The 144,179-nt window shown below is 36.9% G+C and overlaps 1 protein-coding gene and 1 long non-coding RNA gene across 3 annotated transcripts; one reads left to right on the forward strand and one right to left on the reverse strand.

The window, feature by feature from the left end:
• The first annotated feature begins 41,690 nt into the window (after window positions 1-41,690).
• On the forward strand, window positions 41,691-74,747 carry LOC149845370 (3-hydroxyisobutyryl-CoA hydrolase 1-like). 2 transcript variants are annotated; one of them, XM_089997595.1, is made up of 14 exons: window positions 41,750-41,798; window positions 41,886-41,966; window positions 43,288-43,356; window positions 45,618-45,681; window positions 46,107-46,186; window positions 46,324-46,407; window positions 48,691-48,775; window positions 61,567-61,652; window positions 61,932-62,053; window positions 72,195-72,255; window positions 72,388-72,486; window positions 74,012-74,113; window positions 74,201-74,242; window positions 74,550-74,747. In XM_089997595.1, the coding sequence occupies exons 1-14, from the start codon at window positions 41,760-41,762 to the stop codon at window positions 74,685-74,687; spliced, it is 1,152 nt and encodes a 383-aa protein (XP_089853721.1). In that variant the 5' UTR covers window positions 41,750-41,759; the 3' UTR covers window positions 74,688-74,747. The 2 variants fall into 2 exon arrangements, with proteins under 2 accessions (XP_089853722.1, XP_089853721.1); XM_089997596.1 differs by lacking the exon at window positions 41,886-41,966 and having other exon boundaries at window positions 41,691-41,798.
• A 337-nt stretch (window positions 74,748-75,084) lies between these two features.
• LOC149845371 (uncharacterized) lies at window positions 75,085-115,039 on the reverse strand. The gene is made up of 3 exons (XR_016430436.1): window positions 114,857-115,039; window positions 113,928-114,079; window positions 75,085-75,427 (listed from the first exon to the last, which is right to left on the reverse strand). It is a non-coding gene; the product is annotated as an uncharacterized LOC149845371 (long non-coding RNA).
• Between the last annotated feature and the right edge of the window lie 29,140 nt (window positions 115,040-144,179).

Below are 144,179 nucleotides of genomic sequence, written 5' to 3' on the forward strand. Positions count from 1 at the left end.
ACATACAACTGCACAATAACCAGATCCCAAACAGTGGTGTGCGGAATCCCTACCACTTCAGAAACTCAATATTATGTGGAACTCTCTTTGTTGTGCCCAAAAGACACATATGCATGATGCTTTACCACAAAGGTAACTATTCATTAAATGGAAGTGGAACATAAAACCATCAAAGATCACAGCGAAAACAGGAGAAATGACATATACTTATTTTGATAAAACCTCTCCAACCTAATTCATAAGCAGATGAACGTCAGTCCAACCTTGGTTATACTAGCTATTATACCTTGAAGAATGACCTCTGGAATATGGTGGTAGTGAGATCGAGAAGCAGCTTACTTCTTAGCAGACTTTAGCGATCGCAGCGAGATTGAAGAAGGGCGAGACTTTTATGGTGATCCTCGTTTCTGAGATCCTGCCTACAGATGCAACGTTGGATTCACCCCTTTTTTTTATAACTGTATGCACCAATCTTCGATTTCAGGTGGGAACAGCCACAGACTTTCAACTTTGCAGAAATGCCCTGTTCACTTTTGTTACATTAATATTCATGCACAAAAAGCAAATCCATTTGATCTGAGACATCCTTCATACTGCTCTTCTTTGAGGAAATTATGATCCATCCTTCCTTAGACAGAGAGAAACCGAAGTTAGTTGGTGGTTTGGACAACATGGAAAAATAAATTGTAGATCCTGGAACTCATAGCTAACCTTTCATGATAACCGATTCTCTGTAGACTGAATAAGCAATTCATAGCTAAGTAAATGAAGATACTAGGTAAGAGGGGACAGGTACACATGCTGTGTGGTTGTCATGGAAGTGGCAACGAATGGATGATGATGAAGGTCTGGGATAGAGGTGAATTTCAAACCTCATGCTCACCATGACTAATGACAATGATCTCGTTCACATTACCTTCTGCGCCACAGAGTTTAACTACATGACCTTTTGTATCTTTAGGCAACTATTTCAGTGCTCAGAAATTTTGAGACTGCCATCTTGTAGAACTCTCGTTCTGAGTTGGATTTCATTAAACTAATGCTGGGTGAAAGGAGGAGGATGATGTTATAACAAAACGAATCAGGAAACATATCCTGATACTACCATTCAACCAATTTTAGGAAGAATAAAATCCAATGCTTATCAATTCCAGACAATGTGACACACCATGTGAAGCAGTAAATGAAACATAAATTAGAGATTTGAAATAAACTGAGAAAATCGATAGGATAACTGGGAAATTATGTATGATGAACAGTTACCCTGAAAACAGAGAACAATAAAGAGAACAACAGGAAATTAACGAGAGATCGTTAATAGAAATCAAGACTATATGGAAGCCAAATAGAAATCAGAAAATAGATAGAAATCCAAAACAAAGGTAAAAAAAAAATGCAGAAACTCACTTAACAGAACAACAAATCTTTCTAAAACAGGAAGTCAGATGTGGAATCATTTGATATGAGTATTAAGAGTAAATAGGGAATACAAGAAATCAAACTCAGAAGCAAGGAATAAAAGAAGGCAAGAAATCAGGGTTAAAGAACATAATAACATAAAAAAAAAATGCCGGACCACATTTGTCCCTGCGATTTTGCAACATACATGTCGATCCTGCCATATGCTGAACGACAATATAAATCATGCGTCTAATTCATAGGGGATAAAGCAATGAACTATGCGAAAATTGAAGTGAAGGACGATTAAATAGGAAAAATACAGTAAATCACAAAAAAAAAATGTGACTGGGAGGATGATCCAGTGTAATCAAAAGCAGAGGAATCAGGCATAAATCAAAAGTTAAAACAGTTTGAATGTCAGAATATAGTAAGAAATCAAAGTGGCTTCCGTCGTATATAAGATAATGGAGACATAGAAAATATAATATACCACGAAAGGAGATATAGCCCAGCAAAAGGGCGAATTTCTTTTGCAGGATGTAAATCGGTATCATTATAGATGAACCGATATTACATACGTTGCTCAAAATAAAAAAGTAAAAAAAAAAGAATGATGTCCAGAGCACAAATTAGCAGAAAACAATCAAAGAGAGGGTTAAATGGACTTACCTTGCTCGCAAGAATTCTGAAAGAAGAAGCTGAGGCTTCTTCAGTGACTTCAGAGGGGAAGAGATCAACGGGAGAGAAAACAAAATTTGATCCCTGCGAAGATCGACCGGCCTTGATCAAAATGGAGAAACCAATGGAATAAGAGGAAAGTATGAAGAAGAATGGATCCTCCGTGGAGAGGTAAGAGACCGACCCTGAAGATTTTGGTTATGTTGGTTTATATAATAAGAGAAGGAAAGATCGAAGAGGGGAAGGCTGTTAAGGATGGAGGGTGAGAAGGAATCAGTTGGCGATGGGTGGCTTGGGTGAGGCCTCTGGAGGGTTCGGTGGAAGCCGTGGAGGAGTGCGGCTGAGTGAAAGAGAGGGGTGTGAGGCGTTGTCTTCCTCATTTGAAAACCCTAAGAAGAGGTTTTACAATGGGCCCCTCTTTTATTTTTAAGATTTTACAAAGAGGGGCTCGATTTTTAACAAAAGTGTTTTTTAAAAAGAAAAGGTTGTTTTTGCAAAAATGATGGTTTTCAAAAAGAGGTTTTTCAAAAACTAATTCTTTGTTTCTTTTCTTATTTTGCATTTTCCATTTTTTTGTATTTTTGTAATAGAAAAACTAAGATTTTATGAAAACAAAGTTTAAACACTAAATTTTTGTATTTTTGTAAGAATTATTTAAAAAAAAAAATGTTTTCTCGAGAATTTCAGGCCATCTTGGGGAAAATTTCTTCAGAAAAAGGGGTTTGGACCCAGGTTTTGAGAAAATGTTCGAGTTTTGACACTCGAATCAAGAAATACAATGTGATGGATCCAGACGGATGTCGGATGGACTGTCCGAGCTACTTGAAAACTATTTTTGGTATTTTCTTAAAAATTGGACAATGAGACTCAATTTTGGATCTGGACAATGAATCTGGATCCAAAATTAATTTAAACATATAAAATGAATTTAATTTCAGTAAAGCTTGAGAAAAGAACTGAAATTTAGATTTTAAAATGACTTATTTGCTGAAAAATGAATTTAGGGGCAAGAAGGGAATATTTAAAAGATTTTGAAAAATTTGGGGTGTTCACGCGTCAAGATGAAGGTGACTGCGATGAACCTCCCGACAAACCCTAAAGGATATTTGATTTCTGCTATCATCTAGAGATTTTTTACCAAGAAACAATATCATCGGTATAATTCCTGAGAAAGAAAGAAGGATCAGAGCATCTCTAAGATGAAGGAGTTTCTGACGTACTCTTCTCAGAAAAAGAAGAAAAAGTTAGGACATCTCCAAAATGAAGGATGATGTAATAAGCTTCTCCCCGAAACCCAAGAAAGTTTCATGACTCAAAGAGAGTTCCAGAAAGATCATCATGGGAAAAGCCCCAGGATATCAAACTGCCAAAACTACCAGGAATTATCTTTATCTATGTGAAATTCTTCTATCAATATCTTTTCATTCAATTGCTTTTGTGAAGCTAAGAATATTTTCTCTCTTTTCATATCAAGAAAATTGATATTTTCCTTGAAGAAACTCAACAACAACAAATTTGAATTTGATTCTTGATTCTATAGAGTTAGCCCAATTGGAGTTAATACTTTAAGTAGAAAGATGTGATATTTTCACACATATATGCACAGTTCAATCATTCTGAATCAACTACAATTTTTGGCATCTTATTGGCAACATTTTCTAGTTATCCCAACATAAAGCAAGAACTTGATATTTATTTTGATATATCTAGATGTCGTCCCTCATTAGGACTGAAAGGTCTTTCCTTTCTGTTTGATCTGAGTCTGTCATATTTGCACACTTCCCTGTGTTCCCCACTGTCTCGCCATAGGCAGTTCCCGCTCAGGATAAGGGTAAAACCTGAACTTTCTGCAAGAGGTCTTTTGTTTTTAAAAGCTAATTTAGTCTCAGCAATGAGGCACCCAAGAACATCCCTTTTCCAAGCTTTACGGAACCCCATTTTCCTCCTTTTGCAAACTCCTCTTGGACTTGTTGTGTGAAGTCTAGAGGTCTCATCACAGTTTCCTCGCCCTTCGAAGATTTTGTATCCATTCAGGCTAAGGATTAAACCTGTTACCTCACTCCTTGAGGTATCATCCGTTCAGGTTAAGGGTCAAACCTGTGCTTTCTGCTTGAGGTCATTGATTTTAAAAGTTGATTTAGTCTCAACAATGAGGTGCCCAAGATCATCCTTTTTCCAAGCTTTAGGGAACCCCATTTTCCTCCTTTCGCAAATCCCTCTTGGATTTGTTCATCCAAACTCCAAAGGTCCCATCATGGTTTCCTCATTTGAGGATTCCATATGGTCACCCCTTTCAGGTTAAGGGTTAAGCCTGAACCTCGCTCCTCGAGGTATCGTCCCTTTCGGGTTAAGGGTTAAGCCTGAACCTCGCTCCATGAGGTATCTTTCATTCAGGTTTGGGTTAAACCTGAGCCTCGTTTCGATGAGGTAGTTCTCTCAGTCCCATCATGGACTTCCCCATCAAGGAATCCATGCCCTTCATATCCATCAGGAATTGATCATACTTGAGCTTCATCTCACGAGGCATTTTTCTCAAAAATGTCCCATCAAGGTCCTCATGTATTCCTTTCCTCATTCAATTTATCTTGATATATCTTCGTCCCATCCAGGTTAAGGGCTAAACCTGAGTCATTTCAAAAGTTGATTCTGTCTCACCCATGAGACTTGATCAAATTCTTATTTTTCATCATTCTGAGATCTTCACCCAAAGTCCCATCACGATTTCCTCATTTCTGTTATCCAGTCATGTCATTTTTGAGGATTTCGTCTCCCCAAAACCATTCAGGATAAGGTTTAAGCCTGAAAAAACCATGTCTTTCAGAATAAATTCTTTCACACCCAGTTCAGATCTGCTGACTAGGGCATTTTTCAAAATTTGGAGTATTTTCTTTTCCACTAAGCTCGGCTTTCAACCGGCTTAATAGCAAAGAGGGGCATTTGTGAACACCCCAAAATTTTCAAAATTGTGTAAATATTCCCTTTTTGCCTCTGGTCTCCATTTTCTGAGTAAATCGAGTCATTTTCACTCAGAATTCTAGTTTATTTCTCAAATTTACTGGAATCAAATCCATTTTTTTCTATGTCTGACTCAATTTAGGATCCAGATCCAGTGCCGAAATTCGGATTTGAACCCGTTTCCGAAGAAATCTTCAAAATTTCAAACCCAAATTCTCAGAAAACACTTCTTTTATAAATATTTTTTAAATTTTTTTGCAAAATTAGTTTAAATTTTTTTAGTTTTTAGAGTTTTATTTTAAAAACACAAAAAAATATAGAAAACATGAAGAAAAGAACAAAAAATCAAAAATAGAAAAAGGAAAATACAATAGAATGGGTTAAAACCCCCTTTTTTGAAAACCATCCTTTTGCTTAAAAACCACCTTTTAGAAAACTTCTTGGAAGGAGCCCTTCTTCCAATTTTTTCTTAAAATTTCTGGACCTGAGCAGAGAAATCCCTAACGGCCTCTTGTTGAAGACAGGTCGCAGAGAAGGAGATCGGGGAACCCCCCATTTGCCTCTTCCTTCACGGATCACCATCGATCCCCAACCGTTGCTCCCTTCTCGATCCTTCTTCTGTTCCTTATAAAAAGGAGCACAGAGGTCTCGTGGAAGATCATCGATCATTCACCATCCTCCATTTATGCTTGCTTTTTCACGGGATTCCCCTCCTCTGCTCCCTCTCCCAGAAGTTCTTGCAAGCAAAAGAGAACCATCCAGGGTATTCACGATCAATCGATTACATCCATCCATTAATCCATTAATCCATCTTCTTCATGATTGAGGAATCGATTGTTAGCACATCCGCTCTCCCTCCTCCTTCATAATCCTTACAGCTACGGGGAATCGATCACTCTGAAGCTTTGGTAACTCACTTCGGTAAGTATCCCTCTTATTTTTCTTGGTTTTTGGGGGCCCCATTAATGCACCCTGGATGGCGTTGGATTGCTCAACAATTTCAACCCATCCCTGTGTTACAGCAAAAGGAACGACCTTGTTCCAACAATTTCTATGCTTTAATGGTTTTGTCGATTCATGATTCTATTTTTGCTCTGATTATGCTATCAAATTCAATTATCTTGCATGTTTCATCTGGATCCCAATCCAATCCTCTTATTAATTCTTAACTTCACTTTCAAGTTTAATTTTATTATGAATTTTGGATTTTCCATTTACGTTATGATCTCTGCCCTTGATTTTTTGTTTTTTTTGTTTTCTCTTTCTCCGATCGTTGTTGGCACTGTAATTTCAGACATTTAATCATCCAATTTTGGTTAATCAGTACTATCATTTGGTTAAAACATAGTTATGCAAGCTTCCTAGCTTCAGACCTGCGTTAAAGCCATATTCCATGGTATTTTCTCATTGATGTATAAATTGAATCCCTGTTCATCATTAGCCCTTATATCTTATTTCTAATTTACATTTTCAAATCTTATTTCATGACTCCCTATATTTTGTTAGGAAAGTTTTAAAAATGATGATTTCTTTCCACCAAAAGTGTTTTAAAAAGTTTAGTCCCATATCTAAGAGAAATCAGTTTTTCTAGTTGTTTAAATATAGACTTTGTTCTCTATTATTTACTTTGGTAAGCCTTGTGTCCATGGGTGGCTTGCGGACGTTGTTGCGCATCGTGCAGCAACGGACGCGCCGTTTGCGCACACGCGCGCGTGCGCGCGCAAGGGCGCTTGAGGCGCAATGTGGCGTTTTGATGGCGCACTTTGCACTTCGCACGCTCGCAGCGGTGCGAGGTGCATATGAGGCGCAAATATCCATTTTGATTTTTCGATTTTGAGATATCTGGCCGTTTGAAAAGTTTTAATATCATTTATATTGAGTTTAAGGTGCTTTGTGACTGTTGGACGGTTTTGGAGGCATTTGATTAACAGTCAAAGGTGGGTGACCATTCAGGTACCTTTTCGTCCTATTTTCAAACCGTCAGATTTATGGCCATTAATCTCATTTATCGCAAAACGTTTTGGCCTCTCTAAAAGTCTATAAATTCTTCTATTTTCGTCTTTTGAATAAAATCAGAATCTCCGACTCTCCAGTTTTCTCCTTTCTTTCTTCTCGGTTTGGCTTGCAGAGTTCGTGTGTGGGAGAGATCATCTGTTCTTGCGAAGCAGTGACTCTCTTGAGGTTCAAAACTAGTTGTATCTTGAGAACTCAGTCGTAACAAAACCCTTTTTTGCATCTTCGGAATTTCCGAAGTGGAGGCAATTGAAGTTCTAAAGATAGCGATCTTAAGAACGTGCCTCTAGGCTTGAAATCTCTTTTCAGAAATCCAATTTTCACCAGGTTGATTCAACAATTTTAGAACTTCAATTATGGCCTCTGGTTTGACATCCAACTCCATCAATCTGCTTAGCCGTGACCTTGAAAAACTCGATCGATTTGATGGGTCAAACTTCAAGCGGTGGCAATCAAAGGTATCTTTCTTGCTGTCTGAACTGCATATCGACTATGTCCTCAAAAATCCCTGTCCCACTGTCGTTGCTGGAGAAGTTGAGACAGAAGAACAGAAGAAAGAGCGAGAGAAGTGGCATACTGACAACTACAGATGCAAAGGGCATATCCTGAACACTTTAGTCGATTCACTCTTTGACCTGTATTCACCATTGGAGTCGGCTGGAGAGTTGTGGAATGCTCTTGAGATCAAGTACAATGCAGAAGATGCTGGTAACAAAAGGTTTATCGTAGATCAGTATGTTAATTTTTCTATTGTTGATGATAAGCCGATACTTGCTCAAATTCATGATATGCAAATACTGGCCTATACGATCAAAGGAGAAGGTATGTATCTTGATGATGACTTCCAAGTTGCTGTCATCATTGGGAAGCTGCCAGATTCCTAGAAAGAATATAGGAATCACCTAAAACATAAAAATGAGAAAATCACTTTAGATGGCCTTCTTAAGGACATTTGAATTAAGAAAGAGAGTCGTCTTCGTGACAAAAAGAATTCGAGTCCTAAAGAAGGTTATCTTAAAGTGAATTTTGTTAGTAACAAGGGTGGCAAAATCATGAAAACCCAGAAAATCAAAAAGAATTTTGTGAAAGGGAAAAAGCCAACTGATAAAAAGAAAATTAGTAGTTATGTTTGTGACAAGTTTGGCCATTTTGCTAGAGAATGCAGAGAACGGAAGAGGACTGGTCCTAAGCCAAATGAGTCAGAAGAAAGGCTTGTTGTTGTAATCTCTGAAACCTTTATGGTGGCTGCAAATAAGGACTGGTACCTGGATACTGGAAGCAGTGTTCATGTGGCAAACGACAGAAACTTGTTCAAGTCGTATGAAGTAGTGGGGGAGGGATGCAATCTCTTTATGGGAAACTCTTCCTCAACTAAAGTGCTGGGAAAAGGGAGTGTGGAAATTAAGTTCACCTCCGGGAAAGTCCTAACACTTGAAAATGTCCACTATGCTCCAGAAGTTCGAAAAAATTTAATCTCTGCAGATCTACTGTCACGAAATAGCTTTAAGATTGTTATTGAGTCTGGGATTGTAACTGTGACCAAAGGAAAAATCTTTGTAGGAAAAGGGTTTGCCACTGGTGGTATGTTCAAGATGAGCATAAATGAAGCTACTACTTCTGTTTATATGGTTGACTCCTATTTTCTTTGGCATTCAAGATTAGGACATATAAATTCTCGTTGCATTCATAATATGAATAACTTTGGTCTTCTTCCTTGTCATGTTAGAATAGAACATAAACATTAGTGTGAGACATGCATTCAAACTAAGTTAACTAGACTCTCGTTCCCTAGTGTAGAAAAGAATTATAAATTGATTGAATTAGTGCATTCTGATGTGTGTACGATGGATAATGTTTTAAGTCATGGTGGCAATAGGTACTTCATTACCTTTATAGATGATTACTCGAAATTTTGTTATGTTTATTTGATGAAACATAAATCTGAAGCATTTTCCAAATTTCTTCTTTATCTTGCTGAAGTACAAAATAGGTTTAAAACAAATATTGTACATTTAAGAACAGATAGAGGAGGTGAATACTTAGGAGAAGAATTTGATAAATTCTGTGGAGATAATGGCATTATCCATCAAACTTCAGCACCTAGAACTCCTGAACAAAATGGAGTAGCAAAAAGAAAAAACAGAACACTTGTAGAAATGATGAATGCTATGCTTCTTAATACGGGTTTGCATTCCAACTTATGGGGAGAGACTATACTTTCTGCTTGTTATATTCTTAATCGAGTTCCTTATTCCAAATCTGATAAATCACCTTATGAATTGTGTTTTGGTAAGAAACCTAATCTTAGTTATTTTCGTGTTTGGGGTTGTTTAGCATATGTTAAAATTCTAGAAAATAAAAGGAAGAAGGTTGGACCTAAAGCATTTAAATGTGCATTTGTTGGGTATGCTGAACATAGTAAAGCATATAGATTTTTAGACATTGTTAATGATGTTATTGTAGAATCTAGAGATGCATCTTTCATAGAACATAAAAATGCATTTGATTCTCTTCTTGATGGCAGCCGGATTATAGTAGATGAACTTCCTGTAAATGACATGATTGAATATTCTAATGAATGTGTTGATGAACCAGAAACTGAAGTTGGACTCAGTAAACGCATTAGAAAACCAACTAATTTTGGTTCTGACTTTTATACATTTCTAATTGAGAATGATCCTGTGTCTTTTCAAGAGGCTATGTTTTCTCAAGATGCTGCCTTTTGGAGAGAAGCTATTAATGATGAAATAGAATCAATTATGTCTAATAATGCTTGGAAATTAGTGGATTTACCTGTTGGTTGCAAAACTATTGGCTGCAAATGGATTTTCAAAAAGAAATTAAAAGCTGATTGTACAATCGATAAATTTAAAGCACGTTTGGTTGCAAAAGGCTTTAAACAAAAAGAAGGTATTGATTATTTTGATACTTTTGCTCCTGTAACCAGAATATCTACTATTAAAATTCTGATTTCCATGGCTGCCATATATAAGCTTCAAATCTATCAAATGGACGTGAAAACGGCCTTTTTGAATGGAGAATTAGATGAAGAGATATATATGGAGCAACCTGAAGGTTTTGTAGTGCTAGGGCAAGAGCACAAAGTTTGCAAACTTGAGAAATCCTTATATGGATTAAAGCAAGCCCCTAAGCAATGGCATGAAAAAATTGATAGTTCTCTGGTGCATAATGGTTTTAAAATTCATGATGCGGACAAATGTGTCTACAATAAAGTAGATAGTAGCTCAATTATTATTATTTGTTTATATGTTGATAATATGCTTATTTTGGGTAACAATAGTGAATGCATAAATCAAACAAAAAGATTTTTATCTTCCTTGTTTTGTATGAAAGACTTGGGTGTTGCAGATGTTATTTTAGGAATCAAAATTATAAGAAATAAAAATGGCATTATATTATGTCAATCACATTATATTGAGAAAATTCTTACAAAGTATGGATATCTTAATAGTTCACCAGCATGCACCCCATATGATCCAAATATGAAATTGACTCCTAATGATGGTGCTAGTGTTCAACAATTAAAATATGTCAGTGTTGTAGGTAGCCTTATGTATGCAATGAACTGCACAAGGCCTGACAATGCCTATGCAATGAGTAAAGTGTGTAGATACACTAATAATCCTGGTCATCAACACTGGAATGCAATGAACAAGATTCTTAGATATCTAAAGCATACTTTAGACTATGGAATTCACTATACCGAGTTTCCTGCTGTTATTGAAGGGTATAGTGATGCAAGTTGGAATACTGACTTTGAAGATTCCAAGTCTACGAGTGGTTGGGTTTTTACCCTTGGAGGAGGAGCAGTTGCATGGGGGTCTAAGAAACAGACCTGTATAACTCATTCTACAATGGAATCTGAGTTTATTGCTTTGGCATCTGCTTGTAGAGAAGCTGAATGGCTTAAGAATATGCTAGTGGATATTCCACTAGGTGAGAAGCCTATACCTGCTATTTCAATGTTTTGTGATAGCCAATCAGCTATATGTAAAGCAGGTAATATGAAATACAATGGGAAGTCTAGACATATTAGTCTAAGACACAGTTTTATAAGACAAATGATTGATGACAATATTATTTCATTGAAATATGTGAAGTCATGTCAAAATTTGGCAGACCCATTTACGAAAGGCCTTTCGAGAGATGTCATCAATAAAACATCGAGGGGAATGGGAATTAAGCCAATTAAGTCATCACCTAAGGATACCCAACCTAGAGCGCTGGAGATCCCACATGCATAGGTTCAATGGGAAACGAATTGGTGAATGACAGATATTGAGCATATTTATGTAAGCCCATTACTGATGTGTACTCATGAGCTGTAACTAATATGAGGGTTGAGCTAATAGCTCTTAATGAGTTTGTAGGCCTTAAGGCTAAGGTATGTGTTACAGTACACCTAGACAAACTCACCTATATGAGTGTAGAAATGTGAGCCATTTCTTATGAGAATTGACAATCCTCTAGAGCACTCATGAATTCAGGAAAGCACAAGGCTCTAAATGTGCCAACATGAAATCCACACAATCGAACTTTTGGAAACTTATGTATGATTGAAAACTCCGTTAACAATATAAGGAGCTAAGTTCAAGGTAAGTCCACTTAGCACCTTGGTTAATTTAGGTTTTCTTTCAAATAGTGGGGGTTCAAGTCATGCAGACACTCTCACTGATGCATAAGTTTCTATGCAAGCCAAATATATTTTAAAACTAGTGGGGGATTGTTAGAAAAGTTTTAAAATTGATGATTTCTTTCCACCAAAAGTGTTTTAAAAAGTTTAGTCCCATATCTAAGAGAAATCAGTTTTTCTAGTTGTTTAAATACAGACTTTGTTCTCTATTCTTTACTTTGGTAAGCCTTGTGTCCATGGGTGGCTTGCGGACGTTGCTGCGCATCGTGCAGCAACGGATGCGCCGTTCGCGCACACGCACGCACGCACGCGTGCGTGCGCAAGGGCGCTTGAGGCGCAATGTGGCGTTTTGATGGCGCACTTTGCACTTCGCACGTTCACAGCGGTGCGAGGTGCATATGAGGCGCAAATATCCGTTTTGATTTTTCGGTTTTGAGATATCTGGCCGTTTGAAAAGTTTTAATATCATTTATATTGAGTTTAAGGTGCTTTGTGACTGTTGGTTGGTTTTGGAGGCCTTTGATTAACAGTCAAAGGTGGGTGACCGTTCAGGTACCTTTTCGTCCTATTTTCAAACCGTCAGATTTATAGCCATTAATCTCATTTATCGCAAAACGTTTTGGCCTCTCTAAAAGTCTATAAATTCTTATATTTTCGTCTTTTGAATAAAATCAGAATCTCTGACTCTCCAGTTTTCTCCTTTCTTTCTTCTCGGTTTGGCTTGCAGAGTTCGTGTGTGGGAGAGGTCATCTGTTCTTGCGAAGCAGTGACTCTTGAGGTTCAAGCCTAGTTGTATTCTGGGAACTCAGTCGTAACAAAACCCTTTTTCACATCTTCGGAATTTCCGGAGTGGGGCGATTGAAGTTCTAAAGATAGCGATCTTAAGAATGTGCCTCTAGGCTTGAAATCTCTTTTCAGAAATCCAATTTTCACCAGGTTGATTCAACATATTTATGATAGCATAATACAGATTATGCCTCTTCATGTTCCAAACATTTTTTTAGCACAATCTGTTAAAATCATTACCCAGAATGTTTTGATTCGTGGGTTTGAAGCATCATTCATAATTAAGTATATGTACTCTCTAGACATGGCATCCCCTACGCTTTTTGTCCTTATAAGCACAGACGATGATGTCGTTTCTCCATTGTTTGGTTCAGATATAAAACTCTTAGTCATCCAACATTCTATTTTTTCTCTCTTTATCCCTGCTAATTCATTTCACTAATTGATATGCAGTAGAGTTACTGTTTTCATTCCATTCTAGTTAGATCTGAGTGTTTGTTAACACTCAGAATCAAGTCAATCGATGCCCTCTGTGTTTTGGCTTCTGTAATTCTATCTGCAATCCACCGTGAAAAGGTTGTTTTCACGCTTCTTACAGTATTAGCAGTCCCAGCTTCAATGCTTGGCTCTAAAAGTGGCTATCTTTCAGATGGCTTGTAGGTTTTATTGCCAACCTTCTTGGTGCCACCGTTGGTACCACAACAACGTCATCTCTAGGTGGAATGATTGGAGAGCTATTAACTCTTTCAAATTTGGGAGATTATTCACAATTACAGGAGATGGCCACAACAATGCACATATCAGGCCTTAAGATAGTATCTACAGGTTGACAAAATAGCTTTTACAACACATTAATGAACAGGAGCTCAAAGGGGTTTTTGGGTTGCCAATGGAATCCATCAGTCCTTCTCCCGCAGAAGTGATGAATCTTGTCTTAGATATCTGCTTCATACAAGGTTCGATGGGTAATCATCAAGCCATTGAGCCACTCATTGCCTCACTATTAAGTCCATTTTCACAAGTGGTACAAGGGCTAACAGTTGAACTTCTTTCTCATCTACTGCTTGATGAGCACTTGCAGAAGGATACCAAAACATAACTATCATAGGACTGGTGAAAGGAAACAACAATTGTTCGGAAAATTTCTCATTCCCTCAAGCGAAATAAATCAATACAGATTGATCATTTTATTGCATCTTGTGGTCCTTGGTTTCCTTTCCCATTACAGATTTCTCCAGATATATTTAGGTTGTGGCTTACTTCTGTCATTCATGAGTTATGTTTTAGATTGTCAGAGATTTTGGACCAGTTTCCCAACGACCCTCTATCAAAAGGGAGATATACCCGGATTAATTCTCATTGAAGTATAGAAGTAATAACAATCATCAAGGCCTGTTGATATTGATATCAATACAGTAGATCCCATGAAGGAATCTCCATCGGTTACTGTCAGCACTGTTTTGTCCATCCTTGCAAGGGACTACCCTGTCTGTCATGTCTCAGATGATGGTGATACCAAGCTAACATTTGAAGCATTTGCAGTAACATCCGAGTTGTTAGGAAATGGATTCCATCCTGCAAAAAGGAAATTTTTGAGCTATGATCCCCGTATAGTCACAACACAGCATATTTCCATCTTCATAAGTATCCTTTGTTGTAAATTTTTTTTGTTAGCCATATTTCTCACGTACACCTGCAGCCTACCACAGTATATGCCATCACATTCCACTTCATTTTCAGCATGTTCACTGTGCTGTCAGCAGCACCCTACACTTCTACATCACCATTACATATTTTCACCAGCTCCATAACAATACCCAGCTGTATGTTCAGCACATAATGGTAAGGCCACCCCATAGATACCATTTTCAGCATGCGCATTCACGTACCCCCACTGTTATCAATTCTAAAAACTCTGTATATCCTACCTTGTGCATTACCATAATGTCCCTTCTTTGAGATAGTACATGGCACCTTAGAGTTCATCTTTCTAGGATGTGATATATGTATTTAGCAACCATTCCCATCCCTAGCTTAGGAAGCCGTATATCTCAACATTCATTCCCTGTTACCCTATGTATATTCGGATATAGACCTCCTTATATGGTTGTTTGGGTTTTCATAGGATATCTTTTGTTTCCTCATGTATCTGTCAGAGTTTGCTTTATACTAACCCTGTTTTGCAGGAAATATACGGAAAATGCTATTCTCTTTCTTGGTTTGAAAATTGTAATATCAAATCCAACTCAATGGTGTAATAGCTAGACCATAATGAGATTTTTTCATTCCTTGCACTAGATTAGAATGTATGAGCATACATATCTTAGAAATTGCTTATTTTCATATCATTTTCCTCTTTCATTGCAAAAATTTCACCAATGGGAACACAAACGGCACGTGCACCATTCTAATAAAAGGTGATTAAATCCTAAGTTGATGATTTGAATCAATGGCCATAGGCAAGGTGTGAACAAAACTTATGATTTTTATCTTTTATGGAATAACATTAGATCCACACTGGATCCTTTTCTAAAATCATCATATTTTTCTAAATATTTTTCCTTTATTAGAGTTTAACTTAAAATTAATTCAAAATATATATCAATGGCCATAGTCAGAACATATTGAGAGTTAATTTCATTTTAAACCCTATAAAGGTACCAAAATATGTTTTATTCTTCACTTGAATTTAAATACGATTATTATATAATACATTTTATGACCATAGTCAGAAATGTATTATATCTTCAATCTTATTTCAATTCATTTAAAGAATGAAATATGCTTTTCAAAACCAATTTTAAATTCTTTTAATTCATTCATCATTTAGGATAGAATTACATCATATTTTCAAAATTCTTTTTTTCAAAATCCAAGTGATTTTGACATATATTTTCAAATATCTTCTTCATTTCTCAAATCAATCTTCAATTTCTATTTCAATTCATCTTTCTATCTCACTTTAAAATTCAAAATTCAAAATTTAATTTCAAAGTCTAAATTTGACTTTGAAATTTCAGAATTCACTTCTATATTCCAAATTCAATTTCCAATTCAAAATCCAAATTCAAAGTTCAATTCAACTTTGAAAATTCAAATGCATTTCTATTCTCAAGATTTGATTTTAAATTCAACTCAATATCCAGATCAAATTTCAAAGTTCAATTTAACTTTGAAATTCCTGATTCATCTTCTGATTTTAAACTCAAACTTTAAATCAAACTTTATTCTTTATTTTTCAAAATCTCCAAAGTTCTATCTAAAGATTGAGTCTTGACTCTTAATTCAAAATCAAGGTTTTGAGATTGATTCTGAATCTCAAGATTCGATTTTCTTTAAGTTTTAAATTCAATCTGGGTTTTCAAAACCCAGATCCATCTTCAAAGTCCCATTTGGATTTTCAAGATCCAATTCCATCTTGGATTCTAGATTTAGAACCCAGTTCCACCTTGGATTCAGATTTCTGAATCTAGTCTCCATCTTGGATTCCAGACTTTGGATTCAACTCCATTTTTTGGATTCCAGATTTCAGATTCAACTCCATTTTTTGGATTCCAGACTTCGGATCCAATTTCATTTAGGATTCCAAATTTTGGATTCAACTCCATCTTGGATTCCAAACTTCGGATCCAAATTCTATTTAGGATTCCAGATTTCGGATCCAACTCCATCTTCGATTCCAGACTTTGGATCCAATTCCACTTAGGATCTTATATCTCGGATTCAAATCCATCATGAAATCCAGATTCTAAATCAAATTCTATTTTCAAATTCCACCTAGATCCAAGATTCATTCTAAATTCGGACTTTAAATCTGGAATTCAATTCCCTTTCAAGATTCCTTTTCAAAATTCGAATCCTAGATTCAAAATCAAAATTCAAAGTTTATTCTAACTTTGAAAATTCATTTTCACTTTGAAAATTCATTTTCACTTTGAAAATTCATTTTCACTTCAAAAATTCTATCTCAGTTTCAAAATCTCCTTTTCTTCTTATTTCTTCAAATCAAAATCTATTTTCCAAACTCTAATTATTCCAAGACTTGGAAATTCAAGTCTCTTCCTCTAGATCTCTTTCAAATTCTGAGTTGGATTCAAAATCCAACTTTTTCAAATCGATTTTCAAACCTTTGAATCATTTCTTCACTCCATTATCAAATTTATTTCAGAATCACTGGGAGAATCCCAAATTTCTAAACTGTTTTCTCAAAAGCATACATCCTTGCATCTGCATTGCATAAGCATGATTCTTTTTGCATTTTTTTGACTTAGAATAAATTCTTAGACAATATCTAGGCAAAGCAAAAGGCATAAATTTGATCCTTGGTTCGATTACCCCTGGTAAAGGTGCCAGGAATGGTCGAACCTCGTATCGACGAGCAAATCATGTCTCTCTATTTTCCCACAAAATTTTAAAATGGAGGCGAGCAATTTTCAAATATTTTTCAAAACTTAGGTCAAGTGAGACCTTTGCAAAGGAGTTTCTCTCTCTTCTTTCTTTTCTCATTCTCTCTTCTTTTCTATCTTTTATTCCCCTTCAAAAAAAGGGAATAGAGGTTAGAAAGGAAAAGAGGGAAACACAAAGAGAAGAGAAGAAATTTTGCAATGATCACACTATGGCCAAAAATATATCTTGATTTAATCTTTACTTTAACTTTTGATAAAAGAGGAAAATGCATTTTGGAAAATATGATATTTTTCGAAAAGGACCTAAAGTATAGTTCAAAATTTTATTCCATAAAAGATACAAATCCTAAGTATTATTCGCATTTTGACTATGGCCATAAATGTGAATCATTTACTTAAGGTTATTTACCTCTTATTATAATGGTTCACGTGCCATTCGTTTTATTCCACAGTGCTTTTTTGAAAAATAAGGTAAATGGAAAATGCCACAAGCAACTATGAGAATTTAAAATGCAATTATATGCTCATACATTCTAATCTAAACAGAAGAATAGAAATTCTCATTAATATAAAATTATTATTGAAATTCCTAGTCTAAGAAAAGAAATCAGGATCTCCCATGCTTACCTGCAAACAAAGATAACACAAGGCAAAAGAAATGCAAAATATAGAAAAGAAATTGAAAATAGCATGTTAAAAGTAATATGCATATGATTATGCCTATACTATAATGGAAATGCATATGTTAATGAAGATGCAATGCCTAAGACACGAATGAAATGCATATGCATTTGCCTAAGTGCAATGCTTATGCTAAATGAGAAATGCATATGCAAATGAAGAAATACATATGGAATTACCTAAGTATGATGTCTATGCGAATGGAGAAATGCATATGGAATTGCCTAAGTGCAATGCCTATGCAAATGGAGAAATGCACATGCATCTACCTATGATGCTTATGCTAAATGAGAAATGCATATGCATCTACCTAAGTGTGATGCTTATGCTAGTGAAAGAAAATGCATATGAGAATGCATATGCAATGCTTATGAAGAAATGCATACCTATATGCAAAAATGAGAAATGTACATGGTTTGTTGAACTGTGATTGTGTATGTATATGCACAATGGGGATGCATATGCAATGCTTAATATGCCGTGAAAATCAGATGATATGCCAAAAAAAAGGATTAAGTGACATGATATGAGAAATCGAGTGATATACTATGAGAACTCAAAGGACATATGGTGAGAATATCGAGTGATATGATATAAAAATATCAAGTGATTTGTTGTGGAAGTGCTAGTGAAGCTACAACAGCATGTAAGAGTGTCGTGAAATGCTAGTGAAGCTACAACAACTTATGAAAGTGTTGTAAAATGCTAGTGAAGGTGCATGTAATGTGTAGGTGAAGTAATATACTGGTATTAGTATGAATATCAAACAACAAGTGGACACTAATTAAGAATGACAAATCGATTTTCCAAGTATTTACTCAGAGTAGTTCACAGAATTCCTATTACTTAGAATAGGATCACCATCAGAAAACTCAGAAATCTAAGTATTTACTATCTCCTTATTGTCAGACATCTTATTTTCTCCTTCAACTAATATTTCCACCTTGTCAGCACACTCTACGCTGCTGGAGAAAGTGGGTGTTGTGCAAATATCAAATGATATCAAGTGACTGATATAAAATTGGAAGCACATGTAAGTAGTGATACGCAGGTAAAGAAATCAAACATGCAGTGAATGGGTTTAAGAATGAAGTGTCGAACATACTATACACTAATGTTATATGCAGATGACTAAGAACATGCAACACCCAGCCATTTGAAAATTTTAAATCAATTTAGCACAACAGCATAGTACATTCTATGAGTAGGCATGATAAATCAACTAATACGAATATATATATACACAAGCATGATTAAGATACAAAATTACACATCACCATGAGCTAGAATATCAATGAAAAATCACCAGCATCTGCGGCATATAGATGATATGATGCAATGAGCAAGGTATGTAGAAAATCAAAAATTGATTTTAAAATAACAAGGCGCATGTTTTACAATGAATCAAGTTCTGGTTTTAAACCAGTACCTAAAGGGGTTTCTCAGTAAAATCAAAGATCTGATTTTTGAATCAGTCTATCAAAGTGTATTATAGTGAATGCAATCATAGGCACACTTTGAGGATCTCACCCAGTATACTGATTTCAGCAAAATAAAACAGTGAATCAGCAACACAACACTGCAACTTGATTTGCTAATCTATCTCTACAAATTGATTTTCAAAAATGGTCACTACGGTGATTGGTGATGTGATGGAGGGTGCCGATAGTGCTGGGGATTGATATGCAGTAAATGGTGTGTTGTTGACATGCAAATGCAAATTGTGAAGGTGCTACAGTAGTTATGCAAATGTAAAGTGAAAAGATGTTGATATGCAAATGCACAACAAAGGTGTAGAGGGGTTGTTGGTATGCAAATGCAACTATATTGTTAATATGCAAATGTAAAATGCAGAGGTGTTGTTGATATGCAAGTAAGTAACCAATCTAATTTAATGTATCATGTAGGCAGGAAATATATGCAGTGAATGGGGCTGCATCTATTAAAATGCATGTGGTAGAAGATGAAATCAAAATCAAATCACTTGGTAATTCTCTGTAATCAGCTGTGTATGGTGCGCAAATTTTGGTGGGGGACCTCTCTTGAGAGGCAAAATATTAACAACCTTCACATTGCTGAAGGTTTTTGCTGCGGTGAACCTTACATGTATGGGAAAGAATGCAGAACTATCTGCTGGTGCGACAATTATGGGTGCAACAGCAAGTTCATCCATCGCTAATCTTTCCCTTCTCCCACCAAACTTGCCTTCTGTATTGTATACTCAGCCATCAAGAGAAAATGAAGATTCTGTGAAAACTATCTTGCTCTACACTAGATGGATTCACTACATTGTTGATGCTAAGGAGAGATAGGAGGACAAACATGAAGCATTGAAGGGCGGGCACCCTGGCTCAAGAATCATGTCATCGGCTTCTCTTGGTGGTGGACTTGTGTGTCCTAAAAATGATGAAAGACCATGGTGGTATTATCTTTCTGGTGTCTTGATCTTTTATGCAAAAAGGGTCTTTATAGGGGTTATAAGCACCTTTTTCGGGCCTTGCCAAAGTTATTGACACTCTGGTTTGAATTTGGGAGCAAATACCATAGAGAATATTTGCCATCCAATGAAGTATTCAAGACTATTCATGGAAGAGTCATGAGCATTATGCGTGGGTACCTCAAAGATTTACCAACATATCGATGGCTGACAGATCTATCTCAATTGATCTCTAGAATTTGTCACCAGAACGAAGAGGTTTTAAGGTCGATGATCAATGAATAGAATGCAATGAATGCCAATTTACATCATATGCAGGGAAAAACGCTTAATGAAGAAGATACACAACATCATATGCTGGGAATGCACAATATGTAATATAAACCGATGCAATGATGAAATCATGAGATGTATTAGGTGATGAAAAACTCAGATGGACAAATATAGTTCAGCCACTGATTTTGATCGGCAATTAATACAAGATTGAATTCGGTAAATGTTACATTGATGCAGATGTTTATCCAACGAGGATGATGGACATATGATGCTATGCTGCAGGTTTGCAGCTATGATGTTGCTGCTGACGATGGGAATATTGACTTAATTCAAACATATATAAGCCAAAGGAATTTAGTAATAAATTGAAAAAAGAAGGAAAAAATGTTGGAATATAAGCATTCTAATGATATTGCAACATGTAGATCGATGCTGCTATATGCAGATCGATACTACAAGGATGCTTGCCATTAATCAGTGAAGAACAAACCAGAGATTCTAAAAAGAAACAGAAAGGAGGAACAAATAGAGAAAAAGGGGAATGGTAGAATTACTTACCGTGTATAGTTGCAGGATCAGACTTCTTCACGAGGTAAGAAAAGAGAATAGAGGAAGAAGGGGAGAAGGAAAGGAAGATGGGGGCTGTGAGAGAGATGGTCTCAGAGGGGTGAAATTAGAGATGGGGGGTTGCGAGCTGAGAGATGGTCTCCCCCTCCACTGGTTTATAACGGGGGAGACCGTTATAAAAATTTCAAAGGTGGTTCATCATTTTTTTGAAAAATTTCAAAAAGGTGGTTTCATTTACAAAGATTTCTCAAAAAGAGGGTGAAGCTATTTTCTGAAAATTTTCTTTATGTTTTTGAAAGAAAAACCTAAGAATACGAGGGATTTAAGAGATGAGATCTAGATGAGGTTTTTGAAAGCTTTACGAAAATATTGCATTTGGAATTTTGAGGATTTTACAAAAGAAGGGTTTTGTGAAATAGCAGAATTGATTCTAAAAAAATGGGTTTCGAAAATAGATCTAGATCCAAGATTTTTAGGAAATATCGAGTTTGAATCTCAAACTGAGAAAATGAAATAAGAGGAATGGATTCAAATGAAGATTGGATTTGGATGAAATACCTGAGCCACACAAAAAAATTGAATTTTGAATTTTTGAAAAATAGAAGATCCGGACTCAGAATTGGATTTGGATATCTGATATGGATTCGAGATTGGGTCAAATATAGAAACTGAAATTGGATTTCAGATCTTCAACAAGGAAATGACTCCAAGAAATCTAATTGCTTAGGAGGTGGGGGCCAGAGGCAAAAAGGAATATTTTGAAATTTTGAAATTTTGGGGTGTTTACAGAGGTCGGACATCCCCTGCTGCTGTCGTGAAATGATTTTCACAACTTTCTTTTAATTCATGGTTGAGAAGCAGTTCATTCTAATATTTCACCCCAAAGTGAATTTCACGGCTAATTGTTTTTTACAGCAGTTTCAGTTTTGATTTTCACGGTGATGTTCGTTTCAATTTTCACATGTTACATTTTATGGCATTGCATTGTGTTCATTTTAAGTTCTGCATTTGCATTTAGAAATCACTTAGTGCATTTCTTTTCTTGCTTAAGTAGCCTATTTGCAATTCACTTAATTTCCTTTACTTAGTTCCATCATATTATAGAAGTTAGTTCATTTCCGCATTTACATTTTTTTAGTATAAGTGTTAGTTGTTCTCTTTTGCCGCTCATGTGCTCATATTGTGCAAGAAGGCATGGAGCGGGAGCAAGCGAGTGATACGTTGTTGAGCGCATCCGACACGCGATATAAGGCACGAGCATAGAAGATTGTTTTTACTTTTCTTTTAGAATTAGGAATTTAATTTTCATTTAATTTTTGGGTTTGTAATAAAACCATTTTAAACCCTCTGCATAGGGTAAACATTTGATATAATAGCTAAGTAGTTTTATTTTTTCATAGTTTTCTATTTTGGGCAATAAAGTGTAGTTTAGTTGCATGTTGAATACAAGTATCCCCCATTTCCTGAGATCGACCCGGACTCCACCACTCGTGTGAGCTAGTTTTTATTTTTGGTGTTTGACTTTCACGTTGTTTTCAATTAAAAATCTTTTCAAAAATCTTTCATAAAGCAAAAAGAAGCATCAGGGTCTTATACGTGATGGATTTATGGAGAAAACAACTATGGTACTATAACTCATTTGACTTATACACTAGTGTACATCGTGACATTTTGCATTTGGTAAGTTTCCATCTATAAGGGTATTGTATCATGTACGGTGGCCAAGAATTTACTTTCTTCTATATTAACCACAGGCGGGATTCGTCAAAGACGTTTTGGGCTTCGACATTGGCGAGTGGAGGTTTCGCTCAGCACACGATGCTCTTTTACAAAATAATGACATCGATTGTGGCGTATTTGTAATGAAGTATATTGAAGTAATATAAAATGAACGAGAACCTGATTTCGATGTTGTATGCTCTTTATTATCCTCTATTATTGAGGACTTAATTTATATATTGGTGTCACATTACATTTTTGTTACAGGATGATATGACTGGATTCTGCACATAACTATGCAGAAAATTGATGGAGTTTCTAATTGCGAAAGAGAAAAAAACTCAACCGGCAAGAATAACTAGAAGGCAACGAACGACGTGACCACCCCAGGAGTAATATGATGTGCATCGACTTGTAATAGATTTTATAGACTGTACAACCAAATTTTGTATAAAAAAATTGTAAGACTGTGTATACAAATTATGTAAATCTCTCTTGGTTAAAACAAATAAAAAATCAATTTTACTAAACACGCCAATAAGTTGAACTGTTATGTGTAGTAAAGGCAAATTGTTGTTATGTTCACCCTTCATAAAGGTAAATCGCAAAAGCGCTTACCATTGTGTATAGTAGAAATGAGCTATTTTCTTTAACGTGACATTCTATAAGGGTACAAATCTATTTTAATCAGTATAGCACACAAATGTCATTGAACAAAGCGTTGCAATGATCGGCCTTTTTAAATTAAAATCGAACAAGCGTTTATATAAGGCTGAAACGATTTGCACAAACATTCATAAATGATGATCACGATTTGCACAAACATTGACCGTGCACTTTTACCACGATTTGTACTCATGCACAGTGCGGTTTTCATCCAGTTGTGGCCGACATAGACGTCATTGTGTAAATCGTTATACCATCATGATTTACACAATGACGTTTGTCGTTTAGACAATGAGCTTTGTCTAAGTGAACGATATGTACCATCACGATTTACACAATAACGTATGAAGGCTACGTGTTATCGTGATTTGCTTTTACGGGCTATGTCTATGTCAACGATATTTCCTAATCGTTTTTACGGGCGGTTGGGGTTGAGAGTTTAAGAATTTTGGGTTTTACTTCAATGATACAAAATGAGTTAAATTCTTAAATACAAATCGATTTCATTTGCAAATAAAAACAAAGCCATATCGTTCTTGTCATAACTTCGTAACTACAAATCCACATGATTTACATTATTTACATAATTTGCAACCACATTCATATACAAAAAATATTAGTATTTAGTTAGAATATCTATGAGAGGACATTTTCGTCAAACGCATATCTATCTTTTAGAGACTCCCATTTTTACAAAAGAGATCACCAAAGCATCTGTATCATTCATTGTTGTATCATTCTATGCTGCAAAGTGATTTTATGTGCAACTAAGGATATATCCTCTTCATGAAAATGAGTTTATTAGTAATGGCAGCCTACTGCACCATTTTCCTTGAACTGAGACCGATTCTTAGAGACTCTAGCATTGGTGCACTCTTGGCAATAAGCTTCACAACTTAAGCTCAGGCACCGTCCCCTTAAAGGAGCCGAGGGGCTACATGATAAATCGCTTTTACGTATTTGTCATAAAGTATATCGAAGATTAGGCAGATATTTTTCCAACTGTGAAGTATGGTTTGCAAACAATGGAGGGACCGATAATAGGAATAGATCAAATAGATGAACATCAACATCACCCCCTATCTATCATGCAGATAACCACCATAATCATCATCAAAGATTATACAAATCTTTTCTCACGACGTGAAACAACTACGTTATCAGCATCAAACCCCATCTATCAAGCACATGTAGAAGGAACGCAAAAGAACAAAGAAGAAAGAAAAATACAAGGAAGAAGAAGAAGAAAGAGAAGAAGAAGAAGAAGAAGGCAGAGGAGAAAAAAGAAGAAGAAGTTGCGCTGCCACAAAAACGGAAGAGAGGTTAAATAGATTAGGATTTTAGACCTGGACAACGGGTCAGGTCGGGTAGGGTTTTATATATAGATCTATATTAGGATTTTACATTTTGCAGGGTTTTACGCACGTGTACAAAAATTGACACGATATTTAGACTTAGTAAAGTACAAATTGATTTAAGTAACAATTGCAAAACATTATGAGTAAATCGCTATATTATATATCGATATCATTCATATAGACAAACAAAGACATATCGTTGTCGCAGTTACTTCATAAATATAATTAGACGTTCAGTCATTAACGATATTGATTTGTATTTATAAAGTTACCTCGATTTGTATCATTGAATTATTCTTGATTTGTTCTTTACTAAGTTTATACATTATGTGACTTTGTTTATTGTTTTTCTTTTCGGTCATTTATTAATCAGTCATTTCAGTCACTGGTCATGATGTATTGTAAATATATACTAATATGTAAGAAGCTACCACGACAACGCTATATCTTTGTTTGTCTTTATGAATGATATCGATATCTAATATCACGATTTACTCATCGATTTGCAACTGTTACTAAAATATTGTTTCTATATAAAACGTAAATCAATATCATGCTATAAATCACTTTGAATATGTTTCGATTTTTTTGTTGAATTTCATGTCGATTTATAGAAGTGACAATGATTTGTCTGTGTAATTTTATCATGATTTGTACTCATGCACATTGTGATTTCCATCCAGTTGTACAAATCGTTATACACATGGCATAATATATTACAAAAATCGATACGAAAATGCAGCATAATAACTTAAAAAATGATATTAACAAACAAAACAATATCTCACAAATCGGTATTATGTTACTACAACAATGATTTGCGATACATTGCATATACTAAATAAATGGACAACACCGGATGGTGTAGAGGCCCTCCCATACAATATGGATGATATAGTATATGTATAACTATTTGTATATGTGAAGGCTAGATGAGACAACGATTTTCACTAATTGTATAAGCACTGAGCAACGACGATTTACCTATGGTATCAAAATTGTACCTTTGTAGGCTAGATGAGACAATGATTTATACATGTGAATGATACATATTACAACGATTTATACATGTGAAAGATATACTATTAAACAGAGTTTACATGTGATTCCTTTGTTCCATAGCTTTTTGGATGAAGCCATTTTCATGAACGATGATCCACAAAATTATTAACAATTCAATTTTTGTGGCTCACGATTCATGAAACTGACTTCATCCAAAAACTCTTTCTTAATAAGACCATCCAATGTATAAGCATATTCACCACCTGTTTTGTTAAACTCTTAACAAATCCGACAATATGAAAATTGGGTCATGCAAAGAGGCATGACAACTAACTTTATGGTAAAACTTAAACATAATTCACACGTGATTTATGTGTTTCATAGTTAGCTTTCGAATTGATCTGAGTCTGTCATGAAATAGAACAATATAAGACACTACATTAAGTTTTACAAGAAATGCAAACATCCTCCCAACATTGATTACATACCAAAAGACTTGTAAAACTAAAACTATCATTCCAAAAAAACTGGTCGGGAGGATTGAAGGTTACAACATTGGAAATTACGTCTATAGGGTATTGCTGCATGTTGGAAATTACACAAGTTAGATATTGATAAGCTGCATGTAATGCAATTTACATGGGAAGCAATATAATGTATTACATATTTGTTCATGCGAAAGGGTTTGGTTGCTTTTGCTTAAAGGTTGGTTGTTTCTTAGACTTTTTCTTGCCAACCAATTCTAGTGCACCTTTTGTCCTCCGACGACTACGATCAGAGGCATGTTTTCTTTTGATACCCTTTGCTAGGTGATTTTTTCTATTATAATCTATAATATTTACTCCTGACTTGTTGAAGATGATTTTTACGCTTCAACGCGACTTCTCATGAGTGTCAAAGGAAGCATGATTTTCACCTCAGTTGTTTGCTCTCATTTTCTTGGACTGGTCTTCATGAGTTGCAACAGACTGATGGTGAATTAACTGCACATTTTTAAGTAACTCCCTTGACGCTTTTTTCATGCATACATAGGCTTCTTCACTTTTCGATACCAAATCTGCAACATACATAAATGACCTACACAATTATTGGTAACAGGAGGCTATATGACACTTCTCATCAACATCAGATTAACTGACATTATTTGTATCTAGCACTTCAATCTTTGCTTGTCTCCTCCATCTTCACATTAAGTATGACTCAGATATTTCTTGCATCTTCTCTTGATTAAGTGCCTTTAATGCATGACGACATAAAATACCTTTGAATTCATACTTTTTGCACGTACATTCAACTATTTCGTTGTCAACATTATACGTGACATTTGCTTCTTGCCTTTTCTGATGCTCTTTGCCCTCCCATACAATATGGTATTTGTGCATATTCTCGGTTTGAACACGTCTTTCTATGTTGCAATTCATGACCTGTATAACCTCCTTCTTAATCCATTCAAATACAGTTAGTGTATACAGATCTGCAGGTCGCATCAATATTTTCATGCCTAAAGTTACATGGTGTGTATTCAAGCATTTCACATCTTGTTCAAGCTCATTCTGTCTAAGACCGTCTATAAATAATTCATATTATTTCATGAAGCGAAATATTTTTAAACATGAATACAGGGTTTTCTTCAGTGTGGTATGCATAGATTCAGTTCTTTATGTGCTTATCATACCTACACAAAAGTATTGTCTTCCATATGTCAATGCCCACTTCTCTTTTTCTGCATATAAATTTTGTAACCATAGACAATCTTCATGGTCGTACATCTGAATCATTTTCTCCCAATCAGACATAAAGGTGACCTCGTCTACGCTATCAAGTACACACCTTGTAAACTTTTTGTCAAACCCTGTCTTCTGATTAAATATGTGTCCTATGTTCTTTGTTGCATTTTGAAAGATATGTCACAAACACAGGCGATGATGTGCATCTGGCCACACATGAGACACTGTAACCGTAATTGTGTGATCACCATCTGTAAGTACAACTTCAGGTTGCTTCACATTCATTGCTTGTGTAAATACTCTGAACAACCACTCAAAGCTTTCCTTGGTCTGGTCATACAAAAAAGTGTCACCTAATATACAACTCTGTGAGTGATGGTTCACTCTGACAAACTGCGCAAATGACCACTGTTTAGTATTAATCTTCACTATCGTATAAAAAATAGGCACATCATTAAATCATTCATAATCTACTCTTGACTTTGAATCTGCCCAAAACATATTCACAACATATCCATCTTCATCCAGTTGCATTGCACTAAAGAAACTAGGGTCAATGCTTGATTTCTTCTGTAAGTAATCAACCAAAGAACATATTTCTCTATTCTTCATGTTATTTGTCCTCTTCCTTCTCAAGTGGTTTCGTAGATCCATAGGTATGAATGGCATATTCTCGCAACCACCATCTATGTGTGCGCACAAATTGTATGTCTTCCTTGGTGCAATGCTGACGCTATTAGCTATTTCGGCAATTGCAGCATGCGCTTCAGTTACTTTACGATGTGACCTTAACATAGGAGTCATAAATGAAGTAGATAAATCATGGTTATGATCACTGATTAAAGTATGAACTACATATTTCCCATTCGAAAGTCTTCTTAACACCATTCTCGCTGGACATCTACATCTTGAATCTGGCTTGCTCTTTGTTGAATTTTAACTTGACTTCTTTCAACCTTCCTTAGAACAAACATATGTTTTTCTCACTACGACATCCTGTGCATTTTTTGACCAAGAATACTTTCTAACACTAAAGCCAAATTTTAAGGCATAATCATTGTAAAATTTATATGCAACTTCCTCATTATTAAATTGCATTCCTTCTACGAGAACAGAGTCAGGTGTATTATCATATACATTCTCAGTGCCTGCACCTTTATCAAGTGTAGTGTCACTATCGTCTACCTCATTATTGAATTGCATTTCTTCTGCTAGAACATTCAAGTCAAGAGTGAATCCAATGCATGCACCCTTCTTATCATGTGCATCATTAGTGCACATGTTCAATTCTTCAGGTGCGTCATTAGTACAAATATTCACTTCTCCATAACTTTCTAATAATTGAGATAGATCATCTTCATTACAACCAGATGATAAGCTCACCATTGTTATAAGCAAGATATCAATTTGCGTTAGCCAGTGCACACATTTGCTATGGTTTATTCAAGATGCATATAACAATAGATACTGATAAGGTTAAGTAAGTCAAAGAAATGATTGAATGAATCACAATATAAAAGCAACATCGATTTTGAAATTCCACTAGAGGGGGGGTGAATAGTGAAATATGATTAAGATCGATAAAATAAAATAATCAGGCAATAAAGCACAACACATAAAACACAGAGTTTATACTGGTTCGGTCAATACCCAGACCTACATCCAGTGCCCAAGCAAACCACTTGAGCTTTCCACTATAACATCCGAGTCACCGGATAAATAGTACAACACCCTATTCCTCAGAGGTCTTTTTCTCTCAACAGAGAAGGGGCACACCCTCTTCCACAGAGGTCTTCTTCTCTCAATAGAGAAGGACAACACCCTCTTTCTCAAAGGTCTACTTCTTTCAGCAAAGAAGGAATACAGTGAATAACAGAAAGTTACAATACTTCCTATAGAACCTTCAGAATGATATAAATGCACGAATGAAGGATTCTCAGAATGTTCTGTTTGTCACTCAGAAGATACTCTTTGTCAAAGAGCTATACTTGACTCTTTCTCTTTTCTTTCTTTTCTTTTTCAAGGCTCTCTTTTCAAATAATGAATAGAATTTTTCTCGTTGTAAGGTCACACATCTATTCCATTCCTCTTGTTGAATAGTTTATTTGAGTGTGTTTATATAGCTTTAAAAAAGTAGTCGTTACATTTTGAAATCGTAGCCTTTTTGAAATGTGAAATGTTATGTCATTTCAAAAACATCTTTTAGAGAAATTCGAGAATCCCTTTTTCCATAAAAGTAAAATATAGGGTACACTTAGTCGTTGTAATATTTTAGGTAATTCATATTTTATGTAAAAAGTCTATTTCTTACAATAGTACATTGAACGTTGGATTTGTAGTTTTGTCTTTATTCTAATTAATGATTTGAGGTACATAAGTACTTCTTTACCTTAAATGAGTGTAAGTACAATGAGTGCTTTGAGATATTTATTTGTACATAGTCATGTCAAGTGTTTTCTTTATGTTGTGTTTTTCAAAGTCTTCAGAGAGAATAAGGACTACAAGAAAGTCGACATTCTTGAGAAGGATATTAACAAGGATTTCTTACAGGAGGTATTTAATGCTTGTACAAAGAGAATGATGACTTCAAGTAAGTCGACATTCTATGGGTTTGTAAAAAGGTAACTAGAGTCTTTATCAAAATAATTTATATTTGTTTTCTTTGTGTAGCCGATTTTCATGTTTTGTGTTTTACCCATATTTTAAAATTATTTCTTTAAAGAAGGTAACTAGAGTCTTTTCAAAACATATTATATTTGTTTTCTTTATGTAGCCGATTTCATGTTTTTGTCTTTTTTCCATATTTAAAAACATTTCTTTAAAGAAGGTAACTAGAGTCTTTTCAAAATATATTATATTTGTTTTTCTTTATGTAGCTGATTTTATGTTTTGTCTTTTTCCTACATTTCTTTTCATGTTGTCTTGTATATGATGTAAGGTACAATTATTACATTTTGAAATCATGTCAAAAATACCTTTTTCATAAATGGTTGTAAGGAGGTACAATTATTAGTTTTCAAAAAGGAGCTTTTTGAAACTATCGTATACTTTTATGATATAGGTTTTATGAATGAGTATGTAATATGCAATATGCATGTTCCTGAAGGTTCTGTTACATATGACTCTAAAGAAGAAAAAAATCTTCATCTTGAGGTAGTCGATCTCTTCAGTTGAACTTTAGGAATGCATGGCTCATCAAGCTTTTTCTTCAAGGAGTATGATTGCACTATTTGTACTTGAACAAAAAGTCTCCATCCTTTTTGGGTGAGATATCCTTGCATCAAATACTCGTTAGATTTATTGCAAAACATATTGAGTCATAATATAACATTTTTCAAGAGGACATATTATCATATCATATAAAATCAAATACGACATTGTATCATATTATGTGACATAAAAACAGAGTTTCTCAACATTCTCTCCCTTTTTGATGATGACAAAATATGCTCCCCCTGTCAAAAAGACATTATGCATAGAAATAATAATATGATAAAATATTGAAAAATGTTTAAAGAGAGTATTTCTCCAAAAATGGAGACAGGTTTTCTCCCCCTTTGTCATAGACAAAAAGGAAGGGATCAGAGTAAGAGAGTTATTACAGACCAAAAGTAATTAAAAGTTATTACAGACTAAAAAAAGTTTATCCCGAAGGTGGAGGATGTTGATGTGTTTGGTTGACTTGATCCGACTGGAGGGTTCGTAGAGTTTGCTGCAACGAAGCTTGATGGCGAAGAATACGATCCTGAGAGCGCTGGACATCCATCAGAGCAGGGAAGTAATTGAAGGTGGATGTTGGATCTTCTTCATCAGAGACGGACATGTGCAGGGACCTTAGATTGAAGGTGGTAGCATCGAGGATCTGAGAGGGATGGAGGATAACTTCGTTGTGAAGGGGTACTTTGAAGTATTTGAGAATGGGAGTTATGAAACACCCGAAAAGAAGAGGCTTGAATTTTTTATAACGAATAAAAAGGTCGAAAAGAATGGAGGACCAGTTTATTGGAGTAGAAGAAAAAATTGCGTAGATAAGAAGAGAGATTTTTTGTGGAACTAATCCCTTGCGGGGAAGCTTGGGATAGATGTTGTGGAGAAGAATCTGGGCAAGTAATTGAGCATGAGGTTGGAGATTCCTCATGTGCCAGGGAAGTGGGTAGCAGTTGGTGCAGAGAAGAATTTTTCGAAGTACCGATCGTTCGATTGGTACTATGATGTTGAGGTCTGTGCCGGTGGAAGGTAGGTTTAGAATTCTACCTAGTGAGGAAGCATTGAAGAACATCAGTTGTCCGCGTATTTTGGTGGTGATAGTGGTTTGTTCATGATCAGTAGAAAAGTTTGTATAGAATAGTCGAACTAGTTCAGGATAATAGGCAGCGTGGGATGAAGATCCTAGTAGATGTTTGAGTTCGGGGAGATAGTTGTCTAGGTCAAATAGCATGAAGTCTTCATAGTGAACTAATTTTCCTTCATGAATGGGTCGAGAGCAAAGTAGGTTGTAGTCATGAAAAAGTTCAGAATACCTTAGATCTGCGGCAGTGATTGCAGAGTTGGAGGAAGAAGCCATTGCAAAAGGATGTTGAGAGGGATGAGTTTGAAAATAGTGAGCTACGAGTGGTATTGGTGAGGAATGAACCAATCGATTAAATAGAAAAGAGAAAATAATTGTGACAACAATTTGAATGACAATGGAAGTGAAGGATTTTTGGATTGTAGTTTGAATAAGGAAATTCGTGAGTTGTAAGTTAAGGGGCTTGTGAACGATAAATTAAATCAATGGTGGAAGATAGTGTATTATATTGGTGTGTATTTTAAGAAGGACATAGATTTGAACAAATTTATATATATATATATATATATATATATGAATATTACTATGAGTGAGTTTATCGACTAGTGAGACAAGTCATTAATAGAGTATGGGGTGTCATGTTTTGAACTTGAGAGAGCGAATAATTCAAAAAGTTTAAAAGAATAGTTATAGAGTGAAGAAAATAATGGCCTAATAAAACAAGCAACTTTTTCTACATGATTTTACTTTATGTGAAAGTATTCCTAATTCGTGAAAGGAGAGTTTGGAATAGGACAACCCATGGGGTATGAGTGAGAGGCTATAATAATTTTTATTTAAGAAGTATATATATTGATAAGCGTGAAAGGAGAGTGAATAGACATAAAAAGATGATACGGATATGTAGAAAAATGAGAAAGGTTATAAAGGACAACAATCACTTGATTTAGATATAACATAAAGTAGAGTTAGATTAGCCAATAGATAAAGTTTTGCTTGAAGACAAGACTTTTATGAATCTCGATTTAAGAGGGATATAAAATATATGAGAGAGTCATGGTCACGGATGGAAAGTCACTTCATATGAGATAAAGAGAGAAAGAGGAAATAAAAAGGGTGGTACTAGTAGTACTAAAAACAATGGAGGATAAGTTGTCGAAAAAGGAGAGTTTAAAATTTCATAAAGGATGTGTCAGGATGATAATAGATTATACTTAAGCTATGAAATAACCGATGATATAGTAAAAGTTTACGTGAAATATAACCACTTAAAAGGTGATACAAAGATAATAATCACTTTGAATTTTTATAAGAGGTTTTAAGATTTTAGAAAAGTATATTGATACAAGGTCATGATAGCTTTTTACTTAATATAAATGGTTCATAATTAAGAATAATAATCACATGAATATAATTAATTAAGAATAATAATCAAAATTATGAGGAATCATGTTTGGAGGTCGACTAGCTTATCGTATGAGAGGTTGTCACAAAAAGACAAAGGATATAAAAGGTGTAATGAAATGAGTGATGTGATCCAAGTCATGATAGCTTTTTACTTAAAGTAAATGGTTCTTATGGATATGCGTAAAAGGAGATAGGACAAGAAGTCATTATGAGAGTGTACTTGAAAGATGACAAGTTGAAAGACATAAAGAATGTGTCATGATGAATGTGTTTCTATGAGTATTGAGAGTATACGAAAATATGAAATCATAGTTTGACTTTGAATAGTAAAACAAACACAAAAAATTGAAAAAAAAAAACTTTTAAAATAAGATTTTATCAAAAGCAATAATCTTAATAAGTGTGATTAATTTATAAGTCACTTAGTTTGCATATTCCTAGTTCTCTTCTAATACGTGTGAAGTATTCATGTTTTAATGGTTTAGTGAATATGTATGCTAACTGTTGATTAGTGGGTATAAATTCGAGTTTAATAATGTTGTTTAAGACTTGTTCTCTTAAGAAGTGATGTCTTATTTGAATGTGCTTAGTTCGTGAGTGTAGAATAGGATTTTTAGATAAGTTTATAGCACTAGTATTATCACAGAAGATAGTTGTATTTTCAAAATTTAAACCAAAATCTTTTAAGGTTTGTTTCATCCAGATAACTTGTGTACAGGCTAGGCTAGCAGCAATATATTCGGCTTCAGTAGTTGATAAGGATACACAATTTTGTTTCTTACTGAACCATGATACAAGTGAGTGCCCTAGCATATGACATGTTCCACTTGTGCTTTTTCTATCAGATTTACTTCCAGCAAAGTCAGCATCGCTGTATGAGATTAGATCAAATGTAGAGGATTTTGAATAGAATAATCCAAAATCAACTGTGTCTTTTAAATATCTCATTATTCTTTTTACAGCTTTAAGATGTGATTCTTTTGGATTTGACTGAAATCTAGCACACAAGCAAACACTGAACATAATATTTGGACGGCTAGCCGTTAAATATAGAAGTGATCCTATCATACCTCGGTATACCTTTGTATCAACAAACTTACCATCTTCATCTTTGTCCAAAACAGTAGTAGTGCTCATAGGAGTAGATTTTGAAGCAGTTGAGTTCATGTTGAACCTCTTCAGAAGTTCACGAGCATACTTAGATTGATTGATGAAAACTCCATCCTTGGTTTGCTTAATATGCAGCCCAAGAAGGTAGGTGAGTTCTCCCATCATACTCATTTCAAATTCTTTCTGCATGAACTTAGAAAATTCTTCACAAAGAGTGTTGTTAGAAGATCCAAAGATGATATCGTCTACATATATTTGAACAATTAGGGTATGATTATTCACTATTTTAACAAATAATGTAGAGTCTGCTTTGCCTACAGAAAAACCAGTTTTTAACAAAAAGGTTTTAAGTCTATCATACCAAGCACGAGGTGCTTGTTTTAAACCATACAAAGCACGTTTGAGTTTGAAAACATGATCAGGATATTGTTCATTTTCAAATTCTGGAGGTTGTTTTACATAAACTTCTTTATTTATAAATCCATTTAGAAAAGCACTTTTAACATCCATTTGATATAATTTGAAATCCATATAGCTTGCATATGCTAAAAACATTCTAATAGATTCAAGTCTAGCAGCAGGAGCAAATGTTTCATCAAAATCAATACCTTCCTCCTGGTTGTATCCTTGAGCTACTAGTCTGGCCTTGTTTCTTATAACATTACCTGTTTCATCTAGCTTCTTTCTGAAGATCCATCTTGTCCCAATGATCGGATGATCCTTTGGTCTTGGTACAAGATCCCAAACTTCATTCCTTTGGAATTGATTCAGTTCTTCAGTCATGGCTAGCATCCAGAACTCATCGATGATGGCTTCATCAATCTTCTTTGGTTCAAGTTGAGAAATGAATGCCATATTTGCAATTCGTTCTAACTGAGCTCTAGTCTGAACCCCCTTTGTCAGTTCTCCCAAAATCTGCTTTTGAGGATGATCTTTGATATCGACAAATGTTCTTTGATGATCATCTTTATTAGACTTAGCTGTGTTATCTAAAAATAAATCTGTACTTTCAACATCATCATCGTTAGTTTGCTTATGAACAGAATGATCAATAGATTCACAGAAACTAACATGCATAGATTCTTCAATAGACTTAGAATGCTTATTGAAAACCCTGTATGCTTTACTATGACTTGAATATCCTAAAAATATGCCTTCAATAGATTTAGCATCAAATTTATCTAGGCTATCTTTTGTGTTTAGGATAAAGCATTTACAACCAAAGACTTTGAAATAGTCTATTCTTAGAGTTCTATCATAGAATAGTTCATATGGAGTTTTATTTAATAAGGGTCTAATGAGAACTCTATTTGTTATGTAGCATGCAGTATTAACAGCTTCTGCCCAAAAAGATTTAGCAAGATTATTGTGTTGGAGCATAGTTCTAGCAGATTCCTGAAGGGTTCTATTCTTTCTTTCTACTACACCATTTTGAGGTGCAGCTCCAGGAAAGGCAAAGTTATGAGAAATACCATGCAAGTTACAAAAATTTTCAAAAAGTTCATTTTCAAATTCTCCTCCATGGTCACTACGGATTTTAACAATAGAACAAGATTTTTCATTTTGTAATTTTTTACATAAAATTTCAAATTGACAAAACGTATCACTTTTGTTTTTCAAAAATATCACCCAAGTAAATCTTGAGTAGTCATCTACAATGACAAAAACGTATTTATTGTGATTATGACTAGCTACCCTAGAAGGACCAAAAAGATCCAGGTGGAGAAGCTCTAGAGGTCTTTTGCTAGAAATGATAATTTTTTATTTAAAAGATGATTTGGACAGTTTTCCTAATTGACATGCATCACAAAAATAATCCTTTTTAAAAGATATTTTGGGTAACCCACATACTAGCTTATTTTTAGCTAATTTAGACATGTACTTAGAATTTACATGACCCATTCTCATATGCTATATGAGAGTCATTATTAGCTATAAGGCAATGTTCTGTGATGTTTTCTAGGTATAGTTCATATATATTATTCTTTCTTATACCTTTTAAGATGATGTTTTCGTTGGTGTATGCTATGAGGCATGCATCATGATTAAAGCTAACATTATAACCTGTGTCACACATTTGACTGATACTTAGTAGGTTATGTTTTAAGCCTTTAACAAGGAGAACATCTTTGATAAGAGGTCTATCTATGTTACCAATATTACCAATGCCAATTATCAAACCTTTGTTGTTATCTCCAAAGGTGACGGTTCCTCCTTCTTTATGATGAAGAACAGCAAAAAGGTCTGGATGTCCTGTCATGTGTTTTGAACATCCATTGTCTAGAATCCATCTGTTCTTCTTATTTGGAGTCTGCAAATCATCAAGTAAAATTTCTTTTTGGTACCCAATCGGGTCCCTTTTTGTTAGACCTTGGAACCCATATCCATTTGGATTTGGGTTTGTCTACAACCTTAGAGGAGTTAAAAGAATTATAATACTCCTTATTTGGTTCAGACGAACTTTTCACAAACGTGGTCTTTTGATTCATACAAGAAGGCTTGTTTAAATGAGAGTAGCCAATACCATTCTTGTAGAAAGAGACTTTTTGAGAGGATAAGAGTTTATCCAAGTTCTCTTTACCTTTAGTAAACTTGAAAACCGTTTTCATGAGGTTCTCAGTTTTACTTTTTAGTTCTGAAATTTCTACTTGCAGATTTTTAGTTTTGGAGCTAGTAGAAGAGATTTCAGACATAAGCATTAAGTTTTTCTTTTTCAACTCAGAATTTTCATTGCTGAGTTTTTCATTTTTCTGGGAAAGCTCTAGATTTTCAGATTTTAAAGCTTTATTTTTTAAATTCAATTTTCTAGATTCTTCAAATAGTTCTTGGAAAGCATCTAGAAGTTCTTCAACGGAAAAATCAGAGATTTCACTTACCGAACTTTCGTTTGCCATGAAGCACATATTTGCAGTTTCGGCTTCATCATCACTTGACTCTTCACTGGTGAATGGTTCTGAATCATCCCATTGAGCATGCAGAGCTATTTTCTTGAAGAACCTCTTCTTTGGTTCCTCGGTCTTGGATTTTCTTTTGAGAAGGGGACAGTCACGCCTTAAGTGACCTGGTTTATTACACTGATAGCACATGGGATCTTCCTTAGGATCTTTTCTTTCCTTGTGCCTGTTCGGAAGCCGGTTCCTTCTCATGAAGCGCTGGATTTTTTTGGTAAGTAGCGCAATTTCGGATTCTTTATCTGAGTCTTCATTCTCAGATAGAGCTGGGAAAGCTAGAGTTTTCTTTATTGGTTGCTCTTCTTCCCTTCTTTCTTTCATGTGGACTTCATAGACCATAAGATTGCCTATTAAGTCGTCCAAAGTAAGCTTAGATAAATCTTGAGCTTCTTCAATAGCTGTAGTCTTCTTCTCCCAATCAGTTGTGAGAGATCTCAAGATTTTCTTCACCTTTTCTGTCTGGGAATATGTTACACCCAGAGATTTCAGATCGTTGGTGATGTTGGTGAATCTGGTAAACATCTCTGTGATGGGTTCATCTTTGTTCATTTTGAACAACTCATATTTTCTAACAAGAGATGATATTTTGGCTTCTTTTACTTTGTTGGTTACTTCATGAATAACCTCCAAAGAATGCCAAATGTCATATGCAGATTCACATATAGATATTCTATTGAATTCGTTCTAATCAATGGCACAATATAAGGCATTCATAGCCTTTGCATTTAGGTTTGCCATTTTCTTTTCTTCATCAGACCATAAGTTATAGTCTGCGGATGGAGATGTGTATGGATGCTCAACAATTTTCCATACAGCAAAATCTATGGATTTTAGAAATATAGTCATTCTGCACTTTCAGTATCCATAGTTGGAGCCATTGAAGAAAGGAGGACGAGATACGTGTTGACCTTCAATATCACGAGCATAAGAGGTAGATGTCATTTGTGCTGAAAGACTTGTTATGTCGAAACCAGCAAACCTGCTCTGATACCAAATGAAATTCCACTAGAGGGGGGCTGAATAGTGAAATATGATTAAGATCGATAAAATAAAATAATCAGGCAATAAAGCACTACACATAAAACACAGAGTTTATACTGGTTCGGTCAATACCCAGACCTACATCCAGTCCCCAAGCAAACCACTTGAGCTTTCCACTATAACATCCGAGTCACCGGATAAATAGTACAACACCCTCTTCCTCAGAGGTCTTCTTCTCTCAACAGAGAAGGGGCACACCTTCTTCCACAGAGGTCTTCTTCTCTCAACAGAGAAGGACAACACCCTCTTTCTCAGAGGTCTACTTCTTTCAGCAAAGAAGGAATACAGTGAATAACAGAAAGTTACAATACTTCCTATAGAACCTTCAGAATGATATGAATGCACGAATGAAGGATTCTCAGAATGTTCTGTTTGTCACTCAGAAGATACTCTTTGTCAAAGAGCTATACTTGACTCTTTCTCTTTTCTTTCTTTTCTTTTTCAAGGCTCTCTTTTCAAATAATGAATAAAATTTTTCTCGTTGTAAGGTCACACATTTATTCCATTCCTCTTGTTGAATAGTTTATTTGAGTGTGTTTATATAACTTTAAAAAAATAGTCGTTACATTTTGAAATCGTAGCCTTTTTGAAATGTTAAATGTTATGTCATTTCAAAAACATCTTTTAGAGAAATTCGAGAATCCCTTTTTTCATAAAAGTAAAATATAGGGTACACTTAGTCGTTGTAATATTTTAGGTAATTCATATTTTATGTAAAAAGTCTATTTCTTACAATAGTACATTGAACGTTGGATTTGTAGTTTTGTCTTTATTCTAATTAATGATTTGAGATACATAAGTACTTCTTTACCTTAAATGAGTGTAAGTACAATGAGTGCTTTGAGATATTTATTTGTACATAGTCATGTCAAGTGTTTTCTTTATGTTGTGTTTTTCAAAGTCTTCAGAGAGAATGAGGACTACAAGAAAGTCGACATTCTTGAGAAGGATATTAACAAGGATTTCTTACAGGAGGTATTTAATGCTTGTACAAAGAGAATGATGACTTCAAGTAAGTCGACATTCTATGGGTTTGTAAAAAGGTAACTAGAGTCTTTATCAAAATAATTTATATTTGTTTTCTTTGTGTAGCCGATTTTCATGTTTTGTCTTTTACCCATATTTTAAAATTATTTCTTTAAAGAAGGTAACTAGAGTCTTTTCAAAACATATTATATTTGTTTTCTTTATGTAGCCGATTTCATGTTTTTGTTTTTTTCCCATATTTAAAAACATTTCTTTAAAGAAGGTAACTAGAGTCTTTTCAAAACATATTATATTTGTTTTTCTATATGTAGCCGATTTTATGTTTTGTCTTTTTCCTACATTTCTTTTCATGTTGTCTTGTATATGATGTAAGGTACAATTATTACATTTTGAAATCATGTCAAAAATACCTTTTTCATAAATGGTTGTAAGGAGGTACAATTATTAGTTTTCAAAAAGGAGCTTTTTGAAACTATCGTATACTTTTATGATATAGGTTTTATGAATGAGTATGTAATATGCAATATGCATGTTCCTGAAGGTTCTGTTACATATGACTCTAAAGAAGAAAAAAATCTTCATCTTGAGGTAGCCGATCTCTTCAGTTGAACTTTAGGAATGCATGGCTCATCAAGCTTTTTCTTCAAGGAGTATGATTGCACTAGTTGTACTTGAACAGAAAGTCTCCATCCTTTTTGGGTGAGATATCCTTGCATCAAATACTCGTTAGATTTATGGCAAAACATATTCAGTCATAATATAACATTTTTCAAGAGGACATATTATCATATCATATAAAATAAAATACGACAGTGTATCATATTATGTGACATCAAAACAGAGTTTCTCAACAGATTTGTTATTTGCTTATACTATGCATCGAGTTGTTATTTATCATGCCAATAAAAGAAACAATTTGTCATATATGTGTGTTGACGATAGCGATTCACGTGACAACGATTTAATTATATCTACGAAACTGTGAAGCGATTTCAATAGAAATTGTTAAATGAGCAGCGATTTGAATACGAAAATCGCCACCGCAACCACACAACAATGTATTTCTGCACACACACGTTTTAAAATTCTTTATACAAATATCTTACAAATCTATTCTAAAAACACATATTATTTTATAAATCGATATACATATCGCATAATATATTACAAATCGATACGACAATTCAGCATAATAGCTTACAAATCGACACTACAAAACACATAATATCTTATAAATTGATGTACATATTGCAAAATATATTACAAATTGATACAAAAATTCAGCATAATAGCTTACAAATCGATATTAACAAAAAAAATAATATCTCACAAATCGGTAGTATGTTACTACAACCGCGATTTGCGTTACATTGCATATATTGAGTGAATGGACGATATCGGATGGGGTAGAGGCCCTTGCTTGCATCTGTAACCAAGCATTCTTGTCAACAAATCCTACCGACTTACAAATATCTTCAAGTTTCCAATCATCGAAAGGACAAGATCCACCTGCAATAACAAAACAATGCTTTAATGGTACTTACGACGACATACGTTCTTCAACAATAGCGTGATGACATGAAAAGATACTCACAATGTCTTAATGGCACTTGTTGGAATATTTGTGCGTCATTGCTTTCTTCCATACTGCCTAACGACAACGAAAAAAAAGAGAAAACTATAAAAAGAGATGGCCGACAAATGCCCCTATGACGCCCACCAATGATCGAACCAGTCGATCGCAAACTCAAGAATGTTTTGTAAAACAAGGTAGAAATGAGAAGGCAACAATGTGTTGTAACACAATCTAAAAACCAAGGTGGGAACGACAAAGGCTGCTCCGGTGGCAGCAAACGATGACAAATGGTGCATCGTCAAAGGGAGCTCCTGTTACAACAAATGATGCAAAACAGAACGTTTGGACTTTGAAGAGTTAACATCATCATCGACTTTCTGGATGTAAGACATTTTTGTCCTTTTCTTGAATTGTCGCTTTCTTTTTTTTTAAATGAAAGACATTTTTGTCATTTTTTTGAACCGTCATTTCATGGCAAGAATAACAAGAAAGGGTACTTAAGTTTTTGCAACCGCACCGAACTCCAATGCTAAGTGATACCGACACAGACGAGAATATGAACTTCACATGCTTATATACGTGACGCTCATTCGGACCCCTCAACACGCATTGTAGCAAACAGTGCATCTTCTGGAAAAAACATACAACACCCTCCCAAAAAGAGACCAATGGTTAGGTGAGACCTAGACAATTAACGAAGATAGATAGAGAGAGAGAGGGAGAGAGAACTTCTGATAGGTCCTCAAGGTAAAAAGCACGAAAAGAAGTAATGGTTGGCGTCAAACCCTTTGACCACGTCTCAGTCTCACATAAAAAGATAATACATGTCATTGTCGGGTTAAAAGTTAGTGTATTCCCAGTTCGAATTAACGCACCTGAAAACGATCCAAGGTCCAACTGATTTCCGCAACAATGTCAAAAAGGACAGCCCAAGACAAAATCATGCATAGTAAAGAAGATGAGCAAGAATGCCCATTTCTTGGGGGCGTTATATAACGAAGAAGCTCGACACTGCTCTTTGCTTCTCGGTGGCTCACCGCGTTCTGCTGTGATAACCATAATCATCAGCGATCATGGCCTCTATCATTTCGACTGGTTTTGAGAACGAACATGTAATATTCTTTGATCTTTAATCTCTCTCTCTATATATTATATTAGAGAAAGAGAGAGAGAGAGACTGAATTGTTTTTTGGTAGTAGGTATTGATTGAGCAGCACTCGCATGTGAGGACGGTGATCCTAAACCGACCTCAACAATTGAACGCGTTCTCCTTTAGTATGGCAAGCACGCAACTTTTTTCTTAATTTCCTTTCTCTGATACACCAACCCAACTCCTTTTCATATGAACCAGCAATTTCCTTTATTTTCTTCCTCTTCTTGTGTTCATGGATGTGTGGAATTGTTTCCGTACGTTCATTACATTATGTCTCCACAACCTTTTCTAAACAGTTACTAAAATGTCCTCATTTCTTAAAACTGACATGGGGATGTGTCTTGAACGATAATTTTGGGCTGACGGCAGTGGTGGTGGCAGTGGGATGCGGATGCTGGCAGCCAAGCTGAGAGAGGGTGGAGATGTCCGCCAGCCAGAGTTATGGTGGCTGTGGGAAGAGAGAGAAGCACCCACAAAATGTTCTTCTCTCTTTCTTCCTTTCTTGGATACCCCTACTCGTGTTCGTCTGAATCAGCGGTTTCCCTGGTTGCTTCCTCTTGTGCCACTACATGGGTGTGCGAAAAATTGCCTCCATACGTTCATTAGATCGTTCCCACAACCTTTTTTTATGCGATTGCGTTGTTGAGACTCAGAATGACTTGATGTCGTGCCTTGTGTGGAGAATCATGGTGATTGACGTGGGTGGTTATTTCGTGGACTTCCCAGCTTGTCTTTCGTAGTTTTAAGAGTGAATCAATTCTCCTAATCATAGTTAAAATGAGAAGGCAAGAACAGAGTTGATGATCTCTTGGCATTCGAAAGTACCCCTCAATTTTGTATGACTGGCAGTATGAGATGATGGGTGCTATTTGTTTAAGTTTAATTAAACATATCTTCTGGTTGTAGCCGTTGAAATGCAAGCAATGCTTGTATTTGTTACCGACTGTTTGCTGAATTGAAGTGAATGAAGATAATATGGATGTTACATGAAAGAAAAAAAGGATAAAATTCCTAGAGCATTGTATTCTCGCCGCAGCCATATCGCGCTTTTGTGGTTTCTTCAATGGTGGCCTAGATAGGGCCTTTCTAATCCAGTTTAAGTTGGTCTGATTAATTTTTTGAATTTTATTTTTATGTTTTCCTTCTCTTAGGCTGGTACCAATCTGTTGCTTTCTTTTCTAAATTTCAAATGTTTCATTTTTTGCTCATAGAGTACTCAGGGGCATGACAAGACACTAATGTATTGAAGACGTGTGATACCTTGTTGTTCGCCATTTTGTCCTTGTTATTGTTAGTAAAAGTGTTCTCTTTCTGACTTTTGAAAAAATGGGTTTTCTTTGTTATGTAAGGGACACTGACAATTTGCTGATAGAGTCTTACTTTACGTGATGCAAGTACTTATCTCCTATTCATAAAGAACTGACTTTCTTATAAATTATTTTTTTTAGGTTTCTCAGCTTCTTAAATCATTTCTAGAGTTCGAGGAAGATTCTAGGGTCGCGTTACTGATTCTGAAGGTATTGTAACATTGAAAAAACTTAATCTTTATTGTGACATTGATGCGACTTGCTTTTTTTCTGAAAAAAAACACTGAAGAAACTCAGTTGATGGCACCAATTTCAATCTCATTACAGTAGATAGAAAATCGAATATGAAATATTGTTCTAAGCTGGAAGCATCATATATTCCTTTTAGCACTCACAGCATGTTTATTCAGACCTTTATATAATCTTTTCTGGTTCTCGCCAAAGACCTTGTTGTATCAGGTCAAGACAATCACTGTCATTGTCATTCCCCTATGTGTTATACGAGATTAAGAACTGCTAGCACTTGCTAATATCCTGTTTGTGTGGTTCTACAATCACTATGGGACAGTAAAATGAATGTGACTTGAATCCTACGTCACATGGGTGTGGGTACGGGTACGGAGGTACCGCACGTCAATTTCAAAAAATGCGGGTACGGAGACACAGCTATATATATATATTAAGTATAACATAAATACAAAATAAACAGAATATAATCTAAATATATATGCTATATCTAAAATATATATTATATGCTGAAAATAAAATAATAAACTGAAAATATAATTATAAATGGGATACAAACTTGTATGTACGGAAGGTAAAATGGTGTGTCCAGGTGTCGCTGCATGTTGACACGGGGACACGCCTGTCGACACAGGTACGGTGGGCAAAATGCAGTGTCCGTGTGACATAGCTTGAATCATATTCTGGTGCATGTGCCAAAAAAAAGTTAGTATGGAGCCGCTGTACATAGATATTCAGGTCATGAGTACTTGGCATTTCATCTTTTTATTGCACCTAATTAAACGTAGATATTCAGGTCATAAGTACCTGGTTTTCATCCTTTTATTGCACCTAATTAAAGTGTTGAAACAGCCTCTTTGGAGAAGGTTTTGTGGAACTTAATGAACTCAGAGCTTCATTGAGTCCTTCATAAGTGTGGATGAGGCCCAAGATAAATCAATAATCGATAAAACTGCCAAAGGATGACTGAAGAAGGCCATGCTAGAGATGCTGCCAACTTTTATTAAGATGAACAGAGTTCTATAAAGTTCAAGAAAAACATTTCCCAATTTGTATTCTCACTTCTAGCATGGAGAATAACCGTCTATCTGCAGTTTGCAGAAACATCCGCAATGTTAATGCTGAGCTAAAATTCCATATCTTGATACTTCTTACATTGTCACATTTTTCTTAATGCCTAGGGCTTGTTTTCATTCTAGATCAGCACCAACTAGTAGCAAGATATCAATATTAAGCTAATTTATGTTGTTCACTGAAGTTATAGGATAATCAGTCTAATCATGGGATAGTTGACAAATTCATATTTCCAGGAGAGGTACAAACGATTCAGTGAATGATCTTGTATCACCATTTCAGGTTATAAGGCACATTGAGAGTCATCCATTTTAATATTACAGGCAAACTCCATAATGAAGAATGCTTATAGGTCATACAGAAAAAGTGAAATCCTAATCAGTTATGACATACATTTAACTTCATATGCAACTCTATTTCCACCCTAAACTGAGAATTATTGTGTCATCCTATTCGTTCTCAAGATCCTTTTCATATGAGTAAGAATAATATTTGCTTCTTTTGCTTATCAATTTTGTTAGCTTAAAAAGTTATATGCTCTATACATATCTTTTATGGTGTTTGATGATTAGTAATGGGAGATCGAATTATGAAATTCCAGTTTTTAGAATTCTTCATCTTGGTATTTGTCACACAATCAGTGATTAGAAGTGTCTAGGAACAAGGAAGCATCTGGCAGAGCAACAAATGTAAATTCAGGGGCAGGAAAAGTCATCTAGAATGGACACAAAGCATGTAGGTACATTTATTTATGAGTTGGAGAGGTCTCTTGTTCAGAGGTTCTTTGGCTGGTAAATTATAATCAATGTTAAAAATGTGCCCCTGTGTCTTCATATTGGATCACCCAAGATGGTTGACTTCCTAGATTTTGATTTATGTAAGGTCAAACATGTAAAAAAGATTCTTTTGCGATCAATAGTCATAATGCTTAAATGTTATATAAGTTTTTTGTTGTGTTCACCAAAAAATTTGTGATGAGCACTCTTCCTTTATAGGAAGGTTTTCTGCTCTTCTGTATCATCCTTTCCTTGATGAGCTCTTGTTTTCTTTGAATTGTTTCTTTTGGTTTGTCGTCTTTTTGATGGCAGAGCCACTCTTGTTTACTGTGCTGAATCCGTACTAATCAAATCTTTATTTGGACAAATTTACAGGGAAAAGGAAGAGGTTTTTGTGCTGGTGGTGATGCTGCCACTGTTTCACGTCATTCTTCAGAAGGCAATGGTTTTCTTCCTCTTTTTTTATTGTTTTTCTTTCCTTTTTTGTGTTGACAGATTCCTGATCGTGATTATGGGTGTATTGTATTTCTCTGTTGTTGCTGCATATGGTGGTAACATGCACAGACCTGCATGTAGTAATTACACATGCATGTTCACACACACACATCACAAGGATGGTATGGTCTAAACTAAGGTCTGAAATCTCTAACCATGATGACCAAACACCACCCCCCCCCCCCCTCTTTCTCAGGGGGAGCTGTCCAATCATCAAGGCTGATATTTCAGATCTTCCTTGTTTTGCATGGTGCCCCATAAAAAGCAACCTTGCATACCTTTCTTTCAAGAAGAAAAGGATTGCCATGCTTCTGATGCTTCTGTTAATACTGGTCAGGCTTGTCTGATTATTGAACTCTTGTGCATTAGGAGATTGGACTTTTGGTGCTAATTTTTTCTGGATCCAGCATACCTTAAATTATGTTATGGCAACATATAAGAAACCTCAGGTTTGCTTAAGATCTTGTGCTTCTAAGTTTGCTCCACATGTTATCTTTATTTACTAATTACTTTCTCTTCTTTTCTAATAATCCATTTACTAGTATGATTTCATCGTGTTAATATCAGTGACACATTGTTATAACAGGTTTCACTTCTTGATGGAATCGTTATGGGTGGTGGTGCGGGAGCATCGATGCATGGGAGGTTTCGAGTTGCCACAGAGAATACAGTAGTACCCTTCGCTCTTAAAAGTGCATTCTAGATAACTTTGCATATTGTTATTCACACTTTTTAACTTTGTAAATTTAAAGTTTTTTTGGGCTTCTAGAAGGGGTTTTATGCGGAAAACTTCAATGTGATTTCTGCCAATAAATTTCACACTCCAGTTGTTTTGTGTTAAGTGTCTCAAGTAAGTTTCTCTTGAAACCTCCTCATTTATGGAGTGTTTGGACACACCTACTTATCCAGATATCCAGGATAAATTGAGATATTGTATTAAGCTTCAAAGTGAAATGTTCCAACTTGTCCTGTTTTTTCGAGGTTGAGGGGTACATCCAAACACAAATAACAGCAGAACCAAATTCTCATAAATTTCTGAAGAAGGTTGATTAGCAGCTGTCTTGACTCTTGAGAGAGGAACATACTGTGTGTGGCCCCTATTAACCTCATGTGTGAGGGTCTAAGACATGAACTTTCTGTTGATTTATGTAACCTTGATTACAGCAATGAAAAAATTAGAAGACTACTAAAAGAAGTGGCATCAAAGTTCAAGCTGTAATCACTGATATCATCGATATTTTGAAAATATCACAATATGATTGGTATTTTTAAGTAAGCCAATAATGTAGGAAAAATTTTGCAGTTTTTGAAAATATCACCAGAAATAAATACCGTGATACTATCATGATATTTAAATGAGATTTTTGTTTTTTTTTCTAATTTTTATATAATTTAAGCGTATGCTTTCTTTTTTTTTTTGGTTTCTTTTTTACTTTAGGAACTTTTCTACTTGCTTATTTTTATTATTTGGCAAACAAATTAACACAAAAACTTTGTTTCTTATTTCTGTCATTATTTTTTATATTTTCAAAATTCTGATTTTTCTGAGAAAAACTAACTTTCGAAACAAAAACATTGAAAAAAACCCTCGGTGAGAAATTGCTGAGACGGATATTGGTGACCGTGGCTTAAACTTCCTACCATGTAAAACAACACCTAATGGACTTCTAATCACTATACAAAATATTTAGTACACAAATATGAAAAGGTGACCTTAGAAAATAAGGACTTGTAAATGAATGATACAACACATGCCCATTAAAACAAGAACTCTCTGGGGGCCAACTAATGCTCCCCCACAAGTTGTAATGTTGTTTCTTCATGTACAACTTGTTCTTGAGAAACTTGAATGCATCTCTAGTTAATCCTTTGGTGAAAAATAGAAACAACTTGATTTTCACTATGCATGAATATCGTTCTTGATCTCCTCAGATTCCACCATTTTACTAACAAAGTGATAGTCTATGTGGATATGTTTAGATCATAGTCACCGATAATCAGCGATATGTTGAAAATATCGTGAGAAATTCTGATATTTTAAGGTAGCTGTTAATATTGGGAAAATCTCGCGATATTATCATGATATTTTTACAAATTTTAAGAAAATCTTATATATATTTTCAGTTCAGTTTTTTTATTTTTTGTTTCTTTTGTATTTGAAAGACTTTTAAAACTTGTTTCTTTATATTTTTGTAAGCAAAATAATAGAAAACATATATTTTCTTACAATTATTTACATTCCTTAAATTTTTTAAGCTTCTGAGTTTTTCTGAGATTTTTCACCTTTTGAGAATATTTCCCATAAAAATCCTTGCTGAGAAATTACCTTGAACGATATAGGTGACTATGGCTTATATCTATCTTGAAGTACAGGATTGGATGCTAAGCTAATGCATTTTTATTATCAGAATGCATGGTTAACCTTTCAACACCAAAACCAAGAGCTCCTCACAAGGCTGCATAACCATGAGATTTCAGAAGTAGCTCCTGCTGAAGTCCTATACTTTGCAATGTTCCTTTGTTTTTTACTCTTCCAAGATACTAAATTTCATCCCAAATAAATGCAATATCTTGACACTGAAATTCTTGTGTATGCGGGTTAAGTGACCAATCTGCATCAAAAACGAAACAAAGATTCTATTCTCATGTTATTAATATTAATAAGATTATAAATTGGGCCATGTGATAGGGTACCTTTCAGTTTGACATTATTCTCTATAAGGCTTCCATATGGACATTGCCTAAATTGGCAAGCTTGATTAATAAGAAATGTTGGGGCTTGTGATGTTAAAAATATTTTAATATGATTGCATTCTTTCAAATTCCCGCTGGGCTGAAAACTTCTAATATGTTTTCAAAATTTTGTTGTGCCATCAAACAAATAGCTTTATCTTATTGGATAAAATTTCAATCTCAACAAGGCTTTTATCTTAATGGGCAAACTTTTGTGCAGGTGTTTGCAATGCCAGAAACAGCACTAGGTCTGTTCCCTGATGTAGGTGCTTCTCATTTTTTGTCCAGGCTCCCTGGTTTCTTTGGTACTTCCTGAACCTAATAGCATCTTGTGTGATTTTGATTCTGCAAACAGCAACTTGATTGTATATCTTTGTTTGTGCATGAAATTTTCTGTTGGTGTATAATCACTTAAACTCCTTATATGGTTATGTCACATGCACATGGTTATGTATGCAGTCAATATACAGACACAATACATGGATTTGGATTTTTTATGAAAAGATGTATAAAATGATGAGAATATCAGCTTACAAAAATGATAATTCATCATCAACTGTATCAGTTTTATTCCTCGTGGTGGACATTGAGTAATTCTAACATGATTAGATTATCAATTGGCATATGCCAATGCATACAAGGTTGATGGCCTACTGTATAAATGGGTGAATGGGCATAATACCACATGGTTTCCTATGAAACTTGATTTTAGATTCACTATGTCATTGTCTATGTCACATGGGTACGGGTACAGAGGGTACAATACGACAATTTCAAAGAATGCAGGTATGGAGACACAGCTATATATATATATATATATATATATATATATATATATATATATATATATATATATATAAAGAGAGAGAAAGAGATAGAGAGGAAAGAGTTTGGGTCTAGATCCACATATGATCCAGACCCAAATTCTTTCCTCTCTCTCTCTCTCTCTCTATATATATATATATATAGAAGGGGAAGGTGAGCCCTTCTCCTTTTTTGCTCTCCCTCTTTCTCTCTCTCGCATGCACCCATTCCTCTCGACGCTCCCTCTCCCTCTCTTTCTCTGTCTCTGGCAGATTGGAAGAAGAAGAAGGTTGAAGAGGGTATGGTTTCTCTTTCTCTCTCGGATTATTGTAGGAAGAAGAAGAAGGTTGAAGAGGGTATGGTTTCTCTTTCTCTCTCGGATTATTGTAGGAAGAAGAAGAAGAAGAAGAAGAAGAAGAAGAAGAAGAAGAGAACACTCCCTCTCCCTCTCTCTCTCTTGGCAGAAGAAGGTTGAAGAGGGTGTGCTCTCTCTCTCTCTCCTGAATTGTTGTAGGAAGAAGAAGAGGACGCTCCCTCTCCCTCTCTCTCTCTGTCTCTCACGCAGATTGGAAGAAGAAGAAGGTATGCTCTCTCTCTCTTCCTCTTTCTCTTTCGTCTTCTTCTTCCTTCTCTTCCTCTTTCTTCTTTCCTCTTCCTCTTTGGTCTTCTTCCTTCTCCTCTTTCTTTTTTTTCTTCCTATTCTTCCTTTCCTTCTCCTCTTTTTCTTCTGCACTGCCTTTCACCGACATAAACAAAAATTGGTTTGGGTTAGGGTTTGGACCCAACCCGATCCGGACCAGCATGTACCTCTGCTGCGTCGGCAGCTCAGTAGCCGTGTCTATGTAACATAGGTCATTGTAGTGGATTATAGTTGAATTACAGCGAGATGTATCACATGGACAGGATTTTTTCTTTCCATACAGGTGTTTATAGAAAATCTGAAGTACATTTATTATATAGGTTTTCTATAGCTCTTATGGACACAAACATAAAAAAAAAACAGTAGCCGGGATATGTCATACTGCTAAGGATATTGTGCTGTTAATTTTTTTTTGAAAAGCATGACAACTATTTATGACTCAAAGCAACATGTAGGACACATATCTCAGCAATGCAATTTTACTCAGATTTACTATTTTTGATGTCTTAAAGTTGCGGTTGAATATGTAATGAAATATGCTCAAAACAAACAAGTGCCTCTTATGGGCAAGAACAACATACACAAATAGAGACCACTTATGAGTCAGATACAATCATAAACACAATGCTACTTATGGGCAAGAGAAACAACATAAAAAATATATGGATTTTATTGAGAGAATGCTTTAGAACAAACTAAAAATGCAAAAGGGGGTTCACCCCTATTTATACACAACAGAAGGCCAACTAAAGCCATTGGGAGTGCTCCCAACTGCTCAAAATATAGCCATTGGGAGCTCTCTCAACAACTCTATTTTAGGGTATTATAAGGACTATAATACCATTAATAAAAAGAGTAAAGTACAAAAAGAATAAAACTCTAAAGTGCCCCTAATGAACACAACAAATTACATAAGGTGAAATAACAAAAATACTCCTAATGGGTTTTACTTATTATATCAAGAAGAATATATATATATATATATATATATATATATATATATATATATATATATATATATATATATATGCTTTAACACTCAACACTCTCCCTCAAACTTACGATGTAATCACCGAAAGTTTGTCGAGAGAAAAATGAAACTGGGAAGAAGAAAAAACTTTCGTAAAGAAGTCGGCCAATTGAAATTTCGATGCTATACAAGGCATGATGATAGTCTTCTTCAGTTACTTTTCACGAACATAGTGGCAATCTATTTCAATGTGTTTGGTGGGCTCATGAAACGTTTGATTGTTGACTATGTAAATAACGCTTTTATTATTACATCATAACCTTGAGGGTGATTGCATATGCACCCCTATGTCATCCAATAATCTTCTCAACTATACAATTGCAGATGTTGTGGTGGCTATGACACAATACTCAGCTTCGGTGGACGACAATGACACCTGTTGTTTCTTACATTTTCAGGATACCAATGAGTCACCTACAAATACACAAAAACCATTAGTTGAGCGTTTATCATTAGGATCTCTTCTCCACTCAGAGTCAGTATAAGCAATTAATTCAAGTGAGGAGGAAAAAGACAAAACAATACTCTTAGAAGCAAAAATGTGTAAATATCTAATGATACGCACAACAACACTCATGTGCTCAATAGTAGAAGAATGTTGGAATTTACTGGCAGTATGGACTGCAGGTGAAATATCAGGTCTAGTAATGGTCAAGTATATAAGAGCCTCAATCATTTGGCAGTAAGTAGGATCATCCAGAGGTGTGCCATCATCTATCTTCATTTTTTGCATTTATCACTTCAGGAGTGTCTACCATTTTCTCATCTGTAATTCTAGACCTGTTTATGATGTCGAAAGCAAATTTAGATTGAGTTAGAAAATAGCCACTATACGACCTCAATCCCTAAAAAATATCTAAGAAAACGTAAACCAGTTATTTCAGAACTTTGTTTTAAAACGTTCTTAATAAAACTAACTCTCTGTTTGTCTCCTCTAATGATCATATTGTCAACATATAGAAGGAGGATAACAATAATTGCATCAGATTTCTTAATAAATATAGCATTGTCAATATAACAGGAAGTTAAGCTTAGTTTCACCATATCAGAACTAAAATGATCATACCAAGCTTTGGGTGTCTGTTTCAAACCATAAAAGGCTTTCCTTAAGTGAAACACCTTTCCAACAGGAACCTTATATTCAGGTGGTGGGTCCATGTAAACTTCTTCCTTCAATTCACCATTGAGGAAGACATTCTTGACATCCATTTAATAAATAAGCCAATATCTAATGACAACTATTGCTATAAGAGTTCTAACGAAAGTCATCCTAGCTATTGGGGCAAAGGTTTCATCATAATCTATACCATATTCCTGATAGTAACCCTTAACCACTAATCTGACTTTATTTCTTTCTAAAGTTCCATCATTATTGGTTTTAATTTTAAACACCCATCTACAACCTATTGTCTTTTTCCATGAGAAAGACTTCTTAAGTCCCATGTTTTTTATTTTTTTAAGGTTTGTATTTCATCACTCATAACACTCATCCATTCAGGATAATTTTTGGCCTGATTGTATGAGGAGGGTTCAAAGTAAGAAAATATCTTGGCTAGACAAGCTCCATATTGATGAGCAAAATTTTCATAGGATACAAATCTATCTCGAGGCTTATGTATTCTAGTGGATTTCCTAAGAGTGCTTGGTTCTATGCTAAAATATTGTTCTAAGGCAATTGGATGTCTATCACCAGTTCTTTCATATTGGATAACTGGAGGTTCACCATTAATGTCATTAGACTCACCATATTGGATATTGGACCAAGGTTCATCGTTAACAACATTATTGTTGATTAATATATCATCATCACATTTAGGAAGTAATTCAAGAAAAGAGTAATCATTATTTTCTTTAATAGGTACATTTAAATCAAAGAAACTTTCTTGCTCTATTAAGGTAACATTTCTTGATATATAGAGCTTTTCATGTTTAAAGTCATAACATCTAAATCCTTTTTAAGTTTCTCCATAACCAAGAAAAACATAAGAAATGACTTTTGGTGAAAGTTTGTCATTTTTATTTGTAACGACAAAACATTTACATCCAAAAGTCCTTAGTCTAAAATAGTCAAGGGTAGTTTTATAAAGTTTCTCATGAGAAGAAATAATTTGAAGTTTGGTTGAAGAAAGTTTGTTTATGAGGTAAACTGAAGTAAGCGCAACTTCAACCCAAAAGCAAGGCTCTAATGGTTTCCACTATATTTCCTTTCGGTCAAACCATTTTGTTGAGGCGTGTTTGCACAAGATCTTTGAGATAAAATGTCATGATTCTCCAAATAATTTTTAAAATCTTTTGACACATACTCTCCCACTGAATCGGATTAAAAAGTAAAAATATTGGTTTTAAGGAGATTCTTAACAAGGTTGTGAAAAGTTTTAAAAGTTTCAAAAACTTCATATTTGTGCCTCAAAAAGAAAATCCAAGTGAAACGAGAATAATCATCCACAAATATCACATAATAAGTAAATCCTCCCTTAGAGGCAACATGAGCATGACCCCAAACATCTGAGTGTATTAATTCAAGCGGTTTGGAGGCAAAGTTCTCTCTTGATAAGGAATGACTTTCATTTTCCAAGAATATAATTTGTACATTGAATTTTTTCATTACAAAATTTTCTTAAATAAGATGCATTGGATAATTTAGGAATGCTAGGATGACCTAGTCTTTGATGCCACAAAAAAATATCCAACTTTTGTACATTGAAGCAAAAAGAATCTTTGAGAATGATCAACTGATCCATGTGACAGAGATCTCCTTCTCTATGTCCTTCCCCAATCTGCTTGCCGAACTCGAGATCTTACGACCATGGTCGATAGTTGAAAATCTGAAAGAATATTTAAGTTCAGTTTTAGAATAATTATGATTTTGGGAATGAAAAATTTTAAAGAATTTGAAAAATTCCCAATTCCTTTAATTTCAAGAGAGGATCCATCCGTAGTAAAAACATTAGATTTACTTGAATTAAAAACACAATCGAAGAGCATAGTACTATTGAGAGTCATATGAAATGAGACATTGAAATCTAGGAGCCAAGAAATCTTTCTGGGAGGTGAAGAAGAGGAGACTGTGGCACCAGCTAAGGAGGATGAGAGCCTTTGATGAGCGGTTGTAGAGCTTTCACAAGTTTAAACAAGGACATGCCTTGAAAACCATAGTGGGAGGCTTCCTTGTTTTCTTGAGGAGATTCTAAGATAACTACTCTTTTCTTAATTCAGGGCAAAAAGGTTTGATGTGCCTCGGATTTCCATAGTTATGACAAGTAATTTTTTCTTTTACAATTATTTCTCCCATCATATCTCCTATCATTGTTCCTTGACCTCCAAGAATTATTATAGAAGTGAGGAGGCTTATAGAAATGAATATTGACACGAGGTCTAGATACCGTCGATACATTGTCCTTGGACTCCCTAGATTCGGTAATAGATTTTAGCTTTGTTTCTTCTATGCAAACTTGGGCTAAAATCTCATGTCAAGAAGAAAGCTCCTCTTGATTTTTATTCCGATGTTTGATAGATACTCGAACATGTTCAAATTCAGGTCTAAGCCCTCTCATAAATTAAAAAAATTGCTCACTAAGTATTTGATTTTTCCTGCAGTGAGCATCATCAAGGGTGTCCCAAATAGGCTTCATTTTAGTCATTTGTTCCCAAAGTCTTTTGAAAGTACCATAGTACTCTCTAACACTTCTTTATCTTTGCTTGCAATTGTGAATCTTATCTTACAATTCCCTTTTATAGGCACCATCATGTTGGGTGTAGGTTTGTTTGATAAAAACCCATGCTTCATCGGCCCTCTCAAATTTCAATATATGTTCACAAGGTTCTTCACACATACTCCCCATAAATAGGGATAAAACCCTAGCATAACCAACATCCTATGCTTTAATAGCCTTTTTATAGTCTAAAAAAACCTTCTCTCTCTTTATCTTTAATAGGATACTCTTTGGTAATTCCATGTTCCCCATGAGGTTATGACATGGAGCCATCAACATAGTCCCAAAATCTTTGTCAACCAAAATTCTTTTCATGGCAATGACCCACATATTATAATTTTTTTCATCAAATTTGACAAGAACTGTAACTTTTTTTCCGGCCATCGTATTAAGAAAATAAAGAGTAGAATAAGAGAAGGAATAGAGAAAAAAGAAGAAAGAAGATTGCAAGAAATGTGTTTAAGAAGTTTGATGGCGCATTTTCTTAGGCAACATACCAACAAACCAATGCTCCACCAATCTTACGATCCTCCTCTTGATCCTCACATACAAGTTACAACCCAAGAGCACCAATGCTATGATACCATGTAATGAAATATGATCAACACAAAAAAGTGCCTCTTATTGGCTACAACAACATACACAAATTGAGATTACTTATGGGTCAAGATACAATCATAAACACAATGCCACTTATGGGCAAGAGAAACAATATAAAAGATATAAGGATTTTATTGAGAGGATGCTTGAGAACAAGCTACAAATACAAGAGGGGGTTCGCCCCTATTTATACACAAAAGAAGGCCAACTAGAGCCATTGGTAGTGCTCCCAACGACTAGAAATATAGCCCTTGGAAGCTCTCCCAAGTTCTATTTTAAGGGTATTATAAAGACTATAATACCCTTACTAAAAAGAGTAAAATACAAAAAGAATAAAACCCTAAAGTGCCCCTAATGAACACAACTAATTACATAAGGTGAACTGACGAAAATACCCCTAATGGATTTTACTTATTAAATCAAGAAATATATATACATATTAATGTATATATATGTACATACACAAGATCATAAGTATATATATATATATATATATATATATATATATATATATATGTTAGCACATATATATATATATATACTTTAACAGAATATGATTCCTAGATTAGCAGAGCCATGTTATCTTTAGCTGGGGGCCAAAATGGTCATGGGAACTTCAAATCCTAATGGTAGACCATCTCCGAGCTCGGCTCTGAAAAGGAACATGATTTTGTGCTTTAACATAGAAACATTCATGCTTGTTTCTGTGCTCATGTAACAGCTGTGTGGTTGAAAGCGACAATAAATTCCTTAAGTTTGTTGTAGCTGGCTATCTTAACCAGCAGTTCATTTGAAATGAGATCATCTTTATGATTTTATTCCCATTTTGTATAGGAAAAAGAAAAGAAAGAAATGTGATCATCTTTATCCCCAACGACTATATGTGGGCCCCCCAAGGTACATAAAGTACAGTATTTAAAAGAAAAAATAAGAAATAAAATAAAAATAAAAATAAAAATAAAAATAAAAATATACAAATATATTAAAAAAGATGAATATGCGTAAAAAGAGAAAAAGACTAAAATACCCCTATGGCTGATGTATATTTGTATATATATAATTAGATAGATACATGTACATATATATGAAATGTATATGTATATGTATCTTTCTTTATATATATAAAATATATATGAGCATTACAATGATAATGGATTACAATTTAACACCCTCCCTCAAACTTAGGGCATGATGACCGAAAGTTTGCCCAGAAGAAAGTTGAAATGAGGTGAGCATAGCGCTTTGGTGAAGAAATCTGCTAGCTGATATTCAGAGGTTACGTATGGAAGATCTATGACTCCTTTCAAGTATGTTTCTCGAACATAGTGACAGTCCATCTTAATATGTTTTGTGCGCTCATGAAAAATGTGTTTTTTGACAATGTAAATTGCACTCTTGTTATCACAGAATAGCTTGGTGGGCCCTTCGACATTAATCCCCATGTTTTCTAATAGCTGATGGATCCATACAATCTTCATGGTAATAGTTGTCATGGCTCGGTATTTAGCTTCAGTAGATGATAAAGATACATTTTGTTGCTTTTTACATCTCCATGAGATTAGTGAGTCTCCTAAAAACACACAAAAGCTAGTGGTGGAGTGACGGTTATTAGGGTCACCTCCCCAATCAGAGTCAGTATAAACTATTAATTTTAAATTAGAAGATGAGGATAAGAATACTCCCTTATTTAATGTTTCCTTTATGTATTTGATGATCCTCGTAACTGCACTCATATGAACAAATGTTGGTGCATGTTGAAATTGACTTGCAGTATGAACTGCATGTGAAATATCTGGTCGAGTAATGCTCAGATACATCAAGGATCCTACAAGTTGTCTGTAAGGAGTGTGATCATTGAGAGAAATGCCATCATCAATTTTTATTTTGGTTCCTACTATAGCAGGAGTTTCACAAACTTTATCATCTGTAATACCTGACCTGTCAAGAATCTCATAGGCAAGTTTAGTTTGAGATAAAAAATACCCTCTATGAGAGTATGCAACTTCAATTCTCAAAAATAGGTTAAAAATCCTAAGTCAGACATCTCAAATTTATCTTTTAGAATTGATTTTATGCTTTTAACTCCTTTAGTATCACTTTCAGTTATTAACATATTATCAACATATAAAAGCAATATTACTACCCCTGTATTGATTTTTCTAACAAACAGAGCAGTGTCAGTGAAGTAAGATGAGAAACCATTTTCTAATATTACAGAATTAAATCTATCATATCAAGCCTTGGGGTCTTGTTTTAGACCGTAAAGTGCTTTTTGAAGACGAACCACTTTTCATTTAGGAATCTCCATTCATGGTGGAACATCTATATATACTTCTTCATTTAGATCATCATTTAAAAAGACGTTTTTAACATCCATCAAATAGATGTTCTATTTGCTAATTGAAGCAATAGTGATGAGGAAAATTGTTTTGATGAGGAAGATAAAGAAGAATATGACTTGGATGACTACTATTCTGAAGATGACCAAGATGATGAACCACCTAGCATGCATAAAACAACAGTGCTATGGCGCCATGTATTGAAACAAAAGAAGAGTGGGCAAGGAAAGCAAGGTGGAACCCAAGTTTTTATGTGCAGGCACTGCAAAAATATTTATCATGGGTCATATACTCGAGTTTTTGCACATCTCATGGGGTCTCCAAAGGGACAAAGTGTTGGGATTGCCTTTTGCCTTGTAGTTGCAAAAAATGCAGAATTGGCAAAAAAAATTAAGAGGCAAGTTCGTCGAGTGGAGGTTTCATCAAGTGCATTTGAGTTGAGGAGATCAAGAATTGATATTTTGAAGAAGCCTATTAGTATGACTACATCATCTAGTGGAAGCCGAAAAACAGTTGATATTCGTGATACCTTTAAAAAGGTAAAAAGAGATGATGTAGATCACAAAATTATCAGATTTTTGTGTGCAAATGGCATACCTTTCAATGTGCTTCGATCACCATATTGGGAAGAGATGATATCTGCAGTTAGTAAAGTGCCCGGATATAAACCCCCATCATATGAAAAAGCGCGAACAATGTTGCTTGACAGTGAGAAAGAGTGTGTTCACAGGGAGTTAAATGAATTTCAAGAAAAGTTTGAGGAGTTTGGAGTTTCCATTGTCTCAGACGGTTGGACAAATATCAAGAACAAACACTTGATAAATATACTTGCCTCAAACTGTTTTGGCTCGATGTTCTTATATGCAAGCGATTTTTCTAATATGCAACAGTCAGCTGCAAACATTGCCGAGTTTTTGAAGACGAGATTTAAACTTGTGGGGCCTTCTAATGTAGTGCAAGTGATTACAGACAATGCAGCAAATTGCAAGTTAGCAGGTGAAGAATTAAAACAAACGTACAAGTATATTTTTCGGTCACCTTGTGTTGTGCACACACTTAATTTGATCTTCAAGGATTTGGCACATGAGTTTCATTGGTTGGGAGAAACATATTTGCAGAGTAAAGAAATTGTGAAGTATATCACAAATCATTCAAAAGCACTAGCAATCTTTAGAAGCAATGAAAAATTAGAATTAATAAAGATTGCAAAAACAAGGTTTGCTTCACATTATACTACTTTGAAACGCTTGCTTGATGTGAGGGAGAGCTTAAGGCTCACAGTAATTTCAGATAGATAGAGCAATTGGAAGCAATCATGCATGGATGAAATTATGAAAAAAAGGGTTGTTACAACAGAAACAACTGTTCTTGATGAAGAATATTGGGATTCTGTACGTTTAGCATTATTGATTACAAAACCCATCTATAAGATGATTAAATTTTGTGATCAGGAAGGCCCTATAATTGGTGAAGTGTGTGAAGGCATGAACAACATGTTGGGGGAAATCAAAGACAATCTAAAAGGACAACCAAATTTATATGAAAAGATTCATAAGATTGTCTCAAATAGATGGGATAGAATGAATGTGCCTCTCCATAGTCTAGCCCACATGCTTACTCCAAAATATTACGAGTCGGAGTATCTCAAAATCCCAGCAGCAGGAGGGGTCAAACGAGTTTCTCCTGGTAAAAATTTAATTCTATCCATTTAATAAAGTTTAAAGTTAAATGATTTAATTATTTTATTATTTCATTTGCATTTTCTTGTTATAGTTACTAAACATTTTTTTTTGCAAAAAAGGATAATGATATCTTAGACGGTGCAATGCTCGCGCTTGAAGTCATATCTTCTGGAAATGAAGAGTTATCTACACTTTATAGGTCACAATTTGTGGCTTTTGCATCAAGAAGTGTAAGATTTAGCCGAAATGCAACACGAATAGATGCACTGAATCCTACAATGTCAGTGCTTAATTGGTGGCGTTTTTATGGTGGTGATACACCGGAGTTGAGAGCATTAGCCATTAAGGTTTTATCTCAACCTATTAGCACATCTTCTGCAGAAAGAGTGTGGAAGAGTGTGGAGCACCTATAGTTACATTCACAATGTTAAAAGAAATAGGCTCAATGAAGATCGTGCTGATACCTTAGTGTATATTCATTCCAATCTTCGATTGATTGACAGGTATAATTAAACTGTGTTGTACTTTTGTTTTGGTATTTTTTTTTCTTTTTTTATCATTGATTGTTTATTAGCATTCATATTTTATATTCTTGTTATAAAAGGTACAATAATCGCTATAAAGAAGGGCCTAGTCGAAAATGGGATATCAATCCAGAACTTCCTATTGTAGAAGAAAATACGTTGAGATTAGAGGATATGCGATGGAGAGATTTGGATGATAGTGCACAACAATCAAGCACTATTTCCAAATCCAAACATAAAGATGCACAACCAAGAGCTCCATTACCTCCAATAATTATATGTACAAATGAAGTTGAAGAGGATACAAATCAATCCATCAGATCTAGTAGAACTGCAGATATACAAGAGCGAATATCAGTTCCTCATGGTCGGATTGATCGTTTCTTTAGCCGGAGACCTAGGCAAGGTATGTTGATATTGTGTTTTTTATATTTTAAATTATGGTTTTTGAACATTTTAATTTTTTAACGTATTCATTATAGGAAATAAAGGAAGGAGCAGAAGACATGGTCGTGGAGGACAAGATGCACGTGATGATGCAGAAAATTCGCGATCTATTGCTGACTTGAAGGGGAAGAGAAAGATGACAGATTAATGAACTCTTGAATTATTATTATTTTTTTTTATGATGTAGTTGGAGTAGTCCAACTTAAAAACTTTTATATACAACAAGAATGTGAATTATGATTTTCTTTTGATGTATAATTTTTTAAATGCTTGACAGTTGCAATATGATGCATTTGTTAGATAATTACAACTTATATTATTTATTGTCTATATACATGTTTTATTTTGTCAATGATGACATAAATCTTAGTTTTTGATAAAATAAAAATATATAATTACATTTTCGCTTCCCTTTCGATTCTTATTCGCTTCTCACTCGAATCCTATGTCGCTTCCTTCTTCGCTTTTTAGGTCGCTTCCGGTTCGCTCCCAAGGTCGCTTCCGAGACGCTTCCTAGGTCGCTTCCGAGACACTTCTTAGGTCGCTTCCGAGACGCTTCTTGGTTCGCTCCTAAGTCGTCCCGCGCTTCCCACTTCCTAAAATCTTAGAAGTGCCTCGCTTCCTGCTTCCGCTTCCCGTATTGCTTCCCGCTTCCTCGACTGACAACTCTGGTGAGGACGACTACCATAGGGAGCCTACGAGACTGGGTGACTACTTTTGATATTCTTGGACAATGTGGCTCTATGATTTTAGACTTTAATTTAATTTTGTTCTGAGACTTTGATTATTGATTAATAAGATTAGTTATTTTGATTGGGTAGTTCAATATAAATATTACTTGTGGTTTGGAATTTGGTTAAGTATGTGAGGCCCCGGATTCTTGGGTTTTGGTTTTCGCAATTGTTTTAAAAAAAAAATCCACTTTTCAACAGAGGTGAGTTGGGGTCGTTACAAAAGCATTCTACCTAGGTGGTTAGGAAGCTTGAGGGTACTCTAGGACATTTGAAAAACGTATGCTCTCCTGATTTGATTGAGGAGGGTTCCTTTTACACTTGATTGAATCCAAGCAGGTCCTGTTATTTTAATAAATTTTGTAGCTGGAACAACTAAGAGAGAAGCATCAAGCAATCTATTCATGTGACTGGGTCACTTCTTTCCTATTTATCCGTATAAAAATAGTCTGATTTGTACAAGATTGACTTATATCATCTGTTCTATTATCAAATTATTACCACAATGCTAGATTCCTCTTTCTGGATACTGTATCTCTTAGATTGAATCTTTATATTCTTTTATTTTTTTATCATTTTTATTCAGGAGAATATATTGGTCTTACTGGAACAAGGCTTGATGGTGCTGATCTGCTTGCATGTGGTCTTGCAACTCATTTTGTCCCATCTGTGGTATTTTTTTCCCTGTGACGAGTTCCAAGTTTGCATTTATTTAGATTTTATTTACTCATAATAGGTGCTTGCCAAAGCTTTGCTAGCTGGTATGCACGTGTACTAGTGTTCATTCAATGTTACCATTTCTTTCTATTCAAGCTCATGATTGACATTTCATGCCATTCAGAAGACATATATTATTTGTTTCATATGATTCCATTATTTTTAGATATGTGCTCCAGTTGGTGCTTCTGGAACTGCTAATTCCTTTGCTAATTCTCATCTTATTGTTTACAGAAATTGCCTTTGCTAGAAAAAGCACTTTATGAGGTGGATACATCTGATCCACTTGTTATCAGTGCAATCATTGATAGGTTTTCAGAAAGAATGCCTCTAAAAAAGGATAGTTCTTTTCAAGGGTAAGATTCTGACTGCTCAGTTCATATGATTGAAAGTATATCCATTATTTATGTCCTCTACCATCTGTTGCATGATTACATTGTGTGAATCCATCTAGCCTCTTACTCTAAATTTGTCAGAGTACTTGTATGATGGGGTTTGTTCTGTTGGTGCAAAGTGAAATACAAATCTATGCATCTATATCTCTTATCTATATTTTTTTTTTGACAATGTGTGTACCAGGGCATGTTTACCCCGTTTATGGATCTTTTACCCCATGTACTGAAATTCCACTAGAGGGGGGTGAATAGTGAAATATGATTAAGATCGATAAAATAAAATAATCAGGCAATAAAGCACAACACATAAAACACAGAGTTTATACTGGTTCGGTCAATACCCAGACCTACATCCAGTCCCCAAGCAAACCACTTGAGCTTTCCACTATAACATCCGAGTCACCGGATAAATAGTACAACACCCTCTTCCTCAGAGGTCTTCTTCTCTCAACAGAGAAGGGGCACACCTTCTTCCACAGAGGTCTTCTTCTCTCAACAGAGAAGGACAACACCCTCTTTCTCAGAGGTCTACTTCTTTCAGCAAAGAAGGAATACAATGAATAACAGAAAGTTACAATACTTCCTATAGAACCTTCAGAATGATATGAATGCACGAATGAAGGATTCTCAGAATGTTCTGTTTGTCACTCAGAAGATACTCTTTGTCAAAGAGCTATACTTGACTCTTTCTCTTTTCTTTCTTTTCTTTTTCAAGGCTCTCTTTTCAAATAATGAATAGAATTTTTCTCGTTGTAAGGTCACACATCTATTCCATTCCTCTTGTTGAATAGTTTATTTGAGTGTGTTTATATAGCTTTAAAAAAGTAGTCGTTACATTTTGAAATTGTAGCCTTTTTGAAATGTGAAATGTTATGTCATTTCAAAAACATCTTTTAGAGAAATTCGAGAATCCCTTTTTCCATAAAAGTAAAATATAGGGTACACTTAGTCGTTGTAATATTTTAGGTAATTCATATTTTATGTAAAAAGTCTGTTTCTTACAATGGTACATTGAACGTTGGATTTGTAGTTTTGTCTTTATTTTAATTAATGATTTGAGGTACATAAGTACTTCTTTACCTTAAATGAGTGTAAGTACAATGAGTGCTTTGAGATATTTATTTGTACATAGTCATGTCAAGTGTTTTCTTTATGTTGTGTTTTTCAAAGTCTTTAGAGAGAATGAGGACTACAAGAAAGTCGACATTCTTGAGAAGGATATTAACAAGGATTTCTTACAGGAGGTATTTAATGCTTGTACAAAGAGAATGATGACTTCAAGTAAGTCGACATTCTATGGGTTTGTAAAAAGGTAACTAGAGTCTTTATCAAAATAATTTATATTTATTTTCTTTGTGTAGCCGATTTTCATGTTTTGTCTTTTACCCATATTTTAAAATTATTTCTTTAAAGAAGGTAACTAGAGTCTTTTCAAAACATATTATATTTGTTTTCTTTATGTAGCCGATTTCATGTTTTTGTCTTTTTCCCATATTTAAAAACATTTCTTTAAAGAAGGTAACTAGAGTCTTTTCAAAACATATTATATTTGTTTTTCTTTATGTAGCCAATTTTATGTTTTGTCGTTTTCCTACATTTCTTTTCATGTTGTCTTGTATATGATGTAAGGTACAATTATTACATTTTGAAATCATGTCAAAAATACCTTTTTCATAAATGGTTGTAAGGAGGTACAATTATTAGTTTTCAAAAAGGAGCTTTTTGAAACTATCATATACTTTTATGATATAGGTTTTATGAATGAGTATGTAATATACAATATGCATGTTCCTGAAGGTTCTGTTACATATGACTCTAAAGAAGAAAAAAATCTTCATCTTGAGGTAGCCGATTTCTTCAGTTGAACTTTAGGAATGCATGGCTCATCAAGCTTTTTCTTCAAGGAGTATGATTGCAGTAGTTGTACTTGAACAGAAAGTCTCCATCCTTTTTGGGTGAGATATCCTTGCATCAAATACTCGTTAGATTTATGGCAAAACATATTCAGTCATAATATAACATTTTTCAAGAGGACATATTATCATATCATATAAAATCAAATACGACAGTGTATCATATTATGTGACATCAAAACAGAGTTTCTCAACATTCTCCCCCTTTTTGATGATGACAAAATATGCTCCCCCTGTCAAAAAGACATTATGCATAGAAATAATAATATGATAAAATATTGAAAAATGTTTAAAGAGAGTATTTCTCCAATAATGGAGACAGGTTTTCTCCCCCTTTGTCATAGACAAAAAGGAAGGGATCAGAGTAAGAAAGTTATTACAGACCAAAAGTAATTAAAAGTTATTACAGAAAAAAAATTTTATGTGGAGCCGGAGGAAGGGTGAAACTTTTGGAGTAGTGCATCTTGGCCGAGTTGTAGTGAAGCTTGATTCTTCAGAAGGAGATCCTGGGTGTTCTGAATATTGACAATAGCTGTGAAGATGTCAAGGTCAGAAGTTGTTGCTTGATCTGCTTCTTGAGGGCCTTCGTCGTCAGAGTTTAGAGGAGAGGACTCTTCTTCATGAAGAGAGGAGTCATCAATTATATTGTTTGAGTAGTATACGACATCGGTTGTAAGAGGAATCTGGAAGAATTCAAGAATGAGTGAGATGAAGTATCCGAAGGGAAGAGACTTAAAAGAACGAAAGTTGATCATGTTGTGGAAGATGACACTAGACCAGTTGATAGGAAAGGCAGAGAAGATGGCATAAAGAAGAAGGGAGACTTCATTTGCAATAAATCCCGTGGAGGGCGATTTGGGGACGATATTGGAGGAAAGAATTTTGGACAACAACAGAGCATGAGGTTGGAGATTGCTCTCATGCCATGGGAAGTGAGTGGAGCGAGTGGAGAAGAGGATTTTCTGAAACACAAAATGGTCGAGAGGAACAACGTGGTGAAGTTCAATACCGTAAGAAGAAATATTCAAAATATTGCCTAACTGAGATATGTCAAAGGAGAAATTTTTTCCATGTACCATGGAAGTGATAGAAGATTGATCATGGTCGATAGTAAGGTTGGTGTAGAAAACTTTGATAAGGTGAGGATAGATGGGCATTTGTTTTGGAGAAGCTAGAACATGAATAAGTTCAGAAAGAGAAGTTTGTAAGTCAAATGCTGGAAGGGCTTCAAGGTGAATCAAGCTGCCTGGTAGGATGGTACCTTTCTCATTTTTCTACATATCCGTATCATCTTTTTATGTCTATTCACTCTCCTTTCACGCTTATCAATATATATACTTCTTAAATAAAAATTATTATAGCCTCTCACTCATACCCCATGGGTTGTCCTATTCCAAACTCTCCTTTCACGAATTAGGAATACTTCCACATAAAGTAAAATCATGTAGAAAAAGTTGCTTGTTTTATTCGGCAATTATTTTCTTCACTCTATAACTATTCTTTTAAACTTTTTGAATTATTCGCTCTCTCAAGTTCAAAACATGACACCCCATACTCTATTAATGACTTGTCTCACTAGTCGATAAACTCACCCATAGTAAAATTCATATATATATATATACAAATTTGTTCAAATCTATGTCCTTAAAATACACACCAATATAATACACTATCTTCCACCATTGATTTGATTTATCATTCACAAGCCCCTTAACTTACAACTCACGAATTTCCTTATTCAAACTACAATCCAAAAATCCTTCACTTCCAATATCATTCATTTCTTATCACCATTATTTCTCTTCTTCTATTTATTAGATTGATTCATATCTCATTCCCACAATTTTCTCTATTCTCTTACAAACCCTTACTCGTTCCAAGATCTTCTCTCTTGCTCGTTTTCTTTGTGCTCTTGCAATGGCATTCTCTGGCTCATCCGACTTACTCCAAGCTTCTGAGTTGAGATTTCCTGATCTCGTTCACATGAATCTCGATTTAAGAGGGATATAAAATATATGAGAGAGTCATGGTCACGGATGGAAAGTCACTTCATATGAGATAAAAAGAGAAAGAGGAAATAAAAAGGGTGGTACTAGTAGTACTAAAAACAATGGAGGATAAGTTGTCGAAAAAGGAGAGTTTAAAATTTCATAAAGGATGTGTCAGGATGATAATAGATTATACTTAAGCTATGAAATAACCGATGATATAGTAAAAGTTTACTTGAAATATAACCACTTAAAAGGTGATACAAAGATAATAATCACTTTGAATTTTTATAAGAGGTTTTAAGATTTTAGAAAAGTATATTGATACAAGGTCATGATAGCTTTTTACTTAATATAAATGGTTCATAATTAAGAATAATAATCAAATGAATATAATTAATTAAGAATAATAATCAAAATTATGAGGAATCATGTTTGGAGGTCGGCTAGCTTATCGTATGAGAGGTTGTCACAAAAAGACAAAGGATATAAAAGGTGTAATGAAATGAGTGATGTGATCCAAGTCATGATAGCTTTTTACTTAAAGTAAATGGTTCTTATGGATATGCGTAAAAGGAGATAGGACAAGAAGTCATTATGAGAGTGTACTTGAAAGATGACAAGTTGAAAGACATAAAGAATGTGTCATGATGAATGCGTTTCTATGAGTATTGAGAGTATGCGAAAATATGAAAACATAGTTTGACTTTGAATAGTAAAACAAACACAAAAAATCGAAAAAAAACCTTTTAAAATAAGATTTTATCAAAAGCAATAATCTTAATAAGTGTGATTAATTTATAAGTCACTTAGTTTGCATATTCCTAGTTCTCTTCTAATATGTGTGAAGTCTTCATGTTTTAATGGTTTAGTGAATATGTATGCTAACTGTTGATTAGTGGGTATAAATTCGAGTTTAATAATGTTGTTTAAGACTTGTTCTCTTAAGAAGTGATGTCTTATTTGAATGTGCTTAGTTCGTGAGTGTAGAATAGGATTTTTAGATAAGTTTATAGCACTAGTATTATCACAGAAGATAGTTGTATTTTCAAAATTTAAACCAAAATCTTTTAAGGTTTGTTTAATCCAGATAACTTGTGTACAGGCTAGGCTAGCAGCAATATATTCGGCTTCAGTAGTTGATAAGGATACACAATTTTGTTTCTTACTGAACCATGATACAAGTGAGTGCCCTAGCATATGACATGTTCCACTTGTGCTTTTTCTATCAGATTTACTTCCAGCAAAGTCAGCATCGCTGTATGAGATTAGATCAAATGTAGAGGATTTTGAATAGAATAATCCAAAATCAACTGTGTCTTTTAAATATCTCATTATTCTTTTTACAGCTTTAAGATGTGATTCTTTTGGATTTGACTGAAATCTAGCACACAAGCAAACACTGAACATAATATCTGGACGGCTAGCCGTTAAATATAGAAGTGATCCTATCATACCTCGGTATACCTTTGTATCAACAAACTTACCATCTTCATCTTTGTCCAAAACAGTAGTAGTGCTCATAGGAGTAGATTTTGAAGCAGTTGAGTTCATGTTGAACCTCTTCAGAAGTTCACGAGCATACTTAGATTGATTGATGAAAACTCCATCCTTGGTTTGCTTAATATGCAGCCCAAGAAGGTAGGTGAGTTCTCCCATCATACTCATTTCAAATTCTTTCTGCATGGACTTAGAAAATTCTTCACAAAGAGTGTTGTTAGAAGATCCAAAGATGATATCGTCTACATATATTTGAACAATTAGGGTATGATTATTCACTATTTTAACAAATAATGTAGAGTCTGCTTTGCCTACAGAAAAACCAGTTTTTAACAGAAAGGTTTTAAGTCTATCATACCAAGCACGAGGTGCTTGTTTTAAACCATACAAAGCACGTTTGAGTTTGAAAACATGATCAGGATATTGTTCATTTTCAAATTCTGGAGGTTGTTTTACATAAACTTCTTTATTTATAAATCCATTTAGAAAAGCACTTTTAACATCCATTTGATATAATTTGAAATCCATATAGCTTGCATATGCTAAAAACATTCTAATAGATTCAAGTCTAGCAACAGGAGCAAATGTTTCATCAAAATCAATACCTTCCTCCTGGTTGTATCCTTGAGCTACTAGTCTGGCCTTGTTTCTTATAACATTACCTGTTTCATCTAGCTTCTTTCTGAAGATCCATCTTGTCCCAATGATCGGATGATCCTTTGGTCTTGGTACAAGATCCCAAACTTCATTCCTTTGGAATTGATTCAGTTCTTCAGTCATGGCTAGCATCCAGAACTCATCGATGATGGCTTCATCAATCTTCTTTGGTTCAAGTTGAGAAATGAATGCCATATTTGCAATTCGTTCTAACTGAGCTCTAGTTTGAACCCCCTTTGTCAGTTCTCCCAAAATCTGCTTTTGAGGATGATCTTTGATATCGACAAATGTTCTTTGATGATCATCTTCATTAGACTTAGCTGTGTTATCTAAAAATAAATCTGTACTTTCAACATCATCATCGTTAGTTTGCTTATGAACAGATTGATCAATAGATTCACAGAAACTAACATGCATAGATTCTTCAATAGACTTAGAATGCTTATTAAAAACCCTGTATGTTTTACTATGACTTGAATATCCTAAAAATATGCCTTCAATAGATTTAGCATCAAATTTATCTAGGCTATCTTTTGTGTTTAGGATAAAGCATTTACAACCAAAGACTTTGAAATAGTCTATTCTTGGAGTTCTGTCATAGAATAGTTCATATGGAGTTTTATTTAATAAGGGTCTAATGAGAACTCTATTTGTTATGTAGCATGCAGTATTAACAGCTTCTGCCCAAAAAGATTTAGCAAGATTATTGTGTTGGAGCATAGTTCTAGCAGATTCCTGAAGGGTTCTATTCTTTCTTTCTACTACACCATTGTGTTGGAGCATAGTTCTAGCAGATTCCTGAAGGATTCGAATCTTCTGCCCAATAATTTTGAGGCCACACCATAGTTCTAGCAGATTCATGAAGCGCTGGAATTTTTTGGTAAGTAGCGCAATTTCGGATTCTTTATCTGAGTCTTCATTCTCAGATAGAGCTGGGAAAGCTAGAGTTTTCTTTATTGGTTGCTCTTCTTCCCTTCTTTCTTTCATGTGGACTTCATAGGCCATAAGATTGCCTATTAAGTCGTCCAAAGTAAGCTTAGATAAATCTTGAGCTTCTTCAATAGCTGTAGTCTTCTTCTCCCAATCAGTTGTGAGAGATCTCAAGATTTTCTTCACCTTTTCTGTCTGAGAATATGTTACACCCAGAGATTTCAGATCGTTGGTGATGTTGGTGAATCTGGTAAACATCTCTGTGATGGGTTCATCTTTGTTCATTTTGAACAACTCATATTTTCTAACAAGAGATGATATTTTGGCTTCTTTTACTTTGTTGGTTACTTCATGAATAACCTCCAAAGAATGCCAAATGTCATATGCAGATTCACATATAGATATTCTATTGAATTCGTTCTGATCAATGGCACAATATAAGGCATTCATAGCCTTTGCATTTAGGTTTGCCATTTTCTTTTCTTCATCAGACCATAAGTTATAGTCTGCGGATGGAGATGTGTATGGATGCTCAACAATTTTCCATACAGCAAAATCTATGGATTTGAGAAATATAGTCATTCTGCACTTTCAGTATCCATAGTTGGAGCCATTGAAGAAAGGAGGACGAGATGCGTGTTGACCTTCAATATCACGAGCATAAGAGGTAGATGTCATTTGTGCTGGAAGACTTGTTATGTCGAAACCAGCAAACCTGCTCTGATACCAAATGAAATTCCACTAGAGGGGGGGGTGAATAGTAAAATATGATTAAGATCGATAAAATAAAATAATCAGGCAATAAAGCACAACACATAAAACACAGAGTTTATACTGGTTCGGTCAATACCCAGACCTACATCCAGTCCCCAAGCAAACCACTTGAGCTTTCCACTATAACATCCGAGTCACCGGATAAATAGTACAACACCCTCTTTCTCAGAGGTCTTCTTCTCTCAACAGAGAAGGGGCACACCTTCTTCCACAGAGGTCTTCTTCTCTCAACAGAGAAGGACAACACCCTCTTTCTCAGAGGTCTACTTCTTTCAGCAAAGAAGGAATACAATGAATAACAAAAAGTTACAATACTTCCTATAGAACCTTCAGAATGATATGAATGCACGAATGAAGGATTCTCAGAATGTTCTGTTTGTCACTCAGAAGATACTCTTTGTCAAAGAGCTATACTTGACTCTTTCTCTTTTCTTTCTTTTCTTTTTCAAGGCTCTCTTTTCAAATAATGAATAGAATTTTTCTCGTTGTAAGGTCACACATCTATTCCATTCCTCTTGTTGAATAGTTTATTTGAGTGTGTTTATATAGCTTAAAAAAGTAGTCGTTACATTTTGAAATCGTAGCCTTTTTGAAATGTGAAATGTTATGTCATTTCAAAAACATCTTTTAGAGAAATTCGAGAATCCCTTTTTCCATAAAAGTAAAATATAGGATACACTTAGTCGTTGTAATATTTTAGGTAATTCATATTTTATGTAAAAAGTCTATTTCTTACAATAGTACATTGAACGTTAGATTTGTAGTTTTGTCTTTATTCTAATTAATGATTTGAGGTACATAAGTACTTCTTTACCTTAAATGAGTGTAAGTACAATGAGTGCTTTGAGATATTTATTTGTACATAGTCATGTCAAGTGTTTTCTTTATGTTGTGTTTTTCAAAGTCTTTAGAGAGAATGAGGACTACAAGAAAGTCGACATTCTTGAGAAGGATATTAACAAGGATTTCTTACAGGAGGTATTTAATGCTTGTACAAAGAGAATGATGACTTCAAGTAAGTCGACATTCTATGGGTTTGTAAAAAGGTAACTAGAGTCTTTATCAAAATAATTTATATTTGTTTTCTTTGTGTAGCCGATTTTCATGTTTTGTCTTTTACCCATATTTTAAAATTATTTCTTTAAAGAAGGTAACTAGAGTCTTTTCAAAACATATTATATTTGTTTTCTTTATGTAGCCGATTTCATGTTTTTGTTTTTTTCCCATATTTAAAAACATTTCTTTAAAGAAGGTAACTAGAGTCTTTTCAAAACATATTATATTTGTTTTTCTATATGTAGCCGATTTTATGTTTTGTCTTTTTCCTACATTTCTTTTCATGTTGTCTTGTATATGATGTAAGGTACAATTATTACATTTTGAAATCATGTCAAAAATACCTTTTTCATAAATGGTTGTAAGGAGGTACAATTATTAGTTTTCAAAAAGGAGCTTTTTGAAACTATCGTATACTTTTATGATATAGGTTTTATGAATGAGTATGTAATATGCAATATGCATGTTCCTGAAGGTTCTGTTACATATGACTCTAAAGAAGAAAAAAATCTTCATCTTGAGGTAGCCGATTTCTTCAGTTGAACTTTAGGAATGCATGGCTCATCAAGTTTTTTCTTCAAGGAGTATGATTGCACTAGTTGTACTTGAACAGAAAGTCTCCATCCTTTTTGGGTGAGATATCCTTGCATCAAATACTCGTTAGATTTATGGCAAAACATATTCAGTCATAATATAACATTTTTCAAGAGGACATATTATCATATCATATAAAATCAAATACGACAGTGTATCATATTATGTGACATCAAAACAGAGTTTCTCAACATGTACTGCAAGCTTAGAGTGCCAATTCTTGTGGCTCATGATGACAGTCTAAAACTTATATGGCACATGTTATGACTCTTGATTTAGTAATACATTCTGTGAAGTCATTATGGTTGTCAGAAAAAATGCATAAAAGACATACTGGCTTTCGACTCCAAAGAGAACATGTGCATTTCTTCTTACTTGATGCATTGCATTCTTTACTGCACTCCTTTGTTGCCTATTTTTTTCGCATAGGAGTGCATTTTTGTGTGGTGTACAACACCTTTATACTTTTTCTGATACAAAATTTCTTAAAAAGAACAGGTGTTCTGTTTTTTGTATCTGTGATGAATTTCTTGGGGTTTATCATGAGGATGAATCTACTGTGTTTAATTGTTTAGATGAGTGCAAAGCACGCATGTGCTATCGTCACTTAATCAAGCTGTTCTGAATACTGCATTTATCCTACTCTGGACTTCACATGATTCTAGCTGACATAGTTTTATGTGGTTACAGACTGGATACCATCAATAGGTGTTTTTCAAAAAGAACAGTGGAAGAAATCATATCTGCCCTTGTGAGTACATGCTAAAACAAATTAAATATGTGGGGAACTTCATTGGTTTAGTAGTGAGACTCATTTCACTATGCTTCTCCTATATGCTTACCTGTAACTCTGTTTCTTAAGCACATATTATTGCTATTGTAGGAGTGGGAGACTTCAAATGGAGTAGATGGGTGGCTTTCTGCTACAATTCAGTCATTGGAAAACGCATCACCCTTGAGTCTTAAAATTTCCTTGCGATCGGTATGCATTCTTTTCAACCCTTAAAGTGGTTCTTTTGCAGCACCTTTATGCTCTTCTTTTGAAAAACAATCATGTTATACCAGCCATACTCATGCTGTACCAGCCACACCCTCATACTCTTCTTTTGAAAAGCAACTGTGATACCAGCCATACTCATGTCATGGCACCTACTAACACTCATATCTGTGTGGCATATGTTTGCATTATAATATTTGAGTTCACTTTAGGAAGGTTTTGCAGCTTCTTTTTAGAGACTTACTATTGGATACTGATTAAAGGTATTTTGGGCTGTAGTAAGGATAATATTAGAAAATTCAGGAGATTTTTGGTGTTTAGGATTAAATATTGGTGTTTTCAGGTTGGAAGACAGTTGCAAATTCGATAAATTATCTTAGTTCTCTTATGTCCTTAGTCTATTCTTCCATGTCTGGGTAGCTTAAGAGTTTAATCGAGTATTTTCTTTCATGATTAATTCCATATAGTCTTTACTCTTGATTGAATCCATGTCTAACTGGCTAAAAGATCTGTCTAGTATAATATGTGGTTTTGTTTTTCACATTGTTAGGCATTAGTTTGCTGTTACGTACCAATAGCAGCTTTGACTATTGAATATGTAAACTAGGCAGGTTGCACAGACCTCATCTTAGTGCCACTTGCAACTTCAGATTGGGAAAACTTCTCCCTCACATTACTTAATGACATTGAGAATGTTGTAAAGGAAAAAACACGATTAAACTGGTTTCAACAGTAGCTTTTAGCTGTAATTTTGCATGGTTGTGCCTTCTTGTGAGGAGCTATTTATTCTGTTCATGCTGGTAGGTCTTCCTTGGTACATTTTTATGGTGATGTGAAATTCCTATTAATTTTTATTTTAATATTTTATTCTTGTGTTGTGACGTTTTGTGGCGATACTTTGTTGTTCACTTTCCATCCCTTAAGCTTGGTATGTGCAGGCTGCTTGATCACCCTTGGCACATTTTAGTGTGACGTTGGAACATGAGCCATAGTTTTTGTTTAGAACTTAATGCTGTCACACTAATGTGGCTTGTTTCCACCTCCTAAGTACTAAGCTGCTTCTGCTCATACTAGTAGGTCATTCTTGGCACATTTTGCTGAGAGTATGAAGTATGAGCCACTAATTTTTGTTTATAAAGCTTTATAGTTGTACTGTCACATTTGCTGAATCATGCATCTCATTATTCTGATATGGGAAATTCCTAGTTCTTATTTATAAAAAAATAGTTTTTCTTTTTGATAATCAAGCAGGAGGAAAACCCTGTTGGGATTGGAACTCGAGACCCCTCAATTATGATAGTGCAACCTAACAATCCTGTTAGGTCATCCTGCAGTTTTTGCCTTCTACTTTCTTTTTGAAGCCTTGCAATTTACAAGGAAAAAGAATCAGTATTTGTTATCTTCAAATTGTTGGAAATATTCTTGTGGGTTCCCTCGTTTGAGAAGCAAGTTCATTGACAGAAATTGGTTTTCCTGTTCCATCATTTTAATTATGCCATTTATGCACCAGATCCGAGAAGGAAGGCTGGAAAGCATTGATCAGTGCCTGAGTCGTGAATACAGAACGGTTTGTCACATATTGCGAAAAGAACACAGCAGTGATTTTGTTGAGGTGGGTTACGTGTATTTATAACATGCTTTTCCAATTCCATCCCCCTGTATCTTAGAACTCTGAACAAAGTACTTTTATCTTATTCAGGGTTGCAGGGCTATACTTGTTGACAAAGACAAGAATCCCAAGGTGTGGTCTTAGTTATTTTAATTTTAATTTGTTAATGTACTTCCTTGCATTCAACAATCCAAGGACCAGACAGAGGTTCAGGAATCTGAGCCTGACTCAGCCTCGGTCTGGATTGATGACCCACTAGCATAGCAACTCTTCAAACTTGGACAAAATTGAAAGTTGAAACAAAGTGTGAAATGCAAATGCTGTTTTTCTGAGTTGGGCCCATGCTTCTAAAACCCTAGTGGTAATGTCAGTCTACAACATTTGAAACTCTGAGTTGGCTGGTGGTTGTGTTTTCTTTTTTCTTTAATCTGATGTGCAGTGGCATCCGTCAAAATTGGAATTAGTAAGAGAAAAGATTGTGAATGACTATTTCTCAAAAGTTGATGATGAAGAATGGAAAGAGCTGGAGTTTTATTCTAGGCCTAGAGCTACCATCTCTGCTGGATCAAAACTCTAAGCATGTTAGTGATGATCTTGCATTCCTCCTGTTGCCTTAGGCATTGTGATACTGGTTCAACTGGCCAATTCTGTTACATAATATGAATAAGTGTGTTACCATCACCAGATATTTGGCAAATGACTTGTTATGGTGACAAGTCAATAATTAATGTAACTCTGTTGTGGCTCAGATGAAACTTTTTTTGGAATAGGTTGCTTAGAAAAATTGGTCTAATGTAATACCTTACATCTGCCTTTGATCTGTTTAACTTGCAGAAAAATAAGTGCTTCATTTCGATTTTCACTAATAGTCCTTTCAGGAATAGACCCCACTCTGAAATTGTTGATCTGATTTTGAACTGCAATGATGATTTCTTGATTGTAAACATTTGAAACAAACTTAATGATGCTATAGCAATCTTGACATACTTGGAAGCTCTTGAAGATAATTAAACCAGTGCCAGATTTGATCTTAATAAGCCAGAATAGGTGGCCTTTTCTCACTTTGTCAGGACAATTCTTCTGTGTTTTCCTCATTTATGTCCGATGACAGGTATTGTCTTAGCTATACATCCTACCAACTTCATTATATTGACAATGGAGCCGGTTATCAGCGTCTCAGATGATCGAGCATGCTCAGGAAGTCAATTATTCATTTTTATAGCCAAAAGTAAAGAAGGGACAGCCATTTCTAGAACCAAATGTTCTACCAAATTGTATTTTCTGCTGCTAAACTTTCTGTTCTGTGCCTGGGGAAGCCTGCATGCACAAGACCCAATGAAAAATAAGAAAGGAGAGATGTTAAAAACTTAAAATTATCAATTTATCTCTATATAAAAAGATGTTCTGATAACCAAAGCTAAGATAATATTATTTAAAAGTTATATTACGTGAAAGTTCACAAAGATCATTGCTTCACCTGTGATCAGCTGATGGGTAAAATATACGGACTAGAGCAGAAAAAAACATCCAAATGACATAATGATTATATTTTAGTAGTTTAATTCTCAAAGACAGCACAATCACTTCTAGCAGTACGTTGTCCATCACAGGAATCTGTTATTTTTCTTGACTTCTAAATAAGCAGCCAGAGACGCAGAATTTATGGTAGATATTGTCACAAGGTTCAGCTATGGCTCTTATGTCAATCTATTTTGATATTAGTTATCTTTGGTTTGATATCTGAAGACTTTCCTATTAGCTTTGATGAATAGAAAGATAGCATCAACCAGAAAGGAAAACCAGAGTTTCATTTTTTTGTTACATCCATGACTATTTTTCATATCTTAAAGCATGAGAATCCTAATCTCTATAGAACAAGTCAAAATAAAGCTGTGTTTTAAAGCAAGAGTTCATGGACATCCTGGCATTTTTAATTAAGGTGATTCCTATCTATCTAGATGAAATAGAAGACATGTAAAAGAAATGAAAATATCTGCACACAAATAATGCCCATCATAGTAATACGGGATGCTGATGGCAACCCTATGTACAGATGCTAGGCATTGGCATCTGCATGTCCAATAACCATTTCTCCCCTCAAATAGAAACTACCCATTACTGATTACAGGGAACATAAATCCATTCATTGACTTCGAAGTATTTGATGATAATAGCAGGAAATAAAGGTAAGTTGCATTTTCCAAGCACACTGAACCCAATTGAAGTCACAAAGCTGCAAACTGCACATTTCACAGACCGTGCTCCATATTGATACATCAGCAACATTTGGCAGTTTCCACAGTTCACATGTGCAACCTGATTAGCTGCCAAAGAAATAAGATAACCTTGAGCAATAGACTGGTCGCGTCATTTTTGTTGTCGACTGTAGGTGTAAAGAATAAATATTACATATTGAGTAAGCACATCTAAACACAACCATCTTACAAGTACCATTAGAACATTTCGTCCTATGGGTTCAGAAGAGGTTATAAAGGCTGATCTCACAAATGAGGCCTCTCTCTAATTGTAAAGTCCACTAAAAAAAAAATCGTGTCAGACACATGCCAGGCACGTGTCGGACACGTGCCGTTGTCGGTCCGATTGAGATGAGCACGGATCCGAGCCCGAGCCAGACCCGGATCCGAGCCTGACTCAGACCCGGCGCGTCTTAAAAAGATGCAGGACTTTCTGCGAAGGGAAAAAGCCCTCGCCCCTTTCTCTCTCCGCACAGCCTCCCGGTGCCTCCCATCCTTCGAGCAGACGCCGACGATCGAAGCCGCCGGCCACCCCCTTCGAGCACTACCATCTTCTCCCTCTTCACTGCTGCGACCGACGACCATCGACGACCGCGCCAACAGCCTCCCGTCTCCTTCCTCTTTCGTGTTGCCGCCGGCCCCCTTCCATCGCCACCATCTCCCCCTTTTTCCTCTACGACCCCCCGATGATGCTCCACCTGCTCCTCCTACATTGGCGAGCTCTCTTTTCTTCTGCGTTTTTCGGTGACTGCCAGAGCCGTCAATGTTGACCTTCTCCACAGGTAACCTTCTCTCTCTCCCTTCCTTTCCTCGTTGTTCGGTCGGCAGGGGCGGAGCCCCTGCCATTGTCTCTTGTCAGCGGGGGGGATCCTGCCCCCCGTCTCTCTTTTTCTTCTCGACGTCGTTCGACTGGCAGGGGGCAGAGCCCCTACCGTTGTCTCATGTCGGCAGAGGGACTCTACCCCCTGTCTCTTTGTTTGTTCGGACGACAGGGGGCAGAGCCCTCTATCGTCGTCTTTGGTAGGAGGGGGGAACACTACCTCCCCTGCCTCTCTTTTCGTCGGGTCCGCAGGGGGCGGAGCCCCTACCTTTCTTTTGGCTCGGTTGGCAGGGGGCGGAGCCCCTGCCTTTGTTCATGATCGCCTGGCAGGGGGCTCTGCCCCTTGCTACTGTTTCTTTAAGGCATGGGGATTGGACCCCTACCCTTGTTTCCTTCAGTCGGCAGGGGGATCCGCCCCCCTGCCGCTATCTTTTCTCATATTCAGGTAGGGAGGGTGAAGCCCCTGCCTGTGTTTTTCTCCAGTTGGCAGGGGGCTCCTCCCTCTGTCGTGATTCTTTTCGTCAGGCAGGGCAGGGCAGAGCCCTCTGCCCGTGTCCTTTTTCTTTGGCCAGCAGGGGGCTTCGCCCCCTGCCACTGTGTTTTCTTTTGACCGGCAGGGGGCGGGTTTCACCCCCCTGCCTGTCTATCATTTCACCTTTGTGGGCGCAGTGGGAGGGCTGGGACCCTCCCTGTCGCCCTATCCTTGCGAGGGAAGGGCTAAGCCTTCCCTGTTTTCCCTTGTCGCAAGGAAGGGAGGGTCGAGCCCCTCCCTATTTTCTGCTCAGGTGGAAGAGAGATCGGGCCCCTCTTCCCCTTCTTTCTTTCTTGCTTTCAGTTTTGCCTGGCAGACAGAGGCCGAGCCCCTGTCTTTGCTCTCCTTGCAGGAGGCAGAGCCGTCGCCTCTGTGCCATCTACAGAGTTGGTGGGGGATGACCGCCTAGCCCTCTCTGCCGTTTGGGTTGGGAGGCAACATGGCTCTCTGCCTCTGCCTTGACTCATAGTCTGCTGTCAGCAAGGCCCTGGCAGGAGGCCTTTGCTGTTTCAGTAGGCAGGGAACCCCCAGGCTCTTTGCTTTGCTGCCTCTGCTGATTTTCTGTAGGGAGTTGGGCTCCCTTCCTACCCTCGCATCGGGGTCCGGTACCACTGCAGGTCTTATCGGACCCGTCTTGTGTTTTGATCTGGCATACTAATATCTTTGCACTTTCAGGTTGCACGACAGAGCCCTCTCGTGCCCCTGGCCTGAGCACGTTCATACCTATGCTCGCAAGCGTACGAGAATACGCAACCCCTCAAGGTAGGGGAAAGTTGCATGAAAAGGACCATGAATGAACATAACTAAAATAAAGGAAGATAACTAAAGTAAAGAACAATTATATATATATATATATATATATATATATATATATATATATATATATATATATATATATATATATATATATATATATATATAGGCTCTTTGCTTTGCTGCCTCTGCTGATTTTCTGTAGGGAGTTGGGCTCCCTTCCTACCCTCGCATCGGGGTCCGGTAGCACTGCAGGTCTTATCGGACCCGTCTTGTGTTTTGATCTGGCATACTAATATCTTTGCACTTTCAGGTTGCACGACAGAGCCTTCTTGTGCCCCGTGGCCTGAGCACGTTCATACCTATGCTCGCAAGCGTACGAGAATACGCAACCCCTCAAGGTAGGGGAAAGTTGCATGAAAAGGACCATGAATGAACATAACTAAAATAAAGGAAGATAACTAAAGCAAAGAACAATTATATATATATATGTCTTTTAAGTCAAGGACCGCAATCCTTATTCTCCTTTATTTTTTCTGCACTTTCTTTCTGTTGCCACCACGTTTTATGTGCCTAGGCTTTTAATTTCCGTCTTTTCATTTGATGTCTTTTAACTCAAGGGCGCAGTTTCACGATACTTGTCCTCTTTGATTTTCTGCACTTTTCTTTCTGTTTGCCCTATGCTTTATGCGCCATGACTATTTGCTTTTCTGCACTTTTCTTTCTGTTTGCCCCGCGTTTTATGCACCATCGTTATTTGCTTTTCTGCACTTCCCTTTCTGTTTGCTCTATGCTTTATGTGCCATGGCTATTTGCTTTTCTGCACTTTCCTTTCTGTTTGCTTCGTGCTTTATGCGCCATGGCTATTTGCTTTTCTGCACTTTCTTTTCTGGTTGCCCCACGCTTTATGCCCCTTGGCTATTTGCTTTTCTGCACTTTCCTTTCTGTTTGCCCTGCGCTTTATGCACCTAGGCTTTGTTTCTGTCTTAATTGCTTACATTTACGCACATGCTCTTAATTATTGTTGTATATATTTCGTTCATTGGATATTGCTATTTCAATCTTTATGTTGGCTACTTTTGGACTTTGGCCACTCAAGATGTGAAGATTTTGCTTCTTATGATTTTCTTACAGGATAAAACCTCGCAAGAGGCAAGTGCATGCATACCAAGGTTCACGCCTTTTTAGGCAATACAAAATTGGGTACTAACTCTTTGGTCTCTAGAAAACGTACCTTATCAGGACTCTATTTTCTCTCGAAAATGCTTAAATGATTTGACTTATTTTGGGTGATTTTGAGTAACCCGTTCCTATCATCGTAATCACGTCCTTTGGTAGTGACATTATGTGATATTACGATGTGTAGCATGAGAGGTTGTTAAACCTCATGGTGTGCAATATGACACAATTGTTGGAATTCTCAAAATTGGTAATTAAGCGCCTTTATAGGCAAGATGCTCGAGTGGGTCTAATAGACCAGAACATGTAGAACGGGGCGATGGTTAAAGAAATCATTGTCGCACTCGTTCGAGATGGTTCATCAAGAGAGAGGATGAATGGTACAAAAACTCCGATGAACATGTCATTCATGGCTATTACGAGCAAATGACTCAGTTTTCCTAGTTGTCGGAGTTAGGGGATAGGGGCTACCAAAATTATCCTAGGTGGTAGTGGCCTGGCACTTCTGCAGAAGTTGGATGCATCCATAGGCCTTGTATGACTTTGGGGACTTACTCTCTTAGTCACTGGCGGTCCCCTTAGGAGCGGACTCAGTTAGTCATTCAGGGCAGCATAAAATACATGACATAATAGACCCCCGAATCGATCTCGGTTGTTTCTACGTTTCGTGCCTTGTGCGTACCCACAATGGCCAGCTAATAATCAAGACAAAAATATGATTGACTCAAACCAATGTTAGACTTACACTTTGGTAGAGATAGGATAGTTAATTCGCTTTTGAGCTTGATTACCTGCTTTGCTTTACTACTTATGATAGTTAATGATATGCATGGTTGGTTTTGTGGTAACTGTACGATTAGCTTGGTTATAACTGCTTATAATTAATTTTGTTACAATTGCTTGTCGCTAGTACTTGTTCTTTGCCTGTGGAATCAATTTCATTATTGATTCATATGATTGCACAATTATAAGCATGCGTTATATTAGTTGTTGTTCTTTCTGTTCTTTTGCACACCAACCAGTTATTTGCAAGACTGACCCATTTTATGGGTGCAGGTGACGAGTAGGCTCTCTTTACAGTCGGTGGCATGGTGCAACATGATCAATGCCTCACCCTCCTTGATAGTGTCCTGGCTGCTCATTTTGGGTTTTGTACTTTTTCTTCCAGTGGAGGAAGACCCCAAATCTTGTAAAAGCTAAACTGGTTATAAAAAACATCTACCTTTTGTTCACTACCTGTTTTGGTTAGAAAAGGTTCTGTTGGGATTTTGTGCTAACGTGCTCAGAAGAATCGACTTGTTCCTTTTTAAAAGAAAATCTATTATTGTTAAAAGTTTTCGCTTTACAAACTCTGAATTTCGAAAGAATTTAACTAAATGTTTCTTTATTTCAAGTTGAATTTTTGGGGCGTTACAACTTTTGGTATCAGAGCCAAGACAAGAAGGGTTGAGCCTTGACCTTCGAGCATTCCATCGCACTGTAAGTAGACCTATGTTATCCTTAAGTATTTAATGCGGTAAACTAAAGTGTTGTTTTTGTTTTGTTAGTGCTTTTGTTTGATGGACCTGTCAACTAGTCTAAGTGGTTGTCATGACAGGGGTGCACGTAGGATGCGTGCCCATTCAGTTAGGGGCAAGGGCCTCTTCATAGAAAGGGGAGGACATAGGATGTCCTGGGAGGGTTACTGGGCTAACCGCCCACCCCCACCGACCTTTACAGACGAGTTGGGCATTCCACTACCATTGAACTTTCAGATACCGTTGGCAGCAACTTGGTCTTCAATATATGTCAGGACAGATGTGTGTATACCTTCGCATGTTTGAATAAATCGACATGCTACGCCAGAAGAGTCGGGAGGAGACGATCCTCTAGAGGTCCAAGTGGAGTGTGTCTTCTGTGGCGATTTGGGGCACACCCTAGATTCTTATCTCCTCAAGGCTGAAAATGATGAGGCTTTTGCCGCTCAGGATTCTACAGAAACTGCCATCCCAGACCTGAATATGCCAGATCTACCTCTAGCGGTCGTCGAGCAGCCACTGCCCCCAGTGGCTCCTGAGGGCCCCGTATCCCCAATACATGTTGTTGATTCCTCAATAAACATTTCAGATTCGACTATGAGCGGCTCAGGCTCACCAGAGTACACACCTTCAACACCGCTTTATAGAGAAGAGACTCGCTACGATGAGCTACCCCCTTTCACCCCTCAGCGCAGGTTTAGGCACACAAGTGATAAGAGGGAGTACCTTCGGCAATTCACTAGCCATCCCTAGAGGGAGTTAGTGCCTATTCTCTTTTTATATAGGAGTCTGCGAACTCCATTGCAGATAAATCTTTTTTTTTTGGCTTGTGCACCCGCATCGTTGGAATTTTGTATTAGATACACCTGTAATGACTTAAGAATTATAAAGTATTATGCTTTTTCTATCAAGTTTGGTGCATTTTGACTTGTACCTTATGGTTATTTTCAAGGATGGTGCGGAGTTTGAGTGGGGATTCGACCGACGACTGATCAGAGCAAAGGGGATTTGTAATGGATTCCCTTAATATGTTGGCCGAAGCGATCAGGAGTCGGCCCAAGGAAACATGACTCCTTCCATAGAGCAGAAAGCCACTTTCGAGAAATTTTTGAAGATGGACCTTCCAGTTTTCTTTGGCAAGGTGGACTCAGATGCGACTGAGCATTGGGTTAAGGAGATTGAGCAAGTTTTTCAGGTCCTCTCGGTCCCTGACGAGAGGAAGACTTTGTTTGGGTCCTTTAGGCTTAAGGATGAGGCACGAGAATGGTGGGATACCACTCAGGAAGTACAGTTTCTGAGTATCGAGGTGGTTCCCTAGGATTCCTTTAAGAGGGCATTCTTTGAGAACTATTTCCCCCTCATGCGAGGGAGAGAAAGACGATTGGGTTTTTGGAGTTGTGTCAGAGCAACCTACCTTTGGGCGAGTACGTCGCCAAGTTTCAGCGGTTGGAACATCATTATCCCAACCTTTTTGGGGACGAGCGTGAGTGGGCAAGAAAGTTCATCCGAGGCCTGAAGGAAGGGATCAAGCCCAGGGTCCTTACAAGTATGTCACTACCCTCTCTGCGGCTGTTGCAGCAGCCACTCTTCTTAGTGAAGATTGGGAGCATTCGAGGAGCGCTTCGACCAGGAAGCCACTTTTGGCAGGTGGCAAGCAAAAGAAGGCCCAACCTCGCAGCTAGGATCGACGGTCGCTTTTACCCGTCAAGATCGAGGGAGGGAAGCAGCAAGGCCCTCCAGCAAAGAGACAGTGATACCGGAGCCGTCCTCCACCCCGATAACCCTCCAGAGACACCTGTGACAAATATGGGAGGTCGCATGGCAGTCAGCCCTGTCCCCGAGACACGGGTGGCTGCTTATATTGTGGCAAGATGGGCCACTTTATTTGAGACTGTCGCAAGAAGGTGGCAGACGACCTCAGGCGAGCAGGCAGTACACCCCAGCCTCCCGAGCAGCAGCAGCAGACACCGCAACAGATCGACAGTGTGAAGAAAGCACCAGGATGGGTGTATGTGGCTACGATTGAACAATTGACAAAAGGAGATCTCGTGCAAGATACTTTTCTAGTCGCGAACCGAGCAACTTTCATTCTTTTTTACTATGGTGCCACCCATACATTTATTTTTGCAAGTTTTGTTGCATAATTGCAATTACCTATGTCGCGGTTGAACTCTGCCTTAGACGTGTACAACCTGATTGGGGAGAAGACGGTGTGTGCCACCTACTTGCCAGAATTAGATGTAGTCATTGCGGATCAGCACTTACCTGCTTGTGTCATCTTACTCGAGATGACATAATTTGAGATTATCCTAGGCATGGATTGGTTGCACAAATACCATGCTAAGGTCTTTTGCCGCAAAGGCAAGATTGTGTTATCCCCTTCAGGCTTTCCAAAGGTAGAATTTTGGATTCCTAGACTGGTGCGTAAGACCAAGATGATTTCAGCGTTGAAGGTGCAAAATTTCTTATGTAAGGGATGTGCTGCTTTCCTAGTCAGCGTTATCCAGTCAGACTTGGCACAGGCTCCCATTTGTGAGCTGGACGTGGTACGTGATTACCCGAATGTCTTTTCTCAGGAACTATCAGGCCTCCTTCCGCCTCAGGAGGTGGAGTTTTGTATTGAATTGTTGTCTGATACCATGCCCATCTCTAAAGCCCCATATCGTATGGCACCCGCAGAACTCAAAGAGCTCAAGAAACAACTTCAGGAGCTTTTGGATCAGGGGTTCATTCACCCCGGTGTGTCACTCTAGGGAGCCCCTATTTTATTCGTTAAAAAGAAGGATGGATCCTTGAGGTTGTACATCGATTACCAGATGCTCAACCAAGGCACAATTAAGAATAAATACCCGCTACCACGTATCGAGGATCTTTTTGACCAACTGCAGAAAGCCAAGATCTTCTCTAAGATTGACCTTAGAACGAGATACCATCAACTTCAGATCAAGGAGAGCGATATTTCAAAGATGGCTTTTCAAACCCAATATGGGCATTATGAGTTCACTGTCATGCCTTTTGGACTCATAAATGCCCTCGTAGATTTTATGGATCTTATGAATAGGGTGTTCAAGCCCTTCTTGAACGCTTTTATAATCATTTTTATTGACAACATCCTGGTATACTCAGAAAGACGAGAGCAACATCGAGATCATTTGAGCATTATCTTAGAGACCTTTCGAAGAGAACACTTGTTCGCCAAGTTTTCTAAATACGAGTTCTGGCTTGAAGAGGTAATGTTTCTGGGCCACTTCATTTTGAAAAGAGGAGTATCTGTGGACCCTGCGAAGGTTGAGATCGTGTTGAACTGGCAACAACCAAAAAATGTGCACGATATTCGTAGTTTTCTTGGATTAGCTAGATATTACTGAAGGTTTATCCAAGACTTTTCCAAGATTACGCTCCCTATAACGAAGTTGCTGTAAAAGGAGACCAAATTCGTTTGGGATAATTGTTGCGAGGACAATTTTCAGTTATTGAAAGAACGTCTTACCACTGCTCCTATTCTGGCCAAGATGGGTTCATGATTTACACTGAAACCTTGGGATCAGGTCTCGGTGGCATCCTTATGCAAAATGGTAGAGTGATAGCTTACCCCTCTCGTCAGCTTAAGCCATATGAAAGGAATTATTCGACACACAATTTAGAGTTGGCCACTATAGTCTTCGCATTAAAGATGTGGCAACACTATTTGTATGAAGTTCAGTTCGAGGCCTTCACTGACCACCAGAGTCTCAAATACCTTTTCTCTTAGAAAGAATTGAATATGCGTCAACGACGATGACTCGAGTTTCTTAAGGACTACAATTTCACACTCTCCTACCACCCGGGAAAGGCAAACGTTGTGGCTGATGCCCTTAGTCGCAAATCGTCCGGGGCCTTGGTCATCGTTTTACCTGCCAGGTGAAAATTGATCGAGGATTTTGTCTCATGGAAACCTTTCGCCTCTTTATCAGGCTCGATATGTTTGTCAAATCTCATGGTTTGCCCGGATATGTCTGCAAGGATTATCGCTAGACAGACAAATGATCAACTCTACGAAGGGTTGAAGACAAGAGCGATGCATGATGATACTCCCTTCTGTCTGGGGTAAGATGGCAGTATATGGTTCAGGGATCACCTTTGGGTCCCTAATGACCCTGTCTTGAAGGATGAAATTTTGATTGAAGCGCATAGGTTCAGGTACACCATCCATCCTGTGGGTACCAAGATGTTCAAGGATCTGCAACGGGTTTACTGGTGGAGCGACATGAAGCAAGATGTGGCTGGGTATGTTTCGAGATGTTTGACTTGCCAACAGGTCAAGATTGAGCACCAACGACCGGGTGGAGTCATGCAACAGATAGAGATCCTGCTATGAAAATGGAAAGATATTACTATAGATTTCATTATTGGTTTGCCTAGGACAAAGAGAAAGCACGATGCGATTTGGGTGATCATCGATTGACTCACCAAATCAGTGTATTTTTTGCCTTTTCATCTCGGTCAGTCGTTGGACTGCCTGACAAATTTATATGTTCGAGAGATTGTGAGATTGCATGGTGTGCCAACCTCTATTATATCCGATCGTGATCCAAGGTTCACCTCGAGGTTTTGGGGACAACTTAAGCAAGCGTTGGACACCAAGCTAAAGTTTAGTACTGCCTTCCATCCTCAGACTGATGGACAGTCTGAGCGCACTATCCAGACTCTAGAAGATATATTGCGAGCCTACATGATAGATTGGAAAGGTGAATGAGATTTCCATGTAAGTTTAGCAGAATTTGCGTACAACAATAGCTATCATGCTAGTATCGACATGGCCCCTTACGAAGCCTTATACGAGAGACCTTGTCGATCGCCGGTATACTGGAATGAGGTAGGCGAGCGAAAGCTAGAGTCACCTATGGTGCTTCAGCATTACACACAATAGGTGCAAATGATTCGAGAATGACTTCGTATGGCATAGAGTCAGCAAAAAGGTTATGCTGATCGTTGCCACAGTGAGTTTGCTTTCGCAGTCAGGGATATGGTGTTCATTAAGGTTTCACCAGCGAAGAGCGTGTTTCGATTCGGGAAAAATGGAAAGTTGAGTCCTAGATACGTTGGGCCTTTTGAAATCCTAGATTGAATTGGTGAGGCATCTTATCGTGTGGTGTTACCCCCTCAGTACGCCTAGATTCACAACGTTTTCCATGTATCCATGCTGAGAAAGTATGTTCATGACCCATCCCACGTCATTTGTTTCGATGACGTTGATATTCGTGATGACTTGACATTCGAAGAACAACCAATAGAGATTGTCGATCATCGGGATCGAGTCACGAGATCGAAGATGATACCTTTTGTAAAGGTTCGTTGGAAGCATCATGGCATCAACGAATGTACTTGGGAGCCTGAGGATGTTGTCAGAGAGAAATATCCTCACTTGTATTCTGAACTTCGGTTACAATAAAATTTTGCGAATGAAATTCTTTTAAGGAGGGAAGGATGTAAAGTCCACTAAAAAAAATTATGTCAAACACGTGTCGGACACATGCCGTTGTCGGTCCGATTGAGATGGACCCGGATCCGAGCCCGACTCAGACTCGGCTTCTCGAAAGATCGAGAAGCCTGCATCTTTAAAAGACGCAGGACTTCTGGCGAAGGGCAAAATCTCTCACCCCTTTCTCTCTCCTCACCGCCTCCCGATGCCTCCCATCCTTCGAGCAGACGCCGACCACCCCCTTCGAGCACCACCATCTTCTCCCTCTTCTCTGCTGTGATCGATGACCACCGGCGACTGCACCGATGACCTCCCATCTCCTTCCTCTTTCGTGTTGCCGCCGGCCCCCTCCGATCATTGCCATCTCCCCCTTTTTCCTCTATGACCCCCCCCGACAACGCTCTGCCTGTTCCTCCTGCGTTGACGAGCTCTCTTTTCTTTTGCATTTTCCAGTGACACCGAAGCCATCACTGTTGACCTCCTTCTTAGGCAACCTTCTATCTCTCCCTTCCTTTCCTCATTGTTCGGTTGGTAGGGGGTGGAGCCCCTGCCGTTGTCTCTTGTCAACGGGGGGGGGGGGGGGGGATCTTGCCCCTCCCCCCCCCTTGTCTCTCTTTTTCTTCTCGACGTCATTCAGTCGGCAGGGGCGGAGCCACTGCCGTTGTCTCCTGTCAGCAGGGGGACTCTACCCCCCACCTCTTTATTCGTTCGGCCAGTAGGGGGAGGAGCCCGCTGTCGTCGTCTCTGGTAAGAGGAGGGGGGACACTACCTCTCCTGCCTCTCTTTTCGTCGGGTCGACAAGGGGCGAAGCCCCTGACTTTCTTTTTGCTCGGTCGGCAGGGGGCTTCGTCCCCTTGTCGTTGCTTCTTCTTGGCAGGGGGCAGATGTAAACACCCCAAATTTTCACCCTCATCCAGTACTTACATTTCATGTGTCATTGCATATCATTGCATGCATTCGGCATACCATTTCATTGCATCGCATAGCATTGCATGTCATCCCATCTCATTTTCGAGATCCAACACTCCTGTTTTCAAAATATTTAATCCAGATTCGGGTTTTAAAACTTTTCTTTCAAAATCAATTTTAAAACCTGGGTTTTTAATCAACATTATGTCATTTGCCAACCCCCAGGACCTTATATTTTGAAGTATTTTCTCAGAAAACAATCTGGATTCATTTCAAACTCAATTTCAATAGATTTCAATTCTCAGATGAGGCCCATTTAGGTGGTGTCGCTTCTGAATTCCTTCACTTATCAAAAATCTCAAAAAAATCTTACAGTCCTAATTGGATCAGGACTCTTTTTCCAGAGTCCTAGTCGGATCAAAACTCTACTTTTCACTACCTTTTTACCTATTTTTGAAGAAAACCTTTCAAAATCTTCTGTTTTGGCTAAAATCTTAGAGTCCTAGTTGGATCATGACTCTTCTTCAAGAGTCCAGTCGGATCAGGACTCTTCTTCAGAGTTTCAATTGGATTGGGACTCTAATCTTTTACATCTATTTTATTCATTTTCAATCAAATCTTTTAAAATCTTTCAAAATGAGTCAGAAACTCAGAGTTTTAGTTAAAACAGGACTCTGTTCAGAGAGTCCTAGTTGGATCAGGACTCTGATCATGATTTTAATTTTGAGAAAATCTTTCAGAAATCTTTCAATCTACCAAAACTATTACACTTTTATCAAAGAATTTCAAAATTCTGAGGTTTTATCTCAGAGTCCTGATCAAATCAGGACTCTACCCCAGAGTCCTGATCGAAGTAGGAATCTATCCAAAATTGATTTTTATACTTCATTTTCACTGGTTTTCAAAAGCTTTGCCCAAATTTCATCATTTGCTTATCAGAAAACCAAAATTCTTAGAGTTATGATCGAATCAGGACTCTTTCTTAGAGTCCTAATCAGATCAGGACTCTGAGCCAAAATTCAATTTCATCCTGTTTTTCAAAATTCTCTCATTTGATTTCTCAAAAAATCTAAAAATTAAAAGTCCTAGTTCAATCAGGACTCTGTCCTTAGAGTCTCAGTTGAATCAGAACTCTGTTTTATTCCAGTATTCATTATTGTTTTCACTGTTTTGACAAGTTCTTTAATTTGTTTTTTAGAAAATACCAAAAAAATCTAGAGTTTCAGTCCGATCAGGACTCTGTCCCGGAGTCCTAGTCCAGTCAGGAGACTGTTTTGAAGTCTGTTTAATTTCCATTTAAAATTTTCTCCGTTTGTTTTCAAAAATTAGGTCATTTGGTAGAGTCTAGTTAATCCAGGACTCTATTTCAGAGTCCTGATCGAGTTAGGAGTCTAACCCTGACAGTATTTTCTTACTTGTTTCACCATTTTAGATGAAATCTTTTCAAAAATTCCTTTATTTGGCTTTTAAAATCCAAAATCTCAGAGTCCTAAGAGTTTAGGACTCTAACTCGGAGTTCCAGTTTGCTTCATACCCTATTTTCAAAGATCTTGAATTTCAAATACTGATTTTAACCCCTTTTCAAAGCCATTTTCAGTGTTTATTTCAAAATTCTTCAAAACTCGATGTGGGCCCACTCAGTTGGCACCATATCCAGAGGAGTTCTGACTCGGTTAGAACCCTATGCCATTTCAAAAAATTCTAATTTTAAGTTTACTTTTGAAAATCTTTTGAAAACTCCTTCAATTTCAAGTTTTAAAATCGCTTTTTGAAAAAAACTCAAGTAGGGCCCGCTCGGGGTGGCGCCACATTTGAAGAAGTCAAGGTTAGACTAGGGTTAGTCAATGTCCTAGTTAGCTTAGGGGTTTAGAGGAGTCAAAATCAATTTTAAAAATCCATTTTATTTAACTTTTAAACCATTGTTTTTTAAAGGTTTTAAATTCAGGTTTTAAAAACCAAATGTGGGTCCATACTAGGTGGTGTCACATTTGGACTTTTTAGGGTTTAATTAGGTATTAATTAGAGTTTATTTAGTGTTAGGAAACCACAAAAAATCGTTGCCCTTAGTGGATTTATTAGAAAGAGTCCTGAAAAAATGAAAAACCTCTTAATTAACCCTAATTAAGTGACTTTTTGAAAAACTATAAAAAAGGGACCTAAGGGGGGTCAAAAGGAAGCTCTTTTTCTCTCAAATTTTTGTGGCTCTCTCTCCTCTCCAGCACCTCCACCTTCCTCCATTGCAGATGCAGCCCTAAGGTGAGTTTATTTAATATTATTTTATTATTATTTTATTAGTTTTTATGATTTTTCAATAGATTTCACCATGGAAACTCTTGTGTTCATGGATTTAACCATGGATTTCATCCAAGAACCCCAAAATTGACCCAAGAAGATGATCTAACTCAGTTTGAGGGTGATTTCAAGGATTCTAATCTATTAGAATCGATGAGAGGTATGTTTTTCATGTTCTTAACCGACGAAACGTGAGATTTACCTGTTAAATGGGTTAAATCCATGATTTCAAAGGTGAAAGAAAATTCCAGCCATGGATTCCCTGTATTTTATTTTTTTCTTTGCTTATTCATGTTTATTACACGTTTTACAGCATAGAAATAATTTTTATTTTACTATTTTATGGTTTATTTTATTGTTTTTCATTAGTTAATGCATATTTTCTCAAGTTTCTTAGATTTCTGTGTGTTTTTAGTTTAGAACAGAAAAGAGCATGCTGTTTCGAATTAAAATATGTGTTGTTTATTTCTGATTTTTTTATATGTTATGCATGCATATGTGATTGATCTACTGTAAAAAAATCAGAGATTTTGGACTTCGGGAACCTTGTCAGAAAAATCAGACATCAAATTGGGTTTTTAAAACTTTAAAATCATTGTTAAAATCAAGAGGGTAACTTGCTGTGGTGATATTTTTCTTATCTTATATCCGATTTTAGATCTGTAATATGCCATGGATTCACATTGATTATATCTATCTACTGTGAAATTTTCAGAATTTTTTTATTACTGTTTAGTATTTTTCTTATGTCAGAGACTTTGATTTTCAATTTAAAACTCGTTAGGGTTTACCAAAACCCTAATCAGACTTGTGTTATTCATAAATCCCAAACCACAGATCCGATTCATGATCTGTAAAAAGTGAGTATTATTATTTTTCTGTCTACTGTTTACTGCTAAAATATCAGATATTTTAGATCAGTATTTCTATTTATCCCGAAATTATCAATTGAAAGTATCTGTTTTAGCCCCTATTAGATTTGTTAGATTTCAGTTCAGATTGCCGGAAGGGTTTCTCCCTAACCAGAGATGCTTTTTCCGATCTGTAAATTGGTAAATCTCTGTTTTTTTTTCTAGTTTGTCTCTGTAAAATTTCATAGATTTTCATAAAAGATTGACCCCTGATTCGGGTCTAACTCTGAAACTGGTTGGTGAACTAGGTCAAAAATAGCATATTTTTAGGGTTTGATGCAATTTTCGGGTTAATTTAATGTCAAAAAAATATTTTTATAATTCTAATTCAAAATTATGGTTATAACAAGTGTAGGTACCAAATTTGATGAATTTTGGAATCTGATTGATGGCTGAATTAAGCAAATTGCAAAACAGGGTACCCGAAGAATTCTAAAACATTGCAAAAATCACAAAATTTGTGATATTCTTGGATTTTTGTGCATAAGCATATATTTTTAGGGTTTAATCATATTCATAATCATATTAGTATGCTTTAGGTTTAATTTGATGCTCATTTGATTTTATTTAGTGCATAAAACCTAAGTTTTTACCAAAATATTTTCTAAAAACCCTAATTCAAGGCCATAGTCTTGCTATCAGGGGCAATTTGGTCATTTGACCTCAATTTCGAAATTCCTAACCCTAATTTTCATATTTTTAATCATGTCATAGCATATTTAGTTTGATTTATTTTTTATTTGTATTTCAAAACTTGCATTTACCAAATATCTTTCTGAAAACCCTAATTTCAAGGCCATAGTCTTGTTATTAGGGGTATTTTGGTTATTTTGACCCCAATTTCGAAATTTCATATCTTATCTTCCTTATTTATTCAATTTTATTTCATACTTTATCATTTTGATTTAAGGGAATCATGGAAAAGGCTTATATCTAGCAAAATCCAGTAATTTCTAGATATTACTGGATAAACCTAGAAAAGCCAACATATATTCACTAACCAAGCTTTCTAGTTTTGCACGTACATTGAAGATTTTATTTTTCATGTATTTAAATTTCAATAGTGATGTAAATTAAATGTAAACTTTGGAATAAGAATTTAAATTCCTGCATAGATTAGGATTTGCATTGCATATAGTTTATTTTTTTAAATAATGTTAATGTGTGATGGATGATGATTCATGCATATTCAAACTCACTATGGTCTACACGAATGTCACATACACTAGCTTTTATGAAGTTTATAAACTTGGTGGAATTCGTATTTATGGCCATAGTTAGAATATGAAGGATATCCAGATTTATGATCTTCACATTAGCCACATTCAACCTACACTCTTAGGCTAATTTCAAAATGCACTGCATTTCTCAAAAAATACAAAGAGTTTTTCTCAATTCCTCAAAATCATATTCATTCATTTCATGCATTTGCCAATTCCAATTCAAATTTTAATTCAGAGAAATCATTTTCTCAAAATTCTCTAAATCTTATTCAAAAATCGATTTTCTCAAAATATGGATTTGCCAATGATATTTCAAGTATTTCCCAAGTTCCAAATTTGATTTTCCAAGTTATATATTCAATTTCAAAGTTTGAATTCAAAGAAATCAAGTTTTCCAAAGTTATTTCACATTTCTCAAAATCGATTTTCACAAAATCTCTAGATTCTTCAGAAATCGATTTTCACTTTCTCAAATACAGTATCTCAACCTTGATTCATGATTTTCAAAGAGTTTATTTTCCAATTATTTTAAATATTCAAAGCAAACATCATGTTTTCAAATATGCATTTTCAGAAAATTCATAGCACATGCCTGATTCTATGTGCATTTAGAAATTAGAATATGGTTTAGACAAGTTGAACAAAGCAGAGTATAAGATTGATCCTTGGTTCGATTACCCCTGTTAAAGGTGGTAGGAACGGTCGAACCTCGTACCGACAGGCGAGTCCCATTCTTCGGAATAATCCCGCATTTTAAAACGGAGGCGAGTTATTTTCAAAAACTATTTCAAAGGTCAGTTTGACTCGCAAAAGTTAAAAATTTTGCGATGATAACAGGTTTGGCGACCGTGATGGGACCTGTCTTCGCCTGATCAATTTAATGCTCTACTTAGTTCAAGTTGTCAAAATCAATTTCCATGGAATGTCAGCTTTGCTTTATGATATCATGTGAACCTAGGAGCCTAGACTTGAACCCAGCTGACATGGAATGCATATAGACTAGGTATGGTTTGGTAGGACCATATTGAGGAGAATTATTCATGCTCACATAGACTTAGGTCTAATACAACACTCCTCAATTTAGAAATTGTATGAAAACAATGTTTGCTTCTTCAAATATTTCAAAATTCTATCTCTTTAGGACTTAGAGCCTTCTGTTTGATTGCATATGCTCATGTTTTTCAAAAATCACCCCACCTATATTGTCCCGGTCTTCACGTTGCGGGGTCTCTTCCAGAACCATAGTTCGGGATAGAGCCTCAGAACTGGGCCACTTATTTGGGTGAAAACCCCCTGCCACGTACCAAGGGCCATAGTCCAACGTATATCGACAGGTGCTCAAGGATGTTGGAAAACTTGAACCTAGAACCGGAGAATTTGATTTTATGCCACGTACATCGAGCCTTGGCTTGAGTATATAGGCATAACTGGATTGGACACAGATGATCTGAACCTTAGAGTTAGGATTAAGGTCCTACAGCTATTTCAAAATTTGTGCATCTAGAGTCAGCTTTTAGGGAATGCTGTATGTGCATACTTGATTGTGTAGGATGTGTTTAAATGTGTTAAAGTCATTTCTTTTTTATTTTCCATATTTTCCATATTTTCTAAAATACTGGACGATTTCCAATCCATGTCCATATACTGTCCATGTTTTAAACCCTGGACGATTTTCAAATACTCCATTTTATGAAATATTAAAACCCTGAACGATTTTCCAAATTTCCCTTAATTTGCTTCAAAACTCCAGGTGATTTCCCATCTTTCCTGTCTTCTGGATCTCGAATTTCCTACTTTATTTTTATCCTGCCTGCATTTCCCTCAAATTTCCTGTATTTTCCCAAGTCTTATTCCAATTTTCCATGTTTTCCAGTCTGATGGCATCCAGTCAGCTTGATTCAGTCTTCCCTGAGGGTCACATCTCCTACGAGGTGCGACAAAGTCTTCCCGAGCATCGAGTCCTCAACACCGGATCCTTCTTTCCCTGGTGGTACTATTTATGGTTCAAGAATTTCTCTCGTATGTTTCCGGACCACTTGGACGATTGTGGGTTAGAACTGGCGTCCGCAGTGGGAAAGCAGACAGTCAATGGCAATTTGATCCATGCACTAGCAGAGCGGTGGAATCCGAGCACTTCTACCTTCTGGTTCCCATGGGGCGAGATGACGGTGCTGATGGATGAATTTTCAGAGATTATGGGATTGCCCGAGCCATCCGGTCAACCTGGAGATCCATTGGAGAAACAATTTCTGATTAATGTTAAGGGTCTGGACCCTAAGGATGCCTTAGCTCGCATGACAGGACGTAAGTCTTGGCCATTGATAGAGAAGGATGGAAACGAATATGTGGACCTGCTCGAAATCTACAGACAGTATGGGATATTCATAGAAGTCAGCTCGTTGTCCAGAACAGCTCGAGAAAGAATTCAACATGCGATGGTTCTGTGCACGGTGGGATTAACTTTCTTCCCCGATGGACGGAATTATATGGATATCAGAATAGTTCAGCTTTTAAGGAGGTGGGGAAGTCGACAGACCAGACGCCTCTCGATAGCCATGGCCGCACTCGCCTTCCTATACCGAGGGTTGACTCGTTTCACACTCGGAGAGTCGATCCTAGTCGAAGGATGCACCTATGCCTTGCAGTCTTGGTTCCTCCAGCATGTGCCAGCTCGAGCCAGTTCCTTCAGATACAATGGTAAAAAGTTTCTGCCAGTTGCGCGATACCGATTCTTGATCGATAATCTTCAGGAGGAAGAAGTCGTATGGGATTACTTTGATCGTCAGGAAGCGCCTCCCAGATATACCTACGCTTATGGCAAGCGGTTCAGGCTACTTTGCCCGTTCTTCTGCGCATACTATCATCCAGAGCGGTGCGTCAGACAGTTCTCTCAGAGGCAGAAGCGCGTAGAGATTCGTCCACTAGCAGGGGTTCTGCCAGAATTCGACCTCGCATCAGATCAGTGGTCCGGAGCATACCATTCTGCCAGACATGGCTGGGATTCCTTTGTCAATCTTACTATTTTTTCTGGTCCTCGTGTGTCTTCTGATTTTTCAGAGTGGTGGAAAATTGTCTGTCCCCCTCCCCTCTGTCAAGTGTATTATTAAAATCATATTTTCAATAAAGTTCCTTTAATCTTCATTTCACTTTGGTTTGACGACCTCGCCTAGGTAACAAGGCATATTCTCAGTTGTTTATTTTGCAAAGAATAGCAGCGCAATTGTCGTAAACTCCAACGACGACTCAATCCCTAGTAATGGGATATTATTTCAATTGTCTACCAAAATTCTCAACAAATATTTTTCTCCAACCAAACTTCCTTCAAAAGCCTAATCATCAGTTCTACCTTGCAGAGAGCATCAATAACATTTAGGAGAACATTTGTGATACTCGATGGTTTATACAAGATCCAAAAAGAAAACCTCATCAATCGAAGGTGTGGCATACTCGATCGCTTCAGAAGAGGAAATGGACTCACCTCGATCAGCTAGAAGTCAGTGTCAGCAAGCAAAGGATGATGTTGATCCCCAGATATATGCTATGTTCAAAGAGATGATGACCAAAATGTCGACAGAACAAGCTGAAGCTAGTACAGAAAAGATCCAGGTCAAGCAGAGGGCAAAAGGCCGGTCAGCCAAGAAAGTTTTAAAACTATCCAAGAAACATATCCAACACGAGGATACATCTGATGAATCAGAATCAGTAGTTGGCACTGATGAAGAGTATGAAGTCTGGCAAGCATTTCAAAGATCCTCTCATAGACAAGGGACAACCTATAAATTGAAAGATCAAGCAATGGATGATCCAGTCCAAATACAGCTGAAGGAAATGGCCAAGATGATTAAAGATTTGCAAGCTCATGACAAGGGAAAGAAGGTCTTCAGGAACAAAGATTTCCATGATGGCATCACCTCCGTCAGGAATAATCAAGATTCAGAAAAGAAGACAAAACTCATCTTCTTCGTTGATGCCAATCGCAGTGATTGCAAAAATAACAAAGGCAATCATACAAGTCAGAAAGAGAAATCTTTAAAGTAGAGTGAAAAATTGAGTCAACAGAAAGAGAAGAAAAAGCATGACGGTTGGGGTTACGATCGCGAATTCACTCCTCTAGATCAACCCCTCGAAGAGGTCCTTGAATACATGCTGAGCAAAGGAATGGTTAAGCTTCCAAGAATTGCTAATCCTCTGGTCGCCCTAGGGAAATGGAAAGACCGCTTCTGCAAATTCCACCAAACAACGGGGCACGATATTGAACATTGTTTCGTCTTTAAGAATATCGTCCAAGATTATATCGACAAGAATTTCTTTGTTAAGGGTGAGAAAGAATACCAGTCGACCGTCTTTGCTAAGTCTCAGCAGAAATCAAGCACTCGGCAAGAGATACAACATGATAATCGAAATCAGGACCGCAAGATGGCCCCTTTGGATCAAATATTTGAAGGCTTTTTGGAATACATGCTCGCAAAAGATACAGTAAAATCTCCGAAGGCTCACTTCACTCTTTCTGCAAATGCTAGCAAAAGCAATAAGAAGAATCATGATCACTATTCAGAGGGATTCAAGGGCCAAAAAGGAAAGTTCTACAACAATGATAAGCCTCTTCAATCTAGTTCTCAGCATAAAGAAAAAGATCAAGAAAAGCCAAAGCGCAAGGATTGGAGTACGGATCGAAAGTTCACCCCTTTGGACCAGACACTAGAGAGTGTTTTGGAATACATGCTCGCGAAAGATATGATCCGTTTACCTAAAGCAGCTGATCCCGCAACAATCATGAGCAGATTCAAAGAAAAATTTTGCAAATTTCATCGGGCAGTGGGACATGACACTGAGAATTGTTTCGTCCTGAAGAATATCATTCAAGATTGCATCGACAAGAATATCCTTATTGAAGATGAGGAAGATACCAGTCGACCATCCTGAGCAAGTTTTCTAAAAATTGACAATGTCGAGACTATGTCACTTTCATCATTTTGTCATTTTGAAGGGACAATGTAGTCCCAGTTCTTCTATCAATTTGTTATTTCCTTCTTCAATGCATTAATAAACTTGTCAATCTTTCTTATGGCCTGGCGTCATCTTTATATTCCTCATTTGCAAATGTTTAAATGTCTTCTTATAAGGGGTAACCCTTTTCAAAGTGCCTCTCTGGTCAACCAAGAAGCTCATTGTCAGTTTTTACCTCGTTATTCTCAGAGAATTCTCATCAAATATCAACTACTTATCCTTTCATCCAAACTCTCACTCTCCAGTTATACTGGGGCATTATTTTGAAAATTGGCTTCAAAACTTCCTGTATGCAGGCAAGATCAAACAAATCTCTCATTTTGCACACATGTGCACCCATCTACATTCATTTGCATTTGCATGCATTCATTCGCATTCATCTATATCAATTTGCATTGAACTCCCCATCGAGGATAAGGGATAAATCCTGAGGCCCCGATAGTCGCCCAAGTTGTCGTAAGGGTGAAGACTGAAAATTTTCCATCAAAATCCATTAGTAATTCTTCAGAATCCAGTGTTCGTGCTGGTAATTTTTCAAAAAATCCAGTGTTCGTGCTGGTAAACTTTCAAAACCCAGTACTCGTACTGGTAATCATTTAAAACCCAGTGCTCGTACTGGTAACCATTTAAAATCCAGTGCTCGTACTGGTAATCTTTCAAAATCCAGTGCTCGTACTGGTACTCTTCCAAAATCTGATGCTCGTGCTAGTTGAACTAGTCCCAAATGTCATCATTATACTTATCAACTTTTCTTTCCTTTAAATGTCTAGAATTGGTCTAGAAGAGTCGAGTTCCGATTCAAATCTTCTTTCAAATCCAATTCAGAATTGGTCTAGAAAATCCAAGTTCCGACTTGAATTTTCTTACAAATCCAATTCCTATAATTTTCTTTCCTCTAGATTCTAGAATTGGTCTAGAAGAGTCGAGTTCCGATTCGAATCTTCTTTCAAATCCAATTCAGAATTGGTCTAGAAAATCCAAGTTCCGACTTGAATTTTCTTACAAATCCAATTCGTATAATTTTCTTTCCTCTAGATTCTAGAATTGGTCTAGAAGGGTCGAGTTCCGATTCGAATCTTCTTCCAAATCCAATTCAGAATTGGTCTAGAAAATCCAAGTTCTGACTTGAATTTTCTTACAAATCCAATTCGTATAATTTTCTTTCCTCTAGATTCTAGAATTGGTCTAGAAGAGTTGAGTTCTGATTCGAATCTTCTTCCAAATCTAATTCAGAATTGGTCTAGAAAATCCAAGTTCCGACTTGAATTTTCTTACAAATCCAATTCGTATAATTTTCTTTCCTCTAGATTCTAGAATTGGTCTAGAAGAGTCGAGTTCCGATTCGAATCTTCTTCCAAATCCAATTCAGAATTGGTCTAGAAAAATCAAAGTTCCGACTTGAATTTTCTTACAAATCCAATTCGTATAATTTTCTTTCCTCTAGATTCTAGAATTGGTCTAGAAGAGTTGAGTTCCGATTCGAATCTTCTTCCAAATCCAATTCAGAATTGGTCTAGAAAATCCAAGTTCCGACTTGAATTTTCTTTCAAATCCAATTCGCTTAGCTTTCCTTTACAAGTTTGAACTTCTACTCAAACTATCCTGCGAGTTGGTCTAGAAGATCCGATTTCCGACTCGAATTGTCATTCAAAATCCAATTCATCTAGTTTTCCTTGAAGAATTGAATTCTGATTCGAATCTTCCCTCAAAAACCCAGTTTAGCACCTGGTCCATTCAAAAGCTCACAAGTTGGAATCATTCCTTCTTGGGCTATGATCCTTAGGTTGAATTTCTATGGAATCGATAGTTCGTAGGTCGAACCCCTACGGGACCAATGCCATTCTCAATTGAACCAATGTCGTTCTTAGGCTAAATCCCTATAGAACCTATGTCATTCTCAGTAAACCAATTCACAATTTCGACCTTCGGGTCAATCAATTTCCAATTTTTAATTATCAATTTCCAAATTTCCAATTTCCAATTTCCAATTATCAATTTCCAATTATCAATTTCCAATTTCCAATTTCCAATTTCAAATATCAAATTTCAAAATTCTAATTTCCAAAATTTGATCCTTTTGAGTCACCCAATACCCAATTTCAATTATTTTCTCTTGCGAGAGACCCTTTTTATAGGGAGAGTTCGAGGGAGCTCGCTCTTTTCGCATGCTATCCAATTCGTTCACTTAGCCCCTTTTCAGGGAGAGTTTGAAGGGACTCGTGTCTTTGTGAACCGTTTGCAAAACAAAACTCCAAATTTCACACAAGGAACCCTTTTTATAGGGAGAGACTCGACAGAGACTTGCTTTCCTTGTGGCCTCATAATTTCAGACTAGGCCATTTCATCATGAAGGACCCTCTTTTCAGGGAGAGTGTGATGAACTCGTTCCTTCATGACCAATTTACCAACCTCACCAATTCCGGCCCCCTTTCCATAAGAGAAGTCTAATGTTAGGAAGTTTTGACGAAAGCTTAATTTCTCTTCGAAAGTTCGTTTTGCAAACACCTCCTCTTCAGGGAAGAGAAGAGTAATTTCCAATTCTAATTTCTGAATCTTCTCCTTTGGGGAAAGGAGAAGAGAATTTTTGTCATGGATGTGTTGCGTTGTGCTTCAAATGCTCGCTTTCACAAAAGGATTTCAAGAAAATTTTGCCAATTTGTCATTAAATATTTGTTGATTTCAAAAATCTTTATTGCACAAAATTATTACTTCAGAATACCTCCACTATTACTTCCGAAAGGGCAATGCTTTCACGAAAAAGGATTCAAAGTTCAAAATCTTTTTATTGGCCAACCAAAAGGATGAAGAATAAATCCGCGATATGGCCAGCAAAGAGAATTCAATGTTGTTGCAAAGCCATGAGTGATTGATATTGATCGCAGTCAATGGCACATTTTTAAAGACCATTCTTGAAAAATAAAGCAGTCGAAATATCCTGGGTGATACAGAAAAATCCACTCAATTTTCATATCTCCTCAATCACCTAAGCTACAATTAAATATCTGCAAAAGGGATCTCTCAATTGTCGTCAAGATGAAGGCGAATTAAGCGAGTCGACCCCCGGGGCCAAAGAAGATTTGGATCATCTCCAAGATGACGGAGTTTGTGACGGATCCTTCCAGGGAAAGTTCAGATCACCGTCGAGATGAAGGCGAGTGTGATGAGCCTACCGACAAACCCTAAAAGATATTTGATTCCAGCTATCATCAAGAGATTCTCAACCAATGAGCCAATAACTATCAAGATAATCCCTGAGAGAAAAGAAGGATCGGAACATCTCTGAGATGAAGGAGTTTGTGACGTACCCTTCCCAAGAAAAAAAAGAGAGAAAAGTCAGGACATCTCCAAAATGAAGGATGATGTAATTCCCGAAAAATCCAAGAGAGCTCCAATCTGCTAAAAAGAGAGTGCAGAAAGATCATCATGAGAAAAGAATCCCAGGATATCAGACTGCCAAATCTATCAAGAATCTTCTTTAATTTTGTAAAATTCTTTTATCAATATTCTTTCACCAATAGCTCTCGCAATATCAAGAATACTTTCTTTCCCGTCCATATCAAGGAAATTGATAGCTTCCTTGAAAGAAAGCCAATCGCAAGCAATTTGAATTCGAATCTTGATTCTACGGAGTTGAGCCCAGTCAGAGGTAATACTTCAGGTAGAAAAGAGGGAACACTTTCAAAACAATGTGCATCATTTTAAATTATTTTGAATCAATAATGATTTTCAACATTTTGACAATATTTTCTAGCTATCCTGGCGTGAAGCGAGAGCTTGAGGTTCAACTTTGGCGCATCCTGACATCAGTTGTTATCCCTTTTAAGGACTTGATAACGGGAGTTTTCAAGAATTCCTTCCCTTCTTTGGTATAATCTGAGCGCACGGGCTCTCAGATTCGCACACTTCCCTGAGTCCCCACTGTCCCATCATAGACAGTCCAATTTCGGCTTGAGGTTAAGCCACCAATTTCAGCAAAAGGCAATTTCAAAAGTTAATTAGTCTCAGCAATGAGGCGCACAAAATCAATCCCTTTTCAAACTTTAGGGACCCCAATTTACTTCCTTTTGCAAAACCCCTATCGGATTCATTGTGCAGAAATCCGAAGGTTTCATCACGGTCTCTTCTTTCGAGGATTCCGTCCATTTTCTGCCCAATCAGGTTAAGGGTATAAACCTGGGCCTCCTTTGATGAGGTATTCCATTTTCTGCCCAATAAGGTTAAGGGTATAAACCTGGGCCTCATTTGATGAGGTATTCCATTTTCTGCCCAATAAGGTTAAGGGTATAAACCTGGGCCTCCTTTGATGAGGTATTCCATTTTCTGCCCAATCAGGTTAAGGGTATAAACCTGGGCCTCCTTTGACGAGGTATTCCATTTTCTGCCCAATCAGGTTAAGGGTATAAACCTGAGCCTCCTTTGATGAGGTATTCCATTTTCTACCCGATCAGGATAAGGGTATAAACCTGAGCCTCCTATGATGAGGTATTCCATTTTCTGCCCAATCAGGTTAAGGGTATAAACCTGGGCCTCCTTTGATAAGGTATTCCATTTTCATTTCCCGGTCAGGTTAAGGGTCAAACCTGAGCTTCGTTTCTACACGAGGTATTTTCTGTCCCATCCAGGTTAAGGGCAAAACCTGAATCTCATTTCTTTTAAAATAAAATTTTATCCTTATTCTCTATTTCATATCTACCATCATCACTTGGATTAATTCTTTCATACTCAGTTAGATTCATCTAACTGGGGCATTTTTATAATCCAAATTTGGTGTGTTTTCTTTGCCACTAAGCTCGGCTTACAACCGGCTTAGTAGCAAAGAGGGGCATCTGTAAACACCCCAAATTTTCACCCTCATCCAGTACTTACATTTCATGTGTCATTGCATATCATTGCATGCATTCGGCATACCATTTCATTGCATCGCATAGCATTGCATGTCATCCCATCTCATTTTCGAGATCCAACACTCCTGTTTTCAAAATACTTAATCCAGATTCGGGTTTTAAAACTTTTCTTTCAAAATCAATTTTAAAACCTGGGTTTTTAATCAACATTATGTCATTTGCCAACCCCCAGGACCTTATATTTTGAAGTATTTTCTCAGAAAACAATCTGGATTCATTTCAAACTCAATTTCAATTGATTTCAATTCTCAGATAAGGCCCATTTAGGTGGTGTCGCTTCTGGATTCCTTCACTTATCAAAAATCTCAAAAAAAATCTTACAGTCCTAATTGGATCAGGACTCTTTTTCCAGAGTCATAGTCGGATCAAAACTCTACTTTTCACTACATTTTTACCTGTTTTTGAAGAAAACCTTTCAAAATCTTCTGTTTTGGCCAAAATCTCAGAGTCCTAGTTGGATCAGGACTCTTCTTCAAGAGTCCAGTCAGATCAGGACTCTTCTTCAGAGTTTCAATTGGATTGGGACTCTAATCTTTTACATCTATTTTATTCATTTTCAATCAAATCTTTTAAAATCTTTCAAAATGAGTCAGAAACTCAGAGTTTTAGTTAAAACAGGACTCTGTTCAGAGAGTCCTAGTTGGATCAGGACTCTGATCATGATTTCCATTTTGAGAGAATCTTTTAGAAATCTTTCAATCTACCAAAACTATTACACTTTTATCAAAGAATTTCAAAATTCTGAGGTTTTATCTCAGAGTCCTGATCAAATCAGGACTCTACCCCAGAGTCCTGATCGAAGTAGGAATCTATCAAAAATTGATTTTTATACTTTATTTTCACTGGTTTTCAAAAGATTTGCCCAAATTTCATCATTTGCTTATCAGAAAACCAAAATTCTTAGAGTTCTGATTGAATCAAGACTCTTTCTTAGAGTCCTAATCAGATCAGGACTCTGAGCCAAAATTCAATTTCATCCTGTTTTTAACTGTTTTTCGAAATTCTCTCATTTGATTTCTCAAAAAATCTAAAAATTAAAAGTCCTAGTTCAATCAGGACTCTGTCCTTAGAGTCTCAGTTGAATCAGAACTCTGTTTTATTCCAGTATTCATTATTGTTTTCACTGTTTTGACAAGTTCTTTCATTTGTTTTTTAGAAAATTCCAAAAAAATCTAGAGTTTCAGTCCGATCAGGACTCTGTCCTGGAGTCCTAGTCCAGTCAGGAGTCTGTTTTGAAGTCTGTTTAATTTCCATTTTAAATTTTCTCCGTTTGTTTTAAAAAATTAGGTCATTTGGTAGAGTCCAGTTAATCCAGGACTCTATTTCAGAGTCCTGATCGAGTTAGGAGTCTAACCCTGATAGTATTTTCTGACTTGTTTCACCATTTTAGATGAAATCTTTTCAAAAATTCCTTCATTTGGCATTTAAAATCCAAAATCTCAGAGTCCTAAGAGTTCAGGACTCTAACTCAGAGTTCCAGTTTGCTTGATACCCTATTTTCAAAGATCTTGAATTTCAAATACTAATTTTAACCCCTTTTCAAAGCCATTTTCAGTGTTTATTTCAAAATTCTTCAAAACTCGATGTGGGCCCACTCAGTTGGCACCATATCCAGAGGAGTTCTGACTCGGTTAGAACCCTATGCCATTTCAAAAAATTCTAATTTTAAGTTTACTTTTGAAAATCTTTTGAAAACTCCTTCAATTTCAAGTTTTAAAATCGCTTTTTGAAAAAAACTCAAGTAGGGCCCGCTCGGGGTGGCGCCACATTTGAAGAAGTCAAGGTTAGACTAGGGTTAGTCAATGTCCTAGTTAGCTTAGGGGTTTAGAGGAGTCAAAATCAATTTTAAAAATCCATTTTATTTAACTTTTAAACCATTATTTTTTAAAGGTTTTAAATTCAGGTTTTAAAAACCAAATGTGGGTCCATACTAGGTGGTGTCACATTTGGACTTTTTAGGGTTTAATTAGATATTAATTAGAGTTTAATTAGAGTTCATTTAGGGTTAGGAAACCACAAAAAATCGTTGCCCTTAGTGGATTTATTAGAAAGAGTCCTGAAAAAATGAAAAACCTCTTAATTAATCCTAATTAAGTGACTTTTTGAAAAACTATAAAAAGGGACCTAAGGGGGGTCAAAAGGAAGCTCTTTTTCTCTCAAGTTTTCGTGGCCTCTCTCTCCTCTCCAGCACCTCCACCTTCCTCCATTGCAGATGCAGCCCTAAGGTGAGTTTATTTAATATTATTTTATTATTATTTTATTAGTTTTTATGATTTTTCAATAGATTTCACCATGGAAACTCTTGTGTTCATGGATTTAACCATGGATTTCATCCAAGAACCCCAAAATTGACCCAAGAAGATGATCTAACTCAGTTTGAGGGTGATTTCAAGGATTCTAATCTATTAGAATCGATGAGAGGTATGTTTTTCATGTTCTTAACCGACGAAACGTGAGATTTACCCGTTAAATGGGTTAAATCCATGATTTCAAAGGTGAAAGAAAATTCCAGCCATGGATTCCCTGTATTTTATTTTTTTCTTTGCTTATTCATGTTTATTACACGTTTTACAGCATAGAAATAATTTTTATTTTACTATTTTATGGTTTATTTTATTGTTTTTCATTAGTTAATGCATATTTTCTCAAGTTTCTTAGATTTCTGTGTTTTTAGTTTAGAACAGAAAAGAGCATGCTGTTTCGAATTAAAATATGTGTTGTTTATTTCTGATTTTTTTATATGTTATGCATGCATATGTGATTGATCTACTGTAAAAAAATCAGAGATTTTGGACTTCGGGAACCTTGTCAGAAAAATCAGACATCAAATCGGGTTTTTAAAACTTTAAAATCATTGTTAAAATCAAGAGGGTAACTTGCTATGGTGATATTTTTCTTATCTTATATCCGATTTTAGATCTGTAATATGCCATGGATTCACATTGATTATATCTGTCTACTGTGAAATTTTCAAATTTTTTTTATTACTGTTTAGTATTTTTCCTATGTCAGAGACTTTGATTTTCAATTTAAAACTCGTTAGGGTTTACCAAAACCCTAATCAGACTTGTGTTATTCATAAATCCCAAACCACAGATCCGATTCATGATCTGTAAAAAGTGAGTATTATTATTTTTATGTCTACTGTTTACTGCTAAAATATCAGATATTTTAGATCAGTATTTCTATTTATCCCGAAATTATCAATTGAAAGTATCTGTTTTAGCCCCTATTAGATTTGTTAGATTTCAGTTCAGATTGCCGGAAGGGTTTCTCCCTAACCAGAGATGCTTTTTACGATCTGTAAATTGGTAAATCTCTGTTTTTTTTCGTAGTTTGTCTCTGTAAAATTTCATAGATTTTCATAAAAGATTGACCCCTGATTCGGGTCTAACTTTGAAATTGGTTGGTGAACTAGGTCAAAAATAGCATATTTTTAGGGTTTGATGCAATTTTCGGGTTAATTTAATGTCAAAAAAATATTTTTATAATTCTAATTCAAAATTATGGTTATAACAAGTGTAGGTACCAAATTTGATGAATTTTGGAATCTGATTGATGGCTGAATTAAGCAAATTGCAAAATAGGGTACCCGAAGAATTCCAAAACATTGCAAAAATCACAAAATTTGTGATATTCTTGGATTTTTGTGCATAAGCATATATTTTTAGGGTTTAATCATATTCATAATCATATTATGATGCTTTAGGTTTAATTTGATGCTCATTTGATTTCATTTAGTGCATAAAACCTAAGTTTTTACCAAAATATTTTCTAAAAACCCTGATTTCAAGGCCATAGTCTTGCTATCAGGGGCAATTTGGTCATTTGACCTCAATTTCGAAATTCCTAACCCTAATTTTCATATTTTTAATCATGTCATAGCATATTTAGTTTGATTTATTTTTTATTTGTATTTCAAAACTTGCATTTACCAAATATCTTTCTGAAAACCCTAATTTCAAGGCCATAGTCTTGTTATTAGGGGTATTTTGGTCATTTTGACCCCAATTTCGAAATTTCATATCTTATCTTCCTTATTTATTCAATTTTATTTAATAGTTTATCATTTTGATTTAAGGGAATCATGGAAAAGGCTTATATCTAGCAAAATCCAGTAATTTTTAGATATTACTGGATAAACCTAAAAAAGCCAACATATATTCACTAACCAAGCTTTCTAGTTTTGCAAGTACATTGAAGATTTTATTTTTCATGTATTTAAATTTCAATAGTGATGTAAATTAAATGTAAACTTTGGAATAAGAATTTAAATTCCTGCATAGATTAGGATTTGCATTGCATATAGTTTATTTTTTTAAATAATGTTAATGTGTGATGGATGATGATTCATGCATATTCAAACTCACTATGGTCTACACGAATGGCACATACACTAGCTTTTATGAAGTTTATAAACTTGGTGGAATTCGTATTTATGGTCATAGTCAGAATATGAAGGATATCCAGATTTATGATCTTCACATTAGCCACATTCAGCCTACACTCTTAGGCTAATTTCAAAATGCACTGCATTTCTCAAAAATACAAAGAGTTTTTCCCAATTCCTCAAAATCATATTCATTCATTTCATGTATTTGCCAATTCCAATTCAAATTTCAATTCAGAGAAATCATTTTCTCAAAATTCTCTAAATCTTATTCAAAAATCGATTTTCTCAAAATATGGATTTGCTAATGATATTTCAAGTATTTCCCAAGTTCCAAATTTGATTTTCCAAGTTATATATTCAATTTCAAAGTTTAAATTCAAAGAAATCAAGTTTTCCAAAGTTATTTCACATTTCTCAAAATCGATTTTCACAAAATCTCTAGATTCTCCAGAAATCGATTTTCACTTTCTCAAATACAGTATCTCAACCTTGATTCATGATTTTCAAAGAGTTTATTTTCCAATTATTTTTAATATTCAAAGCAAACATCATGTTTTCAAATATGCATTTTCAGAAAATTCATAGCACATGCCTGATTCTATGTGCATTTAGAAATTAGAATATGGTTTAGACTAGTTGAACAAAGCAGAGTATAAGATTGATCCTTGGTTCGATTACCCCTGTTAAAGGTGGTAGTAACGGTCGAACCTCGTACCGACAGGCGAGTCCCATTCTTCGGAATAATCCCGCATTTTAAAACGGAGGCGAGTTATTTTCAAAAACTATTTCAAAGGTCAGTTTGACTCACAAAAGTTAAAAATTTTGCGATGATAACAGCAGAGTCCCTGCCTTTGTTTACGATTGGTTGGCAGGGGGCTCTGCCCCTTGACCACTATCTTTTCTCGTCAGGCAGGGAGGGCGAAGCCCCTGCCTGTGTTTTTCTCCAGTTGGCAGGGGGCTCCGCCCCCTGTCGTGGTTCTTTTCGTCAGGAAGGGCGAGGCAAAGCCCCCGGTCTCTGTCCTTTTTCTTTGGCCAGCAGGGGGCTTCACCCCCTGCCACTGTGTTTTCTTTTGACCGGTAGGGGGCGAGTTTCACCCCCATTGTTTGTCTATCGTTTCGCCCTTGTGGGTGTAGTGGGAGGGCTGGGACCCTCCCTGTCACCCTATCCTTGCGAGGGAAGGTGATGCAGAGCATCCTGGAGATCCAAGCTTTGAAGACGAATTGGATCCAAATCCAATTCCCAAGATCCAATCCATGATGCGATCCAGGGCAGATCCAATCATGCAGGACTATCAGGGTCCAATTGGATCTCTGCCAACCCAAACCCATTTTGATTATCGTGCTACAATATTTGAGATATTTTACATCTTTCTCAGAGATTGTATTTTTATTATTTGATTCCATAATGGCATGTGAGGAATCACGTTAAATATATTTTATATGTAATTTTTTTTAGGAGCCAGATTCTACGGATCCGGATAGTTTTGGTGCCCTATAGAATCTTTTTGTGGTACTAGAGGGTGTATCGGGAATGCGGGCGGTTTTTATTTTTTTTCGCATTTGCATTTTCCAATGCATTTTGTGCATGATCCAGTTCGCTGCACATTTGGATCTAGATCAAGATCCGTTTCCAAGGAGAGCCCTAGTTGGCGCCATTTGGGAGTGGACCATCTTAGCCTTCATTCAAAATCTCAGCCTTGACTGGTCCAAGTCAAATATAGTGGTTGGACCTTTTAATGCCCATGGCTAAAATTAGCACAAGTCAAACTCGATTTTGGAGGAAGGCTTGGGAAGGCCATACCATCTTTATGGTGGCTCTTCCCCAAGCTCCATGGCCTTTATGATGTGGGGGTCGGCCAAGGGAGAGAGAGTCTTCTTCATTTCAAGAAAAAAATACTGTTTTGGTGACTGAAAATTCGGTGGAGAGAAATCTATTTTCTTTTTGGGCGTGAAGGTGATCTTGTCAAGATCGACCTTGCGATTTGAAGCAAATGTTCTTGGTTTGAGTTGGTTGATGATTCAAGTTGCTGTTCGAGAGTCTTCATTCTGGTGTCGGCTGTGTCCCAACGACATCCATTGTCTTGTTCATCCAGAAATCATATTCCCTGGTTCACTTGTCTTTCATTTGTGTTATTTTTATCATGTGTTTTGTTTCCTTCGTTACATATTGCTTGTAAGTTGTGACAAGTCACTTATTGATTTCTAATGCATGTTTAGAGGTTTTTATGTTCCGAATTGACTGTGTTACTCAAAGTATTTCCTGTATTTTTGTGAAAGTTCAAAATTCTGTTTCTACTAAGAAACGAGGTTTTCTATTACGAGTTGTCATAGACAACTCCAAAGAAATGATCGTACCAGCCTCGATACTGATCGGTTTCTGGTGTTCTTTAGCTTCTCGGAAAGATAAGACAATTTCTTACAACGTTCTAGTTGAGTCCATTTCGTGAATCGACCGTTTGAGTCTCTGAAAAGTGCTATCAAAACTCTTGGTCTGACAAGAATCCACTGTCACCAGTTTGGTTCAGAACACTCCTAGTGGTGTTCGGTATTTATCAATTATCTAGAGATTCCCTAAATGAAAAATGGTTTTGTTTGATTCTGTGGAAAGCTAGAGCCTAGATTTAAAACTTTGGTGTTTTGAGTTTTAACTGAATCTTCGTTTAAATGCCTCAAAAATATTAATCTCTCTGCTATTGTCGAATATTTGAAGTTTTAATTCATTTGATAATATCTCATATCATTTCCAGAATTCAAAAATTCGTAGAGCCTTGTAGAAAACTCAAAAAATTTCGAATCTTGATTCGTTAGAAAGATATGGATCTTACCTTCGATTTCTCGGTTGGTGTTTTTTGCAAACTCCCTTGTATGCGGGGTCAAAAACCCCTCCAAACAGACTGTCTACGGAGTCCAAAAATCTGTCATATGATTGTTTGTCAGTCCCAGTCTCGAGTCTATGGAACAAACACCGCTAATCCGAATCCAGTGATTTTGGATTCGCTAGAAAGGTGTGCCAATTATGCACAACTTCTCTTTGGATCATTTTTGTCTAAACAGAGTACACGGGTCCCGAAAACCCTATTTCATTGAGTCTTATTCGGTCTCATTTTCGTGAAAAAGCTTTTGTGCATGTCAAGATCCATTTGGATCTTGGATCATGGATCATGGATCAGTGTTCACCAAATTCACATCATTTTGGTATTAGAGCTAGGGTTACTAGATTTTTTAATCCAACACGATTCTCGGTATTGTGGGGAGTCCATTTTTTTTTAAGTACCATTCACCATGTCGGGTCGAATGGGCGGTTGAGGTCCAAATAGATTTAATAGAGGAAACGATGAACGTGATCATCACTATGAGGTGTGAGATTTGCAAAGATAACTCGCTGTGACTAATCGTCGAGTTAAAGATTTAACTCATCAAATGACCAAGAATGTTAGAGTTCATGATCGGTGAGTTGAGCGAAGTCCACACAATTCTCGAGGAACTTGTGAGACTCATTCATATGATTTTGATAAAGACTTTGAGTCACATCAATGAAGTCCAGAGAGAAGAGATAACCTACAACCTAGGAGATCTCATTGGGATTTGGGCTTACATTTTGATATCCCAGAATTCAAGGAAACTAGAACTCCAGAATAATTTTTAGATTGGATTAGCGAAGTCCACAAAATCCTTAAATTTAAGAAAGTCCCTGATGATCGACGTGTGAGATTAATCTCCCTCAAATTAAAGGGTTGAGCTGCAGCCTGGTGGCGACAACTTGAGCAAACGCGCAGACATTAGGGTCGTGCCCCGATTGAGCGTTAGGAGCACATGGAGCAGAAACTCCATGCTCAATTCTTTCCTTTGAACTATCACCGAGAACTTTATCAGAAATACCAAGGCCTTAAGCAAGGAACTCGTTCAGTGGATCAATACACTAAAGATTTTCATGATCTTATTGCACGGAATGACATCCGTAAAAGTGAAGAACAGTTAATATTGAAATATATTGAAGATCTAAACTTCCAATTATAGGATATGCTTAATTTATTTGAGTATTGGACTGTATTCGAGGCTTATCATAAAGCGCATCAATGGGAAAGGTCTACTCAGCGAAAGACCTTGGCGAAATCTAGTTAGACTCCTAGACCCCTAGTGCGGGCCCCAATAGTCCCAAGTAGAAAGGTCGACCCACCCTACTATCACCCTAATGCGTCAAACCTACCTAGGGTTACGAGTCAAAATGCTCTGGTAGGAACCCAAGCTCGAACTTCTAGTTCCAATACCCCCATTAAGTGCTACACTTGTGGAAAACCCGGTTATAAGTCCACAGAATGTCATGGCAAAGCCTTATTCGTTGATAGAATTCATGATGAAGAGGATGCTCAATTCAATCCTCAGTTTGACCCCGTTTATGATCAAGATCTTAAGGATTTTGAGGGAGATCCCAAAGAGGAGTATGTGAAAGAGGTGTTGTTGCCTGATAGAGGCAAAACACTCATTTCTAGGAGGATTTGTTTAGCCCCGCGACAAGAAACGAATGATCGATGGTTAAGAACTCATATATTTGAGTCTGCTTGTACCATCAATGGGAAAGTATGTCAGTTCATCATAGACTCCGGTTGTTGTGAGAACGTGATTTCGGTCGAATCCATAACCAAGTTAGGTTTGAGTTGTAAGACTCATCCCCGTCCATATCAAATGTCTTGGCTCCAAAAGAGTATCGATGTTCGTGTCGATCGACAATGCTTGGTTAAGTTTTTTATTGGAAATACCTACTTCGATCAAGTCTGGTGTGATGTGCTCCCTATGGATGCGAGCCATCTTATTCTTGGAAGACCTTGGCAATATGACAGAAATGTCATACATCATGGTAAGTCCAATGTCTATTCCTTCACTTTTGAGGGTAGAAAGATCAAGTTGCTTCCTTTAAAAGATTTGCCTCCTTTGTCATCCACTTCATCATCTGTGGTTCAAGCCACCATTCATGTTATGGTTCCTCCATCTTCTTCTGATATCCCCATTTCTCCTCATGAGTCCCTTAAGATCGCTGCATCTCAAATCAAGGGACCTAGTGTGTTCATCGTCAGGTATGAACCTCAGGATTTATTGAAATCTCATGTTGCAAAGGATTCCCTAGCGGATCCTTCTCCTGAAGTCGGTAGTGATCCTATCATTGAAGTTAATGAGAAAATCGTGAAGGAGTCCTCACCTGTATTTGAGGATGTTCCTATCAGTGCAGTCATTCCTGATTCAATTTTTAAACAGATGAATGAAGAACCCATCCTTGTTAGAGAGTCCGAAGAATTGTCCGACCTTTCTTCACTTTCTAACATAAAAGATCGTGAAGAATGATCTCATATCATTTTTGACAATCCTTTATTCATGGAGAACCCCAAAGGTTGTCTAAGCTTGGTCGAGGACAACTTCATATTTGAAAATCCGCTCTTCGAAGAAGTTAGTGAAAGCATAAAAAATGAAGAGATGCTTGCATGTGAAGATGTTGTTGATGACTTCACGCATGTCAATTATACCCCTATTTTCGAGGCTGATGTCGAAATTGAAAAGCTCAATCCAAGCCTTAGTGAGTCTGTGGACATCCTTGTCAATGAACCCAACATTTTTTAAAACTCTCGTAGTGAACCCATGGATGTTACGGTTTACCCCCACGTTGCGTCTGACATGATTGTCGACATTGTTCTGAAAAGTTTCATTAGTATATCCATTATCTAGTCAACTATCAAAAAAGTGAATTTTATTGATGAGAATCAACAAGACATGCGTGTCAATGAGCGCTTAGATGTTGAAACTCCTTCTGCGGAGTTGAATTTAGAGTCTCATTTTAGTCGTGATGCAATAGGTCTAGTTGGCATTAAAGCCCCAAATCTAGTTTATGACCATTAAGGTTTAGTAGATAATGTTGATTTTGTCTATTTGACAAATCTCAATAGTAAATTTGGTCTATTGTTACATTGTATTGCTTGTGACTTGTCCTGTGATTATCAAAATCTTAGTACAAAATTTGACATTTTGAATTGCATGATAAATAGTCAATTGTTATCCATTATTGACCCAAATTTTGTTATTATCTGTAGCATGTTGATGCAAGGTAAGATTATTAAATATAATGTCTTAGATGCTTTTGAGATTTAATTACATTGTTTTGCTTTGAATTTGTCTGAATTGCATTCTATAGAGCATATTGCATTACATTACATCAAATATTCTTGCTATTCTTATATAAAATTTTCTACCTTGTTTAGTTCTCTTTTATTTGCCTTGAACAGATTCTGCGCTGATTACATTTTGAATATGTGCAGGGATTATGGAGTGGCATTTGAGCAAAAATAGGCTTTGAGGACGAAGCCTTTCAACCCAGGAGAGAATGATGCAAAGCATCCTGAAGATCCGAGCTTTAAAGAATAATTGGATCCAAATCCAATTCCCAAGATCCAATTGGATCTCTGCCAACCCAGACCCATTTTGATTATCGTGCTATAGTATCTGAGATATTTTGCATCTTTCTCAGAGATTGTATTTTTATTATTCGATTCCATTTTGGCATGTGAGGAATCACGGTAAATATGTTTTATTTGTAATCTTTTTATATTTTTTTTAGGAGTCGGATTCTACAAATCCGGATAGTTTTGGTGCCCTGTAGAATCTTTTTGTGGTACTAGAGGGTGTATCAGGAATGCAGGCGGTTTTTATTTTTTTTCGCATTTGTATTTTCTAATGCATTTTGTGCATGATCCAGTTCGCTGCACATTTGGATCTAGATCAAGATCCGTTTCCAAGGAGAGCCCTAGTTGGCGCCATTTGGGAGTGAACAATCTTAGCCTTCATTCAAAATCTCAGCCTTGACTGGTCCAAGTCAAATATAGTTGTTGGACCTTTTAATGCCCATGGCTAAAATTAGCACAAGTCAAACTCGATTTTAGAGGAAGGCTTGGGAAGGCCATACCATCTTTATGGTGGCTCTTCCCCAAGCTCCATGGCCTTTATGATGTGGGGGTCGACCAAGGGAGAGGGGGTCTTCTTCATTTCAAGAAAAAAATTCTGTTTTGGTGACTGAAAATTCGGTGGAGAGAAATCGATTTTCTTCTTGGGCGTGAAGGTGATCTTGTCAAGATCGACCTTGCGATTTGAAGCAAATGTTCTTGGTTTGAGTTGGTTGCTGATTCAAGTTGTTGTGCGAGAGTCTTCATTCCGGTTTCGGCTGCGTCCTAGCGATATCCATTGTCTTCTTCATCCGGAAATTATATTCTCTGGTTCACTTGTCTTTCATTTGTGTTATTTTTATCATATGTGTTTCGTTTCCTTCGTTACATATTGCTTGTAACTTGTGACAAGTCACTTATTGATTTCTAATGCATGTTTAGAGGTTTTTATGTTCTAAATTGACTGTGTTACTCAAAGTATTTCCTGCATTTTCGTGAAAGTTTGAAATTTTTTGAATTTTCTACGAGGCTCTACAAGGATATATAGACCATAAATTCATCATGACAACTTCATGGGCATACCACAGCCACAAAATATATCCAGACAGCAGAACCATTTATAGATAGATCCAACCAAACAAATGATGAAAGATAAACATCCCAGAAATTCATCATTTAAGATGGTAATTGATGTCAAACTCATGTAAAGAATGCGCGGAAACGATGAACCATGTTTACCATTTGGAGGTGTAAACGGCACTGGGGGCAATGGGTATGGTGCAAGAGTTACCGGCATTGCTTAGATTTGCAGTTAGTCTCCTTCCCGGCAAAATCGAATTCTTGCACGCCTAAGCTAGTTGAAAACCCAAATCTCCCATTGTATATACAGCCTGCATAAAGAAGCAGAGATCATTAAAGAGAAAAAGAGCCCCACACCAACCCCATAGTAGGCTATTAATCCTCGTGCTTCTGTGGTGCAGAATTCTTATTAACAACTTGCAAGTGCAGAAGATTTATTCAGAAAGACTGGAAAGCCAACAAGACTTACATTCAATCAATGCAGGAACCAACTTGAGCTCCAAAGCAGAACAATAAAAAAGAGAGGGAGAAAATACCAAGAAAGTGATAAATGGATATATTCCTTCCAATTCTATTACCCAACTGTGACTCCTAGAAAAATGAAAACTTCTAGAATAGTCCCAATAAATTGGATATTCCAATTCCCTATAACAATGGCCATCCAATCTAAATATTACAAAGGAAAGAAAATTACGTGGACAGAGAAATTCAGCCAAAACGCTCAATATAACTTTTCTTTTTTTGAAGAAAATTTAAATAACTAATGTACCCTTGTGCAGTTGTGCTTCCACTGTGCACAGCAGTTGATGCCTTGCAAATGTGAAGGTTCTGCAGGCTCAGGAGGGCTGAGAACCCACGTCTCCCATTTGCATATGGAACCAGCATATATATGCAAAAACTTGAGGGGGGGTTGGGGGGTTGGGGGGGAATAAAAAAAAAGAAAATAGAATCAAAGCCCTACAATCAAGTTTGTCTTTTTGAAGAAGGATTAGAGCTAATCATAATCAAAAGATACCCACCAAAAAGATTGAACAAATAGTATGATTATCTGCAAATTTCAGTAGAAAGACAAAGAACCCACTTCTTACCATGGATGAAAGTTGCAACCTTTACAGGCTTGCAGTTGAAGTTCACTCAAGGAGATGAGATACCAACGTGGATAATTTGACAAAAGTAGGAGACAGGCAAGGTAGCCACTTGGTTTTACCTCTTGTTTTCCCATGTTCATGTTATTTCTCAACAACAAAAGAAGAGAGAGAGAGAGAGTTCACTATCACCATTGACAGACCAACCCCACTCTTCTCTTGGCCTATTTTTTTATCTCATAAATTACAAGATAATATCAAAATACCTAACCCAATCCTGATATAAGATAATTACCAAACTACCATTTTCAGTTATTCACAAGAAAAAAGGAGACAAAAAAATTTATAGGCTTGGTACTCTCTTCTAGCTATAGCCAAACAATGAGTAGGGAAATGAGCACCACGTTCTCTAACAGCCTAATCAGATATAGGTCATAGCCGAACCACATCACATGCCATGTGTAGACACCAGTAGGAAAATTAGCAAATCTACCATACAAATTTGGAAAATTGGGTTATAGATGAATTTCATCATAACAGGAGAAATCAAACATGCATTTTTTAACTAAGCTAATCATGCTGTCACTACTGGTACTCCATGAGGCAAACCACATTGGTGGCTAGTGACTATGTGCTCACAATGCTAATAGTCTTTTGCAGGGGCCATTCCCTGGCAAATGGTACTCCATGATGCAACCAGATTATGTGATTATAATGATAAGTGTTTTGCACAACTAACATTGTTTTTTTATGATATTGGAGAGTTTCAACAGGTTTGGCAATTCTATCAGCACAGGATTTTCAGGCACCATTGTAGGGTAGAATCAACCATGGCACTGTTGTAATATTGAAGCTTTCTTCCTAATTTTGTGGCATATATGCGCAGTAGTAGTTGTCGGCTAATGATAGAGCACTAGTGAACACCACACGTTTTCTCAATGTGTGGTGCAGAATGACACAGCTGACTCCGGAATTGCAGAACTGTGCAGGGCCTGAAAAGTCAAGGACAACACTGCACTTTAAGGGTGTATTTTATTGCTTATCAAAGATAAGATGGAACAGTAGACTACTGTAACAACTGTACTGCTTCCAATGTTTGTTTGGACAGAATAAAAAGTTGTGTACATTGTGTCTGGCATTTGATCTAAATACCAAAAAATATTCAAAATTAGGGTAATTTGAGAAAATAATAAGAATTCATATTTTTTTATATATAAATACTTTAATCAGTATCATATTAGATCTAATTATGAAATTTTATCAAAAAAATATGAATTTCAGCTCCAAATATGAATCTCAAACTAGATCCAAGTGCCAAAAAATGTTTAAATTTTGCATAATTTCAAAAAAATAAAAAGTCATAATTTTTTATATACAAATGAAAAAAACATAAATAAATCATAAAACCCTAAACTGCAAGAAAATAAATCATAAATAAACCATATATAAAGAAAAAACCCTAAATTATATGAAAATAAACTATAAATTTAAAGAAACCATAAATAAACCATAAAATTAAATATAAAAAGCCTTAATTCAAACCCTAATCAAAGAAAAACAACCCTAATTAAATAAAAGAAAAGCCCTATTCAAATTAAATATAAAAAGTTTAATTCAAATCCTTAATCAAAGAAAATCCCTAATCAAATTAAATATGAAAACCTTAATTAAAGATATTTGATTTAAATCCATAATCAAAGAAAAAAAAAAAAAAACCTAATCAAACTAAATACAAAATACCCTAATTAAAAAAATTTGATTCAAACCCCTAATAAAAAAATTTCTTATTCAGACACATAATCAAAACTTTAATTGAAGTCTTAACCAGAGAGAAGAAGAAAAAGAAAGATAAGAAGAAAGAGAGAAACAAAGAAGAAGGGGAAGAAAGAGAGAAGGGAAGAACCTCGTTATTCTTTTTAACTTGCGCCCCCAATGTAACATGGGGGGAGGAAGGGGGTTGGAACGGTGAAACACTATTCCACATACACACCTCGTCCACCATTTGTTGTTGACTCCGGTTTGCACGTGTGCAGCATCCTGCGCAAAGCACATAGCGCGCTATCAAACACACCCTCTAATATCTGTTGGACGACTTCAACTTTAAATGCAGTGACCCTGTTTTTTTTGTTGGGTTTATTCTTCCCTTCAAAGAGGTTCTTCCTTTCCAACCCACCATGAAAAAGATGTATTAGAGCCGTGTTAAGGTTTTAGATCTGCTTTCACATCCTTGCCAAGAACATGTTTATGTTGAGAATAACTATAAAAACGTAGGCTTCTATACTTGGCCAAATTCTAAAAATACATGTATTTGAGCAAAAAAATCAATTCCAACTTGCGGTTCATATAAATTTAATGTAATTTAAAAAAAGCATCATAAGCGATCCAATAAGCTTTGAATCAAGTCAATATGATTGACAATAAAGATATACACTTAAACAAATATAAGAAATGTACAGTCCATATGTCACAAAAGTTAATCAAACTGTCAAGTTTAATAGGAGGGATTTGTTAATATTTTCCCTAGTACTAACAATATTTTAATGGCACTTTAGGCCCTGTTTGGAATTTCAACATCCATGGTAGCAAGGGAAGGAAGTATGGAGTCCACAAATCCAGTGGATTTGGTACTTCTCACTTGCTTGTTTGGGAGTACTATGAAAATTTCGGCAAAAACTTTAAAATCCATTATTGAAGTTGTTTGGGAGGATGTGCAGATTTCTTAGTTATCTCTTCATGTCCATGGATTCCAAACAAACATGCAAACATGGTATTTAGATTCAGATTAAAAAATACGAACAAACTCCAAATTTGGATCCAAATCTAGTTTGGATCAAAATTCATATTCAGATCTACTATTTATATTTCAGATCAGATTTAAATCTAACAAGATCAAGTCCAATTTGATCCATTTGGACTCATACATGCTTAGGCAACCAACAATATCTCAACGTCCTAACTTCAACCTTTCTAACAATCATTTGGTTGGAACCACATGGGAAAGAAGGATCACGGAGGAGTTGCCTTTGGATCAATTAATTATACCGATGCTCCGACATTCCCATACACCCTCTTTTTCTTCCTATGTCGGGTTCATACTTTGGAATTTGGGTATAAAGTATAAAACCCATAACCTCATGTAACGCCCCAAAATTTAAACCAAAAAAATTATAATTCTTTTTAAAAAGAAAGGTGCAAGGCCTTATTGGGACCTCACCATTGTTTTGTACCAAACAACGAAAACAATTATAAAGTAGTTTCGATTAAAAATTCAAGGCTAATTACAGCCGTTCAAACCAACAATCTCATTCCAGAATATCATTCAATCATTGAATCTAAATGAATTAACAATAAATCCAATTGTCGTAACCAATCTATAAATTTTAAATTTAAACAATATTATTCAGAGCAATAATCTTGAAACCCAAAATTATAGTTCATGACTCCCCCACAATTTTTTTTGTGATCTTTATTTCATATATGTAAAATGATAAATTATAAAGGTCAAACTACAATCAGCATGAGTAAGAAACATAGTAGCCATATTAGATTATTCATAGGATCAAGTGTAAAAGATTAATGCGGTAAACAAGCCCACACACTAAAAGCACATAAAGCTAATTTGCAGTTAAATTAAGTCCAGCCCCAAGCACGAAAAGATCAGGTGCAATATGATTGCACAAATATTTATGCATTAAGTACCTGATCACCATCCATATTGGGGACAGGCCTGTCATTTGTGGGGCCAAGGCCTGATAGAGGGCGACAGGTGCTTAATGCACAAATTTTGTGTCATCTGATTGCACCCTATCTAGAGTGGGAGTCAGTTGTGGGGCTCAAGGCCTGATGGAGGGTGATCAGTATAAGATTCCGTGTGGGGTTCAACCTTCACTGCAGAAAATAAAGAAAAGAAAGAGAGAGAGAGGAGGGAGATGCACAATGGCTGGGGGCGGTGCATGTTAACCTGACCTCCCAGTCCTAAGCTTTATAAATAGGCAAATATACAATAGCTGAGATTACAGAAAAATTACAGGAATGTCATTAATGAAATGGCATTGAGCATGTGTTAGAATATTCAACATGCGTAAGGATCTGGATCCAGATCCATACACATACTATATTTTAACACCCTCCCTCAAGTTGTATGTGGTCTTGGAGCATGTATAACTTGCTCTTCAATAGCCAAAATTGACTTCCTGTTAACTCCTTGGTAAACAAGTCTGCCACTTGACCTTCTGTTCGAACATGACGTAGTTCTATCTCCTTCATCTCGACTTTTTGCCGTATAAAATGTTGATCAATCTCAATGTGCTTCATTCTGCTATGCTGAATAGGATTACATGTAATGTTTATTGCGCTTTGATTGTCACATAGAAGAAATGATCGAATAATTGTCTCCCCAAGATCACTCAATAAGTGTCTAATCCATGTAGCGTCTATCGTGCCTACAGCCATCGACCTGTATTCAGCCTCTGTACTCGACCGTGCCACTGCCTTTTGTTTTCTGCTGCTCCAGGACACTAAATTGTGTCCAATATATACACAATATCCAGAGACAGATCATCTCTCATCTAGATCCCCTGCCCAATCTGCGCCTGTATAAGTGATGAGTTCATGCCCTCTATGCAGGTTATCGTTCTTGCGATAAACAAGTCCATCTCCTATAGTTCCTTTTAAATATCGTAGAATGCGCTTCACAGCTTCCATATGACCTTACGTTGGAGCATGCATAAACTGAGATACCTGATTGATAGCATAAACTATATCAGGTTTGGTAAAGGTCAAGTACTGCAGCATCCCCACAAGGCTCTATACGTTGTTGGGTTGACACAAAGATGACCATCTTCAGAGCTTAGCCTTTGATGTGATACACTCGGAGTGCTGACTGGTTTGCAATTCGTCATCCCGGCTCTTTCTAGAAGATCAAGAGTGTATTTTTGTTGCATGAGTGTCAATATGTCTTGTTGCCTGTCAACTTCCACACCAAGGAAGTACCTCAACTCTCCTAAATCTTTCATCTTGAAAGTTTTCATTAAAAACTGCTTCACGTCTTGCACATGATTATCTGAGCTCCCCGTGATCACAATGTCAACAACATATATAAGAAGAAGTATAACGATGTCTGTCTTTTGGTAAATAAAGAGCGAGTGGTCCAGAGAGCAACTTCTAAAACCATAACTTTGAATTTGTATAGAGAAACTTTCAAACCAAGAACGGTGACGCCTGTTTCAACCCATACAGAGATTTCCTTAGTTTGCACACTCAGGCAATAGGATCCTTCTCGGCATAACCAGAAGGTTGCTCCATATACACTTCTTCCTTTAAAGTTCCATGCAAGAATGCATTTTTAACATCCATCTGGCTAAGCCTCCATCCTCGGTCGACTGGTAGGGATATGATGACACAAATTATATCCATTTTGACTACCCAACTAAAAGTTTCATTATAATATTCACCATATTGTTGTGTGAATCCATGAGCAACAAGTCACGCTTTATATCTGTCAATACTTTTTTCAGGCTTATACTTTGTTTTATAAACCCATTTTGAGCCAACTACATTCTTTCCTTCTGGCCGATGTACTATTTCCCAAGTCTGGCACTCATGAACTGCTTCCATTTCTTCATTCATAGCTTCAGTCCAATGACGAGATTGAAGAGCTTGATTAAAACAAATGGGTTCATCCTGTTTTGTGAGCTGAGACATAAACAACTGGAAATCAAGAGAAAAGGTCTCATAACTCACCCATCATTGAATAGGATGCCTAATGCGTGACGACCTTTGAGCCGGATCATTAGCGATGCTTTCCACATTCCTTTGCTTTATATTTTTGTCCCGTCTAGTGTATATCTATCCAGAGAAGCATTCTACTGGAGATGGTTCAACACGCATCTGTGAGTCATCCAACCCCCTACTCAAGCCAAAGGAAGGACAATTCGCCTGACATGTTTTTCCTGTATTAGCAAAAAGTTTTGCGCTCATCCATGGATCATATACCTCTACTTCTCGAGATGGCAACTCTTTAGAGTCATTTACCTGAAAATTTTGTTCATCAAAAACATTCCTAGAGGTCCTAATACGTTTTGTAGTAGGATCATAGCATCAATAGCCTTTGTATTCAGCCGCATACCCAACGGATCTGCACTTAACGACCTTGTCCTGAAACTTATTTCGCAGAGATGAATCAATATGTACATAACATACACAACAAAAAACACACAACTCATCATAAGAGGGATGCTGCCCAAATAAAGTATAATATGGAGAGTTCTGATCCAGAAGTGCCATAGGAAGACGATTTATGACATGAACAGATGTGTGAAAAACTTTTGTCCAGAGACTAACGAGCACATTGCTATCATATAACATGCTCATCGCACTCTCGACAATATGCATGTGTTTCCTTTCCGCAACCCCATTTTGTTGAGGGGTATGAGGGCAAGAAACCTGTCAACTTATTCCTTTATCCCCAAGAAAGGCAATAAACTCGTTTGATGAATACTCTCCCCCACCATCACATTGTAAATACACAATATCACAGAAAAACTTTGTTTTGACCATCGAATGGAATTTCCGAAATAGTTGAAAAACTTTATGCTTATGTTTCAAGAAATATATCCAAGTATAACGGGAATAAGAATCAATAAAGATAACATAGTAACGACTACCAGAAAGAGAAGGAATAGGTGCAGGTCCCCAAACATCGGAACAAATAATCTCAAATGGCTTTGAAGACCTTTTATTAATAATATGAAACAAAAGAACATGGCTTTTGCAGAGTTCGCACGGGGAACATTTATTATTATCTAAAAAGAAACATAAACTAGACTATGGAATAAGACCATCAGATACATGACTTTCAACGAAGCCCCCGACTACAATGGCCCAAATGACTGTGCCAAATATCTGGCTTATTACAATGAGATGAACTAAAAACTTCCAATGAAGGGAAAAACAAAGACTCTGAAGGCGAAGACACTGAAGAATGCTTGAACAACTTCAACTGGAGGACTGGGGCTGAAAGTGAAGACATTGAGGGAATCTTCTTGAAGACGTACATGTTTCCTTGTCGCTCCCCCTTAGTGAATGTCTCCTTCGTTTGTAGATCCTTAACATAAACAGAAGAGGGAGTAAATTCGACGAAAGAATTCATATCGTCAACAAGTTTAGCTACAGAAACAATATTCTTTTTAATATTAGGAGCAAGGAGAACATTAGACAAGTGAAGTGAGGACTCTCACATAGGGATATGTGCACTGCCAGTATGACTAATGGAGTGATAAGTTCCATCTCCCGTAACTATACTACCTTTTTCAGAATAAGGCAATAAGTGAGATAACTTACCAGCATTACCCGTAACATGAGTGGCAGCATCGAAATCAACATACCACTCGCCTTGATAATTTTGCTTGATCGTCATCTGTGACAATGCTGATAACAAAAGTTGTTGCATATCTGTAGATGGCGCTTTCGTGTCCACAATAGTAGCTGACTTATTTTAAATTTTGTTTATTTTTTCTCTATTTTGTAGATTAAACCAACAATCAGCTTTCACATGTCCTCTTTTGTTACATAAGAAACTGTTCCTTCAGAGATCTTCAGATCTCGCTGAACACACGTCTGGTAGGGTTCCGCAACCTAGAGCTCTGATACCATATAAGATTTCGTGTAGGGTTCAGCCTTCACTGCAGAAAATAAAGAAAAGAGAGAGAGAGAGAGGAGGGAGATAAACAATGGCTGGGGGTGGCGCACGTTAACCCGACCTCCCATCCCTAAGCTTTATAAATAGGCAAATATACAATAGCTGAGATTACAAAAAAATTACAGGAATGCCATTAATGAAATGGCATTGAGCATGTGTTAGAATATTCAACGTGCGTATGGATCTGGATCCAGATCCATACGCATACTATATTTTAACAATTAGGTGCCTAATGCACGATACAAAATGAGTTTGGTTTCGGGTGAATAGCTTAAAAGAACCGATTGGGTCATGTCTAAATTATCTATTTGGTGTAAGAAGTGATTTTGGTTCTAGGTATACACTGCAGAAGCTTAATTGGGTTGGACCAATGTTATCAGTATTGGTGTGTATCGGCCTGTATTCGCAGAAAATTGATACACTTCATTCTTGAATCAGTTAATTTTTAATAAATGTAAATAAATACTAAAATGAAAATTTTTAATATTATTTTAATAATTTTAACACATGTCATATTATGATTGACACTAATATTTTTTTATTTTTATTTTTTGGCCGATATGAAACAATTTACTTGAGTATCGCCCACATAGTTGAATCAGTGGCCAAACGATTCAGGGCTGATACTGACAACATTGGGTTGGACAAACCATAGACTTGACCTGTTTTGGTCAACTCTAACAAAAAATATTCTAAAAGATTTTTGCAAGCAATAAGTTGAGCCCAAATTCTATTACTTTTTTTTTTAGGAGGAGCCTTACCGAAAACCAGGTCACTTAATGCATGGGTTTGCTTTCCTGCAAGGCAAAACTCTAGGTTGAGGACATGATCAATAGAGATTTTGATGCTTCATACACAAACTTAGAGGAAGGTTGTATGGGGTGACAAATACTGGCCAACATGAGTATGGAGTTGATCTACCTCCAAATGGATTAAATCCATCTGTACATAAACCTAGCCTAACATTTCTCACTTTCATTACGAAGGTCTGATGAGTACAATCAAAGTGCTTTTAAGCTTCTGCGTCAACATGATGTGTGATCTTGTCTTCATCATGTCGAATTTTATTTGCATGTCATCTCATATGTTTAGCTGTCCTCAAAGACATATACAATCGTTGCAATCTAGGGGTGAGAGGAAAGTAGCGGAGCGACTTGTATGACACTTCTTTTGAACTCGTACTACCATTGCCTCTTGTCTTTGGCTTGAACCGAGGATGCCCACAAGATGAACATGATCTGCGATTTTCTTGATATCTGAAATACAACATGCAGTGATTTGGACAAGCATCTATCTTTTGATACCTCATACCTAAAGCGTTGACCATAACCTTCAAACGATAGAAATTTTGTGGCAATTTCTCATCTTTGGGCAACATAGTCTTCACAATAGAGCACAGACGATCAAAACATGATTGACTCAAATTATACTCGGACTTCAAATTCATTAGTTGAAGAACTGCAGATAAGATAGTGTGACTCTCGCAACTATTCCAAAGTGGCTCATCAGCATATCTAAGTAAGTCATAAAATCTACTAGCTACATCGTTTGTTGTTTCTTCCTCTACCCTAGTTGGTACATCATTAGGACCCATAGTAGAACACAGTTCTGGTTCTGCTGCATCAAATATCAAATCCACATATGAATTATCGTGCACCACATCCACCCGTGCATCAAAATTATTCTAAAATTCTTCACCATGAAGTATCCAATTCTGATAATCACTCACAAAACCCTTCATGTATAGATGATGTTTAATGTCATGAGGTTCTATAAATCGATTATTCTTACACATCGTGCAGGGGCACCTGATCTGACCTGTGTGATCTATTGTACTAACACTTGCCATTGCAAATTCAATAAAACTGTCAACACCATCCATATATTCAAGTGATACCTCATTGTCAACTATCCTACAATACAACTATTCATGGTTTGCAACTATTTTGAATGACGAATGTTACAAATACTATCCTAACCAGTTAAAAAAGAATCATAAGAATGCTATGATGAAAAAAATATCTAATTTATCATGCATTCATAGTGGATGTAATGATTTGATATATATCACACACACACACACACACACACACATATATATATATATATATATATATATATATATATCATTCAATCACAAAAACTATGATGCAAAACCATAATTGATATTTACACTCATCATAAGTATATTTAGAATGATGAAATCACATTCATCAACACGATACATTCATTTAAAGCATGTTTTCATGATATAATTTTACATGGAAGGCATAATCAAGTTGAAAGTAACTTCATGCAAGCATGCATACAATCACATCAAACATGACAATACAATCACTCATTCATACCACAACAATGTCAAACATGTAACTGCAATAAACACACTCCAATATCCCGCTAACTACTATCATAACTAGCATAGAATCCAAACTCCAAAAATAAAAGAACTTTCATTTTCATACATTCAAATTATGCTCAGCATGATCTCCGAACTCCAGTAAAGCAGTCCTAGATATCCACAACTAAGTGAGTGTGTGAACAAAAAACTGTTGCATCCAAGAAAGTAAATAACCTGTGATGCACTTGCATCACTTACTCACCATGGGTATTTACCCGGTTTGCATTTTGCTTGTTTCTTTTCGCATAGCATTTTAAGTCGCATGCGATGCTTAGCATTAAGCATCATGCATTTTACTCTGTTACGCACCTGCAATGCACATTACTCTTGTTGGCAAAAAACAAAGACACAGAGAGAAGCAAAAGAAAATAGGCTATCGACTAAAGACACATGCGAGCCCCCCTGTCGGCCGAGCAAACACAACGGTAGGAGGGAGGATCCCCCTTCCACTATTGCTTAAACAAGGGCAAGGGGGCGGAGCCCTATGCCAGAAAGTACCAACGGCAGGGGTGTGGGGCTCCCTGCCGGTCGAGCAAACACAATGGGGGGGGGGGGGGGATCCCCCTGCTGTTGTTGCTTAAACAAGGGCAGGGGGGGCTCCGCCCCCTTGCCAGAAAATATCAACGGTAGGGGAGCTCTGCCTCCTGCCGGCCGAGCAAACACAACGGCAGGGGGGCGGATCCCTCTGCCGCTGTTGCTTAAACACAAAGGTAGGGGGGGTGAACCCATGTCTGTCGAGGGAAAAAGAAGGACAGGGATAGAGCCCCTGCCGAAGTAACCCCAATGATGGCAGAGGCATCGCCCCTATGGCCAAAATAAAAGAGTGAGATAGAGATGGGGGCAGAGGCATCACCCCTGCCGGCAAATCCAAAGGTGGCAGGGGCCTTGCCTCTGCCTATCAGAAAAGATACAAAGGATAGGGGCACTGCCCTTGCCCTGTTGTTAGAAAAATGAGCGGCAAGGGCCGAAGCGCTTTCCTGACAGAGTGAGGGTAGGTAGGGCCTTGCCTTGCCTGCCTATCGTAGGGGGCAAAAGCCCCTGCCAACAAGAAACACATAGCAGGGGCGTCACCCCTGCCAGAAAGACACAGGCGATAGAGGAGAATCGCCCCTGCCGACCTGCCGAAAAAGGAAGGAACGAAGAGGGAGAAGACAATGAGGGGTAGTGGTTACCTGTGAGAGAGGTAGGAGGGTCTCGTCATCGAAACTCGCAGAAGCGAGCGACAGAAAGGGTGTTCTTGTGGTCGCCGGTGCCAAAACACGAGCAGAAGGGAGGGAGGAAAGCAACAATGGTATGGCAGCCGACGTTCGATTGGATGAAAAAGCAAGCGGGAGAGAGGGAGCGATGCAGAGTGACCGACGGTCGGTGGTCGTCAGTGGCAACAGGGAAGAAGGAGACTATGGTGGTGTTCGACAGCTTCGGTCGACAGCATCTGCTCAAAGGATGGCCGGCGGAGAGGCGGATTGAGTGACGACAAAGAAAAGGTAGTGGATCGACGGAAGAGGGGGGAGAGAGAGTAGGGAAACAATTTCGCACTGTAGATGGGCCGTTTTATATCAAAAAGTAGTGACGCCTTAGCGACAGAAAAATTTGTCACTATTTAGCGGCGAAAAAATTCCGTCGCTAATTTGTCGCTAAGTTACGGTGGAGTTTCAGACAAATTTTTTTCTTCGCTAATCCATCGTTAATTAATGGCAAAGTTTTTTCTTCACTAATCCGTTGCTAATTAGTGACTGATTTTGCGACGATAATATTTCGTCGCTAATTTTTTATTTTAACAACGGATAGTTTTCTCTCGCTAATCCGTCACCAATTTGCGATAAAAAAAATCTATCACAAATTTTTGTCGTTGGTGTTTTTCTTGTAGTGGGGCTCCGATGCTAACTGATGCCGACACACACGGGGATATGAGCCCCACATGCTTACATATATTCGGACCCCCAAAAGCGCACCTGCGTGTTCGGGGGGGGGGGGGGGGGGGGACATATAACCTGCTTAGCTAGTTGACAGGCCCCATCATGTGGTTATTCAAGGTACCTGAAGGGGTTCGAACATGCAATGTCCCAACACAAGGGAGACGTGCACAATCTGACAGGCTGGAGAAATAGGCAGACTCCAACCTATTAATTATTATTATAATTTTTTTTATTTACGTTTTTGAATCAGCCAAGACTGACTAAATACATGTAGTTACATGCCTTCATCAGACCTACAAAGCATCGGTGAAGAACGAAAGAGCAACAATCATGCATACATTTTAATCAACAAAACATGTGCATTCTCTACAATATATATATATATATATATATATATAATCAGTCCCATGCAACAATAATTAACAAGAACAACAATCATGCATAAATTTTAATTAACAAAACATGTACATTCTCTACAATCATATATATATACATATAAATATTCTTATTTAAATTTTTTATATATAAATTTTTTTTTCTTTTTAATAGTTCGCCTTATAATTTGACTAAGTGACTTCGTCACTCTTAACGTACTTTTTATTCGTTTTTTTTAAAGAAAATCACGGCCCTTATCCAAAAATGTATTCTCCAAAATGCTTTTAGAGTTTCTTTAATTTATTTTGTATAATTATATCAGTCCTAATCCAGGTTCATGGCTGGATATATGTGTAACACATATATCAGAAATCAAACAATATGCATCAAGCGTGCATAAAAAAGACGGATTAAAATGAGTACATACAAATCTTTAAAAAGAAAATGTTTTCTCCAAAACGTCTTTGAGTTTTTCTTTTGTATTTCAACCACACATCAGCCATGGCCAGACATGGCTGAATGTATGTATTTTCACACATATATTCTGATTATATACAATATACATGTACCCCATGACACCATGCATACACATAGAGACACTATGCCCTTACCTTGGAAAAATTGTAGGTACATCGAAATCCAAATCTGAAATTGTGTAAGGGTTCAGCTATGAAGTAAAATTGTCAGGGTGGTTCTTCTTCAAGCTGTGCTTGCACCAACAGGTACAACTGCTCTTTCAATGGAGTCCTTTCGAGAGGAGTGAAGGAGAAGAAGAGAGAGACACAAAAGAAAGAAAAAGGAAAAAGAAACCAAAAAGAGACAATGGGGGTTGGTGTGAATGAGGGGCCTCCTTTATAGATTCACACATGCAAATCCCTTTGAAATAGGGAAACTCTCCAAATGGGGGTCCCACCAAAACCGTGTAAGGGGTAATGTCCATTTTAATGACCCTCTTGTTTCCTATTTTACCTTTTCTTTCTCTCTTGATTTAAAATTTTGAAAACTTCTTTAAAAAGGTATCTCCCTCTAAAATGTTGGATGGGGTTTGTAGTTTCCAAACTTACCAAACCCTATCCCTTACGTAGATAAGAATAAAAAAGAATTACCTATTGTTATTTATCTTATTAACCCTTAGTTAATTAGGATTTAATTTACCTTTCCTATTTACCGTAGAATCTTAGGATTTTACCTAATTTATATTTATTTATTTATTTTTGTAACTGAGTAGGATAATGCAAGTAGGTAGGGGTATCTTACCCTACTTGGGGTCTTTCCTTGGTTGAAACCGGATCCAAACCGTATAAGGATCCAAATGCCACAGTGGGGCCCACATAGGAGGCATCCCACCAATTGCTAGGGGGCATCCCACCACTTGCATTATTTTTGTAATTAGACCCTATTACATATATATTTAATCCAAATGCACCTTTATCCTGAATTTCCCAAATTTACATTTTAAATGCAATTAAATTCCAAAGTCCATCTAAAATGTCCAAAATCCATTATTAAAACATCTCAGGTCCCATATCAGACTATATATAGGTTTTAAAGAAGTCAATTGGATTGGATACTATTCAATATCTGACCCGTATCTAAATTCAATAAAAAATTAAATACTAATAATAATTTAAACCAGATTTAAGTCAAGATTTCATTTTTTATTTATAGAAGAATTATGAAAAAAATCACAGTTGTTACACCCCCATCCATTCAAAAGTTCTTGCATATGATATTTCAATAAAAATATTATATAAACAGCTTTTGCATATCACACGGTGATAACCACATGCTCTCTTAAATGCAAGAAGAGAGAGAAGCATTTCTATACGAGTGTTGGATCTATCCAAGTGCTTAGCATCCTGAACCTAGATCTAGTCTCATCGAGTTAAAAAAAAAATGGTGACCTTGTCCGGGGGCACAAGTGTCAACATGGTTTTTAGTCCAAAGCATTAAGGGCCTCAAAGTCAAGAGACCATCATCACCGTCGGTTTCCATAATCCAATGGTCTGTGTCCCATTGTTTCTGTCAGGGTTTACATCCCGAGGGTGCATGGCGATGTCTGTTGGCTCCTTGTGCCTTTAAACAGAGGTTCGAGACAAAAAATGGTGATCTTGACCACGATGGTCTTGGGCTTCCTGGGCTTAGGCAGAGGCATCTTTGGCACCGAGACGATGAGCAGTCCGTTCTTAAGCACTTGGCCTCCATCTCGTCCTCCTTCTTTCTCTTCCCCTCCCCGCTTATACTGAGGACGTTTCCGTTCTTGACCTGAACGTTAAGAGGCTAGGTGGGGCTTTATTATGAGAGATGGAGATGGTGTCGAAAGAAGAGAAAATTTGTGCCGGCATGGGCATTGGCGTAGGACTACCACCTATCCATGGGGTATGGAACTGACTTTGGCTTTTCCCATGCCAGTTTTATGGTTCGATGCTTTTTCATCATCCCAAATAAAGGAAAATGGTGTGGATGCCAAGAATCCACTCTAGATCCCAAACAAGATCTTAGACTTAAATACAACCCAGGATGGATGGTGCTTAGGGTACGATTGGTTGTGTTTTTGAAAAGTAAAAATATTGTTCAAAAAAGATTTACTTTTAAAATCTCATAAAATTTTAAATCTTATAAAATTTAGTTTCTAAATCTTACTTTTAGATTATATTGTTGACAATACCCTGTAAAATCAAAATGGACAAGGAGCGTACCTGAATTCGCCATAGTTCGTGTAGGAAGTTCGACGTTCTTCTCAGCCGGTCGACGCCCACAATGAGCCCAGGCCTTAGGTCGACGGTGAGCAGGACCCTATTCCGCTAAGTCTGAATGCGAAACTGAATTTGGGCAGGGAAACCGCTACCAGTCTCTCATCATCCCAGTAGCCCCTAACCCCTTATTTGTAATGGGATATTAGGCAATTACGTGAATGTGGTCTCTCCACATTCACGTAACTCCCACCCACTATCTCCATTACATGGCCACTTACGTGACCCACTAATGGGTGTCAAACCGGGTTAGAATGTGGGTTGGACCCGTAACCCAAAATGTCCAACATTCTCACACTTGACCCATTGACACCAAAAGTGTACTAAATCGAGGTGAATACCGTTATCTCGATTTAATTCTTTATGTGGGTTCACATGCCACCCTTTATCACAAGGATGAATCGTATGAGTCAAGGATATGAACACCCTTTTATGAAATGTCATATTTCCTTGTACTACAATATAATTCACCTTCAGTGCTTAGGCATATAAAGAAATTACCTTTATGAATAGGTTGGTCTCTCACCTATTCTATTGGTCCTTTAATGTTGTTATTATGCTATTCTCTCTAACCCATATGAGAGATTCTTTATGCAAAATCAACAATAACACAAAACCTTAGAGAATCAAAACATAAACACAAATGTGATCACATAATGTATTGTCATACATCAGAAGAAATAAAAAAGACCCATCCCCTTTACATGTTGGGAATACAATCCCGGTGCTAGCCCTTTAGTAAGGGGATCCACAATCATTTCCTTCGTCCCAATTGTATCAATACACATCAGATGATTCTCAGTCCTTTCTTTAACAACAAAATATTTTAACTCTATGTGTCGACACAATGTTGAGCTCTTATTGTTATTTGAAAAGGATACGACTGCTTCATTGTCACAAAAGATCTTTAGTTGTCTCTCAATAGAGTCCACTATACCAAGACCCATAATGAAGTTTCTTATCCAAATGGCCTGTGAAGTAGTCTCATATAAAGCAATAAATTCTGCCTCCATGGTATGAGCAACAGTGGTAGACTGCTTTCCACTTCTCCATGAGACAGCACCACCCGCTAGAAGGAAAATGTATCCAGTAGTGGATTTTCTACTGTCAATACACCCTCCTAAGTCCGCATCAGAGTATCCAACAACCTCTAGGTGGTCAGCTTTCCTGTAGGTCAACATATAGTCTTTCGTTCCTTGTAAATAGCGCATGACCTTCTTTGTTGCCTTCCAGTGCGCAATGCCTGGATTTGACTGATATCTACCAAGCATTCCCACAACAAATGCTATATCAGGTCGAGTGCAAGTCTGCGCGTACTGTAAACTCCCAACTGCTGAAGCATATGGGACATCATCCATCTGAGCCTTCGCAATATCATCCTGAGGACAGTCCTTTAAGCTCAATTTATCCCCTTTTACTATAGGTGCCGAACTAGGAGAACAATTCTCCATCCCATATATTTTAAGAACCTTAAGGATATAGGATTTCTGAGATAGGCTAAGGACACCCTTAGTTCTGTTACGACGAATCTAGATTCCAAGGACATAAGTGGCCTCACCCATGTCTTTCATATCGAAATGAGAGGAAAGAAAGTCTTTTGTTTCATGTAAAAGACTCAAATCATTAGTTGCAAGAAGAATATCGTCAACATATAAAACCAAAATTATGAACTTACTCCCACTAGTCTTAATGTAAATACACTGATCAATAATGTTTTCAGTGAATCCAAAGTTCATTATTACCTGATTGAACTTCTTATACCACTGGCGGGAGGCCTGTTTAAGTCCATAAATTGACTTATTCAATTTGCAAACTAAGTTATTCGAGTCATCTATACCGAAACCAGGAGGTTGTTGCATGTATACCTCCTCATCCAGATCCCCATTCAGGAAGGCAATTTTCACATCCATCTGATGCAGCTCTAAATCAAAATGAGCTACGAGGGTCATGATTATTCTCAATGATTTCTTAGTTGAGACAGGAGAAAAAGTTTCATTATAATCAATGCCCTCTATCTGTGTGAAACCTTTTGCAACAAGCCTAGCCATGTACCTCTCCACATAACCTTTAGAGTCTGTTTTGGTTTTATAAACCCATTTACAACCAACAGGTCTAACTCCATCAGGTCGAGGTACAAGATCCCACACTTGGTTCTTTGCCATAGAGTCAAGCTCTTCTTTCATAGCATTAATCCAATGTGTTGATCTTTCACTTTCAGTGACTTCTGCAAATGTGAAGGGATCTTCATCAATGTCTATAAAATCATTTGATTCTTGTAAATACACCACATAGTCCGGATGGATAGCAGATTTTCTAATTCTGGTGGACCTCCATACAGGTGCTACAGATGGTTCAAAATGAGCCTCTGTATCCTGTTGTTGTTGTATATCCTCATCAACAACTAGATCTAGTTGGGATTGATATTCATTGACTGAACTTTTTCTTACATTACTCGAAGGAACAATGATAGAGAAAATCGGGTCTTTATCCTTAGCAGGTGAGAAACCTGAATCCTGCATTTCCTCAAAATTAATATTTTGAGACGCATCTATCCCAACAAAACCATTTTCAAGAAATCTTGCTTTATCTGTTTCTACTATCTGTGGTGTATGAGATGGACAATAAAACCTAAAGCCTTTCAATCTTTCTAGATAACCAATGAAGAAACCACTAGTTGTCCTAGGATCAAAAGCTTTTATATGTGGGTTATACAATTTAGCTTCTGCTGGACATCCCCATATGTGCATATATGATAAAGAAGGTTTTCTACCTGTCCATAACTCGTAAGGAGTCTTTTGAACAACCTTCGTAGGAACCTTATTCAAAATATGCATTGTTGTCCTTAGAGCTTCACCCCACAAGGTTAAAGGGAGGTTTGAGTGATTCAACATTGCTCGAACCATTTCTTTAAGCGTACGGTTTCTCCTTTCAGCTACACCATTCTGGTAAGCACTACCAGGCATGGTATACTGAGGTACAATGCCTTCCTCTTTTAGAAACTGCACTAATGGACCTTCCTTTTGTCCCATCTCAGTGAAACGACCATAATATTCACCACCTCTATTTGACCTGTCAACCATAATAACTTCACCGGTTTGTTTCTCTACTTCTTTCTTGAAGTCCTTAAAAACCTGAAAGACTTCTGATTTTTCAGATAATAAGTAGAGATACATATACCGTGAGTAATTGTCTATAAAGGTGACAAAATATTTTTCACCCGTATAACACGGTGAAAAAGGGCCGCATACATCCGTATGCACTATTTCTAACTTTCTATTGCTGCGTTTGACATCTTTCTTATATGTGTTAGACTGCTTAGCCTTTATGCAGTCAACACATGACTCTATATTCGTAAAATCAAGGGATCCAAGGATTCCCTCTTTCATGAGTCTTTGGACTCTCTCTTTCGAGATATGTCCTAATCTACGATGCCAAAGCAAATAGGATTGATCATTCTTTAGGCCACATTTATTGCCAATCATTGTGTTCTCAATGGAGTGAGATTCCTGAATTTGAAATTTGGTTCTTAATTGATACAAACCATCACACATATATGCAGAACCTATATTCATTGAATTTTTCATAATAATAAGTTCAAATTTTTTCAAATTTAAATACAGAGTCAAACTTATCAAGTTTTGAAATTGAAATTAGGTTCCGACTATAAGATGGAACATAAAAAGTATCGACCAAATCCAATATAAATCCCGACTCCAACACAATTCTGCAGGTCCCAACGCTCTTGACATGCGAATGCATCTTATTTTATGAGAAGATGCTTCTTTCATGCTCCGTTGGTTCCCTTTTGTTCAGAAATGCCTGCAAAGAGTTGGCAATGTGCGCCGTGGCACCAGAATCAATCCACCAACTATGCAATGGAACATGAATTAAAATGCACTCATGAGAAATGAATGACCTATTACCTTTATTTTTTAGCCACTTCTTGAACTTCAAACAGTCCACCTTCTTATGCCCTTTCTTTTTGTAAAAGATACACTTTATAGAAGGGCCTCCTAACTGGGATCTAGCTTTCGTCTGAGAGTTTGAACTCTCCCCAGTGGCTCTCTTCTGATTCTTTCTTTTGAAAGAGCTTTTCTTTAGCCTCGACCTCTGTTTATTCTTATAAGAGGCCATATGTGCACTTGGCACCCTCTCACCCTTCAATCTCTCCTCTTCCTCAACACACTTGGCCAATAGGTCATTAAAAGACCACTCATCATTATGTGTGTTGTAGGAGATTTTAAAGGGTCCATACTCAGTAGGTAACGAGGTTAAGATCAGATGGACTAAGAAGGAGTCAGAGATGGCGAACTTCATGTCATTCATTTGAGCCGCAATATTCCTCATTTCCAAAATGTGCTGTCAGATGTGATTGACACCAACATATTTCATAGACACTAATTTGGACATGAACATACTGACCCTTGCCTTATTAGAAGTAACGAACTGAGCCTCAATGGCTCCCAGAAATTCCTTAACCGTCCTACAATGAGGAATGGCGCCTCGAATGTTCTTAGCCACCCGAGATTGCAAAAACAACATGCTAAGTTTGTTCGAGCGCTCCCACTTCTCAGAGGTAGCCTTCTGATCGGCTGTGCTCTGCTCTGTAAGAGCCAGAGGTTCGTCAATTCTAAGGGCCAGATCTAAATCTATATAGCTCAAAGTGAATAACACGATTTCTTTCCAGTCAGAAAAATTTGATCCGTCTAAGATAGGGATACTACTTGAACCGTCGATATGGAAGGAACCTGATAAATCAAGGAACGAAAATGGAAAGACATTACTATTATTGCTCAGACGAGACTCGTGTTGAAAAGGTAAAAGTGAGACCCTTTATTTTCACCTTTTCTGAGACAAGCATAATTGAGCCATTATTGTTTCACTTTGGTGAAAACGACAATACTCATAATTGCTCCGTCTTTTCAATTCTCAAGGAATTGACTTCAGTTGGTGAAACTAGTAGATCATGAATCCAAAGGCAATTCAGCACTGTACCTTTGGGTACAAACATGCTTCATGGGCTGGAATACACATCTACTATCACACCCTGTGTAAATTTGGAATACAACGACCTACCTTTGGGTAGAATCGATGTTTCATAAATTCACACACAATCATATTTACAAATCTTAATACAGTCCAAAGAATCCTTAATTAACATGACTCAGATCACTTTGGTGATAACATGAATCAGTCAATCAAAATCTTTTACCGAAAATCCTATTCGTATTATGGAGCACGCCCATGCACACATTTTAATGCATGTATATTCATGACATAATATCAGTTCATACTTCAAAAAAAATGCATAAACTAATTGTCATAAATTTAGTTATAATTCATGCTTAAAATCATCATGCATAACTTAACCAACGCAAAATACATGAATTAACATGCATAAGTCATGCATTATTTAAAATAAATACTTTATAATGCATGAAAAATAACAAAAGCATACTCATATGGGTAAAACTCAGGGTTCACAAGTAGGAACCGGTCTAAAAACACTCTAAACCGGTCTGAAACCGCCCCGAACCGGTCATCTAAGGGTCCGAATCAGTTCTGAACCTTATAAACCTATACTTAATATGAACAAAAGTTCATAAAACCCTATAACTGTATGCCAAAATCCTTGTATTTCTTTATATTTATGAAAACAGGGTCTCAGCATCTCGGAACCGGTGAAAATCTAGAAAGAGCCGGTCAAAAACGGCTCTGAATCGGTTCCGGAAGGGGTCGGATCAGGTTCCTGATCCGATTCAATCTTAATAGTGTTTGGATCCTGCTTTTATGGATCCAACCCAGTTTAAATGGGGTCCGGGTCTGACCCAACCCTTACTTAATACGAATCAGACCCGACCCAAAATAAAACCCGGGTTAGACCCGGTCTAAAACAGACCCGGGTCGGACCCGGTCCATAACAGAACCGGGTTAGACCCGATCCTAAATGGACCCCGGGTTTAACCCGGTCCAAACCGGACCCCGGGTACGACCCGATCCAAACCGAATACCGGGTTCGACCCGGTCCATAACAGAACCGTGTTAGACCCGGTCCTAAATGAACCCCGGGTTTAACTCGGTCCAAACCGGACCCCGGGTACGACCCGACACTTAATGTGTCCGGATCAGACCCGATCCAAAACAAAAATTGGGTTAAACCTGGTCCTAAATGGACCCGGGTCAAACCCAATCCAAGAGAAAGACCCGATTCTTTTCGGATCAGACCCAGACCCGGTACCATTGTGGGTCCGGGTCAGATCCAAAGGTGAATAGCAGACCCAATCCACCCAAAAGGGTTTGGATCGGGTATGTCATCGGGTCTTCTCGCCGGACCCGATCCTGTCCCTTAAAAAAAAAGAAACAGAAACCCGATGGGTTTCTGTTTAATTTTTAGGGAAACCGAAAAGGAGTTTCCACCCTTTTCGGTTCCACGACGACCCACGTCGCCGTCACGACAACTGAGCCTAGTGGCCAGCGACCTACGTCACCCCACGGTGATGCCGGTCCGGCGACACCCCCCGTCAGAAGACGTCGCCCCACGACGACGATAGTGGCTTCACTGTTCGATGGTAGAAGACCGGCAACGCCTGCCAGTCCGGCGGCAGCCCCGGCGACATCAGCAAGGATGCCGCCGACCAATGGCTGCCCTTGCCGGCAAAACGCCCCACGGCGAACCCCGACAAACCCACCCCTCCGGCGACAGGTAAGGGTTAAACAAATTTTTTTTTTTATTGTTGTCACCGGTTTCGCAGGTTACTCCGGCGATGGGGTGGGTAATCCGTGGCGCCGGCAAGACCGCCGCTGTCACCTGCAGTTTTTCGGAAAAAGCCCCTTGCCCGATGACTGAAATGGAAAACAGAGAGAAAAGGGGTTTTTAAACCCCTTTCGACATCTGTCGGTCACATTATCAGGCGACGGCTCAGGCGATGATCCCGGTGACGGCAAAAACCTCCTTGCAGCCCAACGTCCACAGGTATAAAACGATATTTTTTTATGAGGTTTGCCTGAACCGGGAATTAGAAGTCGCCCTTTTCGGCGACAGTAGCCGGTGAAGACTGTCGCCCTACGGCGACAATCTGCAGCTTACAGGTGGTTGTCGCCCCACGACGACTCCACCGACGCCAAATCGTCGAAACGGCCTACACAGCCACACGCAGCAGAAATGCGTGGCAGTTAGTGGGCCCATAACCCAATGTTGACGATACCCTGTAAAATCAAAATGGACAGGGAGCGTACCTGAATTCGCCATAGTTCGTGTAGGAAGTTTGGCATTCTCCTCAGCCGGTCGACGCCCACAATGAGCCCAGGTCTTAGGTCGACGGTGAGCAGGACCCTATTCCGCTAAGTCTGAATGCGGAACTGAATTTGGGCAGGAAAATCGCTACCAATCTCTCATCATCCCAGTAGCCCCTAACCCCTTATTTGTAATGGGATATTAGGCAATTACGTGAATGTGGTCTCTCCACATTCACGTAACTCCCACCCACTATCTCCATTACATGGCCACTTACGTGACCCACTAATGGGTGTCAAACCGGGTCAGAATGTGAGTTGGACCCGTAACCCAAAATGTCCAACATATATGTCAACTCACTTTTTATAGAGTTTGCTTGTGAGGTTTTATGCTAAAAAAGTTTTATCTTTAATTACTTTTGAAGTATTGTTCTAATGATATTCACTTTCTAAATCTCATAAAATTTCAAATCACATTAAAATGCAGCCAAGCAACCAAACGTAGTCATCCCTTTGCCATCTATCTTTGAGAACAGATTCTATCACATGCAATATAAACTATTATAAGTCAAGTAGGAAAAAAAATGCTTTGCCTTTCAAAAGCTGTCAACATTTTATGATACAACTAATGTCATTTTGATGGAATATGTCCCATTTTTTTTCTTTTATGCTGCTAATTTGATCAAACACCCAATTGATATCATTTTGAGCGAACGTGTAAGCCATTTGGAGTGATATAAGAGTCGAGGAGACAAAATGCACTTGTATGACAATTTTCATCTTTTTTTCCTTGTGTCCCATAAAAACTGACATCCACCAAATAGAGTCCCAAATAAGGGACAGCAGATCAGGTTCCATTACATTACATTGTATCAGCCATCCATCTTCTGTTGGGTCCAACAGCTGACAGGCCAGAGATAGAGGGAAGTCAGGTGGAGAGGTACACTCAAAGTGTGCAATGCGATTGCACCTTATCTGCCCTTCAAAGAGCATGCTGATGTGTCACCTTATCTGCCCTTCAAAGAGCATGCTGATGTGTCCTATAACCAATCTGTTAATATCAAAACTCTTTGTTGGGTATCGTCAACCAACTTTACAACGTAGAGTTGATTTTTTTTTCTTTTTTATAGAAAGGCAAGCTGGGGTTAGGCAGACTCCCACACACACCATTGGGTTTTGAACTTGCAACATCCCAACACAAGGTGACGTGCACCAACTGCTCCTACCAGACAAGTGGAGTTCCCCTTAGTAAGTTAGACCATTTTAAGCTATGCCACAAAGACACGTGATTCGCCATCCTTTGGCAATAGTTCATTAAAAGAGCATGTAAGAAGATGCGAAAGGAGAGCAAATTGGAGTACTATGACATAACTGCCAATTGCTCGGATTTGTTTCAGCTTTGAGTTGCCAAAAACCAACCTAACTGCATCTGACCCAATTAAGCATTTTCCTTATGTGTATTTTTAGGTTAAAACGTATGTTATAAATACTCTTCAAAATTTGGACATCCATTTTTCCCACCAGACATGCTCCAACTCGAACCCAAACCTGACTGCGGCTTCCCTGAGATAATAGCAGGGATAGAACCCAAACTCAGTTCTCATTAATTACATGAAGCATCGCTGTATGGTGAGCATGCAGCGATCTGCCTGACAGCCATCTATCTTGTGTTTTCTTGAGATATGTACGGTATCCATCTCGAAAAATGTAGTGGAGCTGCATGCTAAGCATGCGACGCCGGCATAAAAAATGACCTTATTCCAAATTCAGATGACACACGTGTCCACCATGATGATCCCCACGTGACGGGGATACAGTGTCACTTTTTGCACCTTGGCTTTAATGGAACCGTCTCCTAACAAAGGATAACTATTTGGTCAATATTCAATATCATAAAAAATGGTGATATCAAATGTGACGAGATCTCCCAATTAAGCTAAAGGGCGCTTGGGTCCAATTGAACTGGGTAGATTGTCTACAACATAGGTATTAAGAAACAAAATGGATTAGCGAAAACGGGGAAGCGAGTGTTAAAAAATAGTATAAAGCGGGAAGCGGGATATGATAAAAAAAATATGAGCCGTGTGTAGAAACAAATTAAAAATGTCGTAAATGCAAATATAAATAGATATAAAACTAACATGCAAGCTTATTATAAAAAAATTAATTTTCTTATATGAGAAACATAGGAAAACATGTGAGTAATAACAAGAAGCAAGAGAAAACGTTAAGTGAAACAGAATCGATTTGGGAAACAAAGAGAAAATAAACTTTCCACTAAAGAGAAACAAAGTTTCTTATATTTTGAAAGTGGGTTTCTAAAAGCTTCCCTTCCTTTTCAGGAAGCAAGGATTTTCCTGCTGCCAAAGCTAGCTTTTGGAGAAGTGAATTTTCCTATGTAGCAAGAAGCTTTTAATAACTATGGTCTAGAGACACAATTGTTATCCATGGGATGACAAGTTAAGATGGGAAGGAAAAACCTTGTGTGTGCTTATTTTCTCTCTCTCTAAAAGAGTTTACATTTGGCGATAATCGAGATACTCGGTTATCGTTATTCTTAGTATTCTTGTTATTTTGGTACAGTCGATGAAGATAGCTTTTTGATTGACCAAATGTGAAGATAAGCATATCGACATCGATAATCAAGGAAACTGTTTCCTTGATTACCGACTTTGCAGAGTTTACGTGATAACGATATCGTCCATTGGAGTGTACATGTTCATTGTATTATAAATAGTCTTGTAAACCTTTACAATAAAACATATCCTTTTAGTTTTTCAATCATATTATTCTACATGGTATCTGAGCTTAGGACATAGTGAGGCCTGTTTTTCTCAAGCTGAGCATCAACTAAAGCTTGTTGCTGCAATCAATTTATCAACGCATGTCAATCTATTGCTTCATCCTAGATCGACTTTCTTCCTACAGTCTGTGCATCCGTTGTCTAGGTTATTTTTTATACAGTCTGCACATCTTCGTATTTGCAACATCTTTATTGTTGCAATCTTCGTATACTGTCCAGCTCATTTTTTTTTTCAATCTGTAAATCAACCCTAAAAATGGACAGCCGAGTTGAAAGTACATCAAGCCCGAACTCTGAAAATATGAAAATCCCATTCTTCCTCCATCACTCAGACAATCTCGGCATGGCGCTGGTATCACAACCATTGACCGATGACAATTACACCAGATGGCATCGCACCATGACTATGACACTATCTGTGAAGAATAAATTTGGATTCATAGATGAATCCATTGAAAAACCGATTTTTCCTCCAAAATCCATTGCCGCCTAGGAACGATGCAACAATATGGTATTATCATGGTTGTTCAAGTCATTGCATCTTGATTTATCCTCAAGCGTCATCTACGCTGAAACTGCGGCCAAAGTATGGGTCGAGCTGCACGAGTATTTCCCTCAATCAAATGCTCCGCACATATACCAAATTCAACAAAAGATCGTTGATCTTCGATAAATGCAAACTCCCGTAACAACCTACTATACTAAGATGAAAGGCCTATGGGATGAGATGTCCACATACATGACCATTCCGCCATGTACATGCGGAACAACTAAGGCCATTCACGAACAAAAAGATTAGGAAAAACTCATGCAGTTTTTAATGGGTCTCATTGAGAGCTATAGTCCCATAAGGAGCCAACTGCTCATGATGTCACCATTACCAAGTATATATAAAGTTTTTGCACTATTCGTGCAAGAAGAAAGACAATGTGACTTTAGGGTCACATCCAATTAAGAACATGTGACAACAATTATAAAAGGTTCTAATGCTCAAAACAAGGCAGACTATACAACAAATTGTTAGAATCATGCCCACCCAAAGTGTGATTACTGTGGAAAAATCGGCCATGTAAAGGGCAAATGCTTTCACCTCTACAACTTTCCAAATTGATCTATTGCCCTTGCCAATGTCCGTTAATGGAGTCAAACTAGCGCTAGTTCTGTGACTTCTGAAGGCAACAAGTCTGCCCAAAGCCCCCAACAACTTACCCAAAAACAACTTGATTAAATATAGCTGCGATAAATCTAGTTATTCCCAAACTAGCATATGCGGTCAACCTAACAGGTAATCTCGATGATCTTTTTGTATGCTCCATCATGCTCAAATATTGGATCATAGGCACGGACGTGACAGACCACATTACTAATTCTTTGTCAAATTTGATGTTTCCAGAGTCTACCATTTTTCCTCCTAATGGACTGCCAAACAAATCTTCTATGCATGCCACTCACATAGGTTCTCATTGACGCCAAATTTTCTTCTCTTAAATGTCCTCTTTGTTCCAGAATTCAAATTTAATCTCATTTCTGTGAGTAAATTGATCAAAGACCTCAAATGTGACGTTTTCTTTTATCATGATCATTGTGTTTTTCAGGACCATCTCTCAAAGAGGAAGATTGGAGTGGGTAAACAACATGATAGACTTTACATTTTTGAGATCGGTGGTAAATTTTTCTTGAGTAATTCTTCTTTTGATTCTAATATTTGGCACTTAAGACTTGGATATCTTTAAAATCCTACATTAGAAATTCTTATAATTAATAAAAAATTGCATGATTGTGTTCCTCATGATCACTGTGATGTCTGTCACATGGCCAAGTACCATTTCCTGGCGGATCTATTGCCTCATCAGAACCTTTTCAACTAATTCATTGTGACATTTGGTGAGGATACCAAACCACCTCTTTATCCAGAGTAAAATATTTTTTGACTATAGTGGATGATTATTCTAGAACCACATGTGTTTACCTTATGCAGCACAAATCAGAAACCATAGTTTAGATCAAAACCTTTTTTCCATTGTTGAAAATCAATTCGATAGTAAAATTTTGAGTCTCAGATCTAACAATGGAACTGAGTTTTTTTTCAATGACATATAATTTTTTTAAGAGAAAAGAGTATTGAGCATCAACATAGTTGTGTTGTGACCTCCCAACAAAATGGTGTGGTCGAGTATAAGCACAAAGATCTGCTTAATGTTGCCAGAGCCTTGAGGTTTTAAGCCTTCCTACCTATTAAGTTTTGGGGAGAATGCGTTTTAACGGCTGCATATATCATTAATCACATTCCTCCAAAACCATTAATGGGAAAGGCACCTTACGAGTTACTTTATGAGAAGAACCTAACTTATGATCATTTTCGCATTTTTTAGATAATTGTGCTATACTCATAACATGCATTATTCTTACAAATTTGATAATCATGTACACAAAAGAGTGTTCATAGGATACCCATATGGTCAAGTGGGATATCGTGTATATGATCTTGAAACAAAAAAGATTTTTGTAACTCGAGATGTCAAATTTTATGAAAAGATTTTTCTTTTTCAAGATCATAACACTATGGATGAAAGGAAGGGGAGTATCCTACCCATTCCCATTTTTGAGCCTCAGTATTACGAGATTCAAGAATCCAATAAAAGTCTAGTCAGTGAGACCCCTGAACTCATCCACCTTGATCCAAATCTTGAAACCGTTGAGCCCATTCAAGTTCATCCTCGAAGATCTGAAAGACACTGTCAACTGCCACTTCGTCTCAAAGGCTACAATTGCTACACCGTTGCTCCCATACTTCAATCATCTGATATAAGAGAAAAGGTCCACACCACAAACCATGAGTTGTCCAAAGTTATAAGGTATGATCGTTTTTCCAAGGGACACCGTGCTTTCCTAAATGCTATTTCTCAATATCCAGAATCTAAAATTTTTTTCATGCCATGAAGTTTTAGTGTTGGCTTGATGTCATGACTACATAGATTAGAGCATTGAAATAAAAGCACACTTGGTCGATTGTAGATTTACATGCGGAAAAACACCTAGTTGGTTACAAATGGGTATACAAAATGAAATATTGTTCTGATGTCTCCATTGAAAGGCATAAGGTATGCCTAGTGGCCAAAGGCTACTCTCAAGTTAAAGGATTGGATTTTAATGAGACTTTTGCCCTCGTCGCAAAGTTAGTAACAATACGATGCTTAATAGCTAACAATAAAACATTGGCATATATATTAAATAGACATCAACAACACTTTTTTATATGGGGATCTTAGTGAAGAGGTATACATGGACTTGCTACCAGGTTTTTCGATTCAGGGAGAACGTAAGGCTTGTAAATTGCATAAGTCATTGTGTGGCCTTAAACAATCTTCTTAAAACTGGTTTGCTAAACTTTCACATTATATGCTTCAAGAAGGTTTTGCTTAGTCTAAGGCTGACTATTCTTTTTTTTTAAAGGCCACTAACGGGGCACACATTTTTGTTCTAGTTTATATGGATGATATCATCATTGTAGGAGATAACATCACATACATCGAGCAACTTAAAATGCACATTAATCAGTAATTCCATTTGAAGGACCTTGGACATTTAAAATATTTCCTCGGCATTGAAGTCACAAGATCCAAGAACAACATTTTCTTATCTCATCGTAAGTATGCTCTCGATATTCTTCAGAGCATGGGCTTCTTTGGAGCCAAACCAAGCAAATTTCCCACGGAACCACACATAATATCTTACAAATCGATATACATATCACATAATATATTATAAATCGATACGACAATTCAACATAATGGCTTACAAATCAACACTACAAAACATATAATATCTTACAAATCGATATACATATCGCAAAATATATTACAAATCGATACGAGTATTCAACATAATAGCTTACAAATCGATATTAACAAACAAAACAATATCTCACAAATCGGTAGTATGCTACTAATACCGTGATTTGCAATATATTGCATATACTGAGTGAATGAAGGATACTGGATGGGGGTAGAGGCCCCTCCTCGCATCTGTAAACAAATATTATTGTCAATAGATCCCAACTTCTTACGAATATCCTTAAGTTTCCAACCATTGAAAGGACAAGATCCACCTGCAATAACAAAACGCTTTAATGACACTCACGATGACATA

Source organism: Nuphar pumila, chromosome 2 (genome assembly GCF_984573655.1).
Source record: "Nuphar pumila chromosome 2, dmNupPumi1.hap1.1, whole genome shotgun sequence".
Classification (NCBI taxonomy): domain Eukaryota; kingdom Viridiplantae; phylum Streptophyta; class Magnoliopsida; order Nymphaeales; family Nymphaeaceae; genus Nuphar; species Nuphar pumila.

Excerpts from the sequence above, each read along its gene's own strand:
- LOC149845370 (XM_089997595.1), top strand. The coding sequence starts at position 41,760 with ATGGCCTCTATCATTTCGACTGGTTTTGAGAACGAACAT. Across the intron at positions 61,653-61,931 it reads CTCATTTTGTCCCATCTGTG|AAATTGCCTTTGCTAGAAAA; the intron begins GTATTTTTTTCC and ends TATTGTTTACAG. Across the intron at positions 62,054-72,194 it reads AAGGATAGTTCTTTTCAAGG|ACTGGATACCATCAATAGGT; the intron begins GTAAGATTCTGA and ends ATGTGGTTACAG.